The sequence below is a fragment of the Pyxicephalus adspersus genome, chromosome 5 (genome assembly GCF_032062135.1).
Source record: "Pyxicephalus adspersus chromosome 5, UCB_Pads_2.0, whole genome shotgun sequence".
Taxonomy (NCBI): Eukaryota; Metazoa; Chordata; class Amphibia; order Anura; family Pyxicephalidae; genus Pyxicephalus; species Pyxicephalus adspersus.
This window is the reverse complement of record NC_092862.1, coordinates 137783445-137927623: the sequence shown is the minus strand read 5'-3', so window position 1 is coordinate 137927623 and position 144179 is coordinate 137783445. Positions and strand designations below refer to the sequence as shown.

The 144179-nt window shown below is 39.9% G+C and overlaps 4 protein-coding genes across 5 annotated transcripts in view; 2 read left to right on the top strand and 2 right to left on the bottom strand.

Annotated features, from left to right (window-relative positions):
- The first annotated feature begins 5890 nt into the window (after positions 1 to 5890).
- BET1 (Bet1 golgi vesicular membrane trafficking protein) lies at positions 5891 to 15906 on the top strand. Its single transcript, XM_072412878.1, has 3 exons — positions 5891 to 6104; positions 12338 to 12394; positions 14271 to 15906. The coding sequence occupies exons 1-3, from the start codon at positions 5982 to 5984 to the stop codon at positions 14424 to 14426; spliced, it is 336 nt and encodes a 111-aa protein (XP_072268979.1). The 5' UTR covers positions 5891 to 5981; the 3' UTR covers positions 14427 to 15906.
- Positions 15907 to 30950: 15044 nt separating this feature from the next.
- Positions 30951 to 92557, bottom strand: LOC140331668 (probable acyl-CoA dehydrogenase 6). Its single transcript, XM_072412877.1, has 10 exons — positions 92406 to 92557; positions 92043 to 92231; positions 79277 to 79397; positions 60238 to 60367; positions 52503 to 52609; positions 48041 to 48208; positions 44000 to 44173; positions 39541 to 39702; positions 38296 to 38446; positions 30951 to 32593 (listed from the first exon to the last, which is right to left on the bottom strand). Exons 2-10 carry the CDS (start codon positions 92202 to 92204, stop codon positions 32500 to 32502), a joined length of 1269 nt encoding a protein of 422 aa, XP_072268978.1. The 5' UTR covers positions 92205 to 92231; positions 92406 to 92557; the 3' UTR covers positions 30951 to 32499.
- Positions 92558 to 100719: 8162 nt separating this feature from the next.
- Positions 100720 to 107145, bottom strand: LOC140331666 (guanine nucleotide-binding protein G(T) subunit gamma-T1-like). Its single transcript, XM_072412876.1, has 3 exons — positions 106828 to 107145; positions 106617 to 106715; positions 100720 to 101124 (listed from the first exon to the last, which is right to left on the bottom strand). The coding sequence occupies exons 2-3, from the start codon at positions 106710 to 106712 to the stop codon at positions 100999 to 101001; spliced, it is 222 nt and encodes a 73-aa protein (XP_072268977.1). The 5' UTR covers positions 106713 to 106715; positions 106828 to 107145; the 3' UTR covers positions 100720 to 100998.
- Positions 107146 to 142261: 35116 nt separating this feature from the next.
- Positions 142262 to 144179, top strand: part of TFPI2 (tissue factor pathway inhibitor 2) — a 13570-nt gene continuing 11652 nt past the window's right edge. The window contains exon 1 of one of the 2 annotated variants that reach the window (XM_072412875.1): positions 142262 to 142518. In XM_072412875.1, coding sequence (XP_072268976.1) covers positions 142437 to 142518 — 82 coding nt within the window. In that variant the 5' untranslated portion in view covers positions 142262 to 142436. The remainder of the gene's footprint in view (positions 142519 to 144179) is intronic. The other variant, XM_072412874.1, reaches the window with a different exon arrangement.

The window sequence follows — 144179 nt, the reverse complement described above, 5'->3', positions numbered from 1 at the left end:
CGCTTGATAAATCCTGTTTAGTAATAATAACAGGTAAGTCATTAACTGAGAATTACCTGTATGATAAAAAGAAACCTATACACATAGCTAATCCAGAGGAAGGCAGAAACCCTTTTAATGCATGGTTCGGTTTTCTCCAGTAGGGAAAAACATTCTTCCTGATCCCCTTTATAAATCCCTGAATCAACAGTCTCTGGTGTCATTCGTTATAAAATGTAATATCCAGGAATATTCTGTATATCTAGAAACACATTAAGTTTTTTCTTAAAACAATCTATTCAGCTTACTATATAAACTCACTATTAAGCTGGGCGGGAAGAAATTGTAGGTGGGTAGCAGTCCTGTATTGTGACCCAACTCTTCAGTAACCATTCAAAAACCGCCGAGTGGATACTGAAAAGTGCCAGGTGGTGCGCCCAGCTAAAAGGAGCTGGGGAGAACCCTGGACCAGTCAGGGTACCCATGCAGACCCATGTGTACCTCCCAAAGCACAATGGGCACTGAGCTTTAGAATTGCACCGTGGGCCATGAGGATGGCCTGGTCTTATGAATCACACTGTATTATGGAGATGGCTGGGTGGGTTGTATACCTGGGGAAGAGTTGGCAGTGGAACAGAACGGGTCAGAGGAACCACCTATGGTAACATCTTGGTGCCAAATACCACAGGGCACCTTCAGAGATCTTGTGGAGGCAATGCCAGGACTGTTCTGGAGGCACAAATGGACCCACACAATATTATGCAGGCAAATCTTGTATTCTGAACTAGAAACTATCAATAGTTCTTCATATAAATAAAAAACATCCTATTTTCCTGCATAAAGTGACTTTTTTTTTAGATTTTGGAATTCCTCAAAGCTTCCCCTCTACACTTCATATAGAACATGATTTATCCAACATAACATTTTATCTTCCTGAGCACTTCTCTATGCTTTGGGGTGAAAAACATTTCCTTTCAGTCAGATCCATCACAGAGCTGTTGGAGATTGAGGTCAGCAAGGTAATCCATATAAAAAAGTAATAACGCCTTGGAAGAGCCCAGCATGGAAGCTGCTATAATTAATAAAACACACATGGGATGAGTGATATTGAATCCTAATGCAAACCAAGACCCTATGATGGAAAATTGCTGTGTTTAACCCTGCTTTCCATAATCTTGCAAACATCAAAATCACTTTTTTTAGAGTTTACTCACGTTTTGCTTCAAAGCCATATAAAATCTATAGGCCTTATTACATTTGAAATCCTGTGGCTTTTAGGTAGCGTTTTGGGGTGTTTGATGAATCCTTATTGGACACCATCCATGGTGCCTAATGGTGAATCACCCAAATTGTGTCAAATTCCCTTTTTATAGATAAAGCCTCCAATGTATTGTACTGAAAACATTTGCCAACTGATAGCTAATGATTTCTATCACTTATCCATTCAAATCCATTCCAGGTTTGCTGGATGACCAGTTTCACCCATGATAGTCCATCTTATAGGGCTTTAATAAGTCAGGGTCATAAGGTCTAAACAAGATATGTAATGCAAACAAAAATGTTTTATTAAAGGGTAAATGATGAACAGACCATATTAAATGTCAGCTTTCAAGTTATTACCTTGATAATTACCCCGCAGGGTATAATTCCCGATAATCACACACATTACAGCTACAATCAATACAACGCATTACTAATGGAAGGGAACGCTGAGTTGTAGTTATACCTCCAGAAATCTTCAGTCTCCCACGTATCAATATATAAATCTCAAGCACCCTGATTACCTGCAAGAAAAGTTCTCTTGGATTGCCGAGCTCTGATTTACAACATTCATACATCGGCATTGTTCACATATGAACAATATGTTCATTATTCCTTTCACCGAGCCTCCATTGCTTTCCTCCATGGTATAAATGGAGAAGAAAGCGGAGGATGGAAATTCTTTCTATAGGTTAGAGAGCAAATCATTTCATATTTCAGAAAGGGTAAAGAATACCCCTAATTTTAGATGTGCGGCAAACCACAACGATTTACTGCATGCCCAACCACATTCCCAACTGCTCCCATTCAACTGTATGGAAATGGTTGGGAAGCGTTTTGTTGCGTCGGTAGTTTGCACAGTTCCTGGACAAAACATTTCAATTCTGGGCACCCCTGTGTGCTCAGCAGCTTCTATTGACCTAAAGAGGGACGCAGTAAGGTCCACTTGGTTGTACTATGGTTGTTGCTAGAACAGCGGGGGCCAACCTTTCGGACCTCACAGGCCACTAAATTCATAATTTGAAATAAGAATTAATTTTTCCTATTTGCTCCTTTTTTCTATAGTAAATATACAATAAAAGCATTTCCTTTTTTCCATTCCAGTGCAAAGATCCCACCAGAAATCCTGTGACTGATCTGGGAAATTATGTTTTCAAAGCGAAAAAAGGGAGAGGGATAGGGAAGGGCTGAACTCTGAGAACAGCCCAACCCATAGAATCTGTGGCCTTTGTCAAGATTTTATATTATAAATAATTATATATTTGCCTCCACACTTCTTGTCCCATTTACCTTTCTGACCTGATAGAAAAATACTCCCCAAGCCGCTATCTTCGATCCTCCAATGACTTACTAATGACTTCCTCACTCATAACCTCATCACACGCACGGCTCCAAGACTTTTCTAGAGCTGCCCCGACTCTCTGGAATGGTCTTCCTCATATTCCTATTTGGCTTGTTCCTACTTTCTGCTCATTTAAAAGAACACTTCAAAACCCATCATTTCAGATTTGCTGGATCACCCAGGTTCTCCCATGATAGCTTATCTTCCCCAGCCTTGGAGAGCTTTAATTAATCAGGTCCATTGCCTGATTCTCTGCTTTATAGAGTCCAAATTGTTATAAGTGTACAATTATTCTTTAAAATCGTCAATTTGCTATGGCAGCATAGAAAGATGCCCAGAGATGTGCGAAGATAGTTACCAAATCACAAAGTTTTCGGATGCTGATGACTTCCGCTCTGATTTTTGAAGAAGTAAAAAAAATGACTTGTCACTTCTATACCCAAGGGGCCGACAGATCATTAACGTCGCTGTATATTATTCACAAGCCTGGCAGTCTGCGGCGTGTTAATGCCGTGATGAATTACTGTACGCTAATATTCCCGAAGTTGTGTTTTTGCCACAAGCGTGTTCTTTTTTGGGGGATTTTTTTAAGATCTAAAATATTAACACACAGCAATTCAATCAGCGGGTAAATCCAGCGATCGGCCATGGCGGAGGCTTACAATGGAACAGACTGCGCTTTGGGCTATCGCTAATTCATCACCGTTAGAAATCTTTTATTGGTATTATCATACAGTATTTATATAGCACCAACATATTACGTAGCGCTGTACAAAGTTCATAGTCATGTCACTAGCTGTTTCTCAAAGGGGCTTACATTATAATGTCCCTACCATAGTCATATGTCATTAATGTAGTCTAAGGACAAATTTTGGGGGGAAGCCAATTAACCTAACTGCCTGTTTTTGGAATGTGGGAGGAAATAGATATGTCCGGGCCGAGATCTGAACCTTGGACCTCTAAACCACCATGTTACCCATGTTTCTTTAGTCCTGCTGTGCGCATGCTTGTCACGTGATCTTCCACCTATGCTGTATCTGTGCAGATATATTATATATACACACAGACCTGGGCATTCCTTCTAAACTACTAGGAGCCAGATACCATAGGCAAATACAAAAGATTCACAATGCGCACACAAACATATAAGAAAAATATTGTGCAAATCTTTGGTTTATGTTGTCATTCTGTGATGGTTTTCAGGTTGAACACTAGAGGGCAGCAGAGTGGCTGCAGTGCCCAGCCTGTAAGAAAACTACATCTACCATGATTCCTTGCATTGCATATACTGGATGGGGGTGTAAAACTTGTAGTCTCAGCTCTATAATACAATGGGGTGGCTACAAAGAACATTCCTAAGGGAGCATGAATTGTAGCCACCAGCATTAAGAATATGCAGTTCTTTGCAAAGAATAGAAGGGATTTATAGGGGTCTGCCTTGTTTTTAAAGAAGGAGCAATAGATCTTACAAAAGGGAAAGGTTTATTTACAGCTTAGGATAATATTTACATATGATTTTCAAGACAAAAGGGAAGAAGGTAAGGGGTATATAGGAAAGGGGAAGGAAAGGGGTCTAGCTCTATCTCTAGCACATGGTCAATCTCTCATACAACCATACACACCAGGGTTTTCTCTCCTTGAACCTCACCCCGCTCCAGGTCCAGGCATCCATTCATGGAAGATCAATCATTTTCTCTGTTAAGCAATCCTTTGATGGTTGAGGGTCTGCATCTGTCTCCACAGATAATGATGTTTATAGCTTGTTTCCAAAAAAGCAGAATTGTCATATTTGTATCAATTTTGGTCACTTCCAACATTCCCTGGTCTTGTGCCTGAATGGCACACAAACATTTCAAGAAGTGACATAAAAAAACAAATTGATATCTGTATTTATTCTTTATTCTCCATATCTTTCTGACACTCGACAGTATTCCTTTAGAAGTATCCTCTTTGCACACATAATGCAGCCCAAGAAAGAGAACCCCGAGTCAGGAACCCATTCATCCAACATTCATACATTACTCCACATGGATACTGGCAATTTATCAATACCCCTTTGGAGAATTTCTCAATAATTAATATAACAACTACATTATTGTAACACATACATTAACTGGTTTACCAACAAGTTACATTGAATTACACATTTCATCCATGTTCACTATTTCTCGTATTTAATATCAATGTGAGCAAGTCTAATACCCACTACGAATTTACAAGTCTTGAGTCTTTACACATTGTACTAAAACAGCTTCCTTGTTCAGATGAAAAATTAAACAATATATACGTGGCTGATTAACCTTCCTAGAGGTAACCCTGAGTGTGACTTGGGGTAGAAAAAAGTTGCTAGAAGTGGTAACCCCGAGTCACACTGGGGGTATGTAAACCTATGGGAAGGTTAGTAAATAGAGTGTCTGATCCGCCGGCGTCCCGCACCGCGATCTCCGTCTTCTTCCTACGTCTGCACACGACGTGTCATCGGGGAGTTCCCGGTGACATCGGTGTGTGTGTACGTTGCCGACGGGGCAGGGCAGGAAATTCAAAATCTATTTGTATTGCATTCAATACAAAATCTGGTCTGGTTGGTCTTTCAACTAAGTTTACCTACTAAGTTTTAAATTAGACTCGGTATCAGCCTCTTCAAGTTTCTTTACAACAGGGCTGGCATGGGAGAAGTAGAAACAGCACAAGGAGGCAAGCATCATGCTGATAGGAACAGAACTGGGAACAGTGATTGGTGCTCTGTGCTGCTTCTCTCTTTACTCTTCATTCACAGGCTGGGCTCACTAAAAGTGATTTGAAGAATCAAAAAGAAAAAAAAAAACATTTATTCCAAGCAAGACAACAAATTGACTTTAATAGCGGCCCAGTTTATTTAACCTCCACTCAACCCAAAGGGCCTGATTAAAGTTCTACAAGACTGGAGAGGATACACTTTCATCAGTGAACCTGGGTGATCCAGCAAACCTGAAATAGATCTGGTCGAGGATTGAAAACATTTGATGACTTCATTCCAGGTTTGCTAGATCATTCGACTTCCTTTGGGCAGGAACAGGGGGTTTTAATAAAATTCAGGCTTAAAATGTGCATTTTAACATGCAAAAAATGGATGCACCTGCTAAATGGTTAAATATAAATAGCAAAAATCTGATCAGAAAGGGATAACATTTGTGTAAAATAATGATTTATGAATTTGGAGGGGTTTGAGTTTGATAAAAAGCCTATTTTGTCAGGAGAATCATAGAAATATATAGTAATTTGTGCAGAAAACGCTTATTGAGGAGTTTTGAGCCTTCCCGCCTGCCGTCCTCCACCCGGCTTCCCCCGCCCCCCGCTGGCCGTACAGCGCAGTACACGTAGTCAGTGTGTGTTGTCAGCCAGCTCCTCATACACCGCCAACATGGACCGGGGAGGGATGAAGCACCGGGAAGGCCGCCCGGAGATGAGCGGCTACAGCGTCTATGAAGAGGAGAACGAAAGACTCACAGAGAGCCTCCGGCTCAAAGCGAACGCCTTGAAATCTGTAAGTCTGACTCCCCTGGGCCGCCGTACATCTAAGGGGGCTTCAGAGAAAGTCTAGACTACAATTCCCAGCATGCAACACATGCCGTTTCTGGCCTGGAGATGCAGCAGGAATTCTGGGAGTTGAAGTCCATCAAAATTGGGTTCCAGATGTGTGAAGTTCCAGGTTGATTCCTATTTTATACCTGGGACTTGTAGTGCCACTAGAGGCAAAATGAAAGGGTTGTTATGTCTCAATGTGTTATGGTTTTTTAGGGTTTAATTTTTTCAGTGACAACTATAGCTTTTCATGTCATTCTATTGTACAACGCTATGTAATATGTTAGCGCTTTATATATATATTAATACAGTTTAATAATAATGAAGTATGTAAAAAAGACATACGACAAATTTGACAGCTTCAGTGTCAGGTTTACTACCACACATGGAGGGTAAAATAAACCTTATTAATAATATTATTAAACAGTATTTATATAGCGCCAACATATTACTCAGCGCTGTACAATAAATAGGAGTTTCAAATGACCGATACAGGCTGTGACACAGGAGGAGAAGAATCTGCCCCGAAGAGCTTACAATCTAAGAGACCTGATAGGGTATAAATTGCGCCAAAAACACCGCATACCAGGCTCCTTAAAGCAGAATTAAAGGGGAACTAAACTAAAAAAACAAATCACACTTACCTTTTATCCAGTGGAATCCTCTATGGCGCTGGTCCTTCCCTCGATCTGGTCCCACGATGTCCTGGAATTTTTCTTCTTCCCAGGGCAGAGTAAGCGGCGAGTCTGACTTGGGGTGGATTTTACATGCAAAAAGGGTTATTCCCAAATCAGACTTTGGGTACCTAAAAGCAGAATAAAACCCCACTTACCTTGTTCTGTCGCTGTCCCCCGCCATTCTGCTGATCTCCGCAGGTCCTGAGGACGTGTCCGCCTCCTCCGATGTCCAGCCACGACATTCAGTGGATTCAATACAAAATAGCTGTATTGAGTCCAATACAAAGATATTCTTATGCCTATGAATTATAGACCTGCAATGTAAAATGAATTTCCAATGCAAAAAATGGTACCGCTTCTTGCATGGAAATACGGCCAGAATCAGACCGCTAGGGAGGTTAATTCACTTCCAGTTCTCTGGCTACGTCACCCAATCTTGCATTGCGCAGGTACGAGATCGGGTGATGTAACCACTGTGAAGGGGAAAAAAAGAGACGATCTCACTGCACATGCGTAAGATCGGCATCTCTTTCACCTTGGAGGAAAAGATGCCCCTTCTGCGCATGCCCGAGATTAGAGCATGTGTAGAAGGAGCAGCCAAGAGCCTCCCAGCATGCGTGACATAGGTAACCTGGGAGGCTCTGCGCTCCTTTTAAAGGGGAATTAAACTCAAAAATGCCTAAAACAAAAAAAAAATCCACTTACTTTCAATCCTGCAGAGCAGTTGATTGGTCCGGAAGTCTCTTCCTCTGGGTCCTGCGTCGTCTCGTTTCTGAGCCAGCGCACCATGCACCGCCATCTTCTCCTCTTCTTCCTGGATCTCCTTCCTATGTCACCCGACCCAGGCGCAAGATCTGGTGACGTAGGTTGGAAAAAAAAGTGTGCATGCCTGAGATCAGAAAATGTTTCTCTTCTCACTAAATGGCTCCAGCGCATGCCCGAAGGAGTACCCAAGAGCCTCCCGGGATGCGTGACTTAGGTATCCCGGGAGGCTTTGCACTCCCATTCATTCTCGATCGCCTAGGCTGCAACCATTTAGACTTTAAAAAAAAAAGGGTTGTCCACCCTTCTATGTAAAGTAAAAATGTTAAGTTTAGGCCTAAAAAACGCCTAAAATTTCTCCTCTGCTACAGTAGATTTGCCACACTTTTAGGACTTCTAGGAACAGAATACATTTTATAAAGTATTAGAGAGGGTGGCAAGAAGATGTAGCCTTTGTATTGTGACCCTACTTTTCAGTCACCACCCAAAAACAGCCAGGTGGTCACTGAAAAGTGCCAGGTGGTGCGCCCAGCTAAAAGGAGCTGGGGAGAACACTGATCACAATGTCACAGCAAACTCAATGAATGATGTCAGGGGATTGCAGGAAATAAGCTGCTGATTGCTAAATGAATAAACCAGGAAGTCTCCTGTGTGACAGATAAAATGACAATAATCAGCAATATGCCTTGTTTCTGATATGTACAGCTCTCCTCATAAACAAGATATAACGTGACCTTGCAGTATGGCTGCTACTAGCTCCAAAGTACTGTGGAATTATGTTTTACACAGATGACATTACTTTAGGATGAAGGCAGCTGGGATTGCTATATGGGCAGTAAGGCGTCAGAGACTGATTTGTATTGTATCAGAAGTCAGAAGTCAGAGTGTAATTGTGCTTTAAGAGTTTTCAGTTGTTTACATTTATTTTTATTACACATTATTTATATAGTGCTGACATATTACACAGCGCTGTACAAAGTCCATAGTCATGTCATTAGCTGTCCCTCAGGGGCTCACGATCTAATGTCCCTACCATAGTCATATGTCATTATTACAGTGTAAGGTCAATTTTATGAGGAAGCCAAAGTGCTGACCTCTGAGCCATTGTGCATATGACAGTATTTGCCTGTCAGTGATAGGTATAGTAGAGCTTAGCCCAATTTTCATTGTCAGGTGAATGAATTAGTTGATCCCTATTATATCTGCAATAGTCATATGGTATTACAGCCTAGGGTCATGCATGTTTTTGGAATGTGGGAGGAAACCCACTAAACACAGAGAGAACCTTTAAACTCCATGCAGATAGTGTCCTGGCTGAGATTCGGACCTAGCACTGCAAAGGCCGGAGTGCTGATCACTGAGCCACCAACCACCATGAATGAGCCTGCCCTACATTCTGGTTGCATACAACTTTTTTTTCTAATGATTTTAGGTTGCATTAGGTTTATCTTATACACATATTTATGAAGCGGATTGTACGAAGAGATTGGAATATCTGTGCCCAGCTAAACTTAAGTAAAAATGGAAAATAGCTGAATATTGTACAGAGGACACAACATGGAGACCCTCAGTGCTCCTGGTATGTGGGTATCACCATGGTTAGATTGAAGCAAATTATCGTCCATGTTTGCTGTGTCAGAATTACCCACAACAAGTCGGCCATTCCCATTGCTGTCACTAAGGCTGGGTACACACGTGCAATAATTGTCCTTGGAAAAAATCTTTCACAATCCTTTCCAATGACAAAGAACTGAAAGGTGCATGAATGAGCGTTGTACATGGGAGAAAGACAGAGCGGCACCCCGCTGCGCTCTCTCCCCTTCACTTTCATTATGATCCTTCATCTTCCATGGATCCGCCAGGACAGATGACGGAACAACGGACGATGAGCGCTGTATGCATGCCAGATTCTTGTCCGATATCAGCCCTGAGGTGATTGTCAAATGAGAATCATCTGGCGTGTGTACATAGCCTTAGTCTGTGATCTCTCTGACAAATCTCTGGTCAGAGTCCTCAGTGATGTTTGTGAACTTCAGTCATTGAATCAATATTGGCGAGTTTGTCTTTACTTTTCCTTCATACATCAGCTGGGAATGATATGAGTGTGTGTAGAAGACTGCAATTCCTATTATACAGCCATGTTAGTACTAATATATTATATATTATTATTACTGACTGATATACTTACTGTATAATCATAATACAAGTAATTGAGATTGGAGATTTCATTGACGAGTTGTATTTATTCTCATAATCTCAATAAGCAAAATTGCAAATCTGTTACTTGTAAAAAGTAAGAATACCTTCCAACTACATTTATCACCATTTCAAATCTACTAACATTATAATATAACAATTTATTATTAAACAGGATTTATATAGCGCCGACATATTACACAGCACTGTACATTAAATAGAGGTTGCAAATGACAGACAGATACAGACAGTGACACAGTAGGAGGAGAGGACCCTGCCCTGAAGAGCTTACAATCTAGGAGTTGGCGGAAGTCTCACACAATAGGAGGGGAGATATGGGAAGTGATGGGAAGTAGTGAGGGATTAGGAGACAGAAGAAGACGGGGAGGTGAAATTGAAAAGATGACTTTTAGGGGCTGTTTTGAAAGTAGGAGCAAGCCGAGTCGGGGCAGCTTAACCTCCTGAGCGTTACACTGAGGTCTAGATTTCTGTACCAAAAGTGATCCACTGTTTTTCATGAAATTTTTTTTTTAAATGTAGACCTGTAACTTACAGAAATATGTCCGAACAGGGGTTCTAGTAGATATTATGAATATAAAAAATGTTTGAAACACACAATCATTTAAAAAAAAAAATTACTTTTAATAAAATTAAAGGAAAAACACAAAAATCAGCTTAAACATGACTACATAAACAAAGCTTGAAGCCATGGCAGGGGTCAGGCAGGCGGTGATGTCCAGGTCCAGGCAGAGATGTCAGAGTCCAGGCAGAGGTCAGGGCAGGCGGCAGGCAGAGATGTCGGAGTCCAGGCAGAGGTCAAAGCAGGCAGCAAATGGTCAAAATTAGGCGAAGATCAGCAAAGGTAAGATAAGACACAGTGTTACACACTAGCCATCCAGGGAATAAGTGGCAATTTTTAAAACTTTGATTCTGTATTTATTGGGGTTTGTTTTAAATTATTTTGTATTTGATTGGAGACGGGAGTTTGTATCCAATCCAATAAAAAATAAGAATTTGAATTTCCAAGTTATTTACTTTTATTTTTTTTATTTTTTTGTATTGGATTGGATACAGGAGTTTGTATTCAATCCAATATAAAATGAGAGTTTGAATTTACCAGGTATGTACTTTGTATTAATTTTATATTATTTTGTATTGGATTGGATACGCAAGTTTGTATCCAATCAAATACAAAATATAAATTTGAATTTCCAAGTTATTTACTTTTTTTCTATTTTTTTTATTTTTTGTATTGGATTGGATACAGGAGTTTGTATTGAATCCAATACAAAATAAATGAATGAGTTTCTATTTGAATTTTCCGCACACGCGCCGACGTCATCACGCACGCAGGGAGGAGCCGTCCGTTTTTTTTTTTCTCCGCCGGACGGCTTCTCGTTTCAGAAGGCACCCGGCGCTGGAACGAGAAGGACGTGGGACAATCAGCGGGACCAGGTAAGAAGCCGGCCGGCATCTTGTGTCCCGACGGCCGGGCGGCGGAACACAAGATGCCGGCCAGCGGAACACAAGATGCCAGCCGGCATCTTACCGGTCCCGCTGGCACCCGACGCTGGAGAGGGAGATCAACGGACGACGCTGGAATACAAAAACGACGCTGGATGAGCACAGGAGGACCAGGTAAGTAAGGATGGGAAAAATCTCGGGGTTAACCATCCTTGCAATTTTTTTGTGCCCGAACGAAGGTCAGGCTTAAGGGCAAGGTGGTTAAGAAAAGTCTTGGAGTTGTATGTATGAAGAGGTTAAGAGTGAGGAAGTCATTATTAGGTCATTGGAGGAGCAAAGAGAGTGGCTAGGGGGATATTTTTCAGTCGGGTCAAAAGCACAAGAAATGGAGGGATTAGAATCCAGTGTGCAACCCAGAAAGTTGGGTAAGAAGAAGCCGTAGGCGGGTGGCAGCCCTGTATTGTGATTCAGTTTCCTTTAGTCATGGACAGCATAGAATGGACGGTGGTAGAAATGTTTGTGGTTGGGGTCAGGGCAGCTTGTGGTCATCAAGTAACTCAATTCTGCACCATAGCAGTGTGAGTCTGATGAGAATGAAAGGTCAGCTGTCCAAGTTGAAGCTAAAATGTATAATACAATAATAATCTGAAGGAATTTAGCAAATCCGCAAAGAAATGGCCCAAAAAGAATAGGCTGCCTTTGTCAAAGCCCTGATCTAAATCCGAAATAAATGCAATGAGTATTTGAAAGGAAACCCACAAACATCAAGCAACTGAAAGAGCTTTGCATGGTGGTCAGGAACTGGTGGGTAGATTCACTTCTAGTAAAGAAGGCAATTGCAGCTTAGAGACCAAGGGTGTACTTACTTTTTCAACATGATATCTAATAATATTTTATTAAAGTATTTAGGTGTATCACCTTTATCTGTAAGACGAGTTTAAATGAACAACTAACATTTATGTTCAGATATGGTAAAGGAAATAATTTCCCATGGGGGGAGGGGGGTACTTGCTTACTTTTTCACACAAACTTCTGACTTAAAACACCTTGAATATGTTTCTGATAATTAGCTTTTGTTTTTTTTTTTCTCTTTTAGCTTTCCATTGATATTGGTACAGAAGTGAAATACCATAATAAATTGCTGTCAGACATGGTGAGTATTTTATACTGGGGCTGAGTATCAGCCTGCACTTCCCCCCTAGTCTTTATCTGTAGATTAATTTTATTATTATTATTATTATGCAGTATTTATATAGCTCCAACATATTTTGCGGCACTGTACATTAAATAGGGGTTGCAAATGACAGACCGCTACAGACAGTGACACAAGAGGAGAAGACCCTGCCCAGAGGAGCTTACAATTAAAGAAATTCCATGGAGTCTGATTTACTGTTATCCAAATGATACTACATCATACACTGTTGGACTGAAATCTTTACTGCGACCTGATAGGGGGTCATACAGAAGTCCTGTCTGTGCACTTCAAAATTTCTAAAGAGACCGTATCAAATTCAAGGCAAATCACATTGTGTTCTTAAAGAATGCCCCCATCCCATTTATACTTCTATTATGGTCCTATTTTTGCTTTTGTGGCTCAGAAATCTTCAAAGCCAAAAAAAAAAAAAAAAGAAAATTAACTGAAAGCCAGCAAACTGTCAGCAATGGCAGCCTCTCGGTTATATTGCTCTTATTGCATGTTTCCTTTAAATATTAGGCATAGTTTATCTTTACCTCACCCTCCACCCGACCTCCTACACTGACCTTATCTAACCCACTCTGCCTGCACTGTTCAGTACTTGCAGAAATCCAGGGCCCAGTCTGGTGACCCCCCTCTGTTTACATTCCATTATTGCTCTACTGCCCACACCTGAAGTGCTCCAGCTCCATTGACTTAATTATTATTATTATTAATGGTAATTTTAAACAGGATTTTTATAGCGCCAATATATTACCTGGCGCTGTACATTAAATAGGGGTTGCAAATGCCAGACTAATACAGACAGTGACACAGGAGGAGAGGACCCTGCCCCAAAGAGCTTACAATCTATTAGGTGGAGAATTTACATACAATAGGAGGGGAGATATGTAGTGTTGGGAAGTTGTGACGGTTTCAAAAGACAGAAGAAGATGGGTAGGCAAAATTGAAAAAATGGGTTTTGAGTGCTCTTAAATGAGCAGAAAGTAGGAGCAAGCTCAGTAGGACAAGGAAGACCATTCCAGGGAGTTGGGGCAGCTCTAGAGAATTCTTGTAGCCGTGCGTGTGATGAGGTTATGAGTGAGGAAGTCATTAGTAGGTCATTGGAGGAGCGAAGAGAGCGGCTGGGGGAGAGTTTTTTTTACCAGGTCAAAAATGTAAGAGGGACAATAACTGCGGAGTGATTTGAAAGCAAAGCACAGGAGCTTTGAGATTTGTCTGTTCTCATATTCTTTGTTGGGAAAGTCAGAAGTCAAAGGGAGAGCACTGCATAGATTTTGGCAGCAGAGTGGCGAGGGCTTGCTCCTACATTCTGGTTTTTAGAAGAGCACTCAAAACCCATCCTTTCAAACTTGTCCACTCATCTTCTTCTGTCTCCAAAATCCTTACTACTTCCCACCATTCCGTATCTCTCCTCCTATTGTGTGATACTTCCCCACCTCTTATTGTAAGCTCTTCGGGACAGGGTCCTCGCCTCCTCCTGTGTCACTGTCTGTTTCTGTCATCTGCCACCCCTATTTATGTACAGCACTGCGTAATATGTTGGTGCTATACAAATCCTGTTTAATAATAATGAGGTAAATAGATGCCAGACCCAGTGTTTGGATCTCTGTAAGTATTAAATTGAAGTGTGCTTTGAACCCTACAGAAGCCATCAGTGGACCGTGGCAGGAACCATTTATAATTCTGCAGTACACATGTGCCAATAGTTTATTGAGCATACATGAGATACACGCAGGGTTTGAAAAACGTTCACCTGAAAGCATTTATTATTTAAGGCTCTTGTATTGTCCAACCGGCTAACCAATTCCTCTTTTTCCATCTTCTTTTCCAGGATTCAGACTTTGATTCCACAGGCGGTATCCTGGGCTCCACCATGGGCCGACTCAAAGCCCTTTCCAGGGGCAGCCAGACCAAACTCCTTTGCTACATGATGCTTTTTGCCTTCTTTGTCTTCTTTGTCATTTATTGGTTTGTCAAGCTCAGGTGATAATACTGTATAGATTTTTTAATTAAATATTGTGCCACTTTTCTAAGTCTTTTTCATAGCTCTTAAAGCCAACTGATAGGGGAAAACAGGGTAGTGACGTCATCAGATTTATAAATAGTATTTATTTACCTTTTTCTGTTCGGCCTGCACGGGCTCTTGAAGTATAAACAGAGAAAGCTACAACATTGGGTTTTTCATCTTCTGAATCACAATGTCAGTTCTGTTCAAATAGAGACATTTAGCTTAAACTTTTTTTTTCCGGTCTCAGCTGCCAACAAAATAATGTCACCTGGGTACTTGTAATGGGTCAGTGACCAAAATGACAACTGCTTGATCCCTCAAAGCAATGGCACTTTTTGTTTCAGTAGATTCCCTTTAAATCTCCATTTCCTAAAGGGACATGCTTTCATTTTCAATTTACATTTTTTCTGCATGACGGTAGGCAAGCAGCATCCTGTTTGAGCTGTGAAACTACAACAAAACATCTCACCAATGTTATCTCAAGCTGTGAATGGCGTTGATAAAAGACTGTAGAACTGGTACATTGGAGCTGAACACGAGATCTTTGCTAAGTTTTTGTTACCAAAAGTTAGTGGGAACTGTATGATGATGGCAAAAGTGTCAATTCCAACATAGGGCCTAAATTATTAAAGCTCTCCAAGGCTGGAGAGCATATACTTTTATCAGTGAAGCTGCGTGATCCAGCAAGCCTGGAATGGATTTCTTCAAAGTAATTTGCAAGCAAATGTTTTGAATCATGGACCAGATCTGTTCCAGGTTTGTTGGATCACTGATGAAAGTTTATTCTCTCCAGCCTTGGGGAGCTTTAATAAATCCAGGCCATAGGGTTAATGATCCAGGCGATGATCTGGAGGAGTCGTCTGGTAATTATTTTCCTATTATGAGGGGATGTAAAGGATCTTGAAGTGTTGTGATGAAGAAGCTCCATCTCCAGAATGTTCCATCATGTCACTTTCTCTCCTGGAAAATGTAATGTAATAATGGTAAAAATTATTCCTAAATTTCCTTCTCCACTGGACAAAATGCAGTAGGGGGTGCGAAAACTGGATAATGATTACTTAGCGAGCAGAAATCAGGTATAATGAGGGGTAAATGTCGTGCCCTGATGCGTTTCGCCTATATTGGTTCCTCGGGGGATTTGTAGACATCAGAGTGCAAGATTAGAAGCAGGGAGATTCAAGAGGATACATTGCCGTGATTAAATGATGAGAAGCATCACATCAGATGCTTGAAAAAGCCTTTGAAGTGATGTAGAGTATATTCTTGGAACAAGGGTGCATGATGGTGGTGCTGTTTGTTGGAGATTGGCAGCTATTGTCTAGTTTTCGCACCCCCTACTGCATTTTGTCCAGTGGGGAAGGAAATTTAGGAATTATTCACACATGTATACGATTGTGAAGTATAACATTGTATGTGTTTGATCCACCATTGGTTTTTCAATATATTGCTGCACCTTAAATAGCCTGTCTTTTCTTGTTTCTTCATTTACCATATACTTATCAGGGTATGCAGCACAGTATATATTAGAGGAGGTAAATTGGTGTATTACACTATATTTACACAAGATAAAAAATGACCTAATTTTGTTTGCCGCAAAACAATTGCCATTGCACATTTTTATCTGATGATGACTCGTGGACTGTAGAATATACTCAGCAAGATGCAAATAAAGTCTGAATGAACTTTCCATTTATATCTTCTCAATACATTCCAGCTGCAGCAAAAGTTTTCAATTTCTTGCAGCTTTCTTTATAAAGCAGTCACGTCCTGAGTAGAAAGGCCCCCCCTTGCTGGCGGTTACACAGAGAGGGAACCTTGCTGTCTATGTGGTCTCAATGCAAAAGCTGCAACTAAAAGTTTGGGGTCCAGCCCGTTAATTTTCAATGGACTGCCAAAGTTGTGCCAGTGCATTACAATGTATCCTGGTATGCTGCAATGCATGTGTTGCCTTTATCAGTCCCCAACCTTTTGGACATCATGGACCACTAAATTTACAGACTCCAGACTGCACATGTGTGGGGAGCTGTGTGTCACTCAAAGGGGAAGAAACAGTGACATCCTGAGACACAACTCGCCCACTGTCCTGAGCCTCGAGCCATACGGGAGACTAGTGGGCCGCGGACCAGGGCTTGGGGACCCCTGGCCTGTATTGTAACTTAAGGCAACAGAATTATTTTGCTTGAAAAATCAGTGAATGTCTTTGAAAGGGATTAACCCCTCTAGCGGTATTCCCGAGTGTGACTCGGGGTGGAAAAAATTGCAAAAAGCGGTAATCCCGAGTCACACTCTTACCTTATCCCCGCACTCCAGCGGCGATCTCACGATCCCGCTGTGATGGCGGGGCGCTTCTCCGTCGGGGGGCGTGGCCGGGCGGGAAAATAAAATGCAGATTACGGAGTAAATACCGCCCGGGTCCCCACCACCCCGATGCACGCATCTGCAGTTAGATGCGATGCACCATGCAGGATTTCTGCTTGGTGTTATGATTCTAATATAATAAATAAATATAATAATTATACCCGGGAGTTAATCCTAAGAATTACAGGCCCACAATATAAAGAAAAATTTCTACGCAAAAAAAATAGGATCACTTTTTGCATCAAAAAATGACAGAATTAGAACGCTAGGGGGGTTTTAAATCAAAGACTTGTGTAAAAATTCACTAAAATTGTTGAACATTGGCAGCCACTTTGTGTGGAGTACTAAATCAATGTGCAGATAAAAAAAGGAAACTGGAATTTGCTTTTCATCATTAAATAATTCAAATGAATGTTACAATTTAGGAAGATGTTCAACTCTTGTAATAAATGTTATGGTTTAAGGAAATTATCTGGATTTTAAGTGCCTGTTCACTCTCCAAGGGCAGGGTCATATCTGTTTCTGGTTCCCCAAGTATCCTTGCACCTTGCCAGTCACTTGTTTGCACTGCTTCCTAAAGTGTGTAAATATTTGACAGCTGGGGGCAGTGAGCTGTACAGGTATTCATCCCTTTATTCATTATGAAGCTGCTGTGGTGAGACATAGGGCCTGATTTATTAAAGCTCTCCAAGGCTAAAAAGGATACACTTTCATCAGTGAGCCTGGCTAATCCAGCAAACCTGAAATGGATCTGGTCCAGGATTGGAAACCTTTGCTAACAAATAGCAAATGACTTTTAAGAAATCAATCCCATGTTTGCTGAATCACCCAGCATATGTGCCAACATATTACACAGCGCTGTACATTAAATAGGGGTAGCAAATTACAGACAGATACAGTGACACAGGAGGAGGGGAGGACCCTGCCCAGAGGGGCTTACAATCAAAGAGATGGGTGAATGTATGTCTGGAAGAGTAGATTTTCCTAGACAGGTTGAATCTGCATTCATAGCACTCTAGGTACCACTCGCATAAAAATCTGAGCCCCCGTGATTGCCAAAACTGAAATCCAATAAAAAAAAAGGGAGGGCCAGGGACAGTCAGCTGGTAATACATGTGCTAAATAGATAGAGCTTCGATACAACACCATGAGCTATTATTATTATTGTTAATAAACAGGATTTATATAGCGCCAACATATTACCCAGCGCTGTACATTAAATAGGGGTTGCAAATGACAGACAAATATAGACAGTGACTCAGGAGGAGAGGACCCTGCCCCGAAGAGCTTACAATCTAGGAGGTAGGGGAAGTCTCACACGAAAAGAGGGGGATAGCCTAAATGTTTTGCTAGCTCAGCAGAAAGTTAGGAGCTCACTGGATTCCTGGCAGATTAAACTAACTAAATTTAAAATAAAAAAAAAATCCTATTTACCTTTACTTCTGCAGATTCATCGACGACTCCGGATCTTTCTTCAGTTGGGTCCTGCACCATCCTGGAATCCTCCATCACCCCGGGGCAGAGGGAGCGCCAGGTGCCCCCCATCTTTGTCCTTCTTCTGACTACATCACCCAATCTCACACTGCGTTAGGAGCGAGATTGGGTTTCGTAGTCTGCTGTAAATAAGCAAAAAGGAGTGCTGATATCACTGCGCATGCCTTGAGGAGAAAGCCTCTTCTGTGCATGCCTGAGATTGGACATGTGCAAGAGGAGCAGCCAGGATATGTTACATGGGTATCCCACGAGGCTCTGCATTCCCATTCAGTCTTTAGCGCTGCAGCGATGGAAGAGGAGGGACTAATTTTTAGATAATTTTTACCCTTAATATTAACCCTTTTATGTAAAGTAAATGTTTTTGGTGATAGTTCTGTTTTAGGGATTATATTTCTGTATTTGCTGTGCTTACGAAGGAATAAAACGGCAGGAAATGTGAATGTATTGCAAAGACATACAAAATATTTTGTTTTTGCCTTGACTTGCATTGTGATAGGGGGTGCAGCCATGATGCAGGTTTAGCAGGTAGCAGCTCAGCCTTGGACAATCATGGAGTCCAATTTCCAGACACACAGACCAAGCACTAAGAGTGCAAATTGAAGACCAGTGATCGGGACAAGCACATACAAGCTTGGTACAAACCCGGGAATCCAAGGTATGAACTCATTAGATACAGACAGACAGATCTCTATCAAGGCCATGAACTTGAATTCCAATTATAGGTCAGGTTTGCACAGCAGTGTGACGACCAGCTTCTATAGATGTGTTTTACCCATGAAGTTATTTGTCTGGAGTTACCCTTTAATACTCCTTAGTTTACACATTTTGCAGTGCTCAGCTGCAGATGATATTTTTATATCAGTGCTTTTATTTCATTAGGGACTGTGAATAACTTGCATGATGTTTTTCATGCATAATTACTCTCCCTATAATTAAAGATGATTACCTAGCATGTACACAATCTTGGTAAATTATATTTAAAAACATCAAGCAAAGGATGCATTTCAGTCTGCTTAAAAATTCAAGAGGAGTCCAGTATTAAATAGAAAGGGGCCGGCAAGGCTATAAAAGACATTTAGCTAAGTGTGTAAGGACAGAAATTGAGGTAGGTTACTTTGTTTTTACGACTTTTGATTAAAGCACCTTAGTTGTATAATCAGAAAAGGAAGTCTGAAAATTAATGTTTAATGTTTTTTGCTGTGTTTTGATCAGCAGTATTCTGTATGGTTCCTGGCCTATGTTTATTATTGGTATTCCTTTTAATCAGGGCAACAGTTATAAATCTTTACACAAAGACAATAGGGTGATACCCACAAAAATTCTGTATCTTACCCATAGGGCTTTCTTGACATGCTTACCATTGACATTTGTAAATCTAAAAAAGAGGTGGAGCCAGAAAGTAAAAGGCAAGGGAAACATGTAAAAGGTGATTGTTTTAACAGAAATGTGAAAAATTTACATTTAGAGCTTTATTTAAAAATCCCCCCCTCCCCCTGCCAATTCTTCTGAAAATCATAGGGAAGGGCTCGATTCTCTCATTTCAGTTCCTATTAGAACAATGAATCCTGCCACCTACTAGCTACTTGTCAAAGTGCACAGCTGTCACAGTTGGAAATGTTAGATACCAGAGGTGCCCACACTTTTAAAAGTCAAAATGATCTACCAACAATAAAAATGCTAAACATATATTTATTTATTTATTTATATACTGAGTATACTTTATATTTAAAATTTATATTGTTTACGTTGCATACCAGCATTAACATGTATGGCACAATACAATTCTGTACATTTTTGTCCATTACCCTACTCGGATGTCTTCTTAAACTCAATGGAATCAGCCAAAGTTGCATAGTCAGGACAGTAGTTGCTGGTAGCCAGCCTCAAACAGGCTTCCAAATGATCATCAGTAAGGTGGAACGGTATTTGGAACTTAATAACTGTGCACGGTAGAGATTACTTTGGAAGGCAGGTCTCCGCGATCTACTTGCGTTGCCTTTGCGATCTACCGAAAGATCGCGATTCACGTTTTGGGCACCCCTGCTATATATTGTATATGGATGAACATTATGAGCAAATTCACAGGGAATAATTTAAAAATACCCCTTTAGACTGTTGCCGGCTATCAAAACCAGCATCTATCAGGGATGAGACATTCTGAGTAAAAGGACTTGTTCACATGGATATTTGAGGTTTTTATATCTGGACCATGTGTAATCTACTTATTCCAAGCTTGACAAGTCTTTCACAGCAGTAGGCATTTATTCAGGCACATCCGATGAGACCATCGACTGCCAGACACTGCAAACAATGGTTTGGGAGGGGAGAGCTTGTTACCATAGGCTGGGGTAAGCTGTCAACCATCAGGTGACCATCACCTATAAATGCTAAAAAACATCAATTTAACAAGCCTTAAATGCACCATTATGGCCACCCTTGGCTCTACCATTGGCTCTGTCATTCAGAATTTCAGAAAATTACCCTCTGAATTCATTTTTGTTGTCCTTTTTTTGTTGAGAAGTTTTTATTGAGTTTTCTGATAGTCATCAACAGAAAAACTGTCTTCTGAATAGAGCGTTAAATTAGACAAGCTGTACCCTGCATTGCTTTAGGGTGGTGCATGATTGGTCAACATAAATAAAGATGAACCATGAAAATATTTAACTTCACATGGCCAGAGGTCTATGGACACCAATTCAAATTATCACGTTCTTACCTTCCTGCTTGCAAGTTGCTGTAGAATGTATGTGTACAACTTAATATACACTCTTGGTATGCGTGGGAGTTATAGCATGGTGACTGAGCACTCAACTTAGCCTTGTAGGGTGAACCCAGAAGACCTGGAGAAGATGTTGGTGGAAGCGAAGGAGCTCATGGACGTTGGGTCTCTTAAGTGGTAAAAAGTTCTACTTTACTTATTCCTATTATGTGCAATACAAATACAATTTTGACAAGTGTGTTCTTCTAATTTTAGTAGCAGAATGAGGAAGTCCCTCTTCCAGTATCACTGTGCACAAAATTAGTTCCACAAGGACATGGTTCGATGAGTTTGGTGTGGAGAAACTTGAGTGGCCTGAACAGAGCCCTGAACTCAACCCTACAGAATATTTTGTAACACAGCTTACCAGCCTGGTTTTCTTTTCCAGCTTTAGTACTGGACCTCACAATGGGGGCAACAGACACGAATTCCCACAGGCACAGGTAAATTAGCTTCCTAGAAAAAAGGCAAAAAAAAGGTGGCGAGGAAGCAGTGTTTGGGTTTTTATTAAAGCGGAACTAAAGTCAAAATAAAAAAAATCACACCTTTAATCCCCCAGATCCCTCGGTGATGCGGTACCTCCCCTTGATCTGGTTCCGCTACATCCGCAAATTGTTCTTCGTCTCGGCACTTGCGCCGCCAACTTTGATCTTCTTTTCCAGTCTTATTGTTACATCACCTGATCTGGTACTGCGCAGATTGGGCGACCTAGCCCGTTGTAAAGGGGAACAAAAGAAAAGCCGATCTCACTGCGCATGCCCTTAGTGGAAAAATGCCCCTTCTGCGTATGCCCAAGATTGAGCATGTGCAAGAAGGAGCAGCCAGGGCCTTCCGGAATGCATGACACATGTATCCAAGGAGGCTCTGTGCTCCCATTCAGTCGTGATTACGGCAGCGATCAAGTATTAAAGAGGCGGTGCTGCACCTTTTTTTTTAAAAAAAGGTGTTGCATCTAAAAAAAAAAAAAAAACAATTACATTTTTTACTTTACGTATAAGGGTTGTTTAGTTAGAGTTTAGATCTGCTTTAACGCCATGGTTTGTGAATGGGGTGTCCAATAAGCTCATCTAGTCGCGGTTGTCAGGTGTTGACATTTTTTTGGCCATACAATGTAACACCTGGGAACATTTCTGAGTGCTTTGTCTGCATCAGATTTCACACTACCAGACACCTCCTGGAAACCTGTACTGTACAGAATGCATATTTCACGGCTGCTGATATTAAATCAAGCAGATGGGTGAAGCAACAAAACACGAGCTTTAGATTTACGTCTCATTTTTATCACAAAGAAGCTTTATGGGGAAAAATATGAAGCTCCATACAAAAGAAAAATAAAATTTATTTTAAAATATTGAGATATGACCAGCTCAACATGGCAGTATTTTTGTATGGGGGACTCCTGTTGTGTTATGGTAATTATACAATGCCAGGCAAAAGGCCCAGACCACACCAGACGGTGGATTTTCACATTGCCTGAATCTAAATATTTCTCGGAATTTGTTTTCAGTTGCAGGAGTGGAGCTCAGCAGGAGTTTCACGTTGGAAGCCATTATATTAGAAAGTTATAATTATTAGAAACATTAGGCTTTTCTTGTTTAAACCTGTTTAAATAAATGAAAAAAGCTCTAATATCAGTTCCGTGGGGCCTGAATGTATTATGCAGTCCGGGGCACCCAGCTGGGAGACTTATGCCGCAAACCGTAAATTACTGAATATTCGGGGGATGTTTGTAAAGACTGCCAAGGTAATTGCTTTCCATTTAGCTGCACTTTGCTGCTAAATTTAGCTAATTTTTTTTTTTTTTCAGTTATAAAAAAAAAGGAATTGTGATAGCAAAAATTGATGAATATGTACAGAATAATAAAATGGTGAAAATGACCGAAACAGACAAAATGTGCCACCTTGAGTGAAGCGGATTCATCAGCTACGCCTGTGAAAGTAATAAATTCTGCCAAACTGCGTGCTGTGAATTATCTAGGAAATTGAAAAATAAAAAAAATTAAGGCTGCGGGTGTTTTTTAAATTGTTGAAATCTGTCTTCAAAATGAGTCTCTTTTTCTCCCTATTGTAAAATCGAGCCTGAAATTTGGACAGTGTTAGTTTCGGTTTGCATTTCATGAATTCAGATCTCCTAAACTGAATCCAAAATGGTATTTTTGTTTAGTAATAGGTTTTTATTGAATTTTCAAGACAAAAACAAAACGTGAATCACACAAAAGTAACTAGAATTATAGAGAGTTTTATTAAATTAAGTAAAGCCTTGATATTCCCTACCCATCCCCAGAGACCACCAAACTCCTTGTAAACGCTCCTATCATCTCTTGTCTGTCTGGATTACTTTAACATCCTCCTACCATCACTGGTATTCCACTAGCCCAACTCTCTTCATTACAATCTATTATGAATGCTGCAGCCTGACTCATCCATCCTTCCCACCGCTCCTCTTCTGCTGCATCTCTTTGTAGTTCTTTTCATTGGCTTCCATTTCACCTTAGAATCAAATTCAAGCTCCTGTGCTTTGCCTTCAAATCCCTCCACAGTTCTTGTCCCACTTACCTTTCTGACCTGGTCAAAAAGAAAATACTCCCCCAGCCGCTCTCTCCTCCAATGACCTACTATTGACTTTCTCACTCATAACTTCATTACACTCACTGCTCCAAGACTTTCCTAGAGCTGCCCCGACTCTCTGGAATGGTCTTCCTTGTCCTTTTTGGCTTGTTCCTTAACCTTTTGCTCAGTTAAAATAACATTTAAACCCCATCTTTTCAAACTTGCCTAGCTGTCTTTTTCTGTCTTTTAAAACCCTCACTACTTACCCACCATTCTATATCCCCTCTTCTATTGTGTTCTACTTCCCCCACCTATAAAAGTAAGGGGTCCCGAATGGTTAGTTTAAATCATACACGTGTTGCCTAGCCTATTAATGGGTAGGTATGTAGGTAAAGAAAGCAACAGAAAAGGCTTTTTGTGGCAACAATTTAATATTACATTTTTTTGTGTTGAGAAGTATCAATACTAACAGACACCTGACTCCTGCGAATGTTTGGATATGCAGGAGACAGGATCCTGTGCTTTAGTGAGAAAGAGGAACAACCCCATTGGAGTATTGCTAACATTATTGGTTCTTTTTCAGTACTTCACTCCCTGAAATGTATTTTGAAGGAATTTCAACCATACAATACCAACCATTTTGATACTAAAGAAACTGTTGTGTTTAATCAGAAAACATCACTACAGTACTTCAACTACTTCCTTGTTTATTATACTACTATCATCTCAGCTACATATCCAATTTCAAGAGATCTTTGAAATTGTTATCATACCCTACAGAATCAAGTCACCATCAATATGAGTCCCTGTGATGTCCCCTGATGAAGCCTACACGGCAAAACGTGTAAGGAACCTATATCATTGATGTGATTTGACCATATACGAGGGGGTGCTGAAAAGTTCCTGGCTTTGCCCATAAAGAAAGGGAGCCAGAGTTATGAAATAACACATTTATTCAGCATATTCCCTTCTGAGACTGATGCACTTGGTACAGCGTAGTTGCAACTTTTCTAGACCGTTCAAATAAAAGTCTTTTGGTTGGGCCGCAAACCAGCTCTAAGCAGCATCTTTGACATCAGAAATGTCCTCAAAACGTTGCCCCTTTAGGTGTGTATTTAAATTTGGAAACAGATAATCATCCGAAGGGGCCAGGTCAGGTGAGTAGGGGGGATGGTGGACCAATTGGAAACCCAGGGTGTTCAATTTGGCAGCCACAAAGTTGGACGTGTGCGCAGGTGCATTGTCCTGCAAAAAATGGATCCTTTTGATCAACTTTCCACGGCGTTTTGTCTTAATTGCCTCCTTCAGCTGGTCCAGGAGGTTAGCATACTACTGTCCGGTGATACTAGAGCCCTGAGGTAGGTAGTCCACCAACAGAATACTGCCTTTATCCAAGAAAATGGACGCCATGACTTTTTTGGCCAATTTCTGGGTTCGGAACTTCTTGGGCCACACGGACCAGCTGTGGAGCCATTCCTTTGACTGTTCCTTGGTTTCAGCATCATAGATGTGGAGCCAGGTTTCATCCCCAGTCACTAACCTAGCCAAAAAGTCCTGTGCAGCTTCAAAATGTGTCAAAACGGCTTTGGATGCTTCATCTCGTTCCTTCTTCTGATCACTGTTCAAACATTTCGGTACCCAACACGCTCCCGGAGATGTCAAGTATCTGGGCTATCTTTTTTGCGGATATTCGCCGGTTCTCAATACTCAGCTCATGGACAGCATCGCAGGTTGGCGGGTCAGTTGAGGTTGGGGGGCGCCCACTGCGGGGCTCATCTTCAACGGTGAAATGCCCAGGCTTGAAACGAGATATCCAGGTATTGACAGTGCTGTAGGAAGGACACTTCACCCCCAGTGTATGTAATGTACCAGTGTTTGAGACATCTCAGTGTAAATGTCCTTTGCTGACTTTCCCTGGAGAAACAAAAACTTCATGACGGCCCGTAACGACGTGAAACTTGCTTGTGTTTCTGCCATCACAGCTTCTCACTAAAAGAAAAAACTGTTTTAGGAATCGCAAAGACCTGATATTTGCACAGTTACATACTAAGATATTGGGCTGTCATATGCCCTCACACTCAGTTTTCTATTTCACCTGGAAGGGGGCAAAGCCAGGAATTTCTCAGTACCCCCTTGTATGCGTATGTAATGTACCTGCTTTTTTCTTTATATTTTGGCTATAAGTAGTTGAACTCTGTTAGTATTGATAATTCTCAATACAAAAATTGTTTTTGCTCTTTTTACCTACATACTTCCCCCAGCTCCTATTATAAACTGTTTCGGGGCAGGGTCCTCTCCTCCTCCTGTGCTACTCTCTGTATCTGTCTGTCATTACAACCCTTATTTATTGTACAGCGCTGTGTAATATGTTGGCACTATATAAATCATGTATAAAAATAATATAATAATAATATACATTACCAATATAGAAAGCACAAATTATCATATAAACTAAACTCCCTACTTGACAATGCAGGATAAAATATTAGGAAGACAGAAGGGAACTAATTGAAGGCAGGAAAAAAAAGAAAAGAGGAAAGGGCAAGGAAAGAGAAGGAGAATGATTTTTGATATTTGAAATGAAAAACAAATCTGGAAAGTCAGTTAAAGACAAACCAGAGAGCGATCAATGGTTTAGGCTGCGTCAGTCTCACATATTTTTGTTTTTCAATTTCTGGACCAACCTTAGCTTTAATATCAGAGCCATCTTTCCTAAAGCTGCTGCTGGATTTTTTGCAATTTCCTGCGACTGTCCCAAATTTTCTATTTATGACCAAACAGCCAGGAATTAAAACCTTTTTGCCATCCTGCATAATTTTGTTTTTGTAATTCACACTCTTTGTCCATTTCAAATCCCTTCACAATATTTTAGTAGGATTGACTTCTCTTTGAGCCATTATCATGTTAAAATATCTATTTTCATTGCAACATTCTTGGTCTTTGCCCATGTTCCATGGGAACCCAATAAAACTTGTAAAGACTAGAAAAGGAATGTTTTTCAATGCCTGCTAAGCATTGGAAAAGTGGTTGAAATGAATTGTTGAAGCATTTGAAAAAGATAAAGAACAGAATTCAGATTGACATTTTTTGCTTACAGACCATGTGACCAAGCGTATTGGCCTTCACACTTCAGCCCTTCTATAACCTTTTTTATTTTCATTCCATAAAGGCTGGTAATACTGAGTGTAGGTTAATTTTAAATACAATGTAATCCAAATAGATACTATGTTTAAATTAAATTCATGCAGATTTCATATAAGCATCAGGGTGTTTTTGGTAATTTTTTTTGCAATGCTTGGAATACCACCAGGCGCTGCCATCTTTGCTGTATGGGGACAGAGAATTAGAATAAAATGGTGTAATACTGGCTTTGGCCAAGAGATGTCTCTATATTCTGTAAACGTCAATGAAAATAATTCAATAATCCTTATTACTGCATATCATCCATAGTTCCTTGGTGTTTGTGATGATTTTGGGGTCCCTCTTAACAAATGCTGGGGTTACCCTGAAACTAATGAGATCATGTGACATGCACACAACTAAACTCCATTCAACAAATTAAAAAACTTACCGGTTATGTCAAAGTCTGTTTAAAGCGACCCTGCCAGCAATTTGGTGTTGGATATCGTCTGAGCTCACCTGGGTGGATAAGGTCCTTGCCCCCCCGGGAGTCAATATTCGAGCCTGGCAATTGGTTGATTACTACCCCAGTAATCATCCTGACTACATTTCCCCAGTTCCTCCTCCCCATCCAAGCCCTGCTGTATTAGAACAATTGATCAGTCCAAATTACCACCTTAGTTCTTCGGAAAGCGATCGCCACTTTATAAGTGCAGAACTCCATGAGCCCCAATGGGGATCAGGTTTTTTTTTTACTTTTACCATGATGGTTTAAAAATGGTGTTTCTGGGATTACTGTAAGTCTATGGCTGCAGCAATTGGTGCAAGAAAAAAATGCAATTGCATATTTCAATTAAGTAAATGAAGCTTCTGATTGGCAATTCAGAATAAATACAATAAATAGATTAAAATAAAAATAGATTAAAATAGATTAGATTCGCTGATCTCTGGAGTTATTAGAGTGCTGATCATCAAACAAAAAAACAACAAAAAAGCGAAAAGCAGCGAATTGCTGGGAACGTAAAGTTGTCTGTTGCTACATTTTTACCAGCAGATAAAATGTTGCCGCTCTATATAAAAAAAAAAAAAGTAAACATGGTCGTCCTGAAAGATGCCAAACGGTGCAGAATTCGTATTATTCCTGGAGCTGTCACTAGTAAGCGTACCCCGGTGTACAATACAGATCAGCCACACACAGCAATAACTCTGATATAATGGGGAGTGCGGCTTTGCGGCCTGACATTGCCAACTCTATTTATTGTTACCCATTTGTATGATGTATAAAAACAGCTGATTTTACAGAGGTGACACCTTGGAGTCATGGCAATGGATTCTGTGGTTGTACAAAGGTCCAATGCTGCAGAACTGCACCAAAAAATGAACATTAACAGGACACAATGCAGCAACTCTATGTCCAGCATTTATAAAGTGATTTTTATGGCTTTGGACGGAGCCAGGAGGGAATATAATCCCCATCAGGTCTCTGCATTTGATGGCTCCGTTGGAGAGATTCCGTCACTTCCTGTGTGGTGAAAAGATTGTCACGCCTGGACAGGAAGTGAAGGAAACTCTCTAATGGCACCACCAACAGAAATAAAAATGTCCTTTTTGTTGCTATGTAGTCAAGAGAGATTCGGTCACTTCCTGTGTGGGGAAAAAGGTTGGCACGCTTGGACAGGAAGTGAAGAAAACTCTTAACATAAGCACCGACAGTAATAAAAATGTCTTTTTGTTGCTATATTGTCATTTGAGAGATTCTGTTACTTCTTGTCTGGTAAAACGGTTGTCACGCCTTGACAGGAAGTGACATAAAGGGGAGCACTGACTGAAATAAAAATGTCTTTTTTACATTACATAGGGGAATGTTGGAACTTCTGTCAGATTTTGTAGAGATTCTGTCTGGTAAAAAGGTTGTCACACCAGACAGGAATTGAATGAAACTTTCTAACATGAGAACCCACAAATGAAAAATGGCTTTTTACATTACATAGGAAAATGCTGGAACTTCTGACAGCTTTTTTGGTTGTTTTTCCCCCTAGTTTCCCTCACTTCCTGTCAGGTGAAGGTGAACAGGAAGTGAGGGGAAATCTCTGTAATGGAATCCCTGATAGAGATAAAACCTAAGAGACATTTTAAACTTTCCCTTTTTTATCTGGAAAAAGAGGTGTTCACACACCCGTAAATCAAGACAAGATTTATGAAAGACAAATAATTCCTTAATAATAACGACTAAATGACAATTTCAGCCCCAAAATTTTGATGTTGGAAAACAAATCAAAAAAGCAAAGTGTAAAGTTATTTATGGCCCATAGGTCACTATATGAAGAATGATATTGATCGGTCCATTGTGCCTATGGGAAATGTTTACATTTTGTTGGTTGCCATGGAGCCGAGACTGACGCCATATGTAATCTGACAGAGGAATGTTTACATAGGCCGGGCCTGTCTGAGTTCTGTATGGAAACGAGTAAAATGGGCAATGTTTCCTAAGGGACACCATGGAGACTTCACGGCTGGTAATTTCTATTGAAATTTAAATTATTGCTCAGCCCCACCTTAAAAACGGGCTCTGCGACCTTAAAAAAGGGCTCTGCAGCCATTGCTGTGATCTTACGGTGCTGGAGTAATTTGTTGTTCCTGTGTAGGCTGTTGTCTTTGCCCACAATCCAGAAACATTTTTTACATTTTTTTAAACAAATGGGCACAAATGTGTGAATAGATGACCTTCTAAATTTTGTGAGTCTTGCCAAGTAAAAAAAAAAAAAAATAACATTTCTGAGCAGAAAGACTTTTTTCCTAATAGAGAAGGAAACTAACATGGCCTAACGATCAAAATGGCTGAAAATCCAAAATCTGTCAAGAAAATTTCAGCAGCAGTGAGAAATCTTGCAGACGCTGCATGTCTACTGTGGGGGATTAAAAGAAACTCCTTGGCCTGCTGCTTCTCTCTTCACTGCCCATTCACAAAGTGTAGCCTGGGGGGAGACTTGTAAACTGCAGTGGAGAAAAATCTCCTTTTCTGGCAGGGCTGTGCTGTGTAGAGCCTCCAGAATACAAATCCTTTGGCAGGTAACACAGCATGTGTAGATGAGCAGTATTTGCAGGTGTTTTCAAGCAGATTTGCTGCATTAAAACTGCTTGCAGAAAAGGTAACAATTTACAGTCAATCTTTTGTTTACCAGGCAGTTGGAGGCGGCAGCATTGCTGTGTGTTTTCTTGAAGCAGACCTAAGCTCAAAATTTTTACTTTACATAAAAAGGTAGACAACCCTTTTATTTAAAGTAATTTAATTTCAAAGTTTTTTAAAAAAGGGGTGCAGAACCCCCCCTTTCTGTCTTAATCGCCACGGCAAAGCCTCCTGGGATACCTACATCACACATCCTGGGAGGTTCATGGCTGCTTCTTCTGCGCATGCCCTATTTTCAGGCATGCACAGAAGGAAGAAAAAAATTGCTGATCTCATGCATGCTCAATGAGATCAACATTCTTTTTCCCCATCTATGTCAAGCAGAAGGAAGAACTGGTGATTTAGGAAGAAGAACCTGGAAGAAGAGAAGATGTTGGCGCCTGGTGCTTCCTCTGCGCTGGGCCGAAGACTGATACCGGGACAACCCAGGACCCAAATGTAAAAACGTCCAAATAGATTGACGGATCTGCAGGAATAAGGGCTTTTTTTTATATATATATTTTGAGTTTAGTTCGCTTTTAATTCTACATGCATCACCTAGCCTTGAATTGGTGCTGCTTGCAATTGCCTAAAACAGCTTGTGCAAAAAAAACAAAAACAAAAAAAAAAATTTGCAGAGCTCTGCTGGGATTTTGCAGCCTGGCAAAAGTCTGGCAATCCTGAGAACCTAGTATCTGACAATAGGTGTGCAGAAGCGGTACACGTTGCAGTAAAATTCCGTGCCCGTAGTCTGCACACGTCCCGTGTATTCTCTCTAACCTCCTGCAGGCTTTGCTGACACTACACACAAATGAATAAAGAGGAAGAATAAGTGAAAATCCACTGGGATCTTCATAGGCACATTAAATATGTTTAACATCTGTGTAATGTAGAAGGATATGGAACATATTTACCTTTCCTTTTACCTCTTTATGATATTTATTGGGATTGGCACTTATACTGTGAATCTGTTATTAAGAGCGTTGCACACAAACTATTTGTATAGACTAATACAAAGAGGAATGTTTTTCTTCAGCACAAAACACATTACCCAGTCTCCGAATTATAATCCAGGATTTCTGTACATTTTATTTAAATATCATTATTGTTTTAACATAAAAATTAAGAGCAGCAAACAGGAATACAAACAGAACAATTTTCTTCACATGTTGCTTTCCTTACATGTTTCCTTAGGACGGAAGGTTGGAAAGGTTTCTACAGTCTTTTTCTATCTAGAATGAAATCAGAATCTCCATTGAATCTTTATTGCTGTTGGAGGATTTCTTTGTCATTTCCAGCGACAGCGATCGCCAGGATGGAAGGTGAATGAAAATTTCTCCATCACATTTATAGGGTAAGCTTATGTAAGATACTGAATTTATAAAATGAATAAAAGTGTATGTAATAAAAGTTCTTTATTTGTTATAAAATACCTGGTTATACTGCCAGTTCCTCCTATTTCATCGCTGAATCTGATCACACTGAGTGTGGAAGTAAAGCTTTGCTGGCGTGTTCAGTTTGGGCTGAGGATTGGAGATTTAGGATATGGTGCCAAAACATGGCATTCCTATAGTCAGCTTTTCCTCCACAGCCTCGCCCATTCCTGTTGTACTGATTGACAGTGGCCCCCAGCTGGAGCCTTACTGTCAAAATTCTAGGACCCAATTATTGCAATTACATTTAAGTAAAAAAAACATGGATTGTATTACAGCTTGCCGTTTAGATTTTAGTTGAGGTATAAACAATACCATGCCATACCATGTCATGACTGTAGTTAGCTTTTCTGCCACCCTCTCGCCCTATCGTATTGATTGATTGATATCAAAACCGTGCTGTCATATCTCTAATTATTGCAATTAAAAGGAGTGCAAAAAAATGCCATGGGCTTTATTACAGTTTATTTATTTTTGGGTAGGTAGGGAAAGGGTAGAACCTGCATCATATCTGTATTGATGTCTCGGTCTTGTGCATAGGGGTCAGCACAAGGGGGACACATGAAGCAATAAAATGCCCAAAAGAGGTTCAAATTCTTTCCATTTTATCTAAATTAAAAAAGAAAATAGTAAATTATGACTGGAGTATAACTTTAGATGACCAAAAACTGGTTTCCATTTTTCAATAACCGCCTATCTCTTGGGGTCGCTTTTGGTGAGATCTCCGAGGTCTGTATGTTTATGCCCATTATGAGGGGTTCCCACCATCCCCATTGGATTAATACTTCTTCCATATGTGTTAAAAATATAAGAGGAGGAGAAGCTGGGACACACAAAGGCACACTCAAGGTAGGCAGGCACTTGGTTATGGAAAATCGTGGAAATCTTGCAGGGGGGTCACACAGTTAGATGTATGGGAGGTCAGTGTATGACCCAGCTCACCAAACCTTGTATTTCTGAACAAAAAGAGCCTTTAAAACAAACGTAATATAAACAAGATACTCCTATCATATTTTTTCATAGAAACCGCTAAAATGTGTAATGATACTAAAAGCAACAAAATGTCTCAATAAATTCCTGCAGAGGACATTTCAGAGGTGGTAGGCACTACAAAAATAATGCCCAGGGAGTTTTTTTTTCTTCCTGGAATTCTGCTTTTGACTCACAAAAACCTCATTTTTTGCTAGGAAGGGTTCCCATGTATTTGCAAATAATTGACAGCATGACCTCATCTGCTCCAGCGCCAATCGAGAGGAGACGGAAATCTCTGCAAAAAGAGAAGAAAGGTTAACAATTAAACACATGGGGATGTTTGGATATTAAAACTCAATGACCGAAACTGCAGTCAGAAGAAAATTATTTCTGATTCTGATTTATGTACACACTACTGAGCAATGGGTTAAAGGGAAGGTGTAAGGGTTTGTTTATTAGCTTCATCTGTTCAACTGTTTAATCCAGATATCGAATTAGTCAATCCCATGACATCAACTCAATGCAAATAGGCATGGAGACATTGTCAGCATGACCTGCTGAAATTCAAACTGGGTATCAGATTGGGGAAGAAATGTGAATTAAGTGACATTAAACATGGCATGGTAGTTGATGCGAGACAGTCTGGTCTGAGTATTTTTGGAAACTGCTGATCTCCTAGGATTTTCACACACAACCATCTCCAGGATTTTCAGAGAACAGTCCAAAAAAGGAAAAATATCCACCGAGTGGCAGTTCTCTGGGCAAAAATGCCTTGTTGATGCCAGAAGTCAAGAATATGGCCAGACTTGTTTGAGCTGTTAGACAAGGAACAGTAACTTAAATAACCTGTTACTGGGGAGTTTGTAGAAGAGCATATTTAAATACACAACATGTCCAACCTTGAGGCAGATGGGCTACTGCAACAGGAAATGACACAAAGTGCCACTACTATCAGCTAAGAATTGCAACTAGGGCTACAATCTGCTTGGGCTCACAAAATTAGACAGAAGAAGATTGGAAATATGATGCCTGGCCATTTGGATGGCTGGGTCAAAATTTGGCATTAACAACATGAAAGCATGGATCCATCCTGTGGTGGTGTACAGGTGTGAGGTTTTTTTGGCACACCTTTTTGCTCCTTAGTACCAACTGAGCATTGTTTAAATGCCACAGTGTACCTTAGTATTATTGCTGACCGTTATTTACTTTATGACTGTATTGTGCAGATCTTCCAATGGATACTTCCAACAGGATATCATGGCAGGTCAAAGTTAATAACTGGTTCCCTGAACATAAGAATGGGTTCATAGTACTGTAATGGCCTCTACAGTCAGCAAATCTTAATCCAATGGAGCATCTTTGGGATGTGATGGAATTCGAGATTCACATCATGGATGTGTAGCTGACAAATCCACAGCATCTGTGTGAACCAACAAGTCAAAATGAACCAAAATACTCGGGTAATGTTTGCAGCACCTTGTGGAATCTATACAATGAATAAAGGGAGACCAACAATGTACTAGCAAGGTGCTGCAATATATATATATATATATATATATACACACACACACACAGTATATATACACAGGCACATGCATACACACATTAGGAATATTTCTCATATAAAAACATTAAAAAAAATCTTCAGATTAAGTTAAAGGACCCCTGCAGCCAGCCATGACTCTTCTTTCTCCTCTGCACTGCAAATACTAAATGCTTGTTTAGTCCAGGGATAGCCAATATTCCTTTGTCAATGCAAAAAATGCAGGACTAGCAGTCATAAACTGTATGGTGACTGCAAGAACCTTCCCTCATTCCAGTGCTTCTAAGAACAGAGGAGAGTGCTGGCTGCTGAAGAAGCAAGGCAATAGGTAGCATTTAACACTTGTAGTATGGTAAGGGGGAGGAAGGGTCACCATTAGGATTCATTTTGGTATACTTTGAATTTACTCATAAGAAAAGCCATCAGTGCATTCCTCCTTTAACCCATTGCAAATATTAAAGAAAAAAACAATATTATACGTTTATCTTCCTAAAAAAAGAACTAAAACATAGTATTGCTTTTATCAAATTCAATATATAAAGAAAATCCGTGAAAACACACACACATTTCCTTAATGTTTCCTATGCAAGATATGGAGTCTTCTCCAGTAAAGTTAGTTATCCTTAAATGCTAGGCTTCTTTTTCTACCTATTTATTTTAGAAATGCAGCATTACATATGCAAAGCCATCAGTTATCTCTATTAGATAACATTTACACTCACTTGTATAGATGATGCTTTAAGTTATCCTTCTGCATTATTTAAAGAGATATCAGGGCTGGGAGCTATCAGGACATTACTTTTGTTCTGCTTATTACGGAGTTGTATGTGTGGTTTGTTAGAAAGCAATCAGATTGCCTTGTTCACCGAGTTTCACTTATAAAGATGCCTTAAAGAAGAGTCATTTCTGATAAGCATCATAACCACATCTGTTTCTTTTCTTTATTCTTACGATTTAAAGCTGAACTTTGGATTAATAGCTCAGCACGCAGCTGAAAGATATGAATTCTTTAACAGACAACAGATTTGCAATTATGTTAAGACAAGATTGAGATAATGTAAACCCCACCAGGATCACCCATCTTCATTGATGAAAGTGTATCCTCTCCAGCCTTGGAGAGCCTTAATAAATCAGCCCCATTGTCACCAGTTTGGTGCTCAGGTACTGGGTGAGTCTTTTGTAGACAAGGCGTTCAAGGAGTTTGGAGATATATGGGAGAAGGGAGATAGGACGGTAGTTGGAGGGTAGGGAGGGGTCCAGTGAGGGTTTCTTTAGGATAGGGAGAATTATGGCATGTTTAAAAGCTGAGGGGTATTTGCCAGTAGAAAGGGAGAGGTTGAATAGTTCGGTTAGGGCAGGGGCCAGGGTGGAGGAATGGGCACGGAGTAGATCAGAAGGGATTGGGTCAAGTGGACATGTAGTAGACGGAGATGATGAGAGAAGAGTTAAGACTTCATCCACAGTAACAGGGCAGAGGGAGGCCAGTGATGATTTACAGGTGGAAGGGGTGGGTATGGTTGGAGTGGCTCGGTGGGCAGAGACATCATGTCTGATTTTGTCTATTTTATCTCTAAAGTAGGTGGCAATGTCTTGGGCAGAGAAGGATGTTGTGGGGGGAGCAGGTGTGGGGTTTAGGAGGGAGTCAATGTAGAGAAGAGGTTGCGTGGGTTGGAGGCTTGAGAGGAAATGATTGCGGAGAAATAATTTTGCTGGAGACAGTGAGCTCTGTGTTAAAGCTTTGAAGCTTGGCTTTGTGGCAGATTTCCTCCACTTGCGCTCGGCGGCACGAACAGACTATCTAAAATACTCAGACCAGCCCACCTTGTACCAACCACCATGCCTTGTACCAACCACATGTTCAAAGCTACTTAAAATCCCCCTTCTTCCCCATTTTGATTCTCAGTTTAAACTTCAACAGGTCACCTTGGCAATGTCTACATACCTAAATAAATTGAGCTGATGCCATGTGATTGGCTGATTAGATGTTTGTGTTAACAGGCAGTTGAGCAGCTGTACCTAAAGTGTCCAGTGAGAGTAATTTAAGGTAACTATGACCCTATTAAAGGATTTCCAACAAAGGCATTATTAATTTAACTAACATTAATAATGATTTACCATTTAGGCACCTGAGCCCAGGGACAGCTATTCAAGATAAGTTTTTGCCAAGTCTTTCAACTTTACAACCCAAACACAAGCCATCTCCTTCATGATCACCTGCCTGAATGGATAGAATTAGAAATCCTTGGGCCGACTCATATATTTGCATTTTAGTTATGAATTTAGCCATTTCCCTGGAGTTCCAGCTACAGATTTAGAAAAGAAGGAATCCGATTGACTGCACTTTTCTATTTGAGCAAAAAAAAAAGTAAATAAATGGCTTCATAATACTAGTAAGATGTGACTAAAACCACATTCAGCAGAAAGTGAATCTATTCTATCTTTTGCAATGTTAGTTTTTCAAAATACAACTTACAGGAAAAAAGCAAATAAAAACATTACATAACCAGAGTTTAGTAAGAGTTAAAACAATATTTTCTAAAATGAAACTTTAACTTTCATTATGAACTCATAGTGAATTGCTAGAATTTCCATATACATATTATCCTATTATGCAATGAAAATAAATAGGCACAGTTGTAGTCGTCTATCGTGAAATATATTTATATGAGTTTTTCCTGTTCCCTTGGTGATCAGCGGGGAACATAAAACAAAAATAAATCTCTGAGCCAACACAGGCAAGCACTGCCAGGCACCATCTATAGGAAGGTATCTGATTGGTTTAAACTTTATGTAAAGCCAAAACTTCTCATCTGTGTTCAACACAAGATCCCCGGGGCATCTGCTATTGTCTAACTCCATAGGACAGCCTTTTTCTACTTTTTAATATGAGAGAACCCTTTAGATAACTTTCAGCTCTTCATTTTCTATAATTACTATAACCTTATATATTAGTGTGGTAATTAGTGAGAAAAATGCCTCTTACATTGCTGGACAATGGGAAGAATGTCACCATTACAGATAGCCAACCTATCCTTTAAAATCTATTATGAATGCTGCAGCCAGACTTATCCATCCTTCCCACCACACCTATTCTGCTGCGTCTCTTTGTAGTTCTCTTCCATTTCACCTGTGCTTTGCCTTACGATCCCTCCACAATTTTTGCGGCCCTTACCTTTCAGACCTAATAGAAAAATACCCCCCAAGCCGCTCCCTCCACACCTCCAATGACCTACTAATGACTTCCTCACTCATAACCTCTTCACACGCACTGCTCCAAGACTTTTTTTTTTAGAGTTGCCCTGACTCCCTGGAATGGTCTCCCTCGGCCTATTTGGCTTCCTACTACTTTCTGCTCATTTAAAAGAGCCCTCAAAACCAATTTTTTTAAATTTGCCTACCTGTCTTCCCACACCTCCTAGATTGTAAGCTCTTCGGGGCAGGGTCCTCTACTCCTCCTGTGTTACTGTCTGTATTTATCTGTCATTTGCCCTATTTAATGTACAGAACTGCGTATTATGTTTGCGCTATATAAATCCTGTTCATTAATAATAATAATAATAATAAAAAGTGTCAGTTAATTTGAGCTGAGGGGCACTTATTGCTCAACGTACCCCTAGCAGCGTTTGGAAGAATCATATGACTCCATGGAACCCTGGTTGAGAAACACTACTATAGTATACTTAAATCTATCATTATGGTGCTGTAAGAGTTCTGGGACCCAATGCTTAAAATGTGGAAAACCAGTTATTTATAGAATAACTATTTTGCTGCATGTGGAAATATTAACAGTTTGTAAAAAAAATATTTCCTAAGCTGTAAACTAAAGCATATATGTTACTGAACACACCTATATATAATGTTACCATTGACGCCAATGGAAATATATTGCTCACACCAAAAACAAACATGAATTACATTCTTCCCTTTATCAATTCATAGGGATTTTATTTTGCCTTCCACCAGTGTAAAGAGGAACTTTTTCAGCTGACCCTACATTTATAGACTACACATTAAACAGACACTTTCATTAAAACATGTAAGAGGGCAGATTATAAAAAAGGAAATAAAAAAGGGGTATCTATACCTATTTATTCTTTTATTTGCTATTATATCTTTGACACACAGATCACTCATGTACTGTGAGTATTAGACCTGAAAATTATTTCAGTGGTTCCTTGAGACCTGAAACATTTCAGGGGATTCTTGAGAACTGATGCTTTTTCCTGGGATTTCCCAAAACCTGAAAATTACATTATAGGATTCTGAGGAGCCGATCATTATTTCCAGGGAACTTTATCCATGTGCAATAAAATGTAAAGCAGTTTAATAATAATAGGCAGAAGCCTATGGGTTCAGTCCCACCCATCCATTTGTACATTCTTCACTATTAGTTTCATTGACTTTTGAAAATGCAGATCAAACACAAGACAGAGGCCTGGTAATATTTGACTTACCTATAAAACCTGCTGACCAACACCTCATTGGTGAATCCCATCCCTCCCCAGAACTGGAGACAGCTGTCGCTCAACTCTCTCCCTAAGCGACCAGCCTTTAGCTTGGCCATGGAAGCAAATTTAGTGACGTCGTTTCCATCTATATACAATGCTGTGGGTACAAAATGCAAAATCAGGTAAGATTTATTACATATCACATAAAAGTTTGCTCTCTCTGAATCCCAAACAATCATTTTCTAGTTTAAGTTAATTTTCAATCAATCATTCTCCTAGTGGACCTACAATGAAATAAACTGACTCCAAACTTCTGCACACCTAGCCTTCTCTCTGTCAGGGTTTTCCCTAATGGGGGGAGGCACTTTTACTTCTTGCCCTGGAAAGAATAAGCTACTGATTTGATTGCTTGACTGTACACCGTGGCCTGTCATGTGACCCAATACCTAGGCATTGGTCGTGTGAGCTTTGCTGGTAATGAGTCAAACTAAGTTATAGATTGGCTCACTCCCCTTAAACATTTATCCAGATCTTAAGCTTTCATGTGCTTTGCCCTTATATATATTTTGTACATCATTGCTAGGCACCAGTAGGTGGTGCTGTCTCCCCATGTAAAGTGTGTAACAAACTCATGTCTCAGATTTCCAGAGTTTGGTTTACACTTTACAGGACACAGCATCCTTATCTGGAGTATAGACAACAATACTTTATCTGATTTTCTTCATTTTGAGGGGAAAAAATCTTGTTTTATACCAAGTATATATAAAATATTTGAAAAGGGTTAAGACCTTTCTAAAGCAACCCAGGGTGCTACTAGTAATCTATTGCAGGACAAAACACACAGAAAAACTGACCAAAGGAGGTGCAGTTGAATAAATATATAGCCTAAAGCTGCGTACACACGTCAGATTTTTCTCGCCCGATAATCGGCATTGGCCAGATATCGGGCGAGAATCTGGCGTGTGTACAGTCGGCGTCGTTCATCGTCCATGGATCCGTCCTGGCGGATCCACGAACGATGAACGACGAGCGATCCTATTGCAAGGGAAGGGGGAGAGCGCGCAGCAGGGTGCCGCTTCGTCGCTCTCCCCCTCCCCTCTCCATAGAGCAGAACGGTGCTGTATGTACAGCACCGTTCATGCATCGTGTAGTCCTTTGTCATTGGAAAGGATCGTGAAAGATCCTTTCCAACGACAAAAATTGCACATGTGTACGCAGCTTTAAGGTACCACTTTTGACCCTGAAACTTACCAACTGTACGGTGCAGCAGTGAGCGGAGAAGCTCCACCTCAGTGCTCAGTTCCGCCAGCCTGTAATGAACAACCTGGTTGTTGAGCAGGGGCTGGTTGAAGATCTTTCTCTGCTGGGTGTAGTCAATTGTTTCTTGGATCATGCTTTCCATGCGAGCAAGAACTAATAATAGACAAAAATAATAATAATTGTTACAAATAAATAAAATATGGCTTTCTTTATGTTGTTACATGGTCACTCAACTTATAAGGGCTTAAGGGCAAGAAGTGCCGAATCATTAATGTGGAATGTAAAGGTGTGGAATAGGGCACATACAGGGCAACAAACAGAATGGTGCATTCAAATCCATTTAATTTCAGTTTTGACGTAAACTACATACAGCACATTGACATTACTTGAGACTTCCCAATGTGAATTTAAGTCTATAGGTTTGAATGGGCACAGATTGCATGCACATGGAACCCTGTGCTGTGTTGCATCTCACTTTTTGTGGCAACCAAATTGACTTTTATGGAGAGAAATAGAGTTTTAGTTCCAAAAAAGCCTGAGCACACAAGCCCTATGGTAGCCAGCAGTAATGGGCTTCTTGTGTATCCATCATTCCATAAACCAATACATTACCATCAGTCTGAATTATTGGCTTAACAGTAGATGCATCTATGGAGTCATGCTATGTGCAACTAGTACGACCATATTCAAAAGAATCTGAGATTTGTCAAATAAACAACCATTTTTAGATTGATTTGGTTTGCGGACCCTGTGCCTGCCTAAGTTTTTGGTTTGTAGCCCACAGAAGAGGACCAAGGCCTTATCTACTGCTGCTATGGTGGGTCAAATGCACACGTTTAAAAATTTAAATGTGTGTAGTGAAATTACAAATTTTTTTTTTTTTGAAACATTTTACTTTTTCTTGTTTATTACTTAACTTTAATGCCACCAAGCATAGTGTAGGAGTTAGCAGCCAGTAGTGCTAGTTAGGTACAGTATTTGGAAGTAAAAGGCTTACAAAAAAAGGCTAAACCTTTTATTTAACATCCAGCTCAGGGCCCAAAGAGCCTACTAGGTTAATAGCAGCAAAATGTTCCTTTTCATCAGTATCTAGCATGGTCAGCATAGTTGTCCCAGTGGTTAGCAGTCTGGCTTTTGCAGCACTAGGTCAAAGTTTGAAATCTCAACACTATCTGCAAAGAATTAGTATGTTCTCCCAGTGTTTGTGTGAGTTTCCTCCCACATCCCAGAAAAACATGCAGTCATTCTCTTTAAAAATTGTCCTTAGAATATTTAATGACACATGACTATGGTAGGGACATTAGATTGTGAGCCCAGTTTGTGATATGAATTTGGGCTTTGAAAAGAGTGATATAAATACAAGTTAATAATAAGCCACTGCCCCATTATGCAGGCTTACATCCACATCCTACAAATCAGTTTGTTTTACTAAAATTGGTAGAGCCCACACTGACGCTCTGCACCGCTCCAGATGTAAGGTCAGCTTGCAGCTGGGTCTCCACTCCTCTTGGCCGTTCACAATATGAATCCTGGGGCGTGGTCTGTGATTGGTCAGCATTATTTTAGGAATAATATTACAAATCATTCAGATGTAAGTCCAATAAATATACAGAGATGGTCTGAAGATTCTGTGGTTGCTTATTGAAAATCAGAATGGAGCGTTTGTAGCATCTAAGAGACCTTTATTGTGAAATGATTGTTGGTGGCAGAATCTGCTGAACTCCTGCGATTTTCATATAAAAAAACATCTCTAAAGTGTGCGGAGAATGTGCAAAACATCTAGTGAGAGGCGGGTGTGTGGGTGAGAACGTCTGGTCAGCAAGAGGGCAAGGAGAAGAATAGACAAATTCATTTAAAGTATATGACTAGGCAGAAAGTTTAGTTGTGGATAGAATGGTGAAGGGTTGTTACTCTGTCAAGTTGTCATTGACGTCTATGTCCTCTGCGATTATTGAAGAAAAAGTAAAATGTAAAATTTTGGGTTATCACAAGAACCCAAGGTCTCAAGAGGTAAGGGTAAAGTAAAGGGAAGTTTTGGGGAATCCAGAGACAACTACCCAAGAGGAAAATAGAGGGAAATCTAATGGTATGCAAAAAAAAAATGGCAGAACTTTTTACCCTTATACCTGAGTATCAATCTTTTTCACTCCTCTGTATTTGTACTCATAACCATTGTCACTGAAACAAAAAGAGGTGACAATGGCGAAGGAAAATCTTCCAATGGCAACATTTTACTTTTAGTTGTTCCTGGGGCAACACAAACAGATGTATTGAAAATTTTGTGATTGGGCAATTAGGGCAGCATGGTGGCTCAGTGGTTAGCACTCTGGCCTTTGCAGGGCTGGGTCCCAGGTTCGAATATTTGCCAGGACACTATCTGCATGGAGTTTGCAGGTTCTCCACCTTGTGTTTGCGAGGGTTTCCTCCTACATTCCAAAAACATGCAGGTATGTTATTTAGCTTCCCTGTTTAGATTGTGTTAATAACGTATGACTATGGTAGGGGCATTGGACTGTAAGCTTCTTTGAGGGACAGCTAGTGACATGAATATAGACTTTGTACAGCTCTGCGTAATATGTATGTGCTATATAAATACTGTGTAATAATAATTAAATGTAATAATAATCATCCATCATCATCAATTGTTCAGAATCCCCCATAACACTGCACACATATATTCTGCCCATCTGATCATTTTCTTTCCTGGTTTGGATTTTTATCCATTGCTTCACAACTGACAGAGGGGAGAAAACTCACCTACAATTAATTGGAAGTAGATTTTACTTTGAATTCATTTTATTGGACAAGAAGTAAAAAAAATAAATTCTGCCTTACTTTAGGAAATTTCTGCTAACTTTCAGTTGTAACTCAAGGAGAGAAAAAAAACAGAACAAGAAAAACCTTCTTTAGCCAAAAAAGAAAATAATGAAAATTTTGGTTATACATAATGAAGAGTTAAAGAAACAGTGTCACAGGGTTCATTTTATAAAATTAAAACATTTGTCCCTGTTAATAATTGGAGTATTTTCTAGCAATTCAATAAGGAATACACGGAATAGTCATCCGTGGGTGTGTAATCTGCTGTATTGGGAACACTGAATTCGGGAATGAATGAACTGTGCCACCTCTACTTAGAACTGAGCTGTATGTCTGTATCATTCTGAACATGGAGTAAAACAAACATGAGACAAGATTCTCAAAGGACATGGTGTAATAGCCGGCTCAGTCTCTGACGTCCTCTGGCCTTTACGCCGGCCATATTTTGCATTTTTCCTACATAATCAGCCAAATATTCCCTGGCCACTGACAGCTCAATCATGAACGTCATTCCTCCTAACTCGTAATATTGTCCTATTTTTAGTCCACCTGGGACAGGAAGTGGCTCACCGATTCCCACTTACTATGTAAAAATAAAGTGTGGTGATATAACTGGGAAGCTGCTTCAATATTAAAGTGAACTTGTTCTGTTGTTAGAAATGTAGAGCCCCTCAGTGATTTCAGTTTTTTTATGTTGTATGTATTTTTGTATTCTCACTTTAACTAGGCTAATTTTAGCCAAACATTTGCTGCTTTATTGGGGGAAAATTGTTTACAGAGTTCAATAGCTTATATATATTTTATGTAAATATACACACACACATATCTGATACAGATAAGTGATAGCTCCCTTCATCCTGCATGCTTTTTAAGGTAGCCTTCTACAAGGTATGTGTCAGAGATGGTTCCCTGCATTACACATCTCTAGTCAAGTTGTATCAATGTTTTATGAATGTCTGGAGTCTGAATTTTTATGGAATATGTTGGACATCTGCAGAGAGACTACAACTTGCATTTGAAGCGTAAGGTTTCTATCTGCAGCCTGCTGACAAAGGACAGCCTTTCCAAGGCTGTGGCTCCTTTCTAAAAAACAAACTTTTCACACTCTACACCTTTTATTTATTGAACCTGGAATTCATTCACCTAATATAACCGGGAAATTCAATCAATTTGAACTTTAAATTCAGCTCTTACTGACCTCTGCAGCTACAAGCACTTTGGAGTAACCCTTCCTCAAAGTTATACCCTTTTCAGTTTATAATTCACTTTTTGTGCATATCTCAGTTTCTCCCTAATAGTAGTAAGGTCCTGCCAGCCTTCCAATCTCGAATGCAAATACAAAGCAGATTTACAGAACTGGGGGGGGGGGGGGGGGGGGGGGGGGGGGGGGGGGGGGGGGGGTGGATGTAGGGTGCTGAAACCAAACCTGAATGACTTCATCCAAGGCTGGATTTGTACTTTGTTTTATAAGTTTAAGTACTTTTTTTTTTTTTTTTTAAAAGTTTTTTATACAAATAGTAAAATATAAATATAATGTTTAAATAAAATGAAGTATATTATACATCAGAATAAAAAAATATATTTTTATATGTTCCGAGAACAAAGCACCAGATACCAGATAATATATACTTACCACTGGCAGTTCCCCACATTCGCTCCTCTTGAAACTGCAACATTTGATAGATGAATCCCATTCCTTCCTCCCCTATTAAATTTTTGCAAGGCACTCGGACATCTTCAAAGAATATCTGAGCCGTATCTGATGACTTCATTCCCATTTTGTCAATTTTCTTGGTGATGTGGACACCTAAAAACACACACACAAGAAAAATATTTAGAAGAATTATTTAAAAACAAACCAACCGATGACTAATGTACTTACATACTGTATGCACCACATGCCAGGCTCTAGCAATACGAACTGAAATACTCTACAAAGTGTGACCGCATTATCTCAGATACAAGTGCTTTTCTATTAAGACATAAAACATGCCCAAGCACTGTCTCACCTTTTGCTGAACTCTGAAGCTGCTCCAAGTAAATAAAAATAGGATTTTTCAGTTGTAACCAGTGATGACTGAATAAATAATTCATGGCTATAACCCCTACTCTCTGAGTGTAGCAGGCAGTATATTGGCATTGGTGGTCTGTTGTGAAATAAAGCTAGTGTGCAGAAAACTGAAGTTTAATATAAAGGAGGATTACAAGTGAATATACATGGCAGAACAAAGTAAAACACTGACCAGGATCATGCACCAAAGTGAAAAGTGGATGATGCTAAGAGGATGAAACAAAGTGAAAAATGCATAGGGCAAGAGGACGCAACAAGTACTTAAAAGTGGAAGGAAGGGGAACACAACAAAGTGGTTGGGGCCAGAAGTAGGATGCAACAAAGTGAAAAGAGGATGAAGCCAAGAGGATGCAAAAAATAAAAATGGATAAGGCCAGGAAGATAAAGCAAAGTAAAAAGCATATGAGGCCAGGAGAATGAAACAAAGTGAAAAGCGGATGAGGCCAGGAGGATGAAGCAAAGTGAAAAGCGGATGAGGACAGAGCATTACACAACACAGTGAAAAGCAGATGGAAGAAAGAGTATGCAAAAAAGTGAAAAGTGTTTAATGTCAAGAGGGTAAAACAAGATGCATATGAGATTCATAATAGGGCACAGCAAAAGTATGGATGCAACAAATAAAAAATGGGTAATGCAAAAAATAGGACACACGAAAACTAAAATGTGGATGGGGGCAAGATGGCCCATCTAAGTAGAACATGGATTAAGTTAGGCAGATGAAAAAATAAAATGTGAATAAGTGAACAGTAGATGGAGGGCAGAGGATGCAACAAAGTAAAACGTTGATTAGGGCATCTAAGTGGAAAGTGAATAAAGTTAGGTAGATGAAAAAAAGTGAAATGTGGCCAAAGAACACATTAAAATGAAAAGCGGATGAAACCAAGAAGTTGCAACAAAATTAAAAGTGAATGAGGTCAGAAGAATGCAACAAAGAAATGAGTAGATAAAGCCAGACAGACTCAACAAAGTGAAAAGTGGGTAAGGCGAGTAACATTTAACAAAATGAAGAGGATAAAGCCAGAAGGCCATAACAGTGAAAGGTGCAAGATGGATGGAATAAAGGGAAGGGTGAATGAACCAGGAGAATGCCACAAATTGAAAAGTGAACAAACCAAGGAAGGTGCAACAAGCTTAAGAAGGGTAATATAGGATGAAAGAATGGTAAGGGCTTTGGTCTAAACAAAAACATTTCTATGGTTTTCAGGCCAGGTTCAGATTTGAACAGTAATGTATGTAGTGCAGCAATACATGGTAATGCTTATAACAAGCTTTGGTATGTTGTGATGCACCTAGCTGGCTGACCCGTGATGCTTCACACCACAGTGTTTGGTATTGCATGTACCATTTATTACAAATCAAGTTAAAAAAAAATCCTGGCATAGATGTGAATTAGACCCTTAAGGCTGATAAATTGTGCTTTAGGATCACTGACAAGAAAAATATAATCTTACTCCCAGCCCTGCAAGCTGTCACATGCTAAGGAGAAGTGGCCCCACATAGCACCAGATTTTGCAACATTTTCACATGACAGTAAAATAGTGTTTTTTTTACAGATACAGTTGCTTTTCATCTAACTTGCGTGTGATGATGAAATCAGAGCTACGTGTGATTTGTACATTTTGCAAACAGATTCTCAAGAGAATCCTGAAGTTCTGATCGTGATCTATAAATTGATGGATTGTGGAAAAATGGCTGACACTAAGCATACAGAAACTCTGCAATGCCTTGTTTATCAAATGCATAGTACAATTACATTTAGAACTGGGATGAGATGAGATGCAGTGAACTCAAATCACCTTGGACAGTTACTCATGTAATGGGCAGGTGAGACAGTATATAGTCAGTCTACAAATATGAATCATCAACTTAGCAGAGAACACTTTACGTACTGATCATTGATAGGACGAGAACAATACGAGACAATAAGAACAGCAATTGTGTATTCTGTACAAGGTCACCTACACAAAAGCTGCACTGTCCATAAATGTTTCTCAGGAATCACTGAAAGAAAAGCGGTATAACAGAGACAACCACATGTCTGGTTCCTCTACTTGGCCTTAAGACAAAAAGTAAGCCAGAGAAAATATGGAATTACAGTTAGTAAGAGTGACTAAGCTTAGGAACAATAAAATTTCCCATGGCAAACTCCAGAATTTGAATTTTAAAAATGGCCTTTCCTACAGGAAAATGTTTCAGATGCTACAATTAGACAATTGTGGTGAGGAACTGATTCATACAATTACAAAAGTTTTACAAGGTTTAGTGAGGAAGCAGGATATTTTAAAACAAGGAGGTGTTGAGGTTCCTAAATATAGCCAATTAACAGATAACCCTGCTATACTTTTATGATATTGTACCTATACAAATTTTGAAGCTGGGCCTTCCCCTTTTGTTACAATTAATAGATTGATACAACAATATATGCAATGCATGTGTAAAAGGTCAAGATCCGATCAGAGGGAGCACTTTATGTCCCCGCCTCAAGCACTGCACTGGAGGTCTTTCACCAGGGGTCTGTACTGACATCTTTTACTGAAGGTCTGTACTGAGGTCTGTCTGGGGGTCTATACCTAGGAATTTGTCTTAACATCTGTCAATGTGTCAATGAGTCTGGACTGAAGTATGCTTGGAGGTCTGCACTGATGTCTGTCAATGGTGGTCTGTATTGATGCCTGTCAATGGGGGTCGTACTGATGTTTATCTCCATTGGGTATCTGTACTGAGAGATGGGACCAAAGACTGATAAAAAAAATACAAAAAAATTAAGAATATATAAATATGTGTGTGAGAGGAAAACATTTAGGAAGGTTGGTGGTTCTCCAATGGAAGAATGGGTTCTACCCAATCTAGAGTTGAGCAGTAAGTTGACTGTGCCCACTGATTCCCAAGCTTAAAAGTCAATCTCAAGGTAAATCTACAGAATGAGAAAAATTCAAATGGTTTGTAATGATGACCACACAAATATAATAAATTAAAACTAAATATTTCTGAACCAGAAACGTTGTACCCAGAGGGCACATAACTATGTACCAGTATTGCCTGTGGTCTCCCTTCAGCTGAACTTTGCCCATTATTGCCTTACGATGAACATTATGGTAACAGCAGGGCTTTGCTTCCTTACCCCAGCTCACTGAAGGACACATTAATGACGTAGGGGATATCAGAATGAACCAATACGTGCAACAGGAACTGTCAGCACACAAAAAGGCTCTGGGGCTAGAGATGTCTTAGATTCTCAGTGGAGTTCACCAGTGTGGCCAATGGGACGGAAAAATATTATGTGCTTTCTTTGCAGAGATCTTCTTGCTTTTGAAATGGTGACAGTTTTTTTTCCACAGCTCTACTCTGAACATTACTTTCTCAGTTTTCATAATGTGTTTAAAACATACATAAATGTATGCTATAATGCACATCTGAAACACACATTACTGCATGCTTTGAAGTACGGAAAGAGGTTCAATTCCTGGATAGCTCAAGTGTTTTGCATGTGAGTGCATTCTTTGGTGCACTCCTAAGTTCTACCCACAGCAATACGTTTGTTTTGTTCAGTGCAGAAAAAAAGCTGTACCTATGCTAAGTAATTGTTTCAAGCTGTTAACTTACCAGGTGTCTTCATAGGGAGACAAATAAGTGACTTGTTTTTGTGTGAAGGTCCAGTGCTGGTGTTGGTGAGGAGGCACATCCAGTCAGCTTGGCATCCATTTGTTATCCACATCTTGCTGCCGTTAATAATATAATCATCTCCCTTTCTCACTGCCATGGTCTTAATACCTAGGGATGAAAAAAGGAAGCTGTTACATTAGGCCATATTCTTTGGCGATTTCTTACCCCTATAGACCAGCTTTACTACGTGAAGTGAACCTGTTTTTATAATAAACATCCTATACCATTAAACAAAAGCAGTTTTTGTTTTAATTCCCTTTGCATAAATCTGATGGAGCACACATTTTCTTAGGCAATATCATTTATTAAAATAGATTGTAAATATGGAAAAATGACGAATGCAGAGAGCAAATGCAGAATGCAAAAAGGGAACAGGTCCAACAATGCAATCTGAAACATGGAGCTGTACACAGAGGAGAGGGGTGAGAGGTTTCAGGAGCTATACGCAGAATAGAGGGTAAGAAGTCCCAGAGGTTGCACACAGAGGCGAGAGCAGAGAGGTCCCAGAAGCTGTACAAAGAGGAGAGAGGTCCCAGAGGTTGCATACAGAGGAGAGAGGTGATAGGTTCGAGAGGTTGCACACAGGGAAGAAGAGATTGGGGTCCCTGAGGTTGCACACACAGAAGAAAAGATTGGGTTCCTAGGAGCTGCACACCGAGGAGAAGGCAGAGAGGTTCCAGGATATTGATCATTTTTATAAATACAATCTGAGGTCTCTTGCTGGATAAAATATTTAATTTCATTGCAGAATACTGTGAGTAACAGTCTAGAAGCAAACTAACATTTGTGTAATCATATCCTACACTAAACTTTACTTAAGTAGGGCAAAGGCAAAATAAGCTGCAAAACCACTACAGTGAACCTCTGAATTAGTCATCATTGTCTTCAGCTATCAATGTTTTTAGTAAAAGCCTGAAAGAGAATCTGTAATACCAGAAAAAGTGGAAGCTGTTTGACCTTCCATTAAAAACTATAATTTGTGAACATCCAGCCTGCATGTATTCCAGGCCAGTGACTCCCTGGATAGTGAAGTTAGGACGATGTTGACAGCCCTGGAGCAAGTTTTATTTAGCTTTGCAATTCTATAACAATACATTTTAAATGTAGCATATGCTGTATAGTTTTCTGTATTTTTCCACCTTTTATCATAAAAACAGCCTTTGATCTGCAGGCGAGTAACTTGAATGAGATGATGCTATCAGTCTGCTGCAAGCAGGAAGAAGAACTCTCCTCAGTCTCCTTTCTTTAGTAATTGTGACATTATCACTGGTCTGGTTTTCGAAGTACTTCACTTCAATCGGCACATTTACTATCGTGCAAGACCTGCAAAATGTTACTTCCATCCAAAACACAAAGATAAAAGAAAGATTATTATGTAGACTAATCTCCTACTACTTGCTGTTTTAAAACAGAGAATGTCTATGTTCCATTGATCTCTTGTATAATTATATAGCAATATTTAGAACTATTTTCACTTCATAGTAATATTTAATATTATATTGATATCATTTAGCAGGTTAGAAGGTATACTTGGCAGAGTGAGGAATAATTGGTAGGAATTTGTAGAATGGTTGGCAGCCATTGTGTTGGTTGGATAGGCCAGGGTGCAGTTTGGAAATGAAACAAAGTGATTTTCTCCCTAACTATAAAACATCTTAATTGCCTCCCCTTCTGCCAAGCACCATAATGTACGGAAAATCGCAGTTCATGTATTTCCTTTAACTCATTTAAACAAAACCAATGTTCCACATTGTGGTATAGAGAGAAAATAACAAAAGAGATATTTGTTTGATATTTGCTGATATTTTGGAAAACTTTTCTTCATATTATAGTTGGACTTTAAATAGAGTTTAATTCACTTTTAAAAGCTTACATCCCTTTTGTAATCCAAAAGGCGAACCTTGTCATTATAACATATTCTATGTACACTTCCTAATCCTCCATTCTGCAACTGAACAAAACTACTCTTCATCATCCTTTTTGTCAATTTGCAAGTAAATGACTTTCCGATGCAGAGACTGGCATGATGAGTGACAACGTTTAATTAAAACATTTTTCTACCTGGCACTCTAAACCCACTCCATATGACGAATTGTGACACTTGCCAGTCACTTAATAATAATAATAATGAAACAAAAAATCTTCAGCACTGCAAATGTCTTTTTAAATGCTTCTTCAAATGATATTTATTTGGTGGCTGCTGCAGAGATGATTGATACCAACTGATAGCATAGATGGGAGCACAAACTGCCTGCCAGAGAATCAGAATTATGGGGAGTTTTAATCTCTCAGAAACTGGTGGAATTCTTAAAATCTAGTTGACAAGATTCTAAAATAAGAATGCATAATGTAATTGTTCATTGAGAGTATGATGTTCATGATTGTAACATGCTTAAGGAATTGCCTGAATGACTCGGGATGCCTCAATTTTTCTAATTATTGTGTAAAAATATATAAGTTGTTTGGACATTGAATTGTTTGCTTTGCACATCAAAGAATTCTCAGGTTCACCTTGGGCTTTGACTCAAATGAGTAAGTCTAATAGTGAAGGGCCACACTGTGATATTATATTCCAGATACAAGTTTTTTTGGAGTTAAAAAAAATGAACCCAACATGTTTCAGGGGTCAAGCTTTACCTTCTTCATCAGGGCTTGTAAGAAAAGAAACAGTGAATGTGGATTTTGTTGTGAATAAGGCATAGGGTCCAATTCATCAAAGCTCTACAAGACTGGAGAAGATAGACTATCATCCAGATTAAGTCATTATAGTCTATCTTCTCCAGTCTTGTTTCAAAGAATTAAATGGAAAATTGACTTTAAATGGGAAATAAGTTTTTCATGTGAAAAGGTTTCGGGCCAATCCTTGTATACATTTTATTAAATTCAATGGGTAATAAAACTGTTCTGGAGGAGGGGAGATTGAAAAAACAAAAAATTGTGTGCCAATGGCACCAGCAAACTGTAGTATATGGATCTTTATTTTACTCATAGTTTCACTTTAAAGTCTAGTTGAAACCTCCTGAATTCTTACTGTAATATATTCAGGCTGTACTTATGATTTTTGTTTAAACTGCAGGAAAGATTTAAAATGTTCGATTCTATTGCAGTGGCTTGGCTCTTGGAGCAATATCACAGTTGTTTAGAGTAGTGCCATAGACTACAACAGCTAATTTCTAGTGACTGTGCCAGCCAACACTGGGGTCTGATTTATTAAAGCTCTCCAAGACTGGAGAAGATAGACTATAATGGGTGAACCTGGGTGAAAGTCTATCTTCTCCAGTCTTGGAGAGCTTTTTAACCTGGAAGACTGAGGACTTGGTTTGAATAAGGAGCATCATGGCCCAGCTGCCTGATATGATTACATATTGTCACCCTTCATTTAAAATGTATTTAGGCAAAGAGCAGTGCTGACATCCTCAAATTTGATAGGCAAGTATAAAAAAAGAACAACATGCAGCATGGGGACTTCCATGATGCAGAAGGATGATTGAAGAGCTGAGCCCACCATTGGGTTTTTCAAAGAAAACACTTACAAATGCACAGTAATCACTGCTTCCCTTTCTTCAACATCAATTATTCTTAGCCTAATGTAATTGTTGCAGGATATATAATTACTTTTATAATAATGCCCTTTCTGTGGTTATGCCCCGGTTCTCCTAATTGCACATATAAAATATGTAAATATTCAACAAGACGTAAGAAAACCAAAGGATCAGCAGAATTTACAGTGACATTGCCATTGCATGTACTGTAAATGTCAGCGGTAAATCAGTCAATGACACATTTAAGTGATGGTTGGAAACAGTCAGATATTGACAGAATTGTGTTCCAAATGCCCTCAAGGACAATTTGCACGCACCTTTATAGCAATACACAATGGAAGAATGCATTATTTGCTTTTAAAGTGAAATTGTAAGTAGCATTTACCCTGCATCTATAGATGTGTCACACCATCATTGCTTATAAACATTTCTCAACCATCTTACACCAGAGGTTGTTAGGGGTTCCTTGAGCACTAGGCAGTTTCTGCCTCTCAGGTCAGTTTAAGTGACACCAATGATCTTTTTGGCTATCCATAAGGGTGACATTCTTCCCAATGGCCTGCAAATTAAGAGGCATTCTTCCTACTGACCACCACACTAATGTACTGTGAGCTGTGGATATAGTAATTATATCAAGGGTTCCCTGAAGACCTGAGAGATAATTCAAGTGTTTCCTCACATTATACTGTTCTAAAAAATAAGTACTAGAAAGGCTTAGGCTCACATAGTTTTGATGTATAGAAAAGATAAAATAAAGCATCTAATTGCAGTGTAAACACAACAGGAAGACCGTACTGTGAAAATGTGTACCCAAGTACATCTAGTGCAATTCACATTTTCAGAACTTCAGTATCACTTACTTGCCACATCAGATCCAGCTCCAGCTTCACTGACCCCCAGGCATGCCACCACATCTCCAGCTATTGTCGGTGCCAGGAATTGGCGTTTCAGCTCGTCACTGCCAAATCTGTAACATAGGAAGGAAAATCAGCTTTAACAAGGCTTATACAGTCCATTCCAAGACTAAGTATTCAAAATCTAGAAATGTCCTAATTAACAGCATGAGGGACAAAAAAAGAGTAGCTGTACTTAAATGATTGTTACAGAAATATGTGTGGGTATACAATCCTGGATTACTCTTTATTGATTAGAAGTTTTGTTTAGGATTTTTACTATTTTCCCCAAGATGGCAAAACTCAAAACAACTCTTAGATTGTAAGCTTTTCTGGGCAGAGTCCTATCCTCCTTCTTTGCCATTGTTTGTATCTGTGCAACCCCTATTTATTGTACAGTGCTTCTTGGTATGTTGGTGCTATATATATACTGTTTAATAATATTTAACAATTATTAATATTTTCTAATGCATCAACACTTATGTTTAGCTAGTCTATATTGCCTTCACAAGTTCTGTGTTGTACACAATTGTGTTGATTTACTTACTCAGGAATATAGGATGTTCACTTAGTAAAGTTTGCTAGTAATAGATAAGTCATTTAGTTTAGTAAATCAGATGAAGCTCTGCTAACTTAAACCATCCAATCATGTGCAGGGAAAAACCCTGTTATTTTATTCCTTGCAACATGACTTTTCACCACATTCACTAAGCTAGGCGAAGTACCCCATGGTATTCGAACAACCTAAATTATTCTTATTCTTATATTAAAGTTTGAAGAGAGAGAAGAGAAAAGAAAAAAGGGAGGCTTTTGTGGCATAATCACATATAGTTTACTTATAACTCATCATGGAAATTACAGGATAATTGGTTATGTGGTGTTACAATCATATAGCAGATTTGTCATGTACTTTCGTAAGGGCTATACATTGTTTCAAATAAGTAATGTCTTGTTTCCGACGTGTTTCGCCTTATTGGCTTCTTCAGGAGAGGGTTAGATAGCGCCAACATAACAAACAGTGCTGTACATTAAATAGAGGTTGTAAATGACAGATACAAAGAATTACACAGGAGGAGGAGAAGACCCTGCCCAAATCTTTCAGATTCATCCGGAGGTTTCCTGGATCAGACCTCACGTTCTCCCAGTATCCTCCTTCATTCTGGCATGGAGGAAGCATCAAGCTCCACCATCTTCTTTGACCTTCTTCTTCTTTCTGCGTAGGTCACCTGATCTCTCTGTGCAGGCGTGAAATCAAGCAATGTAGAGGGGTAATGGGGAGAAAAAGAAAAAAGAGTGCCGATCTCACTGCTTATGTTCAAGATCTGCATTTTTTTCACAATAGAAAGGGCTCCTTCTGTGCATGCCTGAGAATGGGCATGCGCAAAAGGATCAGCCAGAAGCCTCCTGGTATACATACGTTACGCATCCCGGGAGGCTTCTGACTACTCCTATTCAGTCTTGATCCCCGCCGCTGTCAAGACAGAAAGGAGAGGGGTTTACCCTTTTATGTAAGGTAAAAAATTTAGTTTAGGGCAGCTTTAACGTAGGTCTGTTTTACAGAAGTGTATGTATTGTACATAGTGAAGTGGTCAGATGTATGTAACACATCGAGTGCAGGGGTTATGTTATGCACATTTCCAAAAGAGAAGGATAGGCCCAAGTTATTTTTTTCAATATCACTGCACAATTTGGCCAAACCCACTTTTCGAATGGCTTTTATTATTATAATTATACAATATTTATACGGTGCCAACATATTATGCAGTGCTTTACAAAGTCCATAGTCATGCCACTAGCTGTCCCTCAAAGTGGCTCACATTCTAATGTCCCTACCTTAGTTTAATGTCTTTCATACAGTCTAAGGACAATTTTGGGTGAAAGCCAATTGATCTAACTGCATGTTTTTAGAATGTGGAGGAAACCCCCGCAAACACGGGGAGAACCTGCAAACTCCATGCAGATAGTGTCCTGGCCGAGATTTGAACCAGGGACCTAACACTGAAAAGTTCAGAGTGCTAACTTCTAAGCCATTGTGCTGCCCTGATGTAGCAAGATAGGACTTTGAAGTAATGAACCTTATGATTTCATGACTGGTCACATGACCACGACCAGCATCGTCATGTGACTGGCAAGATTGCCGAAAGATAGGAGCTAACAATTAGGGGTTTTTGCACTTTTTTTTCTGTGTGTAAATTGGACCATACGTTACAGGCCAACACTTTTCAATTGTAGACCAGGAACATGCCTAGATATAACGAATTCTGACATTTTGCTGACCTGTGATTTAAGTGCAATCTTCTCACCGTCATATAGATTTACATTTTAATATGTTGTATAGAGGATGACAGCAATTTATTATCAGGAATATCAGCAGCTACACCGCATCCAAAAAATGATTTCTCTTCTTTTTTTTTTTTTTAAATATATACAAGCAAAACTGAGATTACCGTCCGCCTTTACCAGTTAGGCAAGAAGTAAGTATTAAGTTATAAACGAGACATGTCTTCACATTTTTTTACATAAATGAAAATCGAATAAAAAAAAGTAATTTTCACTTAGTCTGCAGTGTCAACGACATTATGCAAATCACACTGCAGATTTGACCTTTAAAATAGGAGAAGACGCGGATAACGTCTAAATTAGAGAATTAGAATGGTCTGCCTTTTTTTTTTTAATGCGAGCTGAGACGGCACATTTCGATGGCGGGATGGCGAATGTCATTTTGCGGTGTATCTCCTTCAAACATCTTCAATTTATTTTCACATTTGCAGATCCTTTAAGGTGTGTGAATTAACAGCGATGCTCCCATGAACAGTGCCATTATTTTGTGTTTCCATTTTTCAAGCAGATTAACGAAACTCTATTATGCCATTTGTATCAACAAAGTTCACTCGGCATGCTGAAACTTGTAATAAACGCGAGTCATTACAAGAAGGAAAGTTTTGAAGATGAAACTTTCTAGGAGGGAGAAATCACTGTGTCAGGCTGACCAAAAAAGGAAAAATGAATATTTGTTGGGTCACATGATCTAATTTTGGATATCTTCTTTTCAGGTTTAAATGTTTTTTGTGGACTTTAATCCCAGATTTATACCTAAAGCCCACTCCACATGAGTCATGCCAACTGATAAGGCTCCTTTTAGGTTCAAAATATTTTTAATGACTAATAAAAGGATAAGAACAGAGATTCAAATATAAAAATAATCACTATAGATATATAATATCATGCACAGGATTAGTTCTCTGCTACTAGCAAGGGTGGACATAGGGGGCATCAAAGTTTTTTGCTGCATGAGGGCCTGGGACCCCTCTCAGTCAAACAATACTTGATGGTCAATAGGAGAAGGACCCCCTTACCGTAGTGTTCAGTGGTAAAGGGCTCCTTTACACTGCTAGAGGGAAAGGCGCTTCTTTATACTGGTGGTCTAAAAGAATTTAAATAAGTTCTTTAAATTAGTCAATCTCGGGAAGTTGACCCCCTTAAAGATAAGCAAAATGATCAGTGGTTACTTATAAGAGAGGCAAAAATTAATATTTACTTAAAAACACCTAGCAACCACTAGAGCAGTGTTTCCAAGGTTCCATGAAACCCTAGCGCTCCTCCAGATATTGTAGGGGTGCAATTTTCTTGGAGCATATTGCTACATTGATGGGGACAAGGAATATGGCTGCCAGGGAACATCATCTAACAATGTATCTAAATGGAAATTTAAAATTGGATTGCAAGTTGTTCAGTTTTGCATAATAGCATTGTGTGTGGACTCTAAGAAAGTACTTTGATATTTGGAGAGATGATAATTGATGGCATTGAATTGCTAATGAGCAATTCAGTTAGGCAAAAATATATTTTTTACACAATACATTAATGGAGGTGTAGGATGTGGATTATCAAGATGAATTTAAGGCAATAAAAAGAAACATGAGTGACTAATGCAGCTCTAAGAAAGTCAGAAAGTTTGCCTTAATGTAAGTTGTGTGTAATTATCCAAACTCTGTATGCAAACCAAACTTTGGTTGGGAATGGATTCTGGTTCTTGTATGCAGCAGGGATGGAGGCTTCCAACATTTTATTGACAGTCACCAAACTGTTCAATCTGTCTAGTTTGTATTACCCTCTTACGTAGCTTTGTCTAACTTGTTCATGTCGGTTCCATATTGTTTTGGGCTATGTGTTGAAGACATTTCCCATAACTTTCCATCCTGTTAGGAAGTGAGGAATAATCTACCCAACATAGACAGCATCAAAATCTTGCCAAAGCATCCTACCCTTCTCTAATCCAACAAAAAACAATTGAACCTTCCGTCTAGAATGGGACTAGTATAGGTAAAATCTATCGTCCAGTTAAAAGAAAGAAATTAAAAGAGCAGACCTGCAAAAGAAGATGTGAACGATTAATATGGAGGAACTTATCAAAAACTTCTGAAGTCTCGGGGAAACCCTGGTAATGTTAAAGCTATAATCAACTATATAACAGAAGGTGGTTATTCCCCTTACTAGTATATCAATAGGGTTGAGCCACCTCTCACAGTAGTCCAAAGGGGATAAATGCTCCTGTATAAGTCAGCGTTCAGAACGTCCTTAAGAGTGGCCACATGTGTATACAAACAGCCTGGGAACCCCCTTGGACTTTCAAGCTTGTTTTAAGAAAACTGTACCTTTGCATGCTTCCTACAACAATCTTTGAAATACCAGTCCATTCCCGGGCTCAGGAAAAGTAAGGCTCAGTCCTGTCCGTGCTTTCTATTACACCACAGCAGAATTGTATGATATTACTTATCTCTCCTGGGATCAAATCTACCTTTTACCACATTGATTCTATAATTGTATACACGCTCCCATACGTGTCTTTAACTGAGGATACAGTTACCACTACAAACAAATCTTTCTACATATCACTAACCTCATCCTTGCACCCTTATGTCTTGATCTGCTTTCACCAATAATACAAACGGCAAAGCTTGTATATTACCATATCCCTAAAGAAGCCGATCTGTGGCGAAACGCGTCGGATCTTTTACAGCTTGTAACCGGGTTTTTACATATTCTTTTTTTACTGCTTGAATTTGTTGTATTGCTAGAAGCCTATCTGTATAGCACCAAACTAAACTATATCCTGTGAACTACTTAACAGGAATGGTCATTGAATTGTATATATGTATTTTCATTATTTGTACCTAATACACAAATTATTTTTGAAACCAAAGCGTGAGCCACAAACCTCTCTCCTTTTCTTTCTCTGATTCCATATAAATGCCTATCGCTAATGGAACATTAGCATAGACAGAAGTCAGATATACATAACTGTTTTTTCAGTGATGATTATGAAATAAAACAATTTCTAATAATGGACAGAATAAGGAACACAGACAAGTGTATTGTTCCATCACATTGAATAGTGTATAGGTGCCCTCTTCTATGGGTGTTTGGTGGGAATTTGACCCCCTTATATTCATGGTCAATAGGAGAAGCCCCCATTTGATGATGGTCATCAGGAAAAAAAAAACCTAAAAAAGTATTAGTAAGCGGGAGAAGTGCCCCTTTAAATTGAGAGAGAGGGACCCCCATACATGATGGGAAATTGGAAAAATACAACATTACATTGGTGGTCAATAGGAAAAGGACCCACTTACAGTGGTGGTCAGAGGGGAAAATGGCTTCTTTACACTGAAAGAGAAGATGGATCCTTAAATTAGTTGTCATTTGGAAAAATACCCCCCTTACAAAAAAGATCAGTGATTACCTATTAAAGAGGCAGAAATTGGTAATTACTCAAGAACACCTAGCAACCTCTAGGGTAGGGTTTCTTTACCAGTGTTCCGTGGAATCCTAGGGTTCCTACAGAGGTTACTAGGGGTTCCTTGGGCAATGAGCAGTTTGTGCCTCTCAGGTCAGTTTAAGTGACACCAATGATCTTTTTGGCTATCTGTAAGGGTGGTATTCTTCCAACTGGCCAGTAATGTAAGAGGAATTCTTCCCACTGACCACCACACTAATGTAATGTGAGTTGTAGATAAAAGTTATTATAGCAGAGGTTCCCTGAAACCTGGAAGATATTTTGAGGGTTCCTCCATGTTAAAAAGGTCAAGGAACAATGCTCTAGTGGACCCTTAGTGTTTTTATGGAATCCTGGTTGAGAAAGGCTTGTTTGTATGTATCTGCCTGGCCACCGTTACTCAAATCTTCACAGAAACAGCCCCTTCCACTGCCTGTACATCGCTACAGAACACAGTACTGACATGGGGTCAATGGATGGAAAAGTGTGCCAAGGAATGCAGCAATCCAACAATTCTGTGTGGAATCAGAAAATTCTTCATGATGCCCTAGCACTTTTTTGAGGGCCTGCTTTTTTACATTTCTATTACCTCAGCAACAAAGTTGAAAACAAAATAAGAAACAAAATATTTCTCATCCTGTAGTTCTGAAATTTTAATGCAACGTGGTAGGGTCGAACAATCAGTGACTTGGCCCTCCGCAGAAAAACATCCATATAAGCCGGATTGTAAATTCACTAAATAGCCCCAACAACAGAGAGGGCGAGCAATCCCTTTAATGAAACAAAGTAATCACTTTGGCTAAAAGATTAGTCAATCGGCTGTTTAAGCCGTCTCCTGTGGGCAAGCTTTTTGGCAATTATTGTTAGAAAGATGGGCACTTTCAGAGGCCAAGAGCCTGGCACCAATCCCAACTCATAGTCGTGATTTGTTTTACTGAAAGCCCAACGGCGATCTGACGGATGACCAGCCAAAACAACGGCTTCAATTATTTAAAGAACCAATAATTTACTTTCCCTTAAATGCAGAGGTTTTGTTTGTCTGGTTCACAAAACTCAGGGGGGGCAAATACAACCAAGTGACCCTTTACTGATAGGTATAGATTCCCATCTTCCAATGTCAGCTTTCTTTGTGGCTCCTGGTATTGGGTTTCGTGACACATCAGAGTCTCAAAGAAAGTCAGAAGAAACTGAAGACTTTGCTTTGCTAGGCCACAGGTCTGAATAAAAACTAGCTAAATAATTCCTATAAAATCTCCCCAATGTGCCACTATTTGTAGAACATTCTGTGATTATTATCTAAATGGTGAAGTGTCTCCATTATGTTTCATGAGTCTAATATAAAATATAGGTGGACAATTGCCCACCTGCCTCAATCCTTCTCCCTGTGTTTATGTGGGTTGCATGCTGGCACTCCTCTTTCCTCCCACATTTCATAAACAAACTGGTAGGTTAACTATTTGTCTGTAAAATAGGGGGTTATGTATGCTATGTAAAATAGGGGGCTAAAATATAGGGATATTGGACTATGACTGCAGTAGGGACATTAGAATGAGAACAAAAAAGTGAAAAAGTGACATTATTGTGGGGGGAGGGGGGCTTTGTCTGGAAATTTGTGCATGCTAATCTAGGTGAAAGTGATCAGGCAGCTCTACAGAGCCCAGATCTTGGTTTAGACATTTTGGACATGTCAATGGAATTCAGATTCCACAATGCAATTGGATCAAAAGGCCAACTATAACATTTTTCACTGAAAATGAAACATATAATCAACAGTGCTCACAACACTGTTGGATCAAAGGACTGGCTGTACAGAATTAGTGGATTGACGATAATTCAGCTTTAACATATTCATACATATTGTAATATAGATAACCAAGCTGCAATGTCACGTGACTTCTGGATTAGAATTAATCACAAACTTGTCTTTACCTTGCCAGTGCTGGGGTAGCCATGTCAGACTGAACTCCTATGGCCATGGGTATCCCTCCACAATTAATATTTCCAAGTTCTTCGGCAATAGCAATACTGTAGGAAAAGTCCAAGCCCATTCCACCATATTCTTCAAAGAGAAATAAGAAATATTTATTCATTTGTTCATTCCCATGTTACTGCTGACAGTAAGTGTTTAGTAACAGCTCAAAGTTATATTAAAAAATGAATCTGATATAAACGGTTAATAGCAAGCATTTTATTTTTATTCAAAGGGCATTTATGCAAAGACTCTAAACATGAAAGTATGTACATGTCCTTAACCAGCAGTAGAAGCACTTTAAAATTTGCCCACAACAACCTCTGTGGCTGCAGACACTGTGAAGTAATTCATCCTCAAAAAAATCACAGCTTTAGCCCTCCTATTGTCTGTGTAAATGTTCTAATGTATGGAAGCACCAGATTCTAGAAACTTTTAGGCTACATTACATTTAGACGACCCATACTCCAGTCAGGAAGCTGCATGTGGAGTACAATCCACACGTTTGTGAATTACCTTGTGTTGCTCTGCTTTAAACATGATTGTAACTGCAGATTTTATTGGTGCACATAAATTTAGTGCATACTGTATGTTTCCAGCACAGTAAACCACAACACACATACCCTGTGTTAAGGTATGCTACAGTGTATTGCAGCTCAAGAGCATTGGTGAACCAGCGCTGAGACCCCACTGCTGTAATCTGTGTCTGCAACTATGGAGATCAGGGTAAGCTTTTTTAAATTGACTGTTGGCTGCCAGGCAGCATAAGACCTTGTCCAGGACTGAGGGAGACAAGTCAGGGTTGGACAGCTTTGGAGCTTGGAGCTTTGGGAGCTTGTCTTTTCCTCCCAAGCTTCCAACCCATGCAACCTGTTCTCAACAAATTGACTCCCTTCTAAATCCCACACCTGCTCCCCCCACAACAACCGTCTCTGCCCAAGACATTGCCACCTACTTTAGAAATAAAATTGACAAAATCAGACATGATGTCTCTGCTCACTGGGCCACCCGAACCATATCCCCCCGTTCCACCTGTAAATAAACCCTAACCTCCCTCAGCCCTGGTACTGTGGATGAAGTCTGGAAGGTAGCTAGACTGCTGATCCAGGGAACATCCGATTGCCTCATAGCATCAGGAAGGATTTTTTTCGCCTGTTGGAGTATATTGTACCAGGGGTTTTTCATCTGGATCAACTATGCCCATAGGGTTTTTATCTGGGATACGTTGATTTCCCTAGTGATTGAACTTGATGGACTTGTGCCTTTTTCAACCTAACTGACTAAATAAGAATGTAATGAATCAACCATTCAGTCTAAATTAAAATTAGCAATGATTCCGAGATAGAAGGGACCAAAATGATTAGGAAATTCTAAAATGTAAATAATTAAAGTAATCACATAGGACTCAATTTATAAAACAGGTAATCAGACATTCCCTCAAACATTCCCTTCTTGGAATTTTCCATGTGTTTCAATGGCAGTAATTGATTCCCACCAGGGAATGTCAGATTCCCTGTTTTTTAAACAGAACCCATAGGGCAGGTAATAATCAGTTTGGAAACATTGTTCTTTGTTTGCAATACACCTTTGACCCTGAATATGATTGGATTGACAGATTTAGCATTTGACCCCCAATCAGATTCAATGGTAATTACAAAATAAATCTCAGTGTGCTAACATTACAGAGCAAATGGAAGAAAATATAATGAAACTTGAAAAAAAGGGGCAGAATGGTAAATATAACAATAAAGTGTGCACAGCTTACAGTGTCGTCCACAAACTTTTATAAAGGTGAATTTGAACATTAACTTTCTGTATTACCATGAGCAGTCCTGATGACCATAAATCCTGTTTCTTATTTCTCTTGGAATAACATATGCCAAGTTTATTTTCTGCTCTGCAAAGTTTAGCAAGATTTGTTATGTCCCTTCCGTGCACAGTATGTTAATAGCTGCACGGCACAAAAACTGTAATTGCCTTCTGGGTGAAAGGGAAAAAGAACAGGTTGTGACATTTCTGCAAAAATACGGTGTAAGGGGAAGACAGTGCAAGAAGACCAAGCTGTCTCTTACATCTAATCATCTCTTCCTAAATTGAGATCAGCCAGCCCTGAGACTAACATCTCGATTTTTTCTCCACCTCGGGTCTTAGCGTGGCACCTGCCACCCCAGGAATTGGACATGAACGAAGATGACAGCTTTCCCAAATGCCAATGTATTTAATTAGCACTATTTAATACAGCTCGTAAATGATAAGATTCTCATCTAAATGGTTTAGAAACTCCCGGTTAGAGATCATTAGATATTAGGAAACGTTCTAGCAGAAATTAGACGGTAGGAAAGTCGGGCAATTAACTCCTTCAATATGCAACATGGGCCATACTATGTATTCAAAGATCATGCCAAGGAGAATTGGATTGGAGGTGGATCATTTAAGAATGACTAATTGAAATTTGTTCTTTTTCCAGCACGTGGTAAATAGAAGCAACCAAATTGGTTTTTATAGACACAAATTCATTATAGCTCCCCAAGACTGGAGAAGATAGACTATCATTGGTGAACCTGGGTAATCCAACAAACTCGGATTGGATTGGAAAATCATTTGCTATTAGTTGGCAAATGATTTCAATTTTGGGCTAGATCCATTCTAGGTTTGCTGAATCACCCAGGTTCACCTATGATAGTCTATATTCCCTGGTCTTGGAGCGCTTTATTAACGAGCAATGCCTACATCTGCTTTTCTTTCTAAAAGGCTGCAGCCATCTCCTGCCTTCCTTAGTCTTGGACGGCTTTGATTAATCGGGCCTGATAGGTATCTTGGACAATCGTGCGCTTCCAGACCTTTTAACATTTTTGGGAAGACCCTTTTCCTGCAACAATCAGCTCCATAAAGCCCTGGTTTGACCAGTCTGGTGTGATGTGCACAAAACCCCGACCTGAATCCTGCTCAGCACCTATGGGATGAACTGGATCACCAAATATGAACCAGGTCCCATCCAGTATTTGACCTCACAAATGCTATTTTGGTTAACTGGCACAGATTTCCACAGGCACCCTCCAAAATGTTGGGGAACTTCTTTCCAAAAGACTGGAAGATGTTATAGCTGCAAAGTGTGCGTGTGGTTAGGGGCCCTTTATGACTTTGAAACCATGGTTTAGAAAAGTGATGCCAGATAGCTCAGTCGATTGATTGATCCAAAGTGCCCAAAATGACTCCCAGAATTGACCATTTAAAGGTAAAAGAAACAACGCAAGGGCGATTGTTTGATTGTACTTAGGGGATAAGTATTAGGAATATTTACTGTCCTTACTTATTACTCCCCCTGGCAATCCTCACATTCTCCACATTGTGGGGGGACCTTTGGCATCCTCACTTATAATGTAGAACTGTAGGTTTCAGAGGATCAGCTGCACATAAAGAAATGCTGTGGTTGGTTTACCTGCAGAATTTGAAGGGGGATTTCTACAAAATGGATTGGAGTTCTGGTAGCGCTGGCGGTGGAAAAGGTAAAGGCGCTCCTTCTATTGACTTACCTATTTTGGGGGAATGCCTCTTTAAATATTGCTGACCAGTGACAGCTGTTTATTAAATTAGGTGAATAGAAAAGAGTATGGGAATGAACGTAAGAGGCTGAAACAATAGTCATGGGACCAAATCTTTCACCCAACCCTATGGATTATTTCCCTGGCAGTACGTGGCAACATCTCCAACCCCCATCTATATCAAGGATCTCACCCAAAAAACAACCATGTCAGACAACCATCACCTGATATCTATAGTTACTCCTAGAAAAGACCACAGCAGTATTAAAAATGAAAAAAAAACCTAGATGATTCCTATAGCTTTGCATCATTTTTCCGACAAGAGTAATTTTCATCTGTTACAAAAACAAGCCATTTTATGCCGGCATATTATGAGGCCATTATGAAGCACATCAGAGAAGAAATTCACCTTATGGCAATAAAGACATAAAAGAAGAACAAAAAATCTGCAAGTTAATATAAAAATCACAATAAATAAGAAGCAGAATAATGCCTGTGTGGTGTGAAGCGCCGACTGTACATTAACATTTCATCTACAAGAGACACGAATCAGCCTCTTCAAGCTGATAAGTGTGACGTTAACCAACAAAGATTTTTATATAGGAATTCTCATGAAGGATAATCAGATGACGGTGTTTGAAAAAAAAGCAAAAATCAAAAAGACGTCTTCATGTTTTAATAAGTTGGTGGGAAGTTGGATGCAACAATAGCAACCCGAAGGGGAACCATTTTAGTTGTATTGATCTCCAGTGGATGAACACCCCCTGACTTTCTTCACACACTTCGCTCCATTTAATGGCGCTCATGCTTCTTGAGCAGAGTTGTTGGTTGGGGTTAAGAGCCAGGGTTATGACCTCCAGCTTGATGCCCGAACCCTTAAAAGATAAGGCCTTAGTTAGGTTCCACTTTTAATATGCATGAACAGGCAGGGCTTTTTGTTCAGAAAGGGACAATTTATTAAAGAAAGAAATATGGTGAGCATGTGCAGCTCAGCATAGTAAGATAGGATACCCAGCACATCCCATCCTCCCTTGCAGCTTTCTGGAGTGAATGACTGCCCATACAGGACAGGTTAACTATAATGTTATCCAATATCAGCAACAACTGGCAGGACAGATGCAAAACCATTGTACGTCCCATGGTCAAAGAACATGGAAATCAGTAGCAAAATCAGCAGACTGAAGACTGATCATGTAAATGGAGTAATGCCAAATGATGGCAGACAAGCCAATCTGGATAAGCACAGACAGACTAAATCCAAAAAAAAGTCTAAACAATACAGAGAAATAATCCATGGCATGAATAGTCAAACAGACAGATGGCTTTCAAGGCCATAACCAATCAAAGTGGTTGATTAGGCATTATTTAGAAGTTTAGAGTTCCCGGTAAAGGTGGTTAATGAAGGTCAGGTGTACACAGCAAAGTACTAAGCTGCAATTCTCAGTAATGACCAGCAGATAGTCAGAGCAATACCCAACTCCCCCTATTTACCTAAATTTACCTTTACCAGATTCTCTGTCACTTCATTAGTTGTCAGGGCCTGGATTTTAAGCTCTTTGTAAATATCTCATTGGTCAGAGTCAAAGTTTACACATGTGACAACAATGAACTGCCTTAGAGCAACGTTTTAGGATGACAAGAAGGGGGGCACGGTACTATCCATGGCGAACGTGCATGTGCATCATTGTTATGTAAATTTGCCTGCCCCACTACACCCCTGCCTATGTGTCACTTAAAGGGGAAAAAAACTTACCCCAGAGTGACATCTCCAGTGAGACACAGATAGCAACTGAAATCTTAACAGAGGCTTCACCCTTCCCATGTGGCTTCTGTAGAAATGTTTTATATCCATAATGGAGGAGAAAACAGCTCTTTTATTCTCATGTTGCCATGTATAAAAAGTAAAAAAAATGTTCTAAATACCAATAAAAAGGTCGGGCTGAACATGTAGAGTCAATTCATAAAATTATAAAGCGTTATAACAATTCAAAGCTCTGTCACATTACATCAATCACATCCTCCCACTATAGACAGTTGACATGCAAATTACTGCTAATTAACATGAATTTGAATAATGAGAAGTTTCTGTCTGCTGCACAAATCAAATGGATATTGAATGAAAAATGGAACACTTAGACAGCTTTAATGGAGAAAACTCTTTAGCTATACAAAGATTGTGGCTGGAGGTCGTTGATGCCTTTATATTCAAACACAAAAAAGGGGTTTAAGCTGCAATATTTAGGTTCAGTCTGAAGCTGTCTCATGCAGTACTATTTCTCAGCCACAAGATGTCCTCAGTCCTCTGGGTTAAAAGATGCCCAGAGTCTATTAATTCAAAAGACTAAGAAAAGACAGTGCAGAATGTGCTGGCTTCTGATCACAGCACCCTGCACTGGCAAAAACTGGTGCGGATTACATCACTCTGAATAATCCAGCACCCCCCACTACTGAAATTTAACAAGGACAATATTTTTAGAGCCTATATAAAGCTTTTATCTGGAATAGAGGCTTAAAAACAGAACACAAACTCTACCCTGTTTTTTTTTAATTTTAGGCATTTTTTATTCCATAATTGTATCTGCCAATTACAGTATTGAATAGATGTTCCTGCAGGTTCCACTACAGCCTATAGGTGACAATGTTCAATAAATAAATCACCAGCCTGCAGGAGATCATTACTGTATATCATAGGTGTTATACTAATGATAGGTTTGGAATTCTGATTGGTTCCGGACCACCAGTATGGACTAGAGCTCTTGGTAACACTTGGGATTAAGTGCCAGCAGCTGAAGTGTTGACTAGTGGCTGTCAGGGATATTTATTAACATTTTTTTAGCATGGGGCACGTAGGGCTCTAATTATAAATGATTCTCCTTTCAATTTGCTCATAAAATGTGTTTCTTTCCTATTCATTTCCTATTGTGATAGCTGTGCACTTGTGACGATTGCCCACTAGGTGGCAGAATGAGTTTAATAGGAGAGCTGAAAAGCACTGAATTCCCCACCAGTGAATTTCGGAGGAATTGACTGGGGGGATAATTTATTTATCAGCATGCTTTCTGCAGAAATTATGACTCCCATAGGCTGCAATATTGGTGAATGGAGATTGTTTCCAGCACCCAAATCACCACTTACAAAATTTGCTCTGGGCATTGTTGACCTCTGGCCATGAAGAGGTTAAAATACAACCAGTGGACCTCCAGACTGCTGCGGCGTTTCCTGGAACCCATCAACCAATCATATTACAGATTCTGCTGGTCGGTCAGAGTTCCTATTTAAAACCCAATTATGTAACAAATTATCTTTTTTTATTATAAAGGTAAATTGTAAATAAATTGCTGACTCTACAAAAGTTTATCATTAAAAAATGTAATTAATTGAGATTTGTAGTCATTTATGTATTGGATGTGACCTTTCCATATAATGAGCTCCAACAGCAGAACACAGGGCCGCTGATCACAACCCCGCCCGGTGCTCCTTACACATCTGAATGGCAATTAGTGAATATTGTCTGACAATGGCGGGGTAAATACTGGTCCCCCCCCCCCCCCGTCACATTTGGACGTTTAGTTTGTTTACTTGAAAATTTGCAAATCAGCAGATCTTGGAATGACTTGCTGCAAATTTGAGTTCCATGCAAAATGAAAAGGAACGGAGGGGTTAACTGATTGCAATGGGCATCTGCAGGATATAAGGCGGAGGATGGGGGGGGGGGGGGCACAGAATTAAATCTGCCCTCCAGCCTTTCTTTCAGTCTTGTAAAGTTATACGGCTCCTCCCCTGGACTCGCTTGATTGTGAATTAGAATCTGCAGCAAGTCAGATATGGCCCGCCTCATTTAGTGGCTAGACATCGTCCAGTCCTTTCCTTCCTAGCCAGACTTCAATCGTGGAGGTTCAGCATCACATGTAGGTGTTGTCTAGTGTGGCCTGGATGCAAATACGGACTCTCATAAAATACCAACTGATATCCACTCATCAAAATGCTTCAATATTTTCACCCTCTTTGCTTGCATAAGGCTCATGGGAGTACAGCAGCCTTGGTCTGTCTGCATTGCATAGAAAAGAATAAAGCTCAGATGACACCATGTAATTCTGCAGTTGCCTGCACAACAGGGCTAGAGTGCGAGAGGAGGAAGCAATAAAGGAGCCAATCATTTGCTATGCTTACTAACAGCTTGCTGATAGGACAAGAAATCAGTGATAGGACGAAACAGCAGAGAGAGAAATTAGCTATACCCTGTGCGGTTCTCCTATTCACTGGCTAGGGCAGGTTTAAACAAGTTAAATGGTACCAGACAGTGACATCTAATGGCTAAAAAAAGTACTGCAGTGGACAGTTCTGGATTGAAGGTGATTTCTCTGCTTTATTCCCTTGCTATTGAGAGGCAAAAAGGATGTGCATGTATAAGGATCGTGAATATACTCTGTAACAAATGTCCATTTGTAAACTCTTGAAAAAAATTAAACCAATAAAACCAAAAAGTTTCTCTTGAAACTCTGATTTAAAGAGTCTCTGTTACCTGGAAAACACAAAATCCTTTTTATGCAGAGATGATGTTTTTGTTTGTTTTAGCAAGCATTTATCTCTGAACACAAAAACATTCTCTTCTTCCCACACATCAGTCCTCACCCGGTGCAGCCAACGGTCACGGCTGTAGAATATGCAGAGTGTCAAGGCCCAGTGCCTTGCAGGGCCCAGCACGATGAAATAATCATATTTATGACATCTGGCTGATGATCTTGTATTTTATGTATACGATTTTACCCTGAATGTGAAATACTCCTATTACTCTATAAAATGTAATCCTCATTGTAAACCAGCAAACTGTTCTATGAATTCTTAAAGCAGTAGATATATATTTTGTGTTAGGTGCGCAAACACCGAAGGCTGTATTCATTATGATTATTCAAGATTCACAGATTCTCCTTTGAGAAGAGACGTAGAGGGGATATGATTATTCTGTATGAATATATAAATGGTCCATATAGAGAACGCTCTTCCCCATTATTCATTACAAAGAACAAGAGGGCACTCTTCGAGTCTAGAGGAAAATAAGTTTAATCTTCGTGATAATACTGATACTGGGTAATTAAGTTTTAATGTAACAATTACAGAGACTGTTGATTCAGGGAACATCCAATTGCCTCATTGAATCAGGAAGGATTTTTTTTCCCTTGTTGAAGCAAATTTACCAGGGTTTTTTTTGCCTTCCTCTGGACCTACTGTGTCCATAGGGTTTTATATCTGAGATATGTTTATTTCTCTAGTGGTTGAACTTGATGGACTTATGCCTTTTTTCAAGCTGACTTACCATGTAACTATGAGATTCGGCCATTTATTCAATAGAAGTATAGCAATTCAATTTGTGATCGCTGAGCTGTTTTGCTCACTGACCACTAGGGGCAGAATGAGTCATTGCTTTAATACACTTTGAAACAAGCAATGGGTAGGGATTCCAAGGGCTGAAAATACGGCTGAATTGATGGGTGAATTTTTTTAAACACAGGTCTAAGTAATTTGTATTTTCAGCTATGGATTGCAACTCACAAAAACCACTGCCTTTCTTACTAACGATACTGTCATTCACTTTTCTTTCCAAAAGGAGCATCAAGTCCCCCATTTCCTGGCATGAGATTCCAGCTCCCAGCAAGGAACACAATCACAAAAATCTTGATGTCTGTGCAATTCTTAGCTGTTTTTATAAATCTGTTATACTGTAGATCAGCCTCTGATATCACTTTGAGAGCTACAAATTTGCAATGCTGCTGTCTGGCCACTGGAGGGAAAGAGACTGAGGATAAGCTTTCTCCTGCATGCAGCAAAATGATATCATCGTGAGCCTAGGCAAAGACACATGACCGGAATTTAAAGCGTAGTTCACATTCATAAATAATTAAAAATTGCAGCTTGCCAGGCCTGCATTGGTATCTGCATTAGTTTTTCTTGTTTTCACCTATTCTGTGAATCACACTTACTGTTCCTAAATAACTCCACTCATTTATTCACTGGTTGGGAAAGCCATAGAGAAAGCAAAATGAATGCCCAGATAGTTACCAGGTCCTATCTAATGTACAGCGCTGTGTAATATGTTGGCGCTATATAAACACTGTTTAACAATAATATTAAACCTAAAACTAGCACAGTGAAAATCGTGCTCAATCTCCGATTGAAAATCTATTCATGAAATGTTTCCTGAGCCGTATTCAGTGTTTTCACACACAGATTCATCATAGGGCTCCTATCAGCAGTAACAGATGTTTCCCTCTCTCAGGTGAAGGGGCCGCCATTGTGTACACTGGGGCAGAACATAAAAGCTTTGTGCACCGGCCCCAGCGCTGACACCACAGATCCGTAATAACCGGCTTCGGAAACAAAAGACTTCGCCAGCCAAGATAAATAAAATTGGATGCGAGGAGGGCGGCCAGGACGGCAGATTTCTGTCATTACCGGATGGATGTGAAATAGATCACAAGAAGGAGATGACAAACAAGCCAACCGCAGGGTCAGGAGATGATTGGCTGCACAGGAGAGGATTTCGGGGTATTTGTTTCATATATTAGCATGGCACTGATAAGGGGGAGAGGTATGCCAACTCTGCCACTCCCTGGAACAGGGCTGATTTTGGGGCAAACTGGGCAAATTCCCAGGGCTCCAGCTGACAGAATGGTGAAGGTGGAGGGAGTTGGAATGCTGTGCACTTGCAATTCTTACTTCTTATTGGCCCAGGGCCCCATTTCTGTATAAAACCGCCCAAGCCTCGAAAGACCTTACAATCTCATGCCCCTGGCACGGTCACACACATGCAGATGGTACAACCAATAATGAGAACTAGCAAAGCAGCTCTCGGACTTGGGGCAGCTATAAACCTGTCAGTCTAACACTAGGAACTTGCTGACAGACTGGTAGGGTTTAAAGGGTGATCATTGGAGTTTTGCCCAATTAGCAGTTTGGGACAGGTCAGTGACTGTCCTGTCTGACGGGATTGTCTGGATCCCAACACCAGCTGAACAGCATTTCATTTTTCATAGGAGACAAAAGGCATCTGGACAGTCCACTTATATAGGAAAACATTCAAACTTAATGCAGATAGTGAGCTTTATAGCCCAGGGCTGCAAGACTAATAACAACTTAATGAACACTGAAATGGAATCCATAGAAGATTCCTATTACTCTGTTATGTAGACATGGCGGGATCTCTATGATCCTAGTGATGTGTCCCAACAGGGTGCTACTAAAGTTTTAAAGCTGTGACTTGTTGTCAGGGGGTGACAACAAGATTGGTTGGCCAGCTGAAGAAAGAAGGAAGAACAGTTTTGGCTGACTGATAGCAGAAGAGGCGGCATAGGGATCATGTGATCAGATAATGCGCAATGCCCCTCCTGCAATAAGTATTTCTACCTGTCTGATCTCTATCCAGCTGCTACAATTTGCTGAATTATTATTAATGAACAGGATTTATATAGCGGCAACATATTGCGCAGCGCTGTACATTAAATAGGGGTTGCAAATGAGAGAGGAATACAGGCAGTGACACAGGCAGAGGTAAGGACCCCACCCCGAAGAGCTTACAATCTAGGAGGTGGGGGTTTAGGAGGCAAAAGAAGACGGGTAGGCGAGTTTGAAAAAATGGGTTTTGAGCGCTCTTTTAAATGAGCAGAAATTAGGAGCAAGCCGAATAGGATGAGGACGACCATTCCAGAGAGTCGGGGCAGCTCTAGAAATGTCTTGGAGCCGTGCATGTGATGAGGTTATGAGTGAGGAAGTCATTAGTAGGTCATGGGAGGAGCAAAAAGAGAGGCTAGGGGGGTATTTTTCAGGTATCAGGTCAGAAAGGTAAGTGGGGCAAGAGCTGTGGAGGGGTTTGAAGGCAAAGCACAGGAGCTTGAATTTGATTTAAATTGAATTGCGCAGCTCATATTTGTTGTCTTAGATGGAATGTATCCGTAGTGCCACATCCAATAAAAATTTAGAGGACATGTTGTGTGTGCTGTTGTGTCTGACCGGCCATTGTTTTTTTTTTTCTACTCGTTAGATATGCCAAAAAGTGGCAACTACCACCAAAAGCGGTAAGTGGGCACTTTTGGGGGAAGGGCTTGCTTTACCACTGTGAATGTTAAAGAGGGCTATGGACTTTGAGGTATTTCACTCTCTTTCTGTGCCACCAACTTTATGGTTAAAGTAAACCCAAACTCTGTACAGATTTTACAATGGAAATGGTCATCTGGGATCAACTCAAACATCCAATGTCATTTAGAAGTCCACTATGCCAGATCAAACAACCGACCCACATACAAAAAATGGTGAGGAAGCAGCAGTTACTATTTCCTATTACTCTTTAAAGAAGAACAACTTCCAGTTTCAGTGTCACAAAAGGCATTCAGAGACCACAAAAAATCCTACAAACTATTAATCTTTATAAACCCAGAGATGCAAGACAAAACCACTGACCACTTACGTTACGCTGAATATTTTGCTTTTGTGCATTTTACCTGAATTATTTTTACAAGGCATTCACTATAATTGGCCGGCGACACATCAGAAAAGGTGCATGCCTCCTTTGTGCACCATGGCGCATTACAATACATAAGCGTTGCTGTGTTTGGGGACACAATTCAGAATCTACCACAGTGAATGCGTTGCTTGTGTATTTCTGAGACTATTTTGAATTGCCAATGTTTTAGATTTCTGTTGAGATCGAATTTGTAGAAACTCCAAGCCAAGATCACAGCGGAGACCTCTAACTGTCAGAGCTTCATGGAAGCCAATTACCTGCCCAATAATTCCAAAAAAGTGTGAGAAATACCAAGAGATTCCACAACCAATGAGAATTTGATGAATGCATTATGAGGCTTTTATAGACAGCAAAAACAATCATAACATTTATGAGGTGAGGAGAACGAGGTGCAAGGGTGGACAATGAAAAATTAACATTGTGCTTAATGCTGCGTGGAAAGCTGTGAGATTCATGTGATTCGCTATAATTAAATAACTGCAGCTGAATCTTCAGCCAGAAAGGGTCATGGGAAAGTAACCGTTGTACCTAGAGAGGGTTGTGACTTCAGTTGAAGAATCCAGAGAGGTCAAGTGCTGCTGAAAGGGTGAACAAGAGATGGACTGCACATTGGAAAGCTGCTGCAGATGTGACTCTGACTGCCAAAATTATGTTGGACACCTGGAGGAACTTCTTTTGTTTTACTTGTAACCATAACACATTTTAACCATATAGTTCCACTATAAATACATCTAAAGAAGCATTACATATAACGCTACCACTTAGTGGCAGAATTAGTAATTGCAATGTAATGTATGAAAATGGCTGTTGTACCTATGTCTGTATAAACAGCACTGTACAGATACGTAGGTAGTGTTTTACAATACAGGTTAAAGCTGAACCCCAGGCAGAAAAACATTTTAGGCTTTACAAATGAAAAGTTATCTGCCCAGGTTGGGTTTACAGTTTAAGACTGCCACGTAAGGTTTGCAAACTTTGCAGTAAACCCCATTGAAATCTATGGTGAGCATGAATTTTTTTAGCCCATTCAAAAGGCTAATAAGCAAGACTATATAAAACTAAAGTCCTGGAAAAAAAACATGGCACCTTATCTCTCCATAGAATTGTCAGTTCCAGCACACACAAATATGGCACCACAAGAACAGTTGGATGATGGAGGGTGTAAGGCCATGAACCAGTGGTGGGAAAGTGTGGAAGAGGAAGAGGGGGTGATGTAAAAATGATCAGGCAGCTCTACAGCCACCCAGATCACGTTTACTAAAAGGAACTCGGAATGCAAATGATGCAACCATTTGTTGATTTAATCTATTCAAAGCTATGACATAAGTAGTACATCAATGGCAGTGAAAGGTTCAAACCTTTTGTTTCCAAAAGAAAAAGAACATATTTCTATAACTACTTAGCTGGTGTCAGGCTTTATTTTGACACTTAAAGTCTATTTAAAATCACATTGTACACTATGTCCACTAGGTAGCAGTGTTGCAGTGATTTCACTGTACAACAAACAGCAATGTCACCCTATTACAAAACTGGTCGAACTAACATCTACCGACAGGATCAACAGATATTAAAACTATGTTGCTGGGAGACTACACCAAACCAAAAATCACTGTGGTAAAGCTATTAACAGACAGCAACATATTTTTTATTTTCGATTTTTCCCCAGAGTTGCATTTTAAGCTTCTTCCGACAATAAATATTAGTTATGAGCAGCAGTCGCAGAGACGTTTTACAAGCTTTTCACAACTGCAGATGTTTGTTATGAGAGCTGAATCAAGATGAAACCTTTTCAAGCCACATCAGTCTTGCAGTCAGCAACTATATCAAAGAAATCTGCAGGGAGCATTTCTTTAAAGAAACTTTATTGAGATGTCTGCGAGTGACACAAAACAAAAAGATCCATTTGTCATGGTTATTCTGAGAAGGGAAATTGGCTGTTAGGGAGGTTTACGTATAATCAGTAAAAATGCAACATATTGTTTTTGTCATTTTGTTTTCTCTTTGTCATGAAAGTTCAAGAATTTCCCATTTATATTTCATTTTCATATCACAGGGATCCCTAGGGGGCTTTATGCATTCAAGAGTTAGAAAGAACAACAAATGAAGGGCTATTAGGAAAGTATGGCATCTAAGGTGCCCATAGACTGGAGAGAGGTCAGACATGCTGGCGTTTTTAGATCACCCTTATGCATCATAGTCTTCTGTGAGGAAAAGCAGGGAGGTGCTTGCAAATATCCCCATACCAGTGTCAGCTAACCAGCGGAAAAACAACAGCTAAGAATTCTTTAGGTTCCTCACCTGTGTCTGTATTTCCATCCACAAAAAAGTAAAAAAGGATTTTTTTTAAATGTTTTATATATAGCCAGCAGGTGGCCCTCTTGATTGGTTTAATATATACACCAGGCTAATCTGTATTGCTGTGTTTGTATACAGAGCTCTATAGTTCAAGATTAAATGGCACACCAAGCTGAATAGGTCAAAGTAGTGATTGCTCTGTCCTTTGAATTGTGCTCTATAAGACTCAATTCAAATGCCATTAGAGAAAGAGACAGTCTCTTTAAAACATATATAATGGTATTGGTGTGATAAGTAATAAATGTTTGCATATAAAAAAAAGAATTCATGTAAATATTAAAAATGATCAGTTTTATCAAAATAAAGCGATCTTCAGTCATACAGTTTTGTTGCCACCCCCTGCAGAGGAACCTAAAGTCTCAATCTCATTAAAAACTAATAAAGAACATGTATATGTATATATATATATATATATATATATATATATATATATATATATATTATAATTTTTTATATAATATATTATAGTTTTATATTATTTTTCAGTGTTTTTACTTTTTTATGCAATCTGTGTGGAGGCACCTGGTGATTTTCCACATTTCTTCCCGAACACTAGAGGGCAGCAGAGTGGCTGGAATGTCGGCCTCCTGCCTATAGGAAAACATATCCCATGATTCTTTGCATTGTGTATTATGAATAGTGGGTGTGGTGACACTTGTAGTCTCAGCTCTCTGTAGCACAATGGGGTGACTACAAATGATGACAATCTGCATAGAGCATGAATTGTAGCCACAGACATTAAAGACACACAATTCTCTGCAATGGATACAAAGGGATTATTGGGAGCTAATTAAACACATAAATTGGGGCAACATTACAGAAAAGGAATGAATCGCTAGAACACAACACAAATATGATTTTGATTGTCATCAGGGTCAGTCTATGGGCTGCCATTCATCTCTATGATGAACAAGGTGCTGCTTTAATGCATGAATAGCCATGAAGATACTGATTATGTGAACTCCACATTCACCGGCAACAGACAACTATAGAAATGAAATGGCAGTACACATCAATATTCACAATCATGATTGTTGATGATGATTTAAGTGAACGATGATGTCTATTCTGTAGAACTATTTCACAAACAGATCTATAGGTCAGGCCTCAAACATGGAGAATTCTAATAAGGTTGGGTAAAGAGGGCAGTTAGGGGATGGGGCATACGGTGAGTTTGGTAAGACTTCTGGGGAAAAGAAAATTAATCTCCGGATGAGGAAGGGATTCTTCACTGTAAGGTCTGTGAAAATGTGGAATCGGCTCCCTCAGGAAGTAGTTGTAGCTTGCTCGTTCTATAGTTTGCTTTAGGAAAAAGCTGGATGATTTCTAGAGGCACCGAACATACCTGGGTAATAAAGATTTATAGTAAAGATAACAGAGACTGTTGATCCAGGGAACATCCAATTGCCTCATGGTATCAGGAAGGACTTTTTTCCCTCTGTTGGAGCAAATTGTAACAGGGTTATTTTTTTGCCTTCCTCTGAATGAACTATGTCCATAGGGTTTTATATCTAAGATATGTTTATTTTCCTAGTGGTTGAACTAGATGGACTTGATGTCTTTTTTCAACCTGACTTACTATGCAATTATGTACTCAATGAAGGGATTCAGGACTTTTTTTTCCACAGGGAACCTTTTACAAAGCCAAAGTTCTTTTGGGTTTTGTCATTTTGGTGATGCTACCAATTTAACCAATTTTGGGGTTACTGGGGTGGCTTAGGGATCATTAAGGTTTGGGGGGAAAAGAAGTTAAGTTGAAAGCTTTAAGCAAATGAACAAGAGAAGATCAGAGGCATTGTTGTAATAGAATGCTGCGATCTGAGTATGATGTAAAATAATTGAATATAATAAATTAAAGGAATACATTAAACACACCACACATTTAATTAATTGTAGGAGCTGATGGTATTGACCAATAGAGACAAAATTTATCTTCCCAGCATAACAAGCCCATAGGGTGTCAATGTTGTGTCTAATGACGGGTGGGATATTTGGGGAACTTTTGCTGCATGAAGAACGGATAAGAAGCCAGACGCAGCTGCTTCTATTCCCTGGAGATTCAATCATTTTACCAGGAATACATGAGTATTATTACTCTATGTCCAGTTTTTGAAAAGTTCTTTGCTCTTTGCTATTTTATTATTTTATAATTTTTTTAGGAGATTTCTTGACAGTTATTATAAAAGGAACCCTCATGCCATTGCCACCCTTCCCTGCCTAAATAAGCCTAAACTCTAAAAAAAAAACAAAATAGAGATATCATTACATGATATAACTGTTTACCATTCTCCTAAAAGAAATGCACAGAATATAACTAGGTGTAAAGTTTTAAAGGAATGACCCCAAAGTCTGTTGATGAAAGATATATCCAATTGCCGACTTTGGCATTAGGCTGGGCTTTTTGGCAGAAAGGCATAATGGATTTCCCTGGGTGGCAGGGTTGCTCAGAGGTTAGCACTCTGCCTTTGCAGCCTAGTTCCCAGGTAGGTTTCCCTCGGGTACTCAGGTTTCCTCCCACAAACCTCCAACATTCCAAAAACATGCAGTTTGGTAAATGATCTTAGACTGTGGTAATGACATATGACTATGGTAGAGACATTAGCTTACTTTGAGGGTAAGCTAGTGACAGGACTATGGGCTTTGTACAGCACTGTGTAATATGTTGGCGCTATATAAATACAGGATAATAATAATAATATTGTCCCTTCTGCAGCTGGCATTCTAACCTGGCTGATTAACGCATGTGGAGCTCAGCATTGCATGCCAGAATTTTTGGCACATTCTGGCTTCCCCTGCAGGTGCTGGGACTGAATGAACCCTGGCAATACGTAATTCCAGCCCAGCCAATCAAGATAGCCAAAGATCAGACTGAGGAAGAGAAGATGGAAGAAGATGTTGGCACCTGTGACGGAACAGGAACAGGTGAGTATCTACTGGGTTTAGTTCCACATTTCAGAATCCATTTTTGCCTGCCTCTGGACTCCCCTATATATATATATATATATATATTTCTATCGGGAATACTAAGGTTTTCTATTGCTTAGAAATTTACTAAAAATTACTATTTATGTAACAACTGAGATTAGAGAATTGGGCATTTAAGAAAATAAATCTACTAATCCCTTTTGTAGTCTATGACACTCTCCACTTTCAAAGTTCTGAATGCTTTCTAGCAAACAATGACCATGTAATATATATGGATATATAGACATATAGAATATATATAGAAGAATATACAAAATAGTGAGTGGGATATGTAAATGAAAAAGAAACAAGCAGAATAAAAAGTAGTATTCTTATTAGCTAATTATGACTTTTATAAATGCAGCAAACCCCCAAAAATGTCATTATTTGTGTGCAAACAGCCAGACAACACACGAACACACAAATGGAATCATGGCTAATAATATTACAGAAATTTCTCTTCTAAAAAAAGGTGACATTCCCATCCACCTTGCTAACTGTGAGTATACAATACTCTCAAAATTGCAAACTGAATCTGTATCACCTAGCATGTAAAAAATAATTCTCTAGGCTGTGATTGGTTAGTGTTCATAACCCGGTGCTGTGTAATCCTCTTTCCCCTTTCCTAATCCGATGCACTCCCAGCCTTGTCAGCATTTTCCCAGCTGACAGCAGCTGTGCTCCGCACATTAACTGGATTTGTCAGGCTAATGGGCTTGGCGGTGAGGTTACATCAGTCAAATGAAAGCTCATCACACCGTTCTTTTAAGGAACAGCAGCCCATTTTCCAGAAATCCCAGAAGGTAGTGGGGGCGATTTATATGCAGTGAAAGAAGAAGACGTGTGATTGGTTCAGAGCAGCTAACTGAGGGCCATTTTTAGCTTGGTGATTGCATTCGTTATCTCTTTTTAGACTTTTTTTCAATGTATTTTTACCAGGTAATACTGCCAGTAAAACACTTCCTGTTTTAGGGTGACAACACTAGCTTGTCCAATGTGTCTATGGAAGGAGCGTGGGTTGTCACACAGATTGGACTCCCAACATGTCTCTCTTTGTCTATATATATATTACATTGGGGTGGGGGGATTGGTGCAGGATCGCTCGATCCTAAAGCAGGTCTGAACCTATCCTAAAACCACCTTCCAGGTGTTCCCATTCAGTTATTTGGAAATAATAATTTGGAGTGGAGAACCAACAATGACATGCTACACAAAGCTAGTGCAACACCTATATACCTCTTAAACCACTCATTTGTATTGCAATTACAATGAGAGAGCTTGGAAGATAATTAGCATATCACAGACAGTGCACTTCATTCTCAGAACATAAAATTCATAAACAAGCCCCTAGTTTTAGGGCTTGTGACAGAATAATAAAAAAAACTTCTGGTCTAAGAAAGCTCCACCATAACTAGTTCGCTGTTCGGTTTTATTTTTTCATTGGCACATGCACATCACACGCCCAAAGCCCACAAGGGCCATGATGGCTAACAAGCCCGAAAAACCTGATCACCCATGAAAGCACAGGGTAGGTGTGGCATAGTAATGTGAACCTTTTAATCTTGATACAGTCTACTATGAGCAAAGTACAGGCTCTCGTAAGATAAGGCAGATTGTACCTACCAGTCGGCTTGCTGACTCCCAGAATCCCGGCTTGTCCAAGGATTTTGAAAACATGATGAGCTGGAAACTGTTCTTCCTTTTCCCACTGGTCCACATACGGGTTGATTTCAGTGTCTATTATCTGCAAAGTTTATAATTTAAAGTTTTTTTTAATAGTTATTTATCACAGAATTCAAAAAATAATGAAATGTTGAATAAGCTGAATTCTAACAACTAAATAAATAATTACATAGCAGTTGGGGGTGCCAGCTGCCGGGATCTGGCCAAGAACCATTGTTCCCACAGCCTGGAATGTTTGGACCACATTGTATCTATCACCACAATATTTTAGTTTGTGGGTAAGACTTCCTAGAATTCCTACCTCCTCTCCTGAAATTGGGCAGCATGGCTGGCACGGTGGCTAGATTTTGCAGCAATAGGCTCCTTGGTTTGACTCTTGGCCCAGATGGAGTTTTATGTTCCCTATGTCTGTGTGGGTTACCTCCGGGCACTAAGGTTTCCTCCCACATCTCAAAAACATGCAATTAAGGTAATCAGCTTCCTATCAAAAATTGACCTTAGACTGGGTTAATGACATATGACTACGGTAGGGCCATTGGAATGTGAGCTCCTTTGGGGTCCATGACTATGGACTTTGTGCTGCTTAATATTTTGGCAGTATGTAAATACAAGATATACTAAAACAAAAGCCACAGGTGGCGTAATGCCAAGTCAGAGGCAGATATCACATGAAATGTGGCATCCTGGGCATATGTGTCTTCTGGTTTATTGAAAAGAGAATTTTATTTGTATCATAAAAACATACAAAAGGTGCTACATATGTAAAAAAAAAAAAAAAAAAAAAAAGCCATGGGTGTTCTTTACTGCAACACTTATGCTGATTATGTGATAAGTAAAAGCCGATCCTGACACTAATCACTTAATGTCACCAATTGCACTGGCACTGACAATCTCACTTTCTATGGAACAGATGCAGGTAAGGATATGAAATAAAACTGAGGAAAATCCTTGCAATGTACATAGAATGAATTGTTTCTCAGCAATGCAGAAGACTTTCTTCAAAGGAAAATAGGAACAAACTATTTACTGGACCCCAGCAGGGAGAAACACCAACAAAAATGCCACCTTATCTATTTATCTTGTCTAAGGCAACATTCTACATCAGCAAAATTTAATGGATATTTGGAGCTTTAATGCATCTAAAGTAACCTTATACATATGGCACAATATTACATTTCAATACATTCCTCCATGTTTTTCCTTGGTGTGACTCACCTTGTGCTTCCTATGACAAGTCAGCCATCAGAGTTTCCATGTACACTGCACGATTTATGAGTCCAGCAGCCGACGGCTGGGACTAGGAACCAAAGTGGTCACAAGGAATTCACTGAACATAAAACATGGGGCTACAAGCTGCCTATGATACAAGGTGACGGGTTGTATCTGCAAGTCTTGTATATAGCCGAAGGCATAGTCTATGTAAAGGTTGAGTGCACTTTTTAGATATATTCAACCTTTTAATATGTTAAAAAAAAAATCTGTATGGCATCTGAACAGAGCAGGATAGACTGGGTAATATTGTGGGGACTAGTGCCGGGTGGATTTTCTGATTGGGGTAATTTCCAACATAGATCAGAGCTATTCCTATCTCACATTTTACTCAGAATTGAATGAGCGATCCAAATTCATATCCAATGGTATTATTGACCGGTATAGAAGGTCACCAGACTATGAGCTGATCCCTACTATTCCTGCCATTTCCAGGTAAAGTACAACTAAACCTATCTGGTTGCTGGAGTGAGACAGCTCTCATCATCCAGAGACAGGCTGAGCTATACCATACTGGTCAATAATAAAAAACAGCAGTCCCAACTCAGAATTTCCAAATCCAGCTGGGTTTCTTGAACCGATTATTTTGTGATGGTCCTGTTTCAAACACATCCTGTTATAAGGTGACAACTTTTGTCCCTGTCTTCCAATTGTGTTCCCACATTGCCACCCTGCCACATGGATGGAGGCTGCAAGCATCACTTCAACTAACAATATTCAAGTATTAAGAAGAGTTAGCAGGATCAGTTTTATAGTGTGACCGTTGGAAATTTCTGGGCCCCATAATAGGTAAACCTATTTCCCCCCACTCCCCACTTTGTTTAAGTTTCAGCATTGCAAACTTGAGGGTCTTTTGATTGGGGCCCAGTACAGAAGTACCCCTTGTCACCCCAGATGTTAGCCCTGGGGCTAACTGGACAATCGCCCATGGCACCTACTTTTTCCAAGACCCAAAATGACATAATGCTAGGGGTGTAGGCAGAAGGAATGCTCTACATTTGAGGCCACTTTATATATATTTTTTTTTACCCATTCCTGAAGGTTAGTTAGGTTTTAATGTCCTTGTTAGCCCAGCTGAACTATCTTTGAAGGATATACTTTTGAGTTGACACTAGAATAGGATATCTTCTAAAGGGGACACCTTTTCTGGGGACAACCTCCACATTGTTGCAGAAAGAAAAGAGACAATTTGTGCCTTACATTCCTGACTTGTTGTGTATATCAGCTATTCCTACTGTTGTATATCAGCTAAGCATAGCTATGTGACTACAAATATCTCATAAGAGGAAATAAAATCTGTATATCTGTACTTTCAAAATAATAGGATTTTTCTCTAGGGAGCAATTAAATGTTTGGAAGTCCTGTCTTTTTCTCTCCACATTCCTAGCTGTATGTCTCTATTGTTATCTATTCCCTGGCAGGTCCTATGGGACAGGAAATCCCTGCAGGATCACAGGCAGAGCTTCTATAGCAGTGCAATGAGTCACATCCCATTACCTGCAGCACCGACATCTCCTCATTGCTATCCACCATGTGCTTCAACATCAAACTGCCCATCACACTGACAACATCATGACTAATAGACGGAATATTAAACGTCTCGAGTTCTGCCAGTAGTGCAATGCCTGTGCAGGGATTATATTATCAGTATTGGGTTTATTATCACCAGATTGGAAGACCTCTGCATGCAAATTGTTTTATTTATAAATCGATGCAGTTCGCTTGGAGATGGGAGTCTAAAACCCAAATAATTCCATTGCAGAAGAAGGCAAATTCTCAAAGAAATTGGGATAACTAGTGTAAAATGTAGGTATTACCTTAGCACCTGAACTTTACAAATTCATAAAACCTATTGGGTGGCTGTGCACCTCTAAAGCTGCGTACACACTTCCAATAGTTATCTTTGGAAATGAACAATGAACGAGCGATCGGCCGAAAATCGTTCACAAAAAAGACGATCATCGACTGACTAACGATGCCAACGAACGAGGATTGTCGTTGGAAATGAACGACCGTCACGGCATATCTGATTGGCCGACGATCGTTCGCTATCGTGTGTACGGTCGTTCAGTGATCGTGCATATTTTTGCAATACACTTTCTCCTTTACATGTCACTGCCTGCATCGTTCAAACGATTGAATCTAGCGTGTGTACACTATTGGTGGATTATATTTGAACAATCGTATCGTTACAGAATGTACAGAATTGTGCACAATACTATCGTTCAAATATAATTGGGCATATTCGTTGATCGGTCGTAATCGTTCGTGTTCTAAGGATAATTATTGGAAGTGTGTACCTAGCTTAGGACCTCTCATGCTTTTTAGTTGCTTGTTAACATATTGAGATCTTTCAATTGCTCCTCACCTACATCCTTGCCTATTCATACAGACACATGATTTCTGTAATGCAAGAATACTGGCAAATGTAGTCCAGCATTTATTGTTCTTCCTGCTTGGAGTGTGACATTTGAATAATTGTCCCAATGGCTGAGTTCAGAGATGAGAGTAACAGGCTATAATGCAGTGTACAAGCACAGCTCATGAAACAGATATTCTGCTCATCACTTTGCTTCTCTATACTGTTTGTATTCAATGATAAACCTATTTAGATATTAGATTTTTCTTTGTTCAATTTTTGATTTAGTTTTTCTTTAAAACACCAAATAAGGAATGATTATTTGTAGCATAACATTTGGGGTTTGATACTGTGGTCTATCTAGGGCCTTGCTAGAAAAAACAAAGAACGTTTTCTAAATTCCTTTTAATGTTCATAGTCAATATGGAGTTTTTTTGCAGCACGGTGGCTCAGTGGTTAGCAATTTGGCCTTTGCAGCGCTGGGTCCCAGGGTCGAATATCAGCCAGGACACTATCTGCATGGAGTTTGCAGGTTCTCCCCATGTTTGTGTGGGTTTCCTCCAGGCACTGCCGATTTCTCCCACATTCCAAAAACATGCAGATAGGTTAATTGGCTTCCTGTCAAAATTAACTTCAAACTGTATTAAAGATTAACATACATAAATACATTAACATATGACTAGGGTAGGGGCATTAGATTGTGAGCTCCTTTGAAGGACAGTTAGTGACATACCTATGGACTTTGTAAAGCACTGCTTAATATGTCAGCACTATATAAATACTGTGATATTAATAATAATTATTATTTTTTTTAATAACCTGAAGATTACTTGTAATATAGTATACAAAGAAACTTTTTTTACCTATTCTAATGGCTGACTGATTTCTCACCCCCTTCCCTTCCCATCAACATGCAAATGAAATTTCCAAAGAAAACCTTTACATTTTCATTACATAACATATATTTGACCCAAGGATATCATGACTTGGTCTATGAGCTTCTCAGAGCAATGCAGGTTGATAATGGCTGGTCTGCATATGGCTTCCTAAAAACATCTCAGCACCCTGCCTCAGCATTTTTCCCAAACCCTAAACTCCGGTGCAAGCAGTGGATTTGGTCTAAGAAACTGTGCAAATATCGAAATGCCTTGATGGTTGGACATCAATCTGGAAATGTAATGTACATGTGATGTTGAGCTTCTGTAAATGAAAGGATTGGATGATGCAGGAAAAAAGGCCGGCTCTATCCATTTCTAATTCTTCCATTGCACATTATGGGAGGTTCACAGTGTGCACTGAGATCAGAGTAAGCAATTTCAGTCAATGAGAGGAGTCTGTACAACTGTGAAAGCAGCTATGAAATATTTTTATATGGAATCATTGCAAATTTTGCCCGTCCCCATTACTCTTTCAGGAATCTTTCATAGGAGATCAGAGGAAAGCACTTAAAGTATGTAATTAAATTGACATTTCCAGGTTTTTTTTCTCCCTTTGACATTTCCTAGAAGTTCTGAGCGCTCTTGTCTCATCTTATTAAAGTTGCAATAAGACTTTTCTGCTTTGTCTTCAAGCTTCAGGTTGTAACTAGCGTTGGTGTTCGGATTCGGGTTGTCCTTATATTTGACACGAATATGGCTGTTCGAATTCAGATAGACCTGACCCAAAAAAAAAGAGATTTGACAGCAAAAATTCGGATAAATGTAGAGAGTTCATCTGTAGTTCACTTCCCATGGTCACTTGACCAACTTTGCAGTCACAGCTGTGACTGCAGGCGATCCTCAGGGCACTACAGGTTAACTAATCTGTAGTGCCCTGGAGATTGCACACTGAGCTAATCAATAATTGCAGCTCATTGAGAAGAGTGTGCGATCCCCGGGGTGCTACAGGTTAATTAACCTGTAGTGCCCCGGGGATTCTAATGGAACTCCACCGAGTTCACCGTGGGAACTTTATGGTCAAAGCTATCAATGCAAGCGATCCTCAGGGCACTAGAGGTTGAATGAGGACAAGTTTCCCCATTCATCACATCTAGTGCCCTGTGTTCTTGGATAGAGAAACTCTATCCAAGAACACATACAACTAGTAAAGGTGCAAGAGCAATCTGATTGCAGCCCTTTAGTTCCTAAAAATAACCCAAATTCTCCCACTAATAACTTTAATGAGGTTGGAATTCACCCAAACAATTTCTCACTATTCGATCGAATAGCTGTCGAATCAAATAGTGAGATATTCGAACAACACTAGTTGTAACATCCGGCAGAAACAGAAAAATGAATATTTTATTTTGGGTTGATGCTGACATGGTGAATCATGGACCAACATCTCTCATTGGGCCTGATTTACTAAAGCTCTGCAAGGCTGGAGAGGATTCACTTTCATCAGTGAAGCTGGGTGATCCAGCAAATATGGAATGGATCTGGTCCAGGATTCAAAACATTTTCTAACAAATAGCAAATGAATTTTAAGAATCTAGTTCAGGTTTGCTGGATCACCCAGGTTCACTGATGAAAGTGTATCTGCTCCAGCCTTGGAGAGTTTTAATCAATCAGGTGAGTGATATCCTTCCAACAATTAAATCAAAATTCGGCAAAAAAAGCTCCCTCTTTTCTAAACTGCCGGAACAAAATTATCAGGCAGGGGATCACTCCATGGATCAAATGTGGCTGGTGCTCCTATTTGCAAAGCCCCTGGCTGGGAGGTTAGGTGGCAATGGTCTAAGCAGCATAGCTGGAAATCCAGCCCTGCCTGACCTAGGGTGACAACACTGCTTCTCCCAGATACAGTACAGATAGGTGTTGTCACCCTAGGACAGGAAGTGTATTACAATAAACTAGAAAACTACAGAAAACTAGTGCAGTCACTACTTCTAAGGACTGGTAAGTTGCAACAAATTATATTTTTGTTGTTGGTTTTAATTACATATATCCTGGATCAAACCCCCCCCCCCAACAAAAACTCTAAAGCTCAAGCAACATTTTTACCAACAGAGCAATAAATACAAATATGCTTACATATGCAGCAAAATCCCCACCATATTGCAAATACAATAAAAGCTTTGATGTGCGTTCACAAGACACATCAACATATTTGCAGAATCCTGAAATGATTCAGCTCGGTGACACTAGAGGTGAGAAATTTCCATCAATTGTTGTATTTACAATACTGACCAGGCTCCGCAGTACACAGCCTCGCAGAGCATTCACAATGCAAGCACAGAACAATAAATGTGTTGAGAATGGTAACTCATCCTTGGGTCTGCTCATTTCTGCTTTTTATTCTCACATTATGTGTAGCAGGTTGAAACAAACAATCCGGCACTAGAAGAGAGTGCCCATCCAGGGGGGACATTGAACGTGTGATATATTATAAGAGGAAATTATATTGTACAATATTAAAGCTGAATTTTATATTCAGGGACCCTGACTGGTAGAAGAGGATGTCTGCTCGTTTCATGAATAAGTCTGTGTGCGCTTTTTTTTTTAATTTTCTTCTCTTGTTGATGCAGTTTACATCTCAAACAAGGACATTTTTCTAGTATTGAAACCTGCGTCTTCTTCCATCTGCGACATACCTGTCCTCACAATTCAGGGTGCTGATAAACCATGTTCCTTAGACTGTCTGTAATACACAATGTTTATGCATACTGTTGTTCATAGTCTTCTGAAGAAGCAGTTTAATCTACGAAACGCATTGAGAAATATAAGGGTGGGTGTCATACCCTCCCTGCCAACACAGGTGTTTTGGTTCATGATACATCAAGCCTAGCACATGTTACTCTGTATGTTATGCATATCAATGTCATTCATTATCTAATGATGTTTGATAAAGTGTTTTTGAAAAAAAATATTTTATTCATATTGAAATAAAATTCAGCTTTTATGTTGTACAGTATACTTTTATCACAGTCCCTCCTGAATGGGCACTCCCTTTCTAGTACCTGATTGTTTGTTTCTATTGATATAATAGGCATGTGGTGTCCTTTTGTTGGGGATTCAACTTTATTATACAGGGGCCTATCTCACTTTATTCTATGTGTAGCAGGTTGTCACGTTGCATTGGCTGTCTTGGTAAATTATCAGAATGAAAAATAAAGAAATAAATGCACCAGCTCAGCACCCCACCTCGGCTTCCTGTGAATAGCTCTGCACACGACTGTATACAGCGATGTAAAGGAAAGAGGAAGATTTCATCGGTGTGTGATGGAGATTTCCTTTGTAGAGGGGCTCCGGATGTGCCAGTGAAAGTGATCACAATGGAAAGAATGTTCCTACATTCCCAGAGAACTTTAGAACTGCTGCTGTCTCTTTCTATATATGTTTACATTAACACCACTGCATATGAGACAGTCCTGATGTTAGCAGAACATAGTAAAGCCTACCATAACCTCAGCGGGTGCTAATTGGAGGGGTTTAACTTTGACTCAGTAGGGGGCATGGTGTTTCTCTGCAGAGAGACTACTGTTTCTCTTTAGAGAGCAATGGTCCTTCTCTGCTGGCAGCAGACAGTTCTTTTTCACTTAGGCTGTGGTTGTTCTTTAAACAATTTTTTTTTATATTGAACATATTTTTTTTAGTGCACCTGATTTATATATAGTTACACTTAGTTTAAGTTTACATTGCAGGTACATTTAGGGATATGCATGTGGGCAGGGCTGCAAATAGGGAAATAAAGAGGACCCATGCTAAGGAATATGCGTTAAAAATAGAAAGCTGTAGACAAATAACTATTCTTCAGTATTTTCTGCACGCTTGATACAGCTAATGTTTAATGGATTGGCATGCCTCGTTCTGCATGTCTTTATGTGGATGGCCCACTTGATGATCGTGATCTGAAAACTGCTTGGGTTGATCAAGATTAGCTGCAACAGCAAGTGACACTCAACACACTGCAGCTTGTATATTGCAACAATGCAATGCGAGTTCAGACATCAACATATGCAGATTGTAAGCTCTTCGGGGCAGGGTCCTCTCCTTCTCCTGTGTCACTGTCTGTATTTGTCTATCATTTGCAACCCCTATTTAATGTACAGCGCTAAATAAATCCTGTTTATTATGATTATTAATAATATTAATAATAATCTTAGTATTATTACCTGAGAATGAATAAAATAATAATAGAATTGGAATCTTTATCGTTATAAATCATAAAAACCAATAACATAATGAAAAATGATAAAGTGTCATATTAAAGCGTAGCTTAAGGTGTAACTGATTGTGACAAATAAATATTAAAATGAGCACAAGTCGAGTAAACATGACCCGGGGGTAAGCGTACATATTTATTTAGAAGGGAAAGTACACAGCAACGCAAACACAAAGCTAGCACGGGAGTTTATGTAAACATGTAGCTATTTTTTTAGGGAAATTACAAAGTAATGATAAATATGTCATCGTGGAACAAAAGAGGTGTAGAGACACCAAGCAATGTTTGATTGGATGACATGGGATATTGGGTAGTGTATGACCCACCCATTGATAATCAATCTATATATAAAATTGGATGTATGTACGTGTGTGTGCGCATGTTCCACCATCACTCGAAAACGCATAGAGACATTTCAACAAACTTGCTATACATATGACTGAGACTCATGTGAGTGAACCAGTCATCTTTGTACAGTGCTGTGCTATATGTCAGAGCTATATTTAGATGTATGTATGTATGTATGTATGTATGTATGTATGTATGTGTGTGTGTATGTTCCAACATGACTCGAAAACGCATGAAGACATTTCAACCAAACTTGCCTTACATATGACTGGGACTCCTGTGAGTGCACCTGTCATCTTTGTACACCACTGTGCTATATGTCAGAGCTATATTTCAACGTGTGTATGTCATGCCTAGGAAACGCATGGAGACATTTCAACCAAACTAGTGGGACATATGTCACTGCTGATCTTTGTACAGCGCTGTGGTATATGTCAGAGGTATACAAATGTATAATATTAGTGTGTGACTGTGGGGGGACATTAGAGTGTTAGCTCCTCTGTACAGAGACTGATGGGTCTAGCTCAGTGTTTCATTGTACAGCACCATCGTATATGTCAGAAGTGAGTGTGTGTGTTCACTAGGAAACACATCTAGACATTTAAACTAAACTTGCTAGAGATATGACTCAGACTCATGTGAGTGCACCGCTGATCTTTGTGCAGCGTTGTGGTATATGTCAGAGGTGTAGGTGTGTGTGTGTGTGTGTGTGTGTGTGTGTGTGTGTGTGTGTGTGTGTGGCTCAGTGACAGTGTGCCTTTTGCCTATATTTTTACATACTTTTTTTGGACTCTTTTTTTTTTTATTGGATAAGTTTCTGTCCTGTAATAATCCCTTCGAGAAAACGTAAGGCAATTGGCCGAGTGCAATCAAAGGCAAAAAATGCAACAACACCGTAGACAAGAATATCACTATGGCTTTATTTGATTCTTTTTCCTATATAACATTTCAATAAATAAATACCCGGGCAACGCCGGGTTATCAGCTAGTAATGTGTATAAAGATGGAGGGGATCTTGCAATAAATCAGAGCAGCATTGAGAAAGATGCTCTGGTGTTTGTTTTTATAATTGTAATCTATCGGTATCTATATGTTCTAAATAGCTGATATGCTTTTATTTCCAGGATAAATAATTTAACCCTAAGGCTACATACACAAGTGCAGATATTGGACGAGAATCTGGTGTGTAGTACAGTGCTCAACCATTGTCCGAACAATAGTCATGGTGGATCCATGAACAAGGAATGATTGTAATGAAAGTGAAGGGGAGAGAGCACAGCTGGGTGCTGCTCCCCTCTTCATAGAGCAGAACGGTGCTGTATGTACGGCGCTCGTTCATGCATCGTGCAGTCATCTGTCAATTCTTTCCAACAACAATTATTGCACTGTGCACAGAGCCTTACTGACCCAGAAAGTTAATTATTACCAAATGTCAGCAAAGCTAAAGATCAATTTTCCCCCAGCTTATCTTAAAGCGAAACTGTAATTTTTCTGTCCAAGGCAAAGTAACGAGTAGTGTATAGTGACAGAAGGCACCACTTCATTGGCTCTGTGATCTTCGGCTGTATCACCTACTGCAGTGCATTAAATTAGGTTAATGTGTTGTGTGAAGGCGGCTATTCATTTGAATGGGCTGCCTAATGCACCACCACAGAGTAACATTTCAGACACGTGTAATTGCTGTATGATGTGATGAGTTGCAATGCAAGTGTGTTTAGTGCATGTGTTTATGTATTTCTATTATTATTAATACACAGTATTTATGGAGCGCCATCATATTACACAGCGCTGTACAAAGTCCAAAGTCATGTCAGTAGCTGTCCTTCAAAAGGCCTCACAATCTAATGTCCCTACCATAGTCATTAACACAGTCTAAGAACAAATTTGTGGGGAAGCAAATTAACCTTGGAATGTGGGAGTAAATCGAAGCACCCACACAAACATGGGGAGAACCTTCAAACTCCATGCAGATATTGTCCTGGCCGAGATTCGAACTTGGGACCTAGTGTGTGTTGCATTAACCACAAGTTGCTGCACCACTGTATCAAACATCATTAGATAATGAATGACATTGATATGCATAATATACAGAGTAACATGTGCTAGGCTTGATGTATCATGAGCATTATACTTGCGTAGGGGGCCACTGTCTGCTTCAGCACTGAACACTATGGGAGTGTAGTTTGCCTCTCTCCACTTAGGTACTGAGCACTGTAGGGGGTACAGTGGCCAGTGCCCACTTTGGAATATCAAGCTGTGGAAAGTAAGGTAGATTCTGTTCACTTAGACACTGTAGCGAGACCAATGTCTGCAAAGGCACTGAACACTCTGAGGGTATAAATAGGCCATCGTCTGCTTAGACAATGAGCACTATGGGGGTAAAGGGTGGGAACTGTCCACTTGGGCAATGAGTACTCTGGGCAACTGGGTGGTCACCGTCCATTTAGGTATGGAGCAATATGGGGTATAGGGTGGCCACTGCCTGCTAAAGCAAACAGTACTGTGGTCGGTAGTGAGATCACGGTCAGCTTTTGCCACTGTCCGCCTAGGCATGGAGCACTGTCGGGTGTAGGATGGCCACTAACTGTTCAGCCATTGAGCACTGAAAGGGGTGGGGTGGCCACTGTCTGCTAAAAGACAAGGTACTGTGGAGTGGGCAAAGTCTACTTAAGCATGGAGCAATATGGGGTATAGGGTGGCCACTGGTCATTTAGGAACAAAACACTGGTGGTGGGGGGGGGCGGTTAAGATGGCCTCTGTCTGCCAAGATGCAAAGTAGTGTGTGGTGTAACACAGCCCTGTCTGCTAAAGACACCATGGGGTGTAGGGTGGCCACAGTCTGCAAAGAGATTGTGTGCCTATATACTAAGCATTAGAGGCACAGAGCAGTATAAGTGGGGGAAGGGCGACCACCATCCATTTAGTAACAGCGCGTGTACAGTGCTCGTCGTCTATCGTCCGAACAACCTTCCTAGAGGACCCATGGACGATGGACGATCGTAATTGAAGTGCAGGGGGAGAGAGCACAGCGGGGTGCCGATCCATTGTTCTCCCCTCTCCATAGAGCAGAATGGTGCTGTATGTACACCACTCGTTCATGTATCGTGCAGTCGTTAGAAAGGATCATGAAAGATCCTTTCCAATGACAACTCTTGCATGTGTGTACAAAGCCTTAGGCACAGAGCAATGTGGGAAAGGAGGAGGAAGGGTGACCACCATCCACTTAGGCACAGAGCACTGTGGGTGTAGGGTGGTCACTGGTCCCCTTTTACCTTTTTATGAAGTGTTTTGCAGCAGATCACATTGGTAAAGTACATATAAAATCCTTGTGGTGCCTGCGAATATTATTATTAAACAGGATTTTTATAGTGCCAACGTAATATGCAGCGCTGTACATTAAATAGGGATCAAGTGAACCTGTCACTGCACTAAACCAAGGCAAGGTAAACGCTTACTTAAAGGGTCCCTAGTCATATTAAGAATATTATCACTGGACTCTGGAAACGGAAAACCCATCCGGTGTCCCCCCATTCACCCCTAACTAGCACAGTTCTGGGTGGACTGATGAACACTGAATGGTGGCTTTACCTTTCGCAGAGACTCCCTGATGGCATGGTGCTCCGGGGTGTACAGGAAGCTGGTAGCCTGGGCAGCGGATTGGCCGGCTGATGCTGTAAGCGAGAAGAACCTGTGCGGAGATCCAGGGAGCCAAGCCGTCCACAGGCGCAGAGAACACAGCCGCAGTGCCATGGCTGCAGAGATCCTCAGGACTCTGACCTGCAATGTGACAACAAGGACACAATGTAACCTGATCACATTTCTTTTATAATGAGATAAAGTTCTGTGCAGGGGGAGCAGGGGACAAAATAACAGGAAAGCTTTATTTAGCGAAAACAATTTGTACACACACTCACTGTGACCAAAACACAAGGCTGCAAGCTTCTGAAGTACCTTACTTCCGGGTGACCGGCCAATGACAGCTCCTCCCCTGGTCACATGACGTATGATGTCATTACCAGGGTAACGAATTCTGGATCTGTTGTGTGTGTCCAGTGTGCCTGGAAAATGATTGCTAGCTTCTGTGACTCCTGTGAAAGATGAAACGAAAGGTTTATTAAACCTAAGATTTTCCTAAAGTTCAATTTAAAGGACATTTCCTCCTTTGCAGCCGGTGTTCTAACAAATAAATCTAGCAGGGGGCGTGTACAATGACGTCATCGTTAGGCACGTGTCATAGCGGTGTTTGTTTATTAATGCTGCGTGTCATGTTTTGCAGCTTTACATCTCTCCCAATACAAACCTATCCATATCTCCTGAACAGTATGTCATACCGACCTGAGATTTTCAGAGTGCACAGGGGACCGGTATAGCTAGCAGTACCCCAAATCATTTCTTCACCTTTAACAACTTTCAAAATATGGTCATAATTATAAAGACTAGTGAAAATTTAACAAATAGGTTGCTGTTTTAAAGTAAGTGTGTCTAGAAGCCCGAAATTAAACATAGAAATTAGGGACCCCGAAGGCTACTTACATAGCAAGGAGGTGCAAACCCCAAATTTAAACCTCCTTGTCACAAAACTAGAAATGTCATACTACACTACCCTGTCCCCTTCCCTACTTTGAACCCCAATGTCTCAGGAACGGTGGGTACAGGTGAACAAAATTAGAGGTGCTAGTGGGGGATTCCTGTGGCTAACATCCCTGAAAGATTTCATTGTTAGGCCATCGTCAGAACATAAAGAACTCTGCCTATCAAAAAACTCTACCCTGTTATACATAGCTGGATGCATCTAGCACCTGAACCTCAATTTCTCAGGAACAGGGGATACAGGTGAACAAAATTAGAGGTGCTAGTGGGGGACACCTGTGGCTAACACCCCCTAAAATTTCATTGCTAAGGCATCGTCAGAATATATAGAACTCTGCCCATCAAAACAATCTACCCTGTTACACATTGCTGAGGGCCTCTAGCATCTGGACCTCAATTTCTCCAGAACAAGGGGGTACAGGTGAACAAAGTTGGAGGTGCAAGTAGGGGATGCCTGTGGCTAACAGCCCCTAACATGTCATTGTTATGGCATCACTAGAACATAAGGAACTATGCCCATCCAAAAAATTAACCCCCTTTCCTGAAAAATTGGAGTTCAGGTGATAGAAGCCTCCTGCAATGTGTAACAGGATAGATTTTTTTAATGGGCAGAGTTCTTTATGTTTGACGATGTGTTAGCGATGGAATTTTAGGGGTGTTAGCCACATGTGACCCCCACTTGCACCTCTAATTTTGTTCACTTGTACCTGCCCGTTCCTGCGAAATTGGGGTTCATGTGCTAGAAGCCTCTAGCATGTGTACCAGGGTAGATTTTTTTGATGGGCAGAGTTTTTTATGTTTTGACAATGGCCTAATGATTACATTTTGGGGGGTGTTATCTACAGGTGTCCCCCACTTTTTTGTTTTGTACATCTCCCCGTTAAAGAGAAATTGGAGTTTAAAGTAGGGAAGGGGACAGGGTAGTGTAGTATGACATTTCTAGTTTTGTGACAAGTAGGTATAAATTTAGGGTTCGCACCTCCTTGCCATGTAAGTGGCCCGGGGGTCCATAATTTGTATGTTTAATTTCGGGCTTCTAGACACACTTACTTTTGAAACATCAACCCTAATGTTCAATTTTCACTAGTTTTTATAATAATGACCCCCATATTTTAAAAGTTGTTAAAGGTGGGGAGATGAAGTTTGGGGTACTGCTGTGCTCTCCTCCGTTGACATGCATAGCAATCATTCCTGGTCAGACCTCCAATGATTTACCATGGTGGATTGATAAATGGCATTGGGCATTTGCTGTACATATGTCAGGTTTATACAATTATCTGGTGTGTGTACATTAAAGTGGAATTTATGTTTCACTTTAAGTTTGCATGAACAGGCAGATCCTTATTGCAGAAAGAGACAGGTGATGTCCCTACGTGTCTTACCTGCCTGATTGCTTTGGGTATATGGCACTAAAGTTTAGCACAGGAGTTATGCCAACCCGACACAGCCAATCAAGATGGGCAAAAATCATCTGCAGCAGGAAGAAGAGAAGAAAGATGGTGGCACCCAGCGCTAGAACGCAGATAGGTCTGTGGTGTATTAGTGGTGAATTAGTTCAACTTTAATAACAAGTCAAATTCAGGTACTGACCCAGCTTGTAGTTGTAAAATCACATTTATGATCCATTATTATTATAGAGCTGCATTTGTGTATTTTACATTTGCCTAGCGTGCTGCTTTTTATTATCCAACTTGCACTGGCAAAATGGATGTTGGCCGCTGCTGATGCCTTCACTATTTTGTATGTAAGCTGTGTGGAGTTAAAACACTTCTCCACCTTCAGGAAACCGCAAAGGTCTCAGTTTATAGCGAGTGAGGTCATCAGGAAACAAAGAATGGGGTGTGCACGCCCTCCGCACTGCCATCCAGATGTTGCATGAGAAAGACAACAAGGATGAGGGTTAGAATCCACACTTCCTTATCACACTGGATGTTTCCATTTCCTCGTTCCCTTCTGTATTCTTCTGTTTCTGCTTTTCAGATACCAGAAACGTTTCAGAGTTGTGGCAGCCACTGGCACCCATCACCTGTCCCAGTGTGGTCCATACTTTTTTGATTTGGCACAAAAATGTCTCTTTCTCGGCATAAAATACTAGAAAAATCTCTGTTCTCTCTGTTTAATTACCCAGAATTTGAACTCTGAAACAACTGAATGAAACTGAGAGTTTTAATTTCACACCAAAAATCAAGAAATATCTGCAAAATTCTTTTTGATTTTGGCTTGATTCAGCTATTGGGTTGGGTGCAAGGCATTCACTGAGCTTAGTAAATGTGGTGAAAATTGAAAGACTGCCCAATCATGCAAAAATAAGCAAGATTGTTACTTGCACACGATTGAAGTCAGCAAAGCTTCACCCATTCACTAAACTTCAGTAAAACATTCTTCACCCCATTCACTAAACAGCAAAACCAAAATCCCACTTTAAATAATAAATGATCTGGCAGGTGGAGAGACAGCAGTTTTCCCTTCTGCAAAAACCCCCTTTATCTGCCTGATCATGCTGGGGAACCTGCAAAAAAGCTAAGCACATGTGCAGCTTATTGACGGTTGCCAAAGAAACCCAGCAATCATGTCTTACCATGTATGTGCCGAGAATGAACTCCTGCGCACCTGTGCAAGACCTACATCATCCCGTCACAGCCAATAAAGATGGCAAAGATAGTATTTAGAAAAATGAAGGAAGATAGTGGCGCCCTGTGATGAAATTGGGGTAGGTGAGTATCCTGGGTTTACCCCCTTGCATTAATCGCATGAATTAAATCATACCTAAACTCAGAAATTTCACTTTACATAAAAGGGTAGTCAACCCTTTTATGTAGAGTGAAAAGTCTGTTGTTTTAAAGAGTGCAACTCTCTTTAACAAAAAAAAAATAATGGGTGCAGCACCACCCTCTATATCTTGACTGCCTAGGCAAAGCCTCCCGGGATACCTAAATCAGGCATCCTGGGAGGCTCTTGGGTGCTCCTTCTGCGCATGCCCGAGCATCTTGGGCATGATCAGAAGGAGACTTTTCACACAAAGAGAAAAAATTGCCAATCTCACTCATACGCAGTGAGATCGGCAAGTTTTTTTTCCATCCTATGTCACCCAATCTTGTGCCTGGGTCGAGGTTTCTGGGTATTTTCAGTTTAGTTCCTCTTTAACCTTTGCAGAGCCTTGAATTGCCCAAACTTCTTTAGTAAATCATCCCCAATTAATCAGTATACAAAAAATATTAGGTGGTTCTGGTGTTTTGTAAAGGTGCAATGAGTTTTATATATGCACACACCTTGTAAACACCTTGTGCCACCGACAAGTCCATGTATCTATCAGTGCTGCATCCCTTGAAGCCTCCGTTGTGGATTTCAATTCTTTTGGGTTCACCCCAATCCTCTTCAGGTTTTGAGCGGCTACTCATGATGGAACTTCTGATGCCAGGAAGAGAGCAGGTATACGCCATGCCGTGTACACAAAATACCATTTTTTTTGTTTTGGATGATGTAGGGAAAGTTTAAAACATTTCAGGAAGTTTTAAGAAACTTTCTATCTGCTAAAGCGTGGAGAATTCCTCTCTTAGACAATTATTCCTGTAATAAGTGTCTGTATTGAAGATTTCCCCTTATCTCTTGTTCTGGTAACATCCCTAACACTTTGGATTTCCTGTTACTCTCTGTTTGGGTGACAAAGGTCATCAGGACAACTAGAGGGTTTAATATCTTCAACAGGGACACAGACAGACATAAAAACTTGATAAAGAGCCAAACTCATCCCTGCTTTGGAGGAAACTATTTTTTTTTATTTTCAGGGAAGAAAGAGGCCAACTCTGAATTTATGAAATGCTATATGTGTAAATAATATGTCTAAGCTTAGAACTGAGTTGGAGATTCACGCTTTTCACTGGTGGTGCAATTAAAATGCCAATGGTGCTGCACATGTGTTTGCAAATTTATGCCACCAAGACTTCTGGTTTTAATTTGAGAAGTTGAGTTTTGGTGGAATTTTATCAAAGTTTTGCAGCTGGAAAATTCAGAATTTTAGGAACTTTAGGAAGAAGGAAGTTTTCACGTCTTTCAGATCTGCCCAGCCAAACTGTGCCAAACTGACTAGTCTGATTTTTCAAACAGTAACCAGAAGTCCCTAAATTCTGTACACAAATATATTATTCTGTCCTTCAGATAATATTGGTTTGATCGCTCCATGTCCGATTGAGGACAAAAAAAATTGGTTGCTTATGATCAGTTGGCAAACTATCAGATCAGAGATCAGATCAAAAGTGAAAACTGGCCAGTGTATATTAGATATATTAGAAAGGTATACACTCACTTTTATTAAGCCTACAGGACAAGATTTACCCAATGTAGAAAAAAACTAATAGCAATTTTGGCTCAACCTGGTGCAAAGAAAACCCTTTAAAGTGAAACCAATGTGTATCTTGCCATCCAAGTAGGTGGAAACATCAGATGGGAACCCAAAAAAGAGTACATAGTGTATACCCTGTTAAATTTTTTCAGACGTTTACAAAAGAAATAAAAGGAATGAAGGTTGAGTCATACTCATTGTGGAATTGAACTCAAACCTCATCCCCATTCTCTTTTCCATGTGTATCCAAAATACAAAATGTCCCAAATGGATCAGATTGGGCACATTGTTACACCGACCACATTAAATGAGGTACAGGAAATGGTACAGACAGACTGAAGATCCAGCATGATATCACAGGGTGGTCCATTAAGTCAGGAGGTAATGGGAGATGCTGCATAAGGAAAACATATAGGGTCTGATTAATTAAGCTCTCCAAGGCTGGAGAGGAAACACCTTCACCAGTGAAGCTGGATGATCTAGCAAACCTGGGATGGATCTGGTCCGGGATTGAAAACATTTGCTAACAAATTAATGAGGCTCATAGTGACACCCCAGGGAGTTGGGAAATATAGGGAATATCCTCAAGTTTATACAGTATCAGTGTGTGAGCAAAATGAGTCAAAGTGTAAAAGTTTCAGTCAGTTTTCTTCCACAGATTATATTCACATTCCATCATGGGAAAGAGAAACCTGAAGCAGCAGACTGCAGGGTGAAGGTCAATAATTTTGCTGACCAACTCTTTACTTTCAATCTCAGTCACACAGAAGAGTTGGAAGCATGCATTCTATGCAATCTCTGTGCTGTGTATAGTCCACAACAGCTGCTGCTTATTTATATTATCAATCACATTATAGTAATTGTGCAAGGACCCCACGATAGGTCCAAGGTATCTCCAGAACAGACCTGATAAAAGCCAGGCTAAGATTGGGAGCCCATAAATGTCTTTATATAAGGTCTTATTCAAAACTATTAGGGTCAACATTGGACTGGCACAGAGGACGGAAAAAAAACCTCTCTCCTGGTCATATTTCAAAATTTTGGGGCTCTCTGTAGGCCATTGGCTCCTGCTACCTTGCAAAAAATACCACAATGCCTGTAAAGCTATGTCACTACATCTGGTGGGCTGCAAGTTCCCCATTTGGACCCCGAATAGGGCCCATTTACACCAGCCCAGTCCACTGTGTTAAACACATGCACCTGTTCAATTGAATGGGCTGCTTAATGCACATTTCATAGGACCAGTTGGTGCATTTTTTAATTGCCACACTGCATGGGCACTCTAATAAAGCCCGATAACATTTACTTTACTGCTAATGATGTGAATGTACCTTTAGATTTAGTTTACAAACAATGCAAAAATATTGCTAAGCCTCCAAAAGCTTTTTGTTAAATGACCACTATTCCATAACCAAAAATTCATCACATTTATTAGGCACATTTGAGATTTAACTCTGCCACCAGTACCAGGTCCCTAACTGATTTCCAGGTTTCAGAAATATCTGCTGTATTTGCAGCCCAGCTAATGCAAATTTTACCTTTAAACTCTTATCCATCTGTCCAAAAGCAGTTGAATCAGGTCAAACTTGAGGTCAACTGTAGGCCATACGTAGTGAATTTTGAACAATTTTAGAGGATGGTTGGTGAATTTGGTTACATCTAGACAAACCAATAAACTCAGGGATCACACAGAACTGTACAGGGCCTCTCCCACATAAGTCTGAAATTGGAAATATTAATTAATACAACACCTTAATAATGTATCGAGCAGTGTTTCCCAACCAAGGTTCCTCCAGGGCTTACTAGGGGTTCCTTGAGCAATGAGCAATTTGTGTCTCTTAGGTCAGTTTGGGTGACCCCAATGATCTTTTTGGCTATCTGTAAAGGTGACATTCTTCCCAATGGCCAGCAATGTAGGAGGCATTTTTTCTGTACTGTGATCTGTGGATATAGTAATAGGACTAATTAAAGAAGGGGTTTGCTGAGGACCTGACAGTTTTTTTAGGGGTCCCTGATGTTAAAAAGGTTTAGAAACCCTGATATCTGAGTTATGCCTTTATTTGCAAACTCCAGAGGTGACTTTATTCAAGTCTGCAACCAATTTCTTGCAATTCAGGAAAGAAACACATTTAGCAACAACTAGAGACCAGGGAAGCATAAATCAAGCCTAGGGGGTACAGGCAACTCCCAGGAAGAAAGAAGAACATAAAACTGAAATAGGACTTAGCAGCAGACATGTTCTTAATGCTTGACTGGAGCTCCAGGAGTGTTTATAAGAATAACATCTTATTTAAACAGTTGTGCTGTTGCTGTATATTGTATCAGTAATGCAGACTAGAAATTTATTGAAAGGTCCACTTTTAGGCCTCATACAGATAACCAATAGACTTCATAGGCTTGTCACTAGAAATGATCTTTTGTGATCGTTTACAGGTACAAAAGAACAAATGAAGGGGCAAGGTGTGCTAGTGGCACCCACTGTGCTCTGCTTCATAGGATTGGACAGCGGTTGTTGCCAAATGGTCCTTTACCAATACACCATGCCGGATTGATGAATGACATTAGTGGTCCACTGTGTACATGTCAGATTTTCACTGTTCACAACTAATCATCTTGGGCAACTTTAGAATTAGTTATAGTTCACAGATTTGCTTCACTACCTTTTCTGGGATCCTTGAGCATGACTGTGGTGCTAAAAATCCTTCCTAAAATATGGAAAGTCTACTGGAAAAATGTTTCTTACTGCCACCAATCAGTTTCAAACTATCCTTTTTATAAATGTGCTTGGTAATAAAAGAAGCAGTAAGAGGGGTGATATACAGTGCAAGCATGGGCAACATGGTGGCTCAGTGGTTAGCACTGTGGCCATTGCAGTGCTAGGTCCCAGGGTCGAATCCCAGCCAGGACGCTATCTGCATGGAGTTTGTGTGGTTTTCCTCTGGGTACTCTGGTTTCCTCCCACATTCCAAAAAAACATGTAGTCAGGTTAATTGGCTTCCCCCCATAAATTCATCTTAGACTGTATTAATGACATATGACTATGGTAGGGACATTAGATTGTGAGCTCCTTTGAGGGACAGCTAGTGACATGACTAGGGTCTTTGTACAGCACTGTGTAACATGTTGGTGCTATATAAAACACTGTATAATAATAAAAAGCATCAGGGATTATAGACTTGTTCAGGCTGTTTTCATGTCAAGAATGGTGCAGTTTCTGGCTCTAAGAAGGAGACACAGGGGTGGTTGGGAGCTCCTGATGACTTCCCACCATTTGGCTAATAAATCACACAGCAGACAACTGCGATTTAGTGCAAACACTAAAATAAAGGTAATGGGTTACATTTACAGACATATTTTATTAAAACAAACTAATACAACCCATAAAGCAACATGTTAAACCTAAAGTGGAGATAAAATCAGTTACATTCTCTGGTCTGAGTTTGGTGCCCAGGCCGATCACTGGACCTCAGAGTATAGGTGAGCGGAGTGCAAACCCTAAGGACATCCGTGAATTTCCTCGCGGTACAGCATCGGGTTATATAAATGAGCCAGAATAGCCAAAGAGTTATCTACATCATTGCGCGACTAAAGAAAACAGTCCTATAGGGGGGCAAATTAGGCAATGACACATCCTCCTTTCTCCTTGAATGGGTTCTTGTCTTCTGGAATGCCCTTTACCAGAGGGTCCTCGCCGGAGTTTCCCTCAATGTAGGTCTTGATTTCTTCGCACATTTTGGAGACCTAAATGTAGAAATAATTTGATGGTTAGAAGTATTCAAATTAGATACCCCAGTCAATAAAGTTCTGCAATCTCTTGTAATAGTTCAACATTATTTATTAATTTATGCATTTACAGGTAGTCCCTGTGTTAAGGACATCCCACATACAGACAACTCCTAGATACAAATGGGGCTTCCCGGCTCATTTGTGTGCAGGACAGAGGCTTGATAGGGGGGGGGGGGGGGGGGGTTTACATGACTTGCAGAAAAAATCTTATGCTAAACACAGCTGAGGTTCTGGGTGATCTTAGGGGGGTAAGCTGATCTGCAGCCTCTTGTAACTCTTTATTGACCAAGACAAACTCTACAGTTGTTTCTTTTTGAAAATCAAAGCACAGCTTGCTCCAGAAGTTAATGAATGTCTAGGCTACATAAAGTTTTTTTTGTTTATTTTGCTTTGTTTGTGATTATCTCACAGTGAGGATTTTATACAGTAACTGACACCACGCTGCCTAATATTATGTTGAGACAAACATCTGTCCTAAATGAATTTACTAAAATAATGTACCTGCTCCAACTTACATACAAATTCAACTTAAGAACAAACCTACAGTCCCTATTTCATATTTAACCCGGGGACTACTTGTAATACTTTTCTTTTCCTTTTTTAGTGTACATATCCTCTTTTATATAAAACAAAATTTGAAATTCTAAAAGAATTAAACAATTGTCTACTCTACTGCTACTATGGGTGCCAATTTGCTGTAACCCCTTTGGCAAAAAAGAAAGGTGGTAAGTACTTTGTATTGGCAATGGTTGGTGGTCCTCAGGGGATGGGACTACCAACACTATTAACCATTGAAAATGCTGACTACTTTATGAGCATTTTCATTGGTTGGAGATGCTTCAGGTTGCTTACAGTCCATGTATACAAACTGTAGTTTGCATCATTGAGAGATCTGCCCCTTGGAGAATGTCCTACCTTATTCTTCGGGTGCAGTTCTATATATTGCTCTGCACTGTGCCCATAGCCAGCCATCAACCCATCAACCTAGCCAGTGCTGGCCAATACTCCATTGACCTAACAGATTGACAGCTTCTGAATGATAAAATGTAAGCTTTTTTTAAAAAAATTACGTGTTGCCAAAAATGACTTCATGCGGTTGTAAAGTCACTGAAACACTCACACGATCATGAAAGTTCGTTTCCAGTGACAATGCTCTGTATGGGACTTTAATTTACTTACTATATGAGTCATAATGTCACTGAGCTCTCTGCAACCAAAATTATTATTATTATTATTATTATTAAACAGGATTTATATAGCGCCAACATATTACGCAGCGCTGTACATTAAATAATGGCAAGAAATGGTCCTAGCAAAACTAGAACAAAACACTAGAACAAAAAAATAACAACTAAATAGAAACTTTAAAGCAGAAGTTTCATTTGCATAAATTTTGGTTCCTTTTTCTCACAATTCAAATACATTTTTTAATAAATCTTTTCTATTTTTCATTGCATTATATAATTTTATTATAGAAATTTTAGAAGACCAGCAGCCAGGAAATAAGACGGGCTTCATAGGATTAGCTGCAGCTTCCAATACACATTGCGCCTGATTATATAAAGCTCTCCAAGGCTGGAGAGGATACATTTTCATCAATGAACCTGGGTGATCCAACAAACCTGGAATGGTTTTCCTAATATTAATATGCTGTTTGTTAGCAAATGTTTTCATTCTGGGACCAGATCCATTCCAGATTTGCTGGATTACTCAGGTTAACTGATGAAAGTGTATCCTCTCCAGCCTTGCAGAGCTTTAATAAATCAGGCCCATTGAGAGAAGCTCACAGTGTGCAGTGAAATCTGAGGCGATTTCAGCCCAGGGGCCGGTACAACTGTGGAAGCTTGAAGAGAAGGCTGGAGGTGAAGCTTTAAAATCTATTTTCATAAAGCTGTATTGTTGTAACTTTTTGTACAATGGATCTAGGTGTTATGGTTTATGTATTTTGCAGTGCACACCACGTATTGTATAACAAATTAATTTATATAAATTATACATTTGTATCACCCTTTCTTACATGACCTGGTTTAAACTGTGACAACACATGCTTCCTATAGGATAAGGCTGAAGGGTTTATGGTAATAGGATTGGAGGTATGCATTTCTTAATCTCAGCTCCATACCACAGCAATAGCACTGAGCTAAGCGTCACTGAGTTTAACCTATTTCCTCTGAACACCATAAAATTGAATTAAGCAGCACATTATTTGCCACCTGTTACTTGCTCAGCATGCAAAATGAATTCAACGCAGCATAAGAATGATATAGACAATATAATTCTGTTTATGGAAACAGAATATACATATATGCTGTGAGTTTGTTTTCATGATCCTTTCCAATGAATGCACAATGCATCGGACAAGAACCATTGCACGGGTGTACGTAGCCTTATTCAATCTAAGGAACATCATTCACTTTTTAATCTGATTGCTCAATCTTTGTACAATTTACCAAACCTGTAATAGGACCTCCTCAAACTTTCCAATCAATCTGTATCCAATCTCTTGCACTTAATAATTGTTGGTAAATCTAAAGGCCAGTAATATTGTAACATGTAATGTGAGCTTTAGAGATGATTTGCCTCACTTTGGAGAGATCTCTGCACTCGCATCTCAAATCTGAACCAAAGGAACAACGATAGCTGAAGAAATAAAAGTAGAAGAGGTTTTAACTTACCCTATACAAAAATAAAAATTAGGATATAAATATTCCTAATAATTGCAGAACGCTGCATGAACACTGTATGGAGTCAGGTGTTTTGGCAATGCTGCAGCAAATGATTACACTTGGCACCAGACATTTTTTATAATAATATTATTATCCAGTGTTTATATAGTCCTGACATATTTTGCAGCACTTCAAATCCCAGTCTTTTCACTTGCTGTCCTTCATTGGGGCTCACAATCTAATGTTACTACCATAGTCATATGTCATTAACACAGTACAGGGCCAATTTGGGGGGAAGCCAATTAACCAAACTGCATGTTTTTGGAATGTGAGAGAAAACCGGAGTACCCAAAGAAAATCCATGCAGATAATGCCCTGGCTGAAATTCGCTGCAAACCTCTGAGCCTCCGTGCACCCATGTTGTATTCCAGATGCAGACAGACATGGCATGGTCCTATTGGATTAATAAATTACTGTATGTCTAAGCCCTTTTTTTCTGGGTGAAGATGATTCTCAGACCTTCTATACACAGGTAAAGGGACTGTGTGCCAATCCTGATTTCTTTTGAGCTCCCTTGGAAGCCATGATTGTACTGAGCCACATGCATTAGTGCATAGGAGCGGCTGCTAATATGCTTTGAACAGTACGGAACATTGGAACAGATTCAAAGCTTTGCATGACGCTCCAAATATAAATCTTATACAGACACTCAATCCTTGTGGCACAGAATTAATATTATTGATCATTTTGGATAACAACAGTGACAAGCTCAGCTGCCTGTCTGTTGTGTGCAGAATGGAAGGCAACCCACTTCTCCCCCCCCCCCATTAGAAAACAATAGCAGTTGTTTCTGTTGGTCAGTTGCTGATTTAGCATGGCGGATCTCTAAACTTTATTGGGAAGCAGCTGCACTAGATTTTCACCCAACACGATCACAAAGCACGAGGCTATAAAAATCTAGCACCTGTGCACAGACAATATAAACTGAGATGCAAACCCTTCAGCAAGCCAGGGAAATTGGCACTCAGAACCACCTAAGACGTGCAACTGGTAACATTCCTAATGGAAACATGAAAAAAAAAAAATATATTGATTCCTTATTGGTTTTATAATCCAACAGTCCAAAAATATCTAAAATATTCAAAATCTTTGAATCTGGATATCTGACCCAGCCCTCCACCCTCCTATAAACCATTCAGGTTCATTGTCTCAGAGCTGAGCCAAAAACTGCTACTGTTACTGCTTTAAAACTAGAAAATCCATTTAATAATCTAAATAATAATAATAATCCAAGCCTACCTGTAGGGCTTAGATCACACAGACATTGGAGGGGATTGCAAATTTAGTGTTAGGGAATGTTTTTAGCTTTTAAGGCGCAAAATTGGACTGGCATTAAGATTTGGGCAAGTCCGTTATGGCGTGTGGGTAGACAGCCATCCACCTGATATACAGTCAATCAAATATCGCCACTGGACATGTTATGGTATTATGGACTGGAATGTGTGTTACTTCCCCACCTTCTAGGTCACGCGTGTCTACACTTTGTTGGCTTGCAAGCTACGTTTAAAATGACCAAGTCAAAATGATCTACCATCAATAAAAACTTGGACTTAATAATTCCTGTGCACAGTAGAGTTTATTTTGAAAGGCAGGGCTGTGCGATCTACTCGTGTTGCCTTTGCGATCTACCGGTAGATTGCAATCCACCTGTTGGGCACCCCTGTTCTAGATTGTAAGCTCTTCCGGCAGGGTCCTCTCCTCCTGTGTCACTGTATCTGTCTGTCATTTGCAACCCCTATTTAATGTACAGCGCTGTGAAATATGTTGGTGCTATATAAATCCTATTTAATAATATTAATTAATGGTTAAAGTCAACCAATGAAACTTAAACCTGGCATGTGCTAGAAAAATGGCAATAAGTGTACCTATTTCTAACTAACCCTAATAAATTGATCAAATGGAGGATCCTTGGTGTACAATTTTTTTGTGGTCATTTTTGTCACAGTAAATGATCAATTGTATGATCACATCGATGCATGTGTGACCCCATTTAGTGACAGACTGTAGCACACATGCGATTTTACATTTTCTGTTCATGATCATCATTTATCTGAATATCATAGTTAACTGTGATCCCCATGTAATGGTCAAGCTAAAGGGGTCTTCCTATGCGCCCCTTCAGATGCAGAGGTATCCAGGACATCCAATTATAAATCAATATCCCAGGATGGAAATCAGAACCATTGCAATATACTGTAAAAAGGTTGGAAGACAAAATGGAGCAAAGTTTGCAGAAAACGTTTCATGTAAATGGTCCACAGAAAAAAAGGTTAACCTTTGCAAAATGTGCAAGACAAAAAACTAAATTATAGGTCAAACTTGAAAAAAAAGAAAAAGAAAACATGAAAAAAGACACGAAAAGTGCAAACTCTGCACAGGAAACAAACACAGAAAAATGAAAAAAAGAAAAAAGAAAAGCGTGTATGCATTTCTAAGGTTGCTCACTGCATTTGTTTTTTCATTTTGCATGGGAAAAAATGAATATTGCAAACTTCACACAGAAAAAGAGATAAATATTATAAAATGAAAGTTTTCCTTTACTGTGCACAGAATGAAGACACACAAAAAATAAATATTGTAAACTAATCACTAAAAATAAATAAATACCCATGAAAGCGTTCCCTAATTTTGCATAGAAAGAGAAACTAAACACACATTATAATAAAGTAAAAAAAGTTTTGCCGAAGTTTGCAGAATTCCAGGCACAAAGTTTGCACTCACCAGCTGCCTCTCCAGCTTCACCTCCTTCTTCAGCTGCTCTACTTCCATTTTTGCTTTATCTTTTTCCGTCAAATCGTCTATATTGATGACCGGCATTTTCTGGTGGGGGAAAAAGGGGACAATATATGTCGATGAGGTCTTTCTCTCGGTCATGGCGCAGGGAAGGCGCAGAGAAGGCGCTAAGGGACGTCTGCTGACACATACAACTTACTTGTGTTTCAGGGGTCCCTGTTCCGAAGTCCCTGAAGTAGCCGCTTCCTCTGCCACAAACTCTCCGTCCACCTTCCCAAAGCCAGTCCAACAATAGGCACTTAGCGCTTTTTTAAAGTCATCTGCATAATCTGAGCTAATCTGATCCCATCCAGGAGCGCTCCAATGCGCCAGTGCGCGCTGACCAAAGCCACTGTCACTGCAGCCACAGCCCTAATTACCTGCCTGCCCCTCCAACACACAGTCCTGGGTTTGTACTGCTTCTGTCATCATCACAGGGTGGAACTAGAAGTTTCAGCATGCCCTGTGGTGCATGCTAGGAGTGGTAGTCCCATCATTGTGACAAGTGGCTCTCATTTAGAAGGACAGACCCTTTCCTGGATTCTTAACAAACTCTGATTAGTTGTATGCAGGCTCTAAGTGGCAGGGAAGTTCCTGCCTTTGTTTTTTTGGAATTTGCAGTCCTTGGTTATGTCCTGAGTTTTGGTACTGACCACGTACACCGGTATGTTCCTGGATAGGAACGCAGAAAACAATCATTTCTGGTGACGAATTAGTGAGCAATCGCGAATATTCGCCAGAAATTATATCATTATTATTATTACGAGGTATTTATATAGCGCCATCATATTACGCAGCGCTGTACAAAGTCCATAGTCATGTCACTAGCTGTCCCTCAAAGCTCACAATCTAATCCATATCCCCTTCTATTGTGTGATACTTCCCCCACCTCTTAGATTGTAAGCTCTTTGGGGCAGGGTCCTCTCCTCCTGTGTCACTGTCTGTATCTGTCTGTCATTTGTAACCTCTATTTAACCTCTATTTAATGTACAGCGCTGTGTAATATGTTGGCGCTATATAAATACTGTTTGTTATTATTTATACACAGTATTTATATAGCACCAACATATCCATAGTCCATAGTCATGTCGCAATCTAATGCCCCTACAATAGTCATATGTCTTTTTAGTACAGTCTAAAGCTACGTACACACGTCCAATGGTTCTTGCCCGATAATCAGCTCAGGGCTGATATCTGACGAGAATCTGGCGTGTGTACAGCACCCGTCAGCCGAATGACCGTTCTGGCAGATCCACGGACGATCTTAATGCAAGGGAAGGGGGAGAGGGTGTAGCAGGGTGTTCTCCCCTCTCCATAGAGCAGAATGATGCTATATGTATAGCACAAGTTCATGCTCAGTTCTTAGCCGTTGGAAAGGATCGTGAAAAATCCTTTACAATGACAATACTTGCCAATTAACCTAACTGTATGTTTTTGGAATGTGGGAGGAACCCCACACAGGGAGAGCCTGCAAACTCCATGCAGATAGTGTCCTGGCCGAGATTCAAACTTGGGACCTAGCACTGCAAAGGCCAGAGCACTTACTTCTGAGCCACTGTGCTTTTGTGTTGTATGGAGAGGGGATGATGATAGGGGATGATGATTGGGGATGGACAACAAGAATTGCCCCATTGAGGATGCTGTAATAGCCCTCACCCGTGGTCAGTTGTTTAGTGATCCAGTCCAACATGGACGCTACAAGCAAACAATTGTTTCCACCAATGGACATTCAGCCTCAGCACAGTTCTTTTCAATATGGAATATTTAGGTTAGGTTCAGACCTGTCTCCGGATCAAGCATTACTGATCCGCTTATTGCCACCCCCGTTCATTCTCTATGGGGCTGTCATGGGTAGAAGCTACTTGTAACATCTTCCCCGACGCAGTGACTTCCTGGCATCAGGAAGTTGTAACCACACTGCAACCTCACCGCCAGTCTGAACATAGCCCATCATTCCAAAAAGTGTTCTAAATATAATTTAAAGGCATAGAACACTCAGAAATGGAAATGGCCTGGTGGAATGAGTCAGTTCCAGGCTTCTTTTAGGTCTTAGACTCTGACAGTTCCAACAATTCTCTCCTTTATAACTCCTTTATAATTTTGTTCTATTTTGGGTGTTTCCATTTTTATTATTAATATTAATAATAATATTAATAATAATAATAATAATAATAATAAACAGGACTTATACAGCGCCAACATATTACGGAGTGCTGTACATTAAATAGGGGTTGCAAATGACAGACAGACACAGTCAATGACATAGGAAGAGGAGAGGATCCTGTCCCTAGGAGTGTACAATCTAGGATATGGGGGAAGTAACACACAATATCTGTATGTATTGAGACTCTTCTTGTTGCCTTCTCCATATTAAAAAATGAATAAATATCCAGCAGGAGTCCTAGAAACCCCCTATAATGGGTACAACAAGTGTGCAAGCCCAGGAGCTCGGCGCAGATCTCACCAACAGAGTCACTGCCATCAAAAACTGTACTGTTTGTCAGTTTAATTTGCCATCGTCCAACCAACATTATACCATGTGGGTTGAGCTATTATTATTATTATTATTACATGGTATTTATATAGTGCATACACATTACGCAGAGCTGTACAAAGTCCATAGTCATGTCACTAGCTGTCTCTCAAAGGGGCTCAAAATCTAACGTCCCTACTGTATCATATGTCATTAATACAGTCTAAGGTCAGTTGCCATTGCTGCTTTTCTTAATGCGAATTCCTGTATTGGTGCTAAAGTATTGTTTACTGATGTTTACTGCACATGCTTACCTTGGGCATTAGGAACAATGTTCACACCATTGGATTGGAACCACACTTGTGTATTATGGCCATGCTAATATCAATGCCCACTTTAATGTGAACTGCATTGCACTGCAGGTCAACACTTAATTGCACATGATGCATGCCAAAAGAATCTGAAACATGCCAAACTGCAGGTGTGGTTTTTACCCCGATGATACAGTTGATTTACCTGTGGTGCACTAGAACAAAGTGCACCCATGTGGCAGGCTGGATGAGGGTTACAAAGTGTGCTATGGTAGGGTAAAACCCAACTGTTCCCTGCAATTTGTTCCTGTAATGCAATTGTAAAGTAATAATTTTGGACTTTTGGTAGTATATAGGGGAGTCGGACCATGGCTCAAAGCAGTGGTCTGACTCTCCAGCAGTCCAACATTTCTCTCCCTCCCCAAACTACCTTAGTAAACAGCTTAATGTGTTCCAGCTACTCTGGTTCTATTCTCCATTATAGAATATAAAAATCCAGTAGACACAGTAGGGACCCCTATAATGGGCGCAACAGGTGTGCGGACCCGGGAACTTGGCACAGAGATCTCGACAATAAAGTTGATGCCCAACGGAATAAAACAAACTTCCAGATCACTCACATTATTAGGCCAGATTGGATTTGTAGTTCTACAGCAGATTTATGTCTAATCTACCTGAAATTTTAATCTCCTGCTAATAAACAATTCAGCCAATAGTAGTTTAAACTGGAAATGCATGCAAGCTCATGGTTTGTGGTATGCATAATTGTCCTTTACACCCCCAAACATTACCCGATTGTATTACTGAGATGGCATATATGCAATGTAATGCTCAGACTCTATATTTTGGTATCCTGAGCCTAACGGGGTCAGTTGAGCATCATGACTTAATCCATTTAACTAACAGACTGCTTCATCCGGATTAGCCTGGACATATATAGCATGTCATGTTTGTAAATCAGCTTCAGGTTTTATTGGCTTGTAATGTTTCATTCATCACTGGTGTTTTAAATGTCTTTTAATTTATCTAACCTCGCTCTCTGTCACATATACTGCATTTATTTAGTAAAGTGTTGTAATAAGGCAAGGCCGCAGACAGCAATAGAAACCTGATGGAGATTCTAGCTCATCTCTAGTAGTATATCCAGAAAAAGGTTTTGCTGCAAAGTGCATTCTTAGTGTAACCTTTATTATAGTGATTGGTCAGTGGGAAAGGTGCCCATTGCATTGGTAGTCAATAGGAAATGTCCACTACCTCCTAGATTGTAAGCTCTTCTGGGCAGGGTCCTCTCCTCCACTTGTGTCACTGTCTGTATCTGTCTGTCATTTGCTACCCCTATTTAATATACAGTGCTGAATAATATGTTGGCGCTATAATAATAATAATAATAATGATAATAGTAATAACAATATTTGTAGTCAGTAGAAGTAGTGCTGATTGTATTGGTAGTCAATAGGATAGGTGCCCAATCACATTGATGGTCAGAAGAAGAGGTGCCCATTATATTGGTAGAAGAAAGGAGAGGTGCCACCTTACATTGGTAGTCAGTAGAAAGAATGTTACATGTGCAGAAAGTGGGCAGAATTTTCTATTACATTAGTGGCCAGCAAAGGGTGTCTTGTTGGAGGGTATCCATGTTGGTGGTCAGTTGGAAAGTTGGACCCTAAAGCCTTGACAGACATCTGTCCCTGGAGACAATCTTTTGTGATCGTATCCAGTCACAGGAGAACGAACTGTGGAGAATGTATGGAGGGAAGCAGGACAGACAAGCGAGGTACACCCTGCTGTGGTCTCTACATGCTAGATTTTGACCTAATAAGAGCACAACTGTTTGTCTTGGGGACAATTGTCTGACATATGTAAGCAGCTTTAGATTGATAGTCAATGAGGGAAGAACTTTCTTACTCTTGTAGTCAGTTGGATAGGTGCTCCCTTACATTATTAGCCAATAGGAGCGTGGTCCCAATACATTGGTGTTCATTGGAGAATAGCCTCCTTTACAAAGGTGGTCAGTGGTCTCCTGATTATGTTGGTGTTCAATGGGAGATGTGCCCCTTCATAGAAGTAGTTGTGGCCAAAGGGGCTACTTACATTTGCATCCAGTTAAATGGATGCCCCCTTACACTGGTGTAAATATGGCTGTTCTCATTTATGATCAGTGAGAAGGGTGACCTGATACATTGATGGTCAGTTATAGAGATACCCCTTTATAGTGGTAATCAGTAGGAGTTTTGCTTCTATACCAAGGGGTCCCTAACCCCCAGCCTGCAGCGCACTAGTAGGCTGCAGCAGTCTGACAGCTGGGCTGTCAGAGCACGGAGACCAGCGGTAGTCTGCTGCTCTGACCGTTGCACCCCCCAGTGGGGTCCGGACCCCACTTGGGGGGAGCACTGACCAGAGCTGAAGACCATGTCTCCCATATGCATCGTAGGCTCAGGGCGATGGCTTTGGACATAACCCACCCACTCTCCCATCGCAGACTCTGACTTGTGGTGTGGGGTGAGTGGGGGGTTCTGGCATCATGACGTCGCTATTTTGAGTGACATACGGCTGCCTGCACATGCATGGTTCAGAGGCCATAGATTTAGTGGTCCACAAGCTCCAGAAGGTTGGGTACCACTGCACTATACAATACTTGTCATTATGAGAGCTACCACCTTACATTGGTGGGTGAGGTACCAAAATACATTGGTGGGACAGGTGCCCTATTGCACCATCACATTTGTAGTCATCAGAAATGCCTCCCTCATTCATGGTCATTGTCATAAGTGTTTGCACATATTGTTGCCCAGCAAAAAGGTTACATTGTTGGTCCATGGTTAGAATGATGACTTGTTGGCAGCTTAAACAAGAGAAGAAGCTTCTCTGATCCTGGCTTTTTGGTGGCATTAGTAGTGGAACTATGTAGGCAAGAAATTAATCCACCAATACTCACTTTTCAAGGAACCCCTAGCCATCTCTGGAAGAATGCTGATCAATAAAAGTTGCTCTACAGTGGTCTGTGCAATCTTATAGGACGATAACAAGAACTCCACGTAGATGACACAAACCTGCTGCTACTTCGAGTAGCAAATCCTGGAAATTCAGCCATTAGCTGCACCAAATGGCACCATATGGCTTTTTCTGTAGAAATGTGATTCACTGAGAAGGATTTTGATTTCATCGCATTATCAGCTACATTTGTGTCCTGTATGCTGAGTCTGGGGTCACCGTCTGGGAAGGAAAGTGTTTTGTTAAGCTGTCAGCAAGACTTACACTTTCCAGAAGCTGTGGCTTTACTATATTCGGATCAATTAGTTCTAACAAGTTTAAATTAAATTGGAATTTTAATTCTATGATTTAATAATATAATGATATAAATTAGGCAGCTGAATTGTCACCAGGTATAAAGGGTACATCTCAAATTAATTGGCTTTAATAGAGTAGAGCTGACCTGAATGTTTTATTAATGAACTGCCAGAATTTTTTAATAAAATGAACATTTTCTTTGTCAGTGCAACAGCTTCACATAAAAATGAATGTAATCATAGTAAGAGTTGTAAAGGCCCTTCTCCTGGACTGAAATCTCTTAATTTCATATCACTAAAACCTATGGGCTTCTCAAAATGTGCATTAGAAGCTAAAGTGAGTCAGATGGAATAAATTAGGGTAAATATCACTAGCCGGGTTCCCCCAGCTTATCAAAAGAGAGTACCTATAAATTGGTTATTTGCTAAAGCCTTTATCGTCCAATGGTTGGACTATATAGTAGAAGATAGGGTGGGGGGAGAAAAGCAGGCTTTTTAGGGCACCAATGAGAAGGTATATATAAAACAATGATAACTTTATTAGAATACACAAAATAATATTAAAATAGTACATTTAGGTAAAACAACATCTTGCAATCTGGTACGGGAGACAGAAATTATGGCACAGAGATGTTCAGGGGCAAGGTTCTTGAGCACCCAAGGTGTCCAGGCTAAATTGGACCCTTTCCTGTAGGCTGTGAACTACTTTATTGACATAGGTTGCAGGCTCTACACTTTTTTTGCACTCCCCTGCTGCAGAAACACTCAAAAAGCCATAATTCTTCTTCCACCCCTTGGCTTTGGATCATATGAGACACCAGGGACTGATGTGATTTTCCTTGACTTCTTCTTTAAAGTGTGAGACTAAACCTTTGCTGAGAGAGAGATGTTGTGTATGCAGTGATCTCTCTGCAGAGATTCCGTAAGCTCCTTTATAAGTTACATCTAGAGCTTTCCAACCAGCAAGAACCATGAGCTTTGCTGGTTGGAGATAACTGAATCTACACACATAGAGTGTGATTTATTAAAGCTCTCCAAGGCTGGAGAGGATACACTTTCATCAGTGAAGCTGGGTGATCCAGCAAACCTAAAATGGATCTGGTCCAAAATTCAAAAAATTGCTAGGAAATAACAAATAACATTAAAGAAGTCCATTCCAGGTTTGCTGGATCACCCAGCTTCTCTGATGAAAGTGTATCTTCTTCAACCTTGGAGAGCTTTATTAAATCAGACCCATAGAGTAAGGGTCCTTTTTTATAATATGCTGGCTGTCTTATGACTTCAGGCTCAGGTCCTACCTGTAACTATATATCTTCATCACGTACCTTCAGCTGATTTGAAACCTTTCACTGAACTGAATTTTGGATTGATGTATTTTATATCACAATTTCTCTGCAAAGCTTTATAGAGCTAGGTGACCATGTGTCCATTATTTTAAAATAATATTGTACGTGTAAAAGAAACACACCATAAACTAAAGAAGGATCTGAAAGATCTTCGCAGGACCTTCATCCCATATGTTGTGTTGTGTCAGTAGAAGTTGCAGGGGATGAGGGTTCTGCGGTGACCTCAGTAGACACGGATGTCTCAGAGGATGTGGTGGGGGGGCAGGGAGTTTTCCTGACCGCAGTGAAGTATTTCCCTTTTCCTTTATCCTTTGTATAGCCACAATGAGCGAAATGTACCATGTGCACATTCACTTACTAATACATCTCAATGTGCTACAGCAAACTAGAAGCTGTTCAAGGGGTTCAATATTTAATGAAGTGTAACCACTTTGAGCATCATTAACAATAACTGGAAAGCTAGATAATAAAACTCAACCTTAATTTATAAAAACAAAATCCTGAACTGATAAGACAGCCAGCATATTGTAAAAAAGGACCCTTACTCTATGGGTCTGATTTAATAAAGCTCTCCAAGGTTGAAGAAGATACACTTTCATCAGAGAAGCTGGGTGATCCAGCAAACCTGGAATGGACTTCTTTAATGTTATTTGTTATTTCCTAGCAATTTTTTGAATTTTGGACCAGATCCATTTTAGGTTCGCTGGATCACCCGGCTTCACTGATGAAAGTGTATCCTCTCCAGCCTTGGAGAGCTTTAATAAATCACACTCTACGTGTGTAGATTCAGTTATCTCCAACCAGCAAAGCTCATGGTTCTTGCTGGTTGGAAAGCTCTAGATGTAACTTATAAAGGAGCTTGCTGAATCTCTGCAGAGAGATCACTGCATACACAACATCTCTCTCTCAGCAAAGGTTTAGTCTCACACTTTAAAGAAGAAGTCAAGGAAAATCACAGAATAAAATAAAAATACTTAAAGGGTCTATGTACACCAAAATTATATTCTAGTTGTAGATGAATTCTGGTAAATTGAATCTTCTTGTATTTCTTGGTTACAGTTCCCCTGCCATAATTCTTGGCTCTATCTCAACACACTCTTCTGACCAAGTTCACTTTCTGCCTGCTGCATTTCCCATACCAAAAACATTAACCCCCCTAGCGTTCTAATTCTGTCCGTATTTCCATGCAAAAAGTGTTAGATTTTTTTGCATGGAAATTCATTTTACATTGTAGGCCTATAATTCTCACTGAAATATGTCCACCCTGAGTCACACTCAGGATTACTGCTAGGGGAGTTAAAACATTAAAATGTTCAGGAAGTTTTTGTTAGGTTAGACCAGTGTTTCTCGACCCTTTATATTTAATATATTCACAGATCACAGCACATAATGTGGTGTTCAATAGGAAGAATTCCTCTTACATTGCTGCCCATTGGGAGGAATGTCACCCTTACAGATAGCCAAAAAGATCATTGGTGTCACTTAAACTGACCTGAGAGTCACAAATTGTTCATAGGAACCCTATTTAATATTTAATGTACAGCGCTGCGTAATATGTTGGCACTATATAAATCCTGTTTATTATTAATAAAATTACAAATAATAGATAATAATAATAATGATAATAAAAAAAGAAACCTCTAACAACCTCTAGAGGAACCTGGTTGAGAAACACTGGAATAGAAAGTATTGTGTAGATCAGCTATTCACCTATGGTTCAACTAGGGTTTCATGGAACCCTGGGGTTCCTCCAGAGGTTGCTTGGGGTCCCTTGACTGTGGTTGATTGACGTTCAATGTGATGGGGCCAGCTTACTACCAGGATCAATGCCATTTGGACATCAACTGCTGGATACCAGTGATTGTTTTAGCTGACTGTAAGGATGACATTCTAACCACTGAGTACCAATGAATTGGCTTTAATAGAGGTTCCCCAAGACTTAAAAATCATTTCAAGGGCAACTTCAGGGTAAAAACATTCAGAAAGGTTGGAATAGATGTTTTAGTATTGCCACTTGAATGAGCCATTATGTGGCTCATTCATTAAACTTGGTAATATTGCTAGAATGTCTTCTGTTCAGTTCCAGGGCCATTTGGATAAAAAAAATTCTTACTTTTGAATGTCCCAAATCCAACCATCAACTGTTTCATGAGAATAACTATGGCAGCCGAATGCACTAAAACAGCATGGAAGGACCACCATGGTCTCAGGAATGTTGTGTGAATCTAAGTTGTTTGAAATTTGTGGATGGTGCCAATTATGAAACTTGTAGGGCGATATGGAAAAGACTCAAATCCTTCAGTTTACAGCTTTTCAGGTCCCTTTTTTTTTACATACAAAATGATTATAGAAACAAGTGAGTCAGTGACATACTAAGGAAATGAAAGTCATCGTTTACAACTGAACAAGGTGGTGGTGACAATAAGTGAGTCAGTGGCATACAAAAGAAATGACAGTCATCTTTTACAACTCTACAAACTGTGTAATACAATCATACGCACACTAAGTGGTCCATTATTTTCAACAATAGTAACACAAAGTGACAAAATAAAGAAATAACAGCCCACTGATAGCAGAAAGCGATGCAAAGAAGTGAGCTTTATAATGTGAAGAAGCAGTGGCAATGCTGTTTAATGCTTGCTGTAATATTTACTGCACTTGCAAACAATACAATGAACCCCGGTGATAGCAGAAAGCAAAATAAATAAATAAGAACGCAAATAGTGCAGTGCAAGTGCCAAGTTGTGACCCCAACATGCCGAAGTTGCGGCAGAATTTGGGACTCAGTAGACCAGGCAATATTTTTCTAGTCCAATTTGGGTGAGCTTGTGCAAATTGTAGCCTCAGGTATCTGTTCTTAGCTGACAGGAGTGGCACTTGGTGTGGTCCCACCTGCTTTAAGGATGGCCATGTTGTGCATTCACGCCCTTCTGCAGACCTTGGAGTGCTTTTTGAGTTACTGTTGCCTTTCTGTCAGCTCAAACCATTCATCTCTGACTTCTGGCATCAACAAGGCATTTTCACCCTTCCACTCACTGATTATTTTTTCTTTTTCGGACCATTCTCTGTAAACCCAAGAGATGGTTGTGAACAGATCAGCAGTTTCTGAAATACCCAGACCGATCCGACCAACACCAACGTTTGCAATGTTCAAAGTCACATAAATCACCTCTCTCCCCCTTTCTGATTCTGTTTGAAATTCAGCAGGTCATCTTTACAATGTCCACTCACCTAATTGCATTGAGCTTCTGCCATGTGATTGGCTGATATGGTGTTAGTAGGCATTTGAACAGATATACTTAATAAAGTGGCCAGTGATATATGTGTGTATATGTAAATAGATAAATGTGTTTATAGGCAGAACGGAACTTCTTATATTGGGCAGATGGTTTGACTTTTCATCTATTATAAAATATGACACCCATTGACATGTAGGTGCACCTATTAAAGGGTGGGATATAATAGGTAGCAAGTGAACTGTTAGTTCTTAAAGGTGATGTGTTCGATCTCTAAACCAGGATGATTGATTCATGTGGATGCTGAGTGTGCAGCAATGCTAGTTATCTGTCGTGATCACACAGAGGAGCTGCTGTAGCATAAATTTCTGGCTGTAAGATAAAGATATCGGATCACACATATGCATTGCTGCAAACCGGTCATGATGCTCATGATGCCCCCTCTCCATTACTGAAAGCACCTACAATGGGCATATGAGCATCAAAAACTGGTCAGAACTGTTCGGATTACACAAGGTTGACTCATACAATATTCTGCAGGTGGTTTTATTGTTTTGGCTGATCAGTGTATATATTTCATGCAGCACACTGTAGCAAGCAGGACCTACAAAGGGTATGCTCAGCGGATTAACCCAATTTACCAGGATATTGTTCACTGCTGAGCTGCTCATAACACACAGAAGGTTGGCTCTGAATAAGTGGTCATGTCAACAGGAAGGTACATAATAAGAGGTGTGAGCAGACGAGAGGAGCGATAAGGACTGTGTATTGGCTCTAACAAGTACATACAAGTTATCTGAGATCTCCAGAGTGCGTCACTTAACAAACAGAGCGGGTGGGGGAAATGGTACTGGTATCAACATAAGGACACGTGCAGGATGGACTCCACCATACCTCCTGCATTTGTATTGATCCTACCACAAACACTCCTTGGGATTCGGTCCAAAAAAAAATCACTTTTAAGCACAACTCTGGCCAAACATTCTTCTTTGTTTTGGATAGAGTGTGCAAGAGTTAGAACCTATGTTAGGTTTTTGATGTTGTCTCTATGTTTCCCTTTACTTCCTATGTGGGTATTGAGATAGGAAGGTAGTGCAATCTCTCCAATGGTGATACACAGACAGTAAAGTACATTGCTGAGATTGCATTGTGCAGGGTGAGGACCTATTGCAGTTTGTTACTGTTAACTGCCTATTGGAGAGATCCGCAAACTTCCGGTTTGCTCAAAAGGACAAGAATACAAAGACATCTCTATATTGAGGTCACAGTAATTAAAGTATGACACTTTTCTGAACTGAAAAAGAAAATTATGTTTTGGCTGAAGTTAGCTTTTATGGATGTGTAAAAATGGGTTCAGATTTCACTTCTCCAACAAGATTTATGGCTTATAAGCATACATGACATTGGGCTCTTATAATCCATGTGCAGAAAGGTGACTGTGTCTGTAAAATTCACCCAAATCTCTTATATTCACCTTCATGTCAGTGGCCTACAGGGATCAGTGCCATCATTCCTCTGGTAATGTAACAGTGGTTGGACTGGCAACTGGCTTCTGTTCTGGCATCACACGGGAGAAGATCAGCAGCTCCTCCATAACCAAAAAAGTGAATTACTCCCACTGGCTGTGGATGAGTGAAAAACTGAGAAGGAACACAGGTCTATTTCACCTTAGAATCAAATTCATCTCCTATGCTTTGCCTTCAAATCCCTCCACAGTTCTTGTCCCACTTTCCTTTCTCAACTGATAGAAAAGTACTCCCCCAGCCGCTCTCTCTGCTCCTCCAATGACCTACTAATGACTTCCTCACTCATAACCTCATCACACGCACGGCTCCAAGACTTTTCTAGAGCTGCCCTAAATTTCTGGAATGGTCTTCCTCGTTCTATTTGGCTTGCTCCTACTTTCTACTCATTTAAAAGAGCACTCAAAACCCATTTTTTTCTTACTTGCTTAGCCATCCCACTTTGTCTTTTGAAAACCCTCACTACTTCCCACCACTACATATCCCCCTCCTATTGTGTGATACCTCCCCCACCTCCTAGATTGTAAGCTCTTCTGAGCAGGGTCCTCTCCTCCTCCCTTGTCACTGTCTGTCATTTGCAACCCCTTTTTAATGTACAGTGAGGCGTAATATGTTGGCGCTTAATAAATCCTGTTTAATAATTTTAATAATAATATTAATAATAAGTATATGGAGGTCAGGGAATGCCCACTCCAGAAATGCTGTCACTTGGCTTGCATTCAGTAAAGCAGCACCGCTCCTCCATCAGATTGCCTTCTGCCTGCTGTCCCAGATCATACATTGCTGCAGAATGGCACCCCATTATTACTTAGTGACACTTTTTTTTTGTTTATGGGTGCTCCACTGGGGTGGTGGGGGTGCATCCTGAATTTCATTTAAGGGATATTTTAATAAGAGAGATTGCCGTTCCTGGACTCCATCTAAAATTGTTGGTTGTCTGGCTTTCAAAACATGTCAAACTGAAGTCAGAGTTAGCACTGGTGATAAGCCAGGTGAAAAACATGAAAGCCAGGCAACCTGTATTTTCTAAAGAAAAGATTGGCATTGGTAGCCTAAGTATTTCCTTTAATAGGAAAGAGAAAATTCATGAATTATTACTGCTAAGGGAACAAGTCTTTTCTGGGAGAATTCTTGTCCGTTTCTAATTGACAGCACCAGCTGCCATATTTTGTTGGGGATTCGGGCCAATCAGACATCTCCCAATTAACATTCTTCGACTGGAGAGATGCATCATTGTCAAAATTTTCCACCTGCAGATTTCATCAAAAGTCTTGTCCTGGAGGATAAGAGGATTTGAAGCAATGATTGGAGATAGAAGGAGATGGGGGTGAAATGTCATGATGATGGGGGCGGGGGGGGGGGGGGGGCATTCTAAAAAACCCTCTCCAGTGCGATTCAACAGATTATTGGCTTGAGGGCTTGCTCCTGTTTTATACATTGTGGTGTAATGTTTTAAGCGCATGCATTTTGCAATCCATAGGAACAGTCACTTTCCGACAAGAAAATCTAATGTTCCACTATATGACTTCCCCACCCCGCAAAAGAATGAATACTTGCGTATGTGAAAATTTTGCTATCATTTTGTTTTTCTTTTAACCATAATCACCTGTTTTTTTCTTGTACTGTGTTTTTAAAAATGTGCTAGCTTTTTGCTTGGCTTATTTATAATATTTGCTCTTTCCTGTACCTCTTATTTAGCATTGGGTATATGTTTAAATGGTAAGTACACAATTCTAAGTAACATGCAAATTAAACACTTCCAGGTATGTATTACCTCCCCCAGATCTCACAATAATCCCTAACAATGATGGCATATGCTTTCCTCTCCAGAAAGATGGAAACATCTCTAATAAGGTTCCATCGAGGGTTAGCATTCATTTGTTGGAAATTAAACCTCATGTAAATCCTGGTGTCTATGTATTTCATGGCTGTTTTCACCAATTTAATACATAGATTAGCCCCTTCTGCGCTCTGACTTGCTACGAAGTTACCATGTGGCATTATTATGTATCTGTGGGAGGAAGAGAAAGAGGGAGGGAGGGAAAGCCAGGGTTTTGAAGGGCAACCAGCATTAAATTTAAAAACACAAAATGTTATTGTTCCAACGACATTAATCCTAGGCTAACATATAACCACTAGTTTCGCAAAAAATAGCAATATGGTTTAGTATCGTACTGGGTTAGTGATGGCGGTAAGGAGTTCCACTCGACGTGTTTCGTTGGAACCAGGCTTCCTCAGGGGTAAGGGGAGACTTAATATTATTGCTGAGGCTTTTTACCACATTAAGAGCCTTGTGATACGGAATTGTTACTTGTAAGTTATTTGATAGTGAGACCCATATCATTTTGGTCGTACTGTTGGTGTTTCAAAATTTCCGAGTGGAATGAACGGTGTGATAGAAGCTTGAGATGTTTATTCCAGGACTTTCATATGCACAATGGTTATGACATGTGACAGTAGAAGTAAATGACAGTGATCCAGCAGGGGAAGATAAAGTGTTGTCTTCTCGTATGGAGTATTTTCAATGTGGTATGTGGGTGAGTTGTTGGCAGCCGTCCAAAAACTGATATCAATCTTACTATCAAATAACTTACAAGTAACAATTCGGTATCACAAGGCGCTTAATGCAGTAAAAAGCCCCAGCAATAATACTAAGTTTCCCCTTACCTCTGAGGAAGCCCGGTTCGGGCGAAATGCGTGGGTTGGGACACCTTAACGCCATTGCTAACCCAGTATGATACTAAACCATATTGCTATTTTTTGCAAAACTAGTGGTTATATGTTAGCCTAGGATTCATTTATAGAGACAGCTCCTAATCTTTTAAATTATGTTGTTGGGACAATAAAACTTTGTGTGTTTAAATTTAACTCTGGTTGCCCTTCAAAAGCCTGGCTTTCCCTCCCTCCTCTTCTTCTCTTCCTCCCACAGATACACGATTTGTAATCACAGGCTGGGCAAATAGGAGGCCACTCCTCTTTTATTATCCATTGGGGCTATTCTTTCGGATGGAACAAACTAACAAACTAATGTTGCATTATTATTTTAAATATGTGATGTCCTGCTTTCTGAAACAAAACTTAAATGCATTGAAAAAAAGTGAATGTGCAAAACACAACACAAAAAAGTGCACATCCTTCACATCCTTGATCCACTGGGGTAAAATGCTTCAGATGGGGGGGTGAGGTTACCTTGAACTGCCCAGCCATAATCAGACAGGTGCCCTTTGTTTTGAGCTAGCTGTAGACATATTCTACATTGGGCGCTTCCTTGGAGGAGGACTAAGGGGGAGTGATCGACCGCAAGGCCAAGAAGCTCTCCCATTTACATTGGGTCAGGCCCATTAGGCACCGGCACCCTCTGAATAAAAGGTGTCAGGCAAAGCAAATTAGTGACACACATACATATAAGTGCTCAGTGCATACCACACTGGGCAAATGCTAATAATTTCAGACGATTCCCGTCCATAATGAGCCGCAGGGCTTGTCTCGGACAAGACTCTGACATTATTATTATACAGTATTTATATAGCGCCATCATATTATGCAGCGCTGTACATAGTCCATAGTCATGTCACTAACTGTCCCTCAAAGGAACTCACAATCTAATGTCCCTACCATAGTCATATGTCATTAATGTAGTCTAAGGTCAATTGTTAGGGAGAAGCCAATTAACCTAACTGCATGTTTTTGGGATGTGGGAGGAAACTGGAGTACCCGGAGGAAACCCACGCAGACACGGGGAGAACCTGCAAACTCCATGCAGATAATGTCCTGGCTGGGGATCGAACCTGGGACCTAGTGCTGCAAAGGCCGGAGTGCTAACCCCTGAGCCACCATGCTGCCCTACATGTGTTGTCCAACGAAGTTCTTGGATCTGTGAATGACAGTAGATGAAGGACCACAATGAAAGTGAAGGTAGGAGAGTCAAACAGGGTGCCGCTGGCTCGCTCTCCCTCCTTTCCTCTCCATAGAGCAGAATGGTGCTGTATGTACATTGCTCGTTCATTCATCTTTCAGTCATTTGCCTTTGGAAACAATTAATTTGCCTTTGAAAAAAATTAAATAGATTTCCAATGGCAAAATTTTAGCATGTGTACGCAGCCTAAAAGGAGGCATGGTGCTGAAAACTGCATGGGTGAAACATGGCTGGTTCACAGAACAATCAATTTTAGGGAGGACCAGGATGCGACCCTAGGTGGACAAATCAATATGGCTTTTTAATGTACAGCGCTGTGTAATATGTTGGCGCTATATAAATCCTGTTTATTAATAATAATAATAATAATAATAATAATAATAATATGGCTTCAACGCTTCCCAGACCCTTGGCGGTGTCCATTGGTGTTGATTTTGGAGGAGTTATGCCTGGCTCCCTTACAGAGCATTACTATCTGATCCAGCATCCTGTTAGGTTGCACTGATCCATGATCATCCCCTGGTAAGGTTGGCAGCGTCCTTCCCACACTGATAACAACACTTGATCCTAGAAAAAAGGCTGACAAACAATGTTGCATTAAATTTACTGTAGTAGAGGAGACTGAGGAATTGCTTCTTCCTGCTTGCAGCAGACTTCAACTCAGCATAGCCAAAGTCACTAACCTGAGATGAATATCATTGGTGTATATTGTGATATCTCAGGAATGTGTCCATGCAGACATTTGAAGTTATTACCTTCAGTGCAGTGGTCAGGGGTGAGTTCTTATCTGGGTTTTGCTTTTATCAGGAGGTATTGGGTGGCTGTACACAGCTCTCATGTCTGCAGTGTGAGGTCTTTGCAGGATTCTGCTTATCTGATTCTGGAAGAGAGAAGTCAATGTGCTGACTGCGGCATTTTAACACAAAGCCACAATCCTTTACTTATATTGTTGTGTAATGTCAGAATGTTGCGTGTCATTGTTACCATCGCCTCTTACGCTGCCTACACACTGTAAAATATGTCGCTGAAAACAATCTTTCAGGATCTTTTCCAGGGACAGTTGAAGGAAAGAGGGCTGTGCACACAGCTCCCATTCTAATTTATGGAAAGGGGGGATTCCTCTGTAGTCTGGGGTCAATTTTGAGAGAACATCCTTGGTATACTCTGATGTAGGGGGAAGCGGGATTAACCTCCCTGGCGGTCTGATTAGTATTTTTAAATGTCAAAGCAGTATATTTGACATTTAAAAATACTTATTATTTAAAATTTCCCACCAAGTCCCACGCCGCTGCACACGTAAATGTCCAATGACTGCCTAGCATCCGCGTCTCCTGGCCTTGTGTCCCTGACACGGCACGCCAGGGGTGCGAGGCCAGGGGACACAGATGCCGGGCTTGAGGGGACCAGGTAAGCCCTTTACAGTTCCACCCCGAGTGTGACTATGGGTTACAGCCACACTCGGGTATAACACCAGGGAGGTAGTGAAGTAATTTTTAAAGGTGACTTTTATTCTTTGTGATTATTTATGATTTATGTAGGTTGATAACCTTATATAGATATTTTCTTTCATGTAAGTTTTCTTGATTTCCTAACTCAATTACCGCGAAACGCGTAGAGAATACCATCACCTGATTGTCTATGACTATTCATTGAATACTTAACATAGTTATCTGCTCTTTTATTGATTTTAAATAATAATAATAAAATTTACATTTTTAATGTTTAATTTTAACTGGACTGTTAATATAAATTTTTGTACTGCCTTAAGTGTTCTGTTTTTCTTTATTGTTGATGTTTATGGGATGTGGCCGCTTTCACTAATGCATGCACCAATCGGGAAGGTGTTTCTGTTTAAGGGGAGGGGGGAGAACAAGCAAGCCGCACTCCACTGTGCTCTCCTCCCATCACTTGTACAGCGGTCGATCCCAATGATCATTTGTGGATCCATCCTGACGGATCCATGAACAACATCAGGTGACTGCTGTACATGTCAGATTCTCGCCCAAGATGGGCACGGCCATTTATCTCAGCCGACATGTACATAGCCTTACATGTACACGTTCATAAGAAAATGATTCTTTAATGCCCTCCATATTGCCCTATGTTGGGGGTATTCTAATAAACGTCCTCCCTTTCTGGGCCAACCGTCTACAGTTTGCTTTGCTGGAGGCTCTGAATCCCAGCTATGAACTCTTGTCTCCACTGACAATCAGGAGCCAATCAGAGTTGTTTCCAATCATGTGATCAATATTTTAGCCAAGACAGTGATCATTTACAGGCAGGGGCTTCAAAAATAAAATAGAGGACACAAAGCAGTGACACGGACTTACCACCACAAGAAAAAAATAATAAATACTCAATAACTTTAGCTAAGGACTGAAAAATAAAAATAGATAAAAAAAGTTTGAAGGGAGAGCTTGGTTACTCCCCAAAGTCTTTTCAAAATCACATATCCATCACTTGTCCAATCACAGAGCACTTTCTGCTGTTTTTTTTTTTTTTTTTGGCTTTGGGCTGACATTTTTTGCATGGGTTGGAAGATTTGGACTGCAGTGTGCATAACCTTGTGAATTACAACAGAGATCAAATAGAAAGATTTTTATTAAATCAGCCTCTAAACCTTTAGCCTGCAGATGGCGCTGAAGAGGTCACAGCAGCCTAAATGTGGCAGTATCTATCTAATAAATACTGTACTTGCCACACACAATTACACTGTTGAAAAAAAAAAACTGGAAAAATATATATTTTGATGAGCCTGCGATGGGAGAAAAGGTGGGTTGTGTCTAGAGACACCCGCCGCTGCCCTGAGCCTACAATCTGTACGGGAGACATGGTCTGTGGTCAGAGCCTCAGACCACCAAATTTGCTTGCGGACCACCGGTTGGTGACCGCTGGTCTGGACTGCAATAACCTCTATTCATGAAAGATTTGTATGAGCTCCATTCTTTCAGCACATAAGAACTGTATGAATTTTTTATGATTGATTTGTGTATAGATCTATATTTTTAGGCGTTTTATATTGAATGATCATTGTGTTTTTGTAAAAATGGTTTTGTCATTAGGAACCATCCACTGTCTCAGATGGCCCAAAGAGCGCCCTGAACATCATATGACCATCATATGCAAATATACAAAAAAGCAAGATAAAAAACAACACATCCAGCATGTAGAGGGAAGAGGACTCCGAAGAAAGTGGGGAAGCACTGCATTGTGGGAGATGTGAGTCCGGAGTTGGGCTCTAAGCTGTCCACAAGCATAAAATGAGAATTGCCTGAGTCACGTATGTCAATGACCTGCAGCAGAAATAGAAAATAATATAACATTGTCCATTGGAAATGTAGCCATACTGCATTCGTTTTAAGTCAAATTACAAGGTGAGGGCTCTATGACACTCTATGATATTGCTTTGATAGAGGTCTAACTTTCCATTTCGTTCTTTACCATATCAATAGCAAGTTCAGATAACCTTGGCATGACAGTCATATGATCGCAGATTAAGTGCTTTGTGTAGAAATCCTGGCCATTGATGGGTTCACATTGAAAGGGCAGAGTTTTCTTTTTTTAGTCTGCGGTGATTACAATCTGTAGTTTTCAGATGTTGTCTGTTTATACTGATTTGAGTATAGCTGTTATTTCTAGGCCAGGTCAGACAATTACATGAGCTGGGTAATATCTCATTAAGAGAACAGCACCCCCTAGAGGCTTCATCAGGGAGTTTGCAGAAATGTATTGCAATGTGTTGCTGTCCTGGGGTCTGTCTGTGCAGCTGCAAATTTGAAAATGTTCCTCTAATCAGAAAAAGGAGAGAGGGAGAAGAAGAGAAAGAGGAAGAGAAAGAGAGAGGGGGGAGAGAGAAGAGGGAGAGAGGGGGGAGAGATAGAGAGAGAGAGAGAGAGAGAGGGAAAGAGAGGGGGAGAAAGGGAGTGGAAGAGGGGGTGAGAGAGAGAGAGGGGGAGAAAGGGAAAGAGAGGGGGAGAGAGAGTGGAAGGGTGGAAGGGTGGAGAGAGAGCGAGAGGGAAAGAGAGGGGGAGAGAGAGAGTGGAAGGGGGGGGAGAGAAAGGGGTAGAGATAGAAAGAGAGGGGGAGAGAGATAGAGGGTGAGAAAGAAAAGGAGAGAAAGATAAGGATAGCGGGAGAGAGAAAGAGGGAGAAAGAAAGAGAACGAGAGAGAGAGGATACGGGAAAATTGATGAGGAGAGGTAGGAGATACAAAAAAGGAAATGATAAGACAAAGGTAAAAAAAAAGAGAAGAATAAAGGAGATGACAAATCGGGAAATTAGGAGAAAGGACAGAAAAATGGAAGGTAAAGGAAAGGAGAAAACTGAGTTATGGACAGGGCCACCATCTCCAAGGGACACGGGATCCTTCCGTACCAGGCTCTGATCTAAAGAGATTTACTTTTGTAATGCTAAAACTACCTATATGCTCATTTTTTATTTTTACAGTAAAGTTCAGTTTGAAGGTTTCATTAAATGTGTTGGATTATAAAATGAAAAAATATCTGTTGGATTCAGTTTAAAGATTAATAGTATTGTGTAGGATGATGCACACCTGATACAAATGTGGCATCACCTAATGCTATACGTTTTTACAAGCTTCGCTCCTGTAGTGAAAAATATGTGATGCAGTGAAGTCTATTTAAAGACAAGTGACTGCAATTATATTCTATAACCCACTAACCGCCACTTTAAAGAAGTGATCATGGATAAGAAAAACAGTGATCAAGCAGTAATTATTTACTCTAATTAGGTGAATGGAACTCCTGATCACTAATTTAGAGTAATTCAGTATAATGATAAAAAAAAAGTATGATGTTAACAAATAGATTTGCAAAATTGGAGAATAAAGAATTGGCCCTTGTATTGGAGACATAAAATTGCCAGAATAAATCCATCAAGATGGGTCACTTCCTGCACCCAAGAATCATTGTGGATCATTATCATTTGACGGCATTATTTTTTTTTATTATATATGATCATTCAGCAATATGTCTCTGATTGTTTGTTTTAAATGCCAATTACCGGGCATGTAAACTTAGCTTTATGGATGTGTTGTACCTACAAGTACAGAGTACCAATGGAATGGAGTGTGCAGGAAGATTATTTGGCAGTCATACCAATGATTTATGGAGTCTCTTTGATAGCCTATCAAAAGCATATCACAATGATAGCTAACCTCTAAATTGATCACATATGAGCCAATTGTAATTGTTAATATTTTCACTTTGTTTTATTTGTGATGTTTATTTTATTGAATTATCATATATATATCTTTGCTGAAAAATTCATGTGTTTTTACTGTATCCATGTTATGTAGAAATCTCTCAATAAAAATATTTTGAACCATAACCTCTATATTCATGGTAATAAAACATTTGAGCAATTGGTCTTGCTTTACCAAAAGACATGTAAGAAATAAACCATCTAATGGGTAGAGAATAACATTAATATTTTAACCACTAATGTTCTCTTTTTGATTTTATAAAAAATGAAACAAAAAGTTTATCAAAGTGGAACTGAACCAAAAAATTGCAGACAGGACAAGCAATGTCCCTTCTTTAATATATTAACCTTACCTGTCTGATCACAGTTTGTTAAATGCATTCACCTGTCCTTGTTCCGTTGCAGGGCCGCCATCTTCTTTCTTCTTGCTTTCACTCTTTGGACATCTTAATTAGCTGATATAACTCCCATGGAGGAACGCAGGAATTTATTCAATCAAGGGACGCCAGGCAGCTCAGCAATTTATGACAGATTAGGACAGGGCAGGTAAGAATATACATTGCAGCATTGCCTGTCTCTTTCTACAATACAGCCCTGGCTAATCCCAAATTTCTAAAGCAGATTTTTAGTTATTTGAAATTTATCTGAGCACTTGGACAATTCACTCTGAATCTAGGACCATGAACATTGGGGCTGATTTATTTAAGGATTTTGGCCAGTTCACTTATGAAAGCCAATTATCCCCTTGCAAAGGGGTATTTCACTTAGCTTAGTAATTATGAGAAAGCTCTGCTGATTTCAGCTTCATGTGCAAAGGAACATAATTTTTTCCATTCTTTCACATAATTGGGTATTCTTAGCAAAGTGAATTTTTACCACTAAGCCTTTAAATTATCTATTGGTGATAATTCATCTTGGTAAGGGAACAGCCCAAATTCCTTATTTAATGATGAGGGCTGGAAACGAATATAGGAGCATAGTAAGAGATAATATAAAGGGGTTATGACGCTAGTTCATGACCTGGTCAGGGTAATGTAGCAATAAATAAGGGGAGAGTCCAGGGACATTATCTGGGGAAAGGTATAATATAGTCAGGATTAGGGGTGACGCCAAGATCAAGGATAATAGGAGGATGCAATCAAAAGGATAGTGGGGAGTCCAAGGATTTTATTGAGGGTAGGGGATTATATAGACAGTATGATAGGTAAACCCAGGAATAATAATAAGGGTAAGGAATAATATAATGGAGGTGGAAGATGATTCCAGGCATGATGCATTGGGGATAAGAGATAATGGGCCTGATTTATTAAAGCTCTCCAAGGCTGGAGAAGATACATTTTCTTCATTGAACCTGGGTGATCTAGCAAACATGAAATGGATCTGGCCCAAAATTAAAAACATTGGCAAACAAAACAGCAAATGACTTTGAAGAAATCCATTTGCTGGATTACCCAGGTTCACTGATGAAAGTGTATCTTCCCTAGACTTGAAAATCTTTAATAAATCAGGCCCAATGTCTTCATGATAGGAGCTAAGTGAGCGACTAGGGACATTTTAAGGGTAAGTATGGTATTTCTTTCTCTCCAGAGTTGCAAACCAGAATGTCCTAAAACTGATCTCTCCATCCCTGCTCTGTACACGTTATATCACATGCAACACCTGTGTTTGTCTGTGTAATACATTTCAACACATAATCCATTTATCACTTGCATTGTACAGAAAGAGAACTGCGGGTCAGCTCCGAACAAAAGAGGGCAACCCCGAATGGGGGAGGAATGTTAGAGGGGATTAAAATGTTCTTGGGTCCTGTTCAAATCTTTTACGTCAGAAAAATAATTTTACAGTGAATATAAACTGTGATTAATAATTGTCAGAATATGGCAAAATGGGAAACTGCAGTTACATAACATTTTGATATGGAAAAAATCATTAAATGCTGCAGATTTCAAAACATTGGGCCTGATTTATTAAAGCTTTTCAAGGCTGGAGAAGATACACTTTCATCAGTGAACCTGGACATTCCAGCAAACCTGGAATCGATAGTCATTTGCTATTTGTTTGCAAATGTTTTCAATTCTGGACCAGATCCATTCCTGGTTTGCTGGATCAACTGGGTTCACTAATAAAAGTGTATATTCTCCTGCCTTGGAGAGCTTTGATAAATCAGGGCCATTGAGAGAACTGGCTCCTGGTGTAGGACATAGAAAACAATTCCACATTGTAGGTGACACCAAGATCGTCTAAACCAAGCAAAAGCTGGTTCCATTGACCTTGCCATGATCTGATCATTTAGCTACTGTTGGATTAAAGGTTCCATAAATGAGCTGAAATAAAGCCAAGCTTGGCTTGTGATTATGGCCATTTTTGACTTGATTTTGCAATTGTCCACACAATGCAGCTACATTTGGGCCTTCTGGGGTTTAAGGGGCCATTAATGTCAGTCTTGTGCTAACCCCCATTCCTTTGCCACATAGAACTGGACATTGCTCCCTTTAAAAGCAATTAAAAAGTGGGATGCAGAGTTGTATCCTCTACACCGCAACTTTAACAGGAACTTGGGGCCCAGTGAATGTCCAGGAGGCAATTGGTTACAGATGTCCTCTGGTGTGTTACATCACAAAGGAGATTATACTTGTAGACAGCTGGATAAAGACCATACCCCTGCGGACAATACAAATAGGGTGACTTCTCTGTGCCTTATTGTGATCCATAATAATATTACTCCATGCAATATGCAAGGCCAAAGCTGCTATCTTGGCAAAGGTCTCTTTCTTTCTTAATCTGCTGAGCCTTTTTCATAATCATCTTTCTAGTTTGCAATATCTAATTAAAGAACATTCCTCACTTTCTTTTATTTCTGGCATGAGGCCATGCTTCTTCAATTTCTTGTGAACGCCACTGGATCTCGAAATGAAGATGAGCTCACTGTCTGTTGCCGGTGATGCAGAGTGCTTTAAAGGAAGTCAAAGCTGCATTAAAACGATTATTTGTGATGATGTGTGATATTACATTTATTTTTTTTTATTTTTACGTCCATAGGAAGCAGCGGTCCTTTAGGCGTCCTCTTTTTTTTCGAGGTTCCCCCAATGATCTCAATGCTACAGAATAGACTGGAGACGTGAAGGTCAGCAGGGGAAGCAGAAAGCATTACAGAAGATGTGGGAGATTGTCACTCCTAGAAGTGATAACATGTTTTCTCCAGAATAAAAGACATGACCCATTTGGTTGGCTGTTTCATCATTGGTCATTGTTTACGTCTCCTGCTTCTCATTCTCTTCCATGTACAATAAATTCTCCCAGGATCCTCTACGCACCAAGAAATCATTTGAGGACCATAAGTGGTTCCATATGTGAAAACTATCTGGAATTGTAATTAGCTTTGTCATCAATAATCCAGTGCTCAGCAGGGAAGCAAAAAGAGACTAAATGCATGGGAAAGAAGAATGCTTACCTAGTACAGAATATTTAAACACAGGCTATAAAAATTCTGGCTGTTTGGACCTAATGCTACTTTTGCATAGTTCCTATAGGATGGGAGAAGCTGAGAACATATGTCACGTTTTAATTGCCATGTGTGAACCGTATGTTCCTCTCTTCATGTCCTCATTACACTAAAACATGAAAAGAGGGGTTTAGGTGTTAGGAAGAAGACACAAGCAGGAATAAAGCCTTAATAATTCTGTACTAAGAATGCAGCAGCAATCTCCTCCTAGACATTTTACTAGTCAGAGATGGGGCTCATTATATTTTCAGAATCCCCTTAAAATATTTTAAATTTGCAAAACTAAAGGAATTTAACACAGTCTGCTCTTTTTGCCCTCTATGAATTCCATCTTTAATAGTATTCTGCTTCTTTTTGACTTGGACAACAAAACACATTGTAATTTGATTCAACCAAAGGGATTTGCAACATTAAGTAGGCAGACGTTGTTGTAAATTGTGATAAAAAAATATAGTTATAGTTATACACAACCTGATATCATGTAACTACATATCCTAGAGTTTGCATTTATTGGAGATGATATGTATATGTATACATATCAATATACTTTTGAGTTCCAGGAAGCGAAAGCTTTATTTAGCTTTATTTAAAAGCTAAACACATTTTTCATACTTTTAGGTAATGGAGTAAGGTTGTGGTGGGGTTCCTGTTTCCTTGTGCTATTGAACTGCTGCCTCAGGAGTGATGCTACAAGTAGCTTCCACCCACATCAGCCCCATAGAGAATTAATAGGATGGGTGTCATAGGGGGCCATGGTCAAATCTGCAGGCGCTGGTTCTTTAAAGCAAAACTAAACCCCCCGATACTCACCTGTCTCCGTTCCGTCTCAGGAAGTTGCTATCCTCTTCCTTCTTCTCCTTTCAGAGGCGATCTTTGGCCATCTTGATTGTCGGGGTCAGAATGACATACCTACCATCTGACTGCTTCCTAATAATTCCTGGCATGTACAAGTGAAGGCGCGATTGTCGGGTACCCCTGGCAACAAATGCTGAGCTGCGCATGTGAAATGTAACAGCTTGGTGGTGATCAGGCAGGTAAGGACAGGTATTGCAGAAGGGTTATCACCTGTTCATTTCTGCAACATACACCTGCCTGATGGTAGATGTTTCCAATTGGGACTTTAGGAACCAGCAGTGTGGTGCAAGTGTCCAAGTGGCAAGGTACAAGGCACTGGGAGTCATGTGGGTCAATCCCAAGTCAGGTCTGAGCTTTAGTGGTCTTCTTCATCTCCAGGTATTGGGCTATCACCCCGGTAGTGGTGTCTGCTGGAGGCCAACAATACCACCAAGGTGCAGGATGGTGTCATGGTGCCATAAACTCTGCAAGTGATACAGAGATTGGCACCAGGAGGCCAACAATGCTCCTGCAAATTCAGTACAACCGGTAAAATTGACGACTGATGATAAAAATTAAAATCAAGGTCAGTTTTGGTTCTTAGGTGCCATTTCACCTTATGATGCTGAATTAACTCTCCAGTAGTTGCAGGACAAGTGATCCGCCAAATTCAGCTCTTTAGATATTTTTTGGCAATCTAAACTTTTCATTGCAATGAAAGCCTGATGGTTACAAGTCCACTTTCATATTTAAAGACCCTGTGGACTGTCCTGGAACTTTGGCCCTCCACTCTAATCAATGACCTTTACACGTTTAGAGATGATTTAATCGTCTGTAGAGACACTGCAAAAATCTGACTTCCAGCGAATCCATCACATCTGCTATAAAGTCCCATTTAGGGAAAACTACTTCTTCCTAAAATTGAAAAGCTGTCATCCATGACACTATCCTTTATTGATAAACTCCACATCCACATTATCAAACAATTCTGAAGCAAAACTGTTTTTTTTACACATTTTCTAAATTGAGTTCTGGTAATAATGACATTCGGATCAAATATTATTTAGATCAAGTTGTATTTATTGTAGCATAAGAAAACATTTTTAATGATGTATTTTACTAAACCATAAGGGAGAAATTAGGAGAAGTTCATCGTTGGGGCTTGTTTAGCAGAGGATTACATTCTAACATAACAGATCCAACGCACCTGGATTCTCATATTTATTAATGGATTTGGCTCTGTTCCCCAGGCACTTCAGAACTTGTCCCTGTTCTGAAACTCCCTCATTTTCCTTGGCTTATAAATCCTATTTTTCCATGAACAACACTTTACAGCGTAGCTGCAGGTCTTTTTATAGCTTGGCATCAGATGGCATAACAACTAGAATGGCAAGGCTGCCTTCATAGTACCAGTCTGAAGCTGGAGAGATAGGTCCAAACCTAATACAGAGTCCACAAGCAGAAATTATCTTAATTTGGCCATTTATTGGCTAATGTTGAAGGAAACCTGTACTGAAAGAAATATGAAGTCTTCCGTTGTTGACCCCTTTTGGAAATGTTTGCTGCCTGGCTCTCTTGCTGATCCAGTGGCTTCAGTACTGAGTTGCTAATTCAAACTTAAAACCAAAGCCTGAGTGTCGAATACTTGTTCTAGGTTGGTGACTCAAACATCTGGAGAACCAATATAAAGGATTTATATTGCATGTCAGATGTTTTTTTTTTCATATATGTGGATCAAAAACTTTGACAAGGAACCCATAGGAAGCTCTACCTTGGCAACTGAAGAGCAAAAGAAATCAGCTTGAACACAAACTCAGAAGCCCTTCTACATTGTGGGCAGTCTTCTGGGTTGTGCAGTCCCAAATGGGATGGGGGCTTTATGTTCACTTAACGTTGTTGGCTGAAGCCAATGCTATTGTACATCCATTGACAGATACAACATAAACTTGCCCATAGCACAGAAATAAAACGGCTTACCCTATCCTGCATCTTCTATGAAAGCAAAATCATTTTTTATCAAACAAATGGACCTTGTGCCCCTTTCATACCTGCAGTAGGAAAACCTCATGGTTGGCCATGCCCAAGTACATTGGGAACTGCTGGTGTGCACCCAAAAGTGGCAAACCACTCCACAGGCAACACATTTTCACAAACTTATGGCCACGGTGCAGTTCTTCTAAAAGCAATTTGTCACTTTCCGGAATCCCAACTGGGGTTTTGCCACTGGGGGGAAGGAAGATTTACACCCTTGTTCCTTTTTCACCAATGGCAAAAAGAAAGTCGGAAGGAAAATGGCAAAAAGGAAGTTTTATTCTATTATTTTATTTACAGTTACATAAATACAGGTAAAGAAAGTACAGATATCTTTAATAAATTCTGTTCACCAGTGGAAATAAAACAGAGATGGGGCAGCTCAGCTGTACGACATTTTCTTGGCCAGAAGAAATGGTATTTTATATACTTGTTAATGCCAACAATTCTGAAGCACTTCACTTTTATATACACGCTGCTCACAATAATCCCAGACTCTCTTTGGATTAATTTGGAAAGTAAGCAATTTACAGTGTGAATGTAAGTGAGTTTAAGGAAGAAGATTCCTGCACACACAATGAAAAAAAGACATTTTTTTGAAGACAGTCAATCGAACATTTTAGATGAACAACTGTTCCGCAAAAGTGAAAAGAGTCGCCTTCTCCAAACTGGAAAACCATACCTAAACAAGGGAAGGGGGGGGCTTTGGTATCCACAGGTATTGTAGTGTTAACACCTGCCCCAGACCCCATGGTGAGCCAAGTTTGAACAAGGCGTCTTCACAAACTTTAACAATTCCTGGCAAGCTCTTGGAAATCAGCATCTGTCTTGACCTTCGATTGGTTGAAAGTGACTTAGTTGCTCATAGGGACAAAAATGTAATGTTGTAGCCAACCACTGAAGAACCTGTTTGGATAGGAAATAAAACATATTCAACATAACAGAACACGTTCAGCAAAATGTGACTTTTACTAACTATACCAGGACCTGGATAATTTGGAACCTTTACGTTTTTGTTTAGGAGTACCAATTTGCATTCTTGCTAGCCACAAAGTTGCCACTAGCCACAGTAGGGCAAATATATAAATCATATACAGTGTTCTCCCCAGCTCCTTTTAGCCGGGCGCACCACCCAGCACTTTTCAGTAACCAGTAAGCTGTTGTTGGGTGGTTACTGTAGAGTTGGGTCACAATACCGGGGCTGCCACCCACCTACAATTTCCCCGTTTAAAAATATTTCTAGGTATAGATGATGATATAATAATTAGTGTGAGATATGACATTATTTTGAACATATAAGGCAAATAATAAATAAATCATCAAATAAATGCTGCAAAAATTTCTTTGTATATTTACGGTATTTGAATGTGGAAAATTCCTTCAAGAAAGTGGGTGTGACCCTGATGTCACTGGAAAAACATAACTTTGTGCGTTAGGGTTGCAATAGAAATAGCAAACATGGTAACACTACCGTAGAATGTGTTAATTCAGCGCTACAAATCCAGTTCATTCCAGTTTTTTCTTTAACTCCTCTGGCTGGCTTCCCTCGACATTTCAGAGCTTGTCTCTTCACTTTGTAATCTCCCACATTCCAAATAATTATGAAGTTCATTTCCCGAATATTCTCTGATAGAACACCTTGATAAAAGCGCACACTAACTAGATTTCAAAATATTTCAATAACGTTGCAAAAAATATATCCCTATTGTACAATGGGGTCATTTTGCTGTAATTGCCAAATATGAAAGAATATGAAGCAAAATGTTTTTAGATATATTTGTTCTGCTGCAGAAATTGCTCACCTATCGGAGTTAGTTCTATCGGAGATAGACCAGCTCATGCCAAATGAAATATATATATATTTATTGTACCAAGATTGTTTTTGCCTTCCTCTGGATCAACTATGTCCATAGGGGTTTTAGCTGGGATATGTTTATTACTCTAGTGGTTAAACTTGATGAACTTATGTCTTTTTTTAACTAACTATATATATATATATATATATATATATATATATATATATTTATATGTCCTGTATATATGTATAAAAGTTTGTGGGCATTGGGCTATTCCATTTATATGACCTTGTTGGACATCCAATTTCAAAACCATAGGTATTTTAGAGGTTGGCCTCCTTTTCAGACTTCCAGTGCTGCTTTGGGAAGGCTGTCTACTAGATTTTGGTGTATACTTGTGGGAATTTGTACCCACTCAAGCCAAAAAAAATTTTCCAGGTCAAGTCTTTTAATGGAAAAGAAGATGTGATAATTGGCCATTTTTTTCCAAAAGATGAACAGTAGGGTTGCATTCTTAGTGCAGCCTTCTCTAGTTCCTCTATACCAAACTATGGATAAATGGGAAGTAATCAGATTCAAAGTAGTGAGGCCAATAATGAGGTCATTAAGCAGGTATTCTGTCTAAAACTTTGGTTATATAAACTTGTATTCATATATCAACCTTATTACTGTTAGAATTTGTCTTGTTGAATTTTGGTTTTAGTTGGGCTTTAAATTTGCACCCACATTTTCAAGCCTAGAACACTGGGTTTGCTGGGTATAACCCTATAGTTGGGACCCCTAACCAATATCATGGGAGGCTTCTTCAAGTGGGGAACTTTGAAGTGGGAAAAAGTGGGAAAAATTGAACTTGAAGAAATCCCACCTTGGTTCTGGCAGGTGCCCAGTTCATGTGCAGACTTAACCCACTTAAACCCACCAAAGTGACCTGCTTAAGTTAATCCTTTGGATGTCACGCTAAAAATAACAAAAACATCATCTATAAACTTCTCTTCCCCAACTGACCATTTTAAAAACAACATATAAATGAATTTAGATTTCTAATTTTGCAGTCCTTCGTACCTCATTAAGGGCAACTTCAATCTTTGCCGTGCCACTTCTAAGTTCCTACTAAATATTATTTATTGATAGTTGTAGGAGTGTTGGACAATGGAGTCATGATACAGCTCACAGTCCAGCTCCCTCCTTGCAAAGATTAATTACATAATTCCCACAACAGCAACTACTGTGGTTAGATCGAAACTGCAATAGTTCCTATAAAAATTAGCCGTCATATGATATATTTCTCTAATTTTTCTGACCACTTGTTTTCTGGAGAAACTCATTTAGTTAATTTCTCTCCAAAGCTTCTATAGCAGTGTTTCTCTACCAGGGTTGCTTGGCCTTCCTTAGGCAACAAGCAGTTTGTGCCTCTTAGGTCAGTTTAGGTGACCTTTTTGGCTACCTATAAGGGTGACATTGTTCCCAAAAGCCAGCAATAACCCCCAGCAAGTGTAAGGGTCAGTAATGATAACCACCAGTAATAACTCCTAGTAAGTGTCAGGCCAACTATTATCCCCAACAAGTGTCAGGACTAGCAATATTCCCCACCAAGTATTGGAGCCATTCATTTCATTTACCCCATTCATTCTAACCCCCAGCAATACCTGGGGAAAGGGGCCATGACAACTTTTCCCTGGTGGCATTTCACTTGCCCAGCAGCAACATACCACTCCTTGTGCCTCCTACCATCCCTCCTGGCCTCTCATTCTTTGTCTTGTTGCACGCCAATCACAAGTTTTGTTGGCCACCAATCCCATTTCTTGTCCTTCCATGGTCCTATTATGCACAGAAGAGGGGTGGAAGAACCTAATTCTATTAAAGGCTTGGTGAGCTTGAGTTTGAGAACCCCTGATCCCGCACCAATGGGCCCAAGAAAGTGCATGGGCCTTTGTGCAGTTGCATATGCATTATCCACCTATATTCACTCCTACTGTAAGTAAGAAGAGCGATCAGGTAAAATATCTTTTTCTAAGTTTTAACTCTCATGTAGCACAATCATGTCTAAGTGACCCATATACACGTCACAGATTCCTTCTTTTTACCAATATAAAGAAATAGTTTGTGTCACCCTGACCTTTCTAGACCGATTCTCTGGAGAATCATCCTTCTTAACCACCTAAGCATATCTCAGAAAGCTGCAAGGACTGCAACTTTTAGATGTAAGCAAATATATCACCAAAAATGAGAATAAAAAGCGCAGATGATGCCCACATTTTATCTTATATCTTACTGCAGTTCTTTAGATAAAAATCTGAACCAATCAGGCACGTAGAAATTCAAATTTCTTGGGGCATTCTGTACACATGGCATATGGAATATCTCTAGGGTGCCATGTTGGAAGGAAGCATCATTTGCCAGTATCAGTAAATTACAGCAGCAACTTACATAAATTAAGTTAAAAACAATTATTATTGAGTTTTCTCATTAAGGTTGTTGTTGGCGTGACTGCATTGTATCTCCCCCGCCCTTCTCTAAGTACAGGAGGTAAATGTTTGTATTTAGAGACATGCCTCTGATTGCTGATGCCTAAGGGCAGTAATTGTGCTTCCAGGTCGTACACCACCCTCTCTATGGGAGCCTTTAGGGAAGTGCAGAGAGAAGTTGCATATCAGCCTAAATCATCTGTGAAGCCCTTTCAGTGGAAAACAAAAACTTTTTAAGTCAACAAGTCAAAGTTTAAAAGTTTGCACAATGAAATCTCCAATTTTCTTCTCTTTCCTCAGAACTGCAACTTCAGCTACTTTTTGTTGAGCAATAATTGTGGAGTAAACAAAGCTGCTTTATAAGTAATGTTGCTAGAGCTATTTAAACATTTAAACTTTAACCGAATAAATAATATTATGACTAATTTAAATACATGTGTGGAAACTATTTTACCTTCCAAAAATGTGCTAGGTTGATTTTTGATAGTACAGCCAGTGCCCTGACGTCTACTGCAGTATCAACATGGTTTGGTCATGAACACACCCCCAGTTTACCGATTGGACAATATAGAACCCTAATAAAATTCTCCATCCATAAAGACCACCTCTGGTCAAAAATAAAAAAATAGCCCACCCATCTCTCCCTCCCTAACCCATCCTGCTTTGGTTTATTTGTTCTTACCTAATTATGGAAAATATACTTACTCCTCCATACTTAAGAGATCTTAACCCTCTATTCAGCCCCCCAGTGCTGTTTTAGGTTTGGAGGAATGCTAATTCAGTGTTGTAGAATAGGCACTCTGGCCAGTCCCAGCCCTTTCTCCTAAAATATCACAATTTCCTATTCTTCTCAATGGACCTCACTGCTGAATAACCAATAGGAAGTGTTCACTTACTACAGGTGGACCGCTGGTAAAAGACCTCAGATCAATAAAAGATGAAGAAGAAGACAATCAGTAGACTCAAAGACTGGAGAGTCACATGGCCATGGCTTTAGGTTGGTAAAAATGTGTTTTATTAAGTTTTTCTTATTTTGCTGAGTAGCGGTCAGTTGGGGGGGGGGGGGGGGTAGCCCCTTCACCTGGAAGTATGGCAACCAAATGCAGGGAACCCCAAAGTAAACCATTGTTGGAAGAATGCAAAAAATGTGTTGTGCCTATTTGTTACATGAAACAAAATCCTAAGGATTATTTTTGATGAAGGCATTGTAATTCAATTTTAACATTTTATCTTGTTCATCTTATAAAAGATTTCCTTGTTTAGAATTCACCTGTCAGTTGAAATTGTGGAGCTGAACCCCCCCAAAACCCATACCTACCGAACGCCATATTGAGCCTGATTTACTAAAGCTCTCCAAGACTGGAGAGAATACACTACTATAGGAGAACTTTGGTAATCCAGCAGATTTGGAAAAGTTTCCTAAAAAATTTTTCGCTTAGGTAGCAAATGTTTTTAATTCTGGGCCAAATCCATTTCAGGTTCGCGCAAACACTCAGTTTCACCCACGATAGTCTATCTTCTCCAGTCTTTGAGAGCTTTATAAAATCAGGCCCGATGACCTACATCGTCATCACTGGCTTCTTTTCCCAATGTCCGTCCATGCACCATAGAATTCCATAGACTGGAGACAGATAAGAGGAGATCTGTCTATTGCAGTGGTCGGCAACCCTTTCGGACCGGCAGACAACTAAATTTACTGGCTCCGGACCGTGCATGTGCGGGGAACTGGGTGTCACTCAACGGGGAAAAAGCTTTCCCTTTAGTGACATCATGATGTCTGAGCCCACTTTCCTGGGCCTGGGATCTGTACGGGGGACATGGTCCGTGGCTCTGGCCAGTGCATATTCTCCTGTCCCTGCCCAGGGGTGCGCCAGCCAGAGCCGCGGAACACCAAAACTTTCCCGGTTGGTGACCGCTGGTCTATTGGGGCTCCACTGCACAGGTGTGTAAGTTGGGTGAAGAAACTAGCATGAAGGATGTCAACATTGGCACATTGGGCAGAAACTCGATAAGGGAGAATGGAACTTTCATGATTTCAAAATGTGAAAATTCCCTTACTGTTTAGGACAAAACTCAAATTCACCATGTACTCCAAATTCTATGGCACCACGGCATAGTTGCTGTTGAACACTTTGAGTCCTACCCTAACAAGTCCAGCCTTCACCTCCCAGGCAGAATGTTTCCAGTCCTCTCCATAGCGGAATTTTATCCTTAGAACCTCCTTGGTCTTTTTGACGTTCATACATTAGACAAAGTGATCCATGCGTGATAAAACTTAGCGCTTGGTTCTGTTCATACATGACATACTATGACATCAACATACACAGAAAACACATCCTAAGATCAAAACCTTTTACATGCGCCAATTTCCTAATGGGGTTAATTATATTAATGTTTTCAAAAACAGCCCTTGGGGAACAAAGAAAACACAATGTTTTTGCATACTTATTAGTTACCTAACTCTGTTTATTATATTAATGGGATGCCAAACTAATCATAAGGAACAGAAGTATTTTAATTGAAAGAATCATTTTCCATAAACAATCATGTTGTAGTCATAATATGTTACATCTTTGGATTAAGTTTATAGCAAATATCAAGGCATGGTAACAGGTTAACATCAATGCAGATTTCTTTATATACATATTGTGAGGGATTAGCATCAAATGCAGTAACTGCAGAGAGGTATTTCAGGCTTCAATTTAGGGTGCTCTGTCCACTTTTTAAAAAAAACAAAAAACATCAGCACAAGGTAACCAGGGTTTATCCTAGCAGTGTGTCATAAAAGACACAAATTTAGCCTCCTGGCATTCTTTATGTTGGTCCCACAGGGCTCAACTTTGAGGGACCTCCTTGGCTCGCCCAGCACAAAGGCTACACCCAACCTGCCCATCCGAACCACTTGGCCTTACGCTGCAACGTACCCCAGTTTCAAAGTCTTGTTCTTATGGACAACCATATGTTTCATTCTACCACTATATATATATATATATATACAAATTAAATGTTCTATAGAACTTTAATATAAGTAAAAAAAAAATTACAAATCCAGCAAGGTATTTGGCAGCCCACCAAATTGGGTACAGACCTAAGAATTTGGCTCCTTTAGAATCCCCATGAGATTTACAAAGCTGTCAGGATGTTTACTTCTTCAGTATTAAAAAACTAAAATTTTACATGGGCAGACCCTTTAAAAAGTATGAAAGTTAATTGCTCACTCTGTGACATCCTGACATATTACTATCTGTTACTCACCAAAATTGAATAAAAGCCGCAGTGAGTAACTCGGTGTCACAAACATAAATGCACGTTTTGCCACTTTCACATTCACAATTTTTTCTGCTCAATAAAAAAGAAAAATAATAATATCCTCTGCCTTACCCAGTCACGTCAATCTGCAAAATAATTTTCCGCATAAAGATAACACTATGACGACATTTGGTCATTGAGTGTATTGGCCCCTAGTGGGCACCAAAAAAGTGTAACCTTTACCAAAAAAAGCATTATGCATTTCCGAGCTGCTGGTTACACCACCCAGTAAACCCAACTAAATATAACTGTTACAAAACTCTCCTCCCTGGATAGATGACGTGTGTATACATAATGAGAATGGATAAGCAGGCTGAATTGTGAGAGGGAATTCTGACAAAGGCTACAAGTGACTCATCCAGACCCCTCCCTTGTGTAGAGGGGGGACTCTGCCTTCTGCTCAGCTTAGGGCATCCCCCTGGCTTTATAAAGTTTGTTGGAAGTTCAGAATTCACTCCAGTTTCAACTCCGCCTTGAGCAAGTAATTGAGTCCAGAGTTCAGTCTTCCTCTCCAGCAATGCTTTCCATTGTCCATCTTCTGGTTCCTGTCTGCTTTTTGGGGCACGTCGTGAGGTCTTCAGAGCAAGCTGCACCTCGAAGTAAGAGGGATGGGGACAAATGGGACATCTGCATTCATTCATGCACCAAAAAATTTTATGGCGATAAACTTTCTTGCTGCACTTGAGGAAGTATCCAAAACCATCAGCTGCTTTTGCTTTCTTTTTGACTTGTTATGACTCTATGATACAATGCCTTTAAGATGTCTTTTTGGTTCAAAAACATTTTTCAATAATCATAAAAAATTGTGCATATTGAGAAATGACTAACAAGAGATCCGGTACGCTTTGCATTTTCATTTAGGGTTTGTCTGCAATCTGCAAAGTTTTGGACAAGTTTCTGCAAGTTGCTTTTATGTTGTGGGTATTTTATTTCCCATAACTCAAAGCATATTGTAAATGCATCTTCCCTGCTGTGCAAAAGGGAGTCGAGTAAATATAATATGTTTGGACACACATTCCTATCTCGGAATGCTGTGCAATGCTCAGGATGGTGGGGGGGAGGGTGTGCTAACTGGTTTAAGACAAATTAAACTTTTTCAGAAGTTTATAGGAGTTTTTGGAAACTAAAAAGTTTGTTTTTTGGTGAGATTACATGTAGACTTTGTTTTTGAAAAACATTACGTTTTGTGACATCTGGAAGTTACAGCAGGGAGTTTTTTTGGCAGGCGCTTAGGACATTGTGATGCTACATGGAAAGATTTGTCTTGGATGATCAGGAAAGATCTCCGGTGACTATGGACAAAGCAATATTTTATTCTCATGCAATGTACGCCATCATATCTTCTCATGGACCTCTGTGCATTACATCAGATTATATATTTAGAAACCTCTGCTGAGAAGTGGCACTGTCAAGCTTTATTTCTGAAAATGCAACTCCTCTGGCTGTCATACTGATCTAATGGCTTTGATATTTTGTGACCTAGAACAAGCATACAGGTCTAGAAGATTCACACTTGTTCCAGGTCATAGACTTGTAGATTTATTACTGCTCAATAGGTGCATGACCAGGTAATCCCCGATATTAATCACTTTCCAGGTGCACCTATTGGGCATGTCCATTCTTTGCCATTCTTTACCCCTTCATTCTGACCGTCAATAGCAAGAAGAGGTCCTCCAGCTGGGTTTCAGCATTTTTGAGCTAATCGGGGAATGAAAAGACAAAGAATGTGAATTCACAATCATTATTCAATCAATATATATATATATATATATATATATATATATATATATATATATATATATTTAAATATATATTGATTTGCTTTCTTAAGTCAGAGGATTCCAATGATAGCAGTACAAATTTAAATTTCAGAAAAGGGGGCAGCAACATTGTTTAGTTCTATTCCAGCAAATGTTTCTTTAAAATATATTTTCTGCTTTCAAAAAGTGGAAACTGTAGTTTATCTCAGCGACGAACCATTGGGGTTTTCCCCGCTTATTACCTGTACTGCCCAGAAGTGTATTTGGTATTAAGCTTCTCCCATTCTGCTTGAAAATTATTTAATTTTATTTTCCATTAGCTCAGTAGTGACAGTAGTTAAGAATTGCTTCCCAAAGCTATACAAATAGATATTTTAGAGGGACTGAAGAAGACCCCCCAGCTGACTGATACACTGACAGTTTTCCATTTGGAAATGTAAAAAAAGAAATGTATATATAATAAGAAATATATGTTTAATATATAAGCCTTTCGGCTTTCA

Excerpts from the sequence above, each read along its gene's own strand:
- BET1 (XM_072412878.1), top strand. The coding sequence starts at position 5,982 with ATGGACCGGGGAGGGATGAAGCACCGGGAAGGCCGCCCGGAGATGAGC. Across the intron at positions 6,105-12,337 it reads AAGCGAACGCCTTGAAATCT|CTTTCCATTGATATTGGTAC; the intron begins GTAAGTCTGACT and ends TTTCTCTTTTAG. Across the intron at positions 12,395-14,270 it reads ATAAATTGCTGTCAGACATG|GATTCAGACTTTGATTCCAC; the intron begins GTGAGTATTTTA and ends CTTCTTTTCCAG.
- LOC140331668 (XM_072412877.1), bottom strand. The coding sequence starts at position 92,204 with ATGGCACTGCGGCTGTGTTCTCTGCGCCTGTGGACGGCTTGGCTCCCT. Across the intron at positions 52,610-60,237 it reads GCTACCCCAGCACTGGCAAG|ATTTGGCAGTGACGAGCTGA; the intron begins GTAAAGACAAGT and ends CCTATGTTACAG. Across the intron at positions 48,209-52,502 it reads AGCTGGATCTGATGTGGCAA|GTATTAAGACCATGGCAGTG; the intron begins GTAAGTGATACT and ends TTTCATCCCTAG.
- LOC140331666 (XM_072412876.1), bottom strand. The coding sequence starts at position 106,712 with ATGCCGGTCATCAATATAGACGATTTGACGGAAAAAGATAAAGCAAAA. Across the intron at positions 101,125-106,616 it reads TGAAGCTGGAGAGGCAGCTG|GTCTCCAAAATGTGCGAAGA; the intron begins GTGAGTGCAAAC and ends TTCTACATTTAG.